The sequence below is a fragment of the Ambystoma mexicanum genome, chromosome 5p (genome assembly GCF_040938575.1).
Source record: "Ambystoma mexicanum isolate Mex_15411 chromosome 5p, UKY_AmexF1_1, whole genome shotgun sequence".
Taxonomy (NCBI): domain Eukaryota; kingdom Metazoa; phylum Chordata; class Amphibia; order Caudata; family Ambystomatidae; genus Ambystoma; species Ambystoma mexicanum.
The window spans coordinates 1,207,962,962-1,208,107,140 of NC_090930.1; positions in this window are offsets into that span (position 1 = coordinate 1,207,962,962).

A 144,179-nucleotide genomic window follows, 5' to 3' on the forward strand; every position below is an offset into this window, starting at 1 on the left:
AGTCGGAGTCATACCAAGAGTTGCATTTGGAGGCAGGCTTCATGCGGATCCTCATGACGGGGCGAGGATGTCCAAGGTGTTAGAGAACCTAGAAAAGAGCCAGAAGGAGGGACACATGAAGGGAGTGGAAGAGGAATGAAGAAAGAGACAAATGCAGCGACTGACACACTCTTCATCGATCAAATGACAGAGAAGGAGACTGGCAGTGCGGGAGGAGGCATCCCCAGGGAACAGGGGAGGTCAAGGTGGGAAGAGATGAGAGAGTAGTGAGACCAGGAGAGAGGGAATGTACAAGGGATGGAGAGAGGGATGTCTGTTGAGATGAGAGTATCAAAGGTTTGTCCGGCAGAGTGGGTAGGGTCAGAGGGAAGGATAGTGAGGGAAAGAGTGTCGCAGAGGTCATGAAAGAGAACAGTAGCCACAACTGGAGAGTGGAGATGGATGTTAAAGTCCCCAAGGAGGATGAGTTTGGGGAGAAGGCAAGAGGAGAGGAGGACAGGTCAGACCATTCCAAGAGGAAAAGGGAGGTCAGTCTGGGGGGCCTGTAGATGGTAGCGAGACTCAGAGAGAAGGTCGGAGAGACAGAAAGCCTGCAGACTAGGCTTTCAAAGGATGAGTAGGTTTGAGTTGCGTTAATAGTGGCAGGAACCCACTCAGGGAAGACCAGAGCCACTCCACCACCAGGCCGGGAGGGCCTGGGTTTGGGCAGGATCTTGTAGCCCTCGGGGAGAAGAGTGTCAAAAGAAGTGACAGAACTGGCCTTGAACCACTTCTCGTGAGTGCAAGGACGTCAAGATCAAGGCCTTAAAGGAGGCAACAGATGTCAGAGGAGTTTTTCATAGCAGAGCAAGAATTGGGGGTAGCTAAGTGAAGCTGCTTTTCCCATTTAAAGGTTTATCAAGGGCGGGCAAAGGGGTGGGCTGTCACCACTGGGGTGGGGGCCTAGGGGGATGAGGGAAGGAGGGGTGGCAGGATAGAGGGGAAGTTGAAGAGAAATGGAAGACGCCTGTCAAGAACTAGGAGGTTGGACTGGGAGGACTAGGCTGTGATAGTGCCATTGTGATAGACATTAATGGTGCATTTGGATGATGCGAAGTGAGCCAAGAGCACTTCCCATCTGGTGCCACCAGTAATGGGTGAGGAGGAGAAAGGGGAGAGGACAGAAACCATATCAAGAGTCCATAAATCAGAAGAGGGAACAGCAAAGAGAATGCCAGCGATAGTGTGTCTGGAGGAAGCATTGATGTAGGTGTTTGTGATGGGAAGACCAGGGTTGGAGCTCAGGGGTGTCTTTTTAAGTTTCTTCCTTCCAGACTTAGTGAGAGAGGGAGGATAGTGAATGGAGAAGCAATTAGAATGGATAGGAGAGACGATAGCACCATGGGGCAGAGACAAAAAGAAGGGGGCAGAGGAATAGCATGGGAGAGGGTCAGAACACTATGCACAATAGAATCTCACCAGGCGGCCAAGCAGACAAAATCAATGGGTACATTGGAATTGCCCAGAATTACAGTTATTAACAAATAGGAATGCGCACCTAAAATCGAATTTTTCCAGAAAGCACTACAAAGCAGTACAAAATAGTGGATTCATAGTTGGAGGCACACCTAAATTAGATTTTTTTTGCCAGAAAGCTCTACAAAGCAGTAAAACATGGTGGGTGCACAGTTGGAAATACACCATAGAATAGAAAAGGAGTTTTAAATTAGTAATTTGGACATATTCATAAAAAAATAAAACAGTTCAAAAAGAAATTCACAAAGCAGGAAACCAGTTACCTTCTGTTATTACACCCTCCAAAAGAGAAACAGAAAATACAGTAACTCGTATTAATTAGACCTCGCCTTACTTATGACCTATCACCTTGTTAACTTCAAAACAATGTTTATACAAAACCGTTCAAAAAGAATTCAACAAATTCGGGTTTTACGTTAGAACAAATCCTACTAATTTCAGGACTCCGGATCCCATCTTCAGGGAAAGTACCCTCTTCAGTCTGCAAATTTAAATAAAGGTAGTACAAGAATTAATCACCCACATTAATATCACACCTATCTATGGTATGTATTGTTGACAGAGAGATATGTAAACAAAGATAGTACAAGAATTGATCACCCACATTAATATCACACCTATTTATGTTATGTATTGTTGACAGAGAGAAATGTAAACAAAGTTAGTACAAGAATTGATCACCCACATTAATATCACACCTATCTATGGTGTGTATTGTTAACAAAGACAAAAAATAATTGTAATTTTCCCAGAACTCGCTCTGCTAACTTCAGCTGAAGCACTGTCTTTAAATATCCAACACAGATTTACCAAAAGTCATTATAGCAGCTCCACTATCTACTGCCATGACGTGAAGCAGACCTATAGAGATAGGGGTAAGAGATATAACAAGAAAAAAGAAAGAAAAGGAAGTAATTAATTAAGATTAGCCTCTATCTAAAAAGATTTAACCAGTAATACCACTCGAGTAATACAAGAAAAGCTCCATTACTTCAATACTGCCAGATATACAATTCTAAAACATAGATCCAGACTGGAGCCCCAGTCCTCTGTCTTTCTCCCACTTTCAATGCTAAGGTGCCTTGTCAGAAATGAGAACCATAAATGTCAACAGATGCAGGCTAACACTTTGGGACCGTCTTCTATGGCTTGTGTCTGTAAAAACAACAGAACACAAACTCAGCCATGCCACTCTGACTCGCTCATCGATCACTGCTAGACTAAAGGATGTCTCTCTAAATAACAAAGAGGGTGACAAAGAAAAGAAAAGAAACATGCTTTACCTGAAAAGGCACGCACCACTGTGCTCAGTACAATTTTTACTGCTCAAATGCAGTTGTCTGACTCTGCTGACCAAAAACCACAAAGAAAAACTCTCTGGTCTAGAAAGTTGTGCATGTCTCACATCTCTAAGGTACGCAGTGCCAAATATAAATAAAGAATATAGGATGTATACCAACCCAAAGGTGTGCCACTGTGCACCCTCCCTTGGTGCACTTGTACCAAAATAAATTGCCATAGGGATCTACCAGTGCGACAAAATCAAAGAAAGCACACTTCAGCCCAAAAGTCCTTTAGTATCCTGGTCACCGCAGGTGGAAGGGCATCCAGGGACCTGTGCAGTGAGTCAACACAGAGCCCATGCTTCCCACGGCCCCTGTAAACTACAAATACACATTGCATGTATACTCACATCATTTAACCCCTCATGGGGTATGTGGACAAGTGGACCCCCCGCACTCTGCAGTCACATGCAAGACTCTCTATACCAGAGAATTTTTCTTTCTGGTTTTTTGGATAGCAGAGTCAGACAACTGCCTTCGAGAAACCTGGTCTAGGTCCTACTTGTCCTGCCAAACTTCACCCTGTCTCTCTTCTACCACAATTCCAAAATCCTAGAGCGGGTACTATTCAATTGACTCACTGAGTTCCTTGATACTCACAACCTCCGGGAACCTCTTCAATCTGGCTTCCCATCTGTGCATTCTACCACAACAGCTCTCTTCAAGGTCAGCAACTACATCTCTTCTGCTTGGCAGGCAAACCTTTCATCTATTATTATTCTTCTCAACCTCTCTGCTGCCTGCGATACTGCTGACCATCTGACCTTTTCTGTACTTTATCTCTCCTTGGCATCAGAGATAAGACCCCTGCTTGGTTTGCTTCAGACCTTGCCCCCAGGCACTTTTAGGTTTCTTGGAACAGCAATACCTAACCACTCACCCCCCTTACTTTTGGAATTCCCAAAGGGTCTGTCTTTGATCCACTTCTCTTCACTCTCTATACTTCAGCTCTTGGTGTCCTAATCTCATTTTACAGCTTCTCCTATCAAATCTTCGCTGATGATACTCAGATCTTCTTCTCCTTTCACTCCTTATCCGATGGGCTGTTGTAAAAAATGTCAAACTGTCTCTCCGCCATCAAATATTGTATGGTGTCTCACTCGCTCATGCTCAACTCGACTAAGACTGAGGTTCGCTACTTCCCAGCTAAACAGGCTACCTCTTCCTCTCCTCCTACCCTTCTCTCCTAACTACCTTCTTTACTATTCTTCTGCTTGTAACCTTGGATTCATCTTCGATTCATCACACAACTTCTTGCTCTTCATCTGCAAATCTGCCACTGCAACCAGACACTACCTTCTCAATATCAGCAAGATATGTCATCTTCTTCCTTTCAATACTGCTAAACAGTTAAGCTCCTCCCTGGTCCTTCCTAGATCTGACCACTGTGCCAATCTCCTCTATGGCCTTCCCAACTATGCCTTTTCACCTTTGGACAAAGTCCTCAACTTTGCAGTCTGCACACTTTTCAACCTTTCTCGCTTTACCTCTACCTCTACCTCCTCTGCCCGTCGCCAGATTGGCTGGCTATCTATGAAACAAAGGGCTAAGTACAAACTTCTTCTCCTCATCTACAAAACTATTCATGGACTTTCCCCACCCTACCTAGCTGCTTATCTCACTCCCTACTCCCCTCCTTGCTCATTAAGATCATTCTCAGCTCACCTCCTTGCCACCACTCGAGCCCCCACTGCTCCCTCTCTTCTAATCACTCTCTTCCCTCACTTCCCTACTCTGCAATGCTCTTCCCCTCCCTCCCTGTACTACTCCAACTCTACCATGATTTAAATCCAACCTCAAAGCTTGCCTTCTTTCTGAAGAAACTGTTTCCTAGCACTTTATACTGAATCAACATGTTTTCCTCTCTCCCTATCCTACATGGACAAAACTACAGCACTTTTCTGTCACCTCTCCATCCTTAATTCAGCACTTTTTCCACCATCTCGTTCCTATGTCATTCTGCCCTGTCGTCATCCCTGGTTTATGTTTCCACCTTCTCAGCAACATCTGGTCTTTAAGTCACAGGGCCTCATTACAAGTGAGGCGGAACGGGTTAACGGGACCTGCTAAAGGATGCGGACCCGTTGAACCCGTTCCGCCACATTACAAGCTCCCCTTGCGGGACCAAGTAAGTAACGCCTGGTCAAACCAGGCGAGCTTACCGGGTCCCGCGAGGGGAACAGGGAGCAAATAACAGGCTGCTCGTAATCGGCCCGTTGTTTGCTCCCTCCCCATTCCCATTCAGCCATATGGGGGCTGAAATGGGAATGGGGAAGGTCCGGGCCCGGGTTCCTGGAGGGAGGAATTACCAGGCCCTCCGAACTCGGAATGGCCCGGTAATTCCCCATTCTGGGAACCCGGACCCGATTTTGGCGGCAGCCATGCCACCAATAGCGGCATGACTGCCGCCAAAAACGCAATGAGGCCCACATTCTCTTACCCCATTGTAAAGGACTCATGTCTTGTGCTTTGTCGTCAATGGTAAATTCTGTACAAATGTTTGTGCCAAAAATTCTTTGTTTTCCCTCTGATTTTTCTACATAAATAAATGTGTACGAACCAGGAAGTACTGTAGCACTTCCTGGTTCTGTTCTTGTGTGCAGAAGACAGAGTGCCCTTGCCACTAGAGGTGGTGTTGTGGGCACAGAAGGAGCGGCATCCAGACAAGGCCTGGAGGTCGGTGTACAATGAATACGTTGTGTATGTTATGTATTTATGCGCGTGTGAATGAGCGAGAGTATGGAGTTTGAGTGCCCATGTGAATGAGTGCTGTTTGAATACTCTGTGAATGAGTGAGTGAATGTGTGTTTGAATGAGCAAGTGAATGTGCATGTGCTTGTGTTGCCGGCCAGGGCGCTGATTTGGGAGTGGCGATGGGAGTAAGGGAGTGAGGCAAGTGGAGGGATGGCTTATTTTATACTCAGTATCATTGATAAAGTAAACATGATAAGTGGTATTATATGGCTGGACTGGCATGTTGGTGCAACCAATCCAGCCCTTTCTTACTGTAGCATGACATTATTTGTGGACATCTATGATAAAGTATGCAAAGTGTTATTACGTGGCTAGACTGGCCCTTTGGTGCAGCCAGTCTAGCCATTTCTGACTGTGGTATAACATTTTTAAGAGTATCTAAGATAAACTAAGCATGATAAGTGTTCTTACGTGGCAAGTCTGGAATTTTGGTGCAGCCAGTCTAGCCATTTCTTACAGTGGCATGACATTGTGTACAGGGCTTCTGTGATAAATCAGACATAATAAGTGTTATTATGTGTCGGACATGTTCGATTATTGTGGTATGGCATTTTTATTGGCTAAGCCAAGAGCAGTATGTTCTTAAGTCGGGATACTGGCATATATTGGCAGAGCCAGCTTGGACATGTTTTTTTATAGTATAATTACTGGCATTAAGCGCAAAACAAACATGAGTGTGTTCCTATATGTGAATACTGACATATATAAGTGCAGTCAGCAAGGAAATGTATAGGCACAGCCAGCGTCAAAATATTTGTCATACTGGCATATGCTCTGGGGAAAGGCATCATGAAAATGCATTGGGAAATGCTCCTGCAGTGTTAGTGACTTGCATCTATTGGTTTTTTCCATGGGTTACCCTACACAATCAATTGCAAACTGTCCGGCTTTTTACATAATTTTTCACAGAAGGTGTCCTGAATAATGCTAGGTTGTACAGCGCTTTGGTTTAAAGTGCTTTATAAATCCCAAATAAAATACAAATACAAAAGAATGCACCGTTTGTACTCATTATGCGAGAAAAGAATTAGCGAGGAGGAGAGCGCTGCCCCGACCCACCCCCCGCAAAGACTTTCTGGTTGGTTCAGGCTCTCTCACTAAACTTGGCCCCTTACACTATTTTTGGCAAAAATGTACACCCCCCTAATTAAACAATTCACCAGCTGCCGCTGTCATTTGATGACAGAAAGAATTGTAGTCTGTCAGATGATGGCTTCCTCACTATGGATAAAGTTTTTACCAAGCAAAACTTTAACAAGATTGGTGAAGTTAGTAACACAATACTGAGTACTAGCCCCCATCGACACAACAGTTTTCTCATGAGCATCCCCAAACGATCACTAAAGAGCACCCCACTCCTTTTTTCTTACAAAGACAAGGGGAGCAAAACAACATATAATTGAAGAAAGGTTAAATATAGTATCACTTACATTGCACTTTACATGTGATGGCATTGCATTTATGAACATGCATTTATGAACATGCAGTACCTATACAGCTTCGTCGTGAAATTATATAATATCTGAACAACAGCATCTATTAATGGCTTTTTATGTGATGGGCTTTATGCACATTAAACCAAATATTGCTCAAATTGATCACTAATGGATATTTGGATTTGAAAATTCATATATTGATAAGCATCAGCCACTGTGGGGCTGATTTACTAAGCTAAATGAGTAGTTTAAGTAGGACTAAATTTACAAAGCACAAAAAAAGGTGTAAGGCACTTAATTAGCTACTAATTTAGCTTAGTAAATCAGTCATACGTGTATATTTGCATTGGGCTGATTTACCAAGCTAAAAAATAATGCAAGTAAAACTAAATGTACTGCGCTCAAAAAAGCTACTTAGGCACTTACTTAAGCTATTTATTTAGCTTAGTAAATCAGCCCCTGTGACTTTGGTGGCCCCTTTTAAACAGATATATTTTATGATGAAATGTGTACCTTTGCCATTCAGTTCCACATAGAAAATATAACTGAATCAATGCACCACATGCATTAGGATATCAAACAAGATAGTCATGGTCATTGTTTGTAATGTGACAAGTCCTTGTATAGAATGGTTTTACAATCGAATATATAATTATTGTATAATGGTGTACTAATCTTCATGATGGAGTTTAGGTGACATGTTGCAACCAAAACTAATTTGGAACTATATCATCAATCAAATCTAAGGAAAAAAAGCCATTCATGCAATAGACATTTTTTGATGATTTTAATGTAACAATCTTTACTGCGACCAAAATATATAAATGAAAAAACATAGCAATTTCTTTGATTTAATAACAACTATATGTTAAATCCAGCTTAATTTGCTTGCATCTCAACGAGTCATTTGTATATACCAGTAGCACTTGGAAACTCCTTTCTTATGGCTCATAAAACACAGGCAAGTATGACACCCAGTCTTCCATGCATCCACCACGTGTAGGCTCTATACGCCAACAGCCTGTACCATCTGTTGTAAACATTTACATTGTTCAATTAACAGTAAAGATATATAACGTATATATTTTTGTACATTAATTGCAAAAATGTATACTGTGCTAGAACACTGCAAAGCAAAAAGTACTAAACTTCAGGGGTCAACAACTAATAGATAAAAGAAGGAATAAACATTTCTAAATGAGACCATATAACTATTTTGTAGAAAGTGTAAAAAATATTATAACGGACAGAAAATTATTTTTGTTGGGGTAATTTGTTTGTGAAAGAGAACACTGATTGGTTGACTGTAACAAAAAACACGAACATATTACGTATCAAAGATAGAAAACACTTGGGATTCTTGGACATGAATATTATAGTACTTTCAAAACAATTGTAAATCGGTTCATCTGTAGAAAGGATAGACACACAACTCCCTCACTACTAGGAATATGTGGACGAACTGTGCCACAAAGTTCATGAGCGAGCATTCGAAGAATCAAACGTGTAAGGCACGCTGACCTGAAGTCAGTTTGCTGAGTTATGCATAGCAGCAGAGTATCATTTTTGTATTTTATTTTGTATTTTATTCGTATTTGTATAGAGCGCAGCAGCCCAAAGGCATTGTGGCACTTGTTACAGAAACATACTTAGTTGCATAGTTATCACGTGACATTTGTTACAAAGCGTGAGCATATTTGTATAACATATTTGTACAATTGTCATGTGCAATGTTTAGAGATAAGATATATGTACATAGGTTACATTATGTTTATATTACATTTATATTACAAGATACATTAGGAAAAAGTGGGAGTGCTTGCAGAGTTAGCTCAGCAAGGTGGTCTTGAGATTTTTACGGACATCTTCCAATATGTAGACCATGCAGGTGGAGGTTTCACCGCAACATGTATTTCTTTCCAAACTGGGCATTGTTTTTTTTATTGATATTTTATTTCTATCGCGCTCGTACACAAGTGTTTCAGAGCGCGACAAGGCAAGGGAGATGAACAGGGGAGAACAAAACAGCGATCTTACTAGGCCCAGTGACATTGAGAACGCGCAAGTGCATGGGAGAGGGGGGAGGGGAAAAGTGCATGGAAGGGGGGAGAGATGGAAAGTGCGAAGCAGAGGAGAAACAGATAAATAACAATAAATAAATAATAAAGGCAACAAACAGTGGTAATGCAGCCAGCAATTTGCAAGTGCTAGGTTTAAGGCAGCAGACAGGGTAGGTCTGATAAGTGCAGGAAGAAAAAGGGGGGGCTGTATGGGTACAGATACAGACCCCAGTGCAAGGGGTGGACCGGAGGCAGTGCGGGAGGGTGGTAGGATGACCAGGTACCTGGGCCCAAAAGACAGAGGGTGGCCAGGTGCACGGTGCCAACAGAGAACAGATCAGCAGGGGAGAGGGGGAGAGAAGGCAGAAGAAAAGAGGAAGGTCTTGAGGTGCTTCCGGAACCGGAGACGGTTCTCCTCAAGTTTTAGAGTGGCAGGGAGGCTGTTCCAGAGGGAGGCCCCAGCCGAAGACAGAGATCTACCCCCAGCTCGTTTCTTAGAAAAACGACTGACCCTGAGTGAGTTGGAGGTAGAGAGGTAGAGGTTAACAATAATGGCAGCTACACCAAGTGGAAAAGTCTTCCATTCTACTTAGTATAGGATGGGGAGAATCTTTGTACTCTGTACCAATACTCTGCCCCATTGCTTCCTGGCTTTGTCTTGAATGATTTCTTCATCTGTGTATTCATACATCAGCCCCTGAATACCAGCCATGGTTGTTGATGAAAAAAACAGAAAGAACAAAACTGTTGATAAAGAAAAAATTGGGAATTACATTTAAAATCACAAAGCAAATCACATGTGCAAGTGCATGATGGGTGCTCGTTTGAATGAGACAGAGAGTGCTTGCTGTGTGTGTGTTCTGTAAATGTTTGTGTGTGTGTTTGTGCTGGTCCAAGCTGATTTTGGCAGTGGGGGAGGAGCTTTGGACAAAAATGGCTTTGTTGCAAAATTTCCCTCCCCACTGGCCAAAATCAGCTTGCCTTCTGAGGTGTTGTTGGGCCCAGGGACAGGGGTGGTGTGTTTTTTACTGGACATCTATGATAGATGTCTATTAAAAAATACCATACCTGAACCCTGAACTCCCCAGCACCTTGCATACACACATAATCACATTGATTGTGTGCGTGTGTTAGGCGGTGTGGAGCCTAGGGGACAGCCATGGTATTTTCTTTACTGGTCATCTATGATAGATGTCTAGTCAAAAATACCACACATGCCCCCTGGTCCCTCAGCGCCTTGCATACACACATAATCACTTTGATTGTGTGCATGTGTTTGGCGCTGTGGTGTCATGGGGACAGGGATGGCATTTTATTTACTGGACATTTATCATAGATGTCTTGTCAAAAATCCCATGCCTGCCCCATGGGAAACCCAGCACCTTGCATACACACATAATCACGTTGATTGTGTGTGTGTGTGTGTGTGCGTGTGTGTGTATGTGTGTGTGTGTGTGAGGAGCTCGGCACACAGGGGACAGGCGTGTAATTCTTTTACTGGGCATCTATGGTAGATGTCCAGTAAAAATACCATGCCTGATCCCTGTGCCTTCCAGCACCTCCCATACACCCAATCACATACATCATGTGCGTGTGAAGCACTGGGGCCCAAGGGGCAGGCATGGCATTTTTTACTGGGTATGTCCAGTAAAGAATGCCAGCCCAGTCTGCTGGAATTCCTAGCGCCTCACATGCAATGTCAAGCCTGACCCCTAGGTCCCCCAGCACCTTGCATGGACACATAATTGATTATCTGTGCATGTGAAGTGCTGGAGGGCAATGAGGGAAGGAATGCCATTTATTAAAGGGCATCTGTTAGATGCCCAGTAAAAAATACCATGGCTGGGCCCCCCATTACCTTGCACGCACACAATTAATGTGTGCCTATGAGGCAATCTGGGGCATCATCGGGCGGGTATGGCAGTTTTTACTGGACATCTATGCCCAGTAAAAAAGGCCATGGCTGTACCCTGTGGCCCCAGCTCCCAACATGCATCTGCCCTCTGGGCCCCCCAGAACCCCGCAATCACACAAAATCACATTCATCAGTACTGTGATTATGTCTGAGTGCAAGGCGCTGGCGCACCATGAAGCAGGCATGGCATTTCTTTACTGAGCATGGTTGATAAAGCACCCATTATAGGTGTTATTTTGTAGCTAGACTGGAATTTGAATGCAGCCAGTCTAGCCATTTCATATTGTGGTATGACATTTTATATTGGGCAGCTTTGATAAAGCAAGCATGATCAGTGGTATTATTTTTTCTGTGGCATGACATTTTGTATTGGCATCTTTGATAAAGCAAGCATGATTAGTGTCAATATGTAGTTAGACTGGTATTTCAATGCAGCCAGTCTAGCCATTTCTTATTGTGATATGACATTTTGTATTATGCATCTTTGATAAAGCAAGCAGAATCAGTGGTATTATTCTTATTGTGGCATGACATTTTTATTTATTTATGTATTTATTACATTTGTAAAGTGCCTAAGCCCAAGGGAATCAGGGTGCTGTTGCAGACCAGTTACATTCAGTGCTTAGGGGGATATATGTGGGAGAGATGGTGGGAATAGGGCATAGATCAGTTGAAGAGCTAGGTTTTCAAGTCTTTATGAAAGGCTGTGTAGGATTCTTGTGCTCAGAGGCCTACGGGGAGGGTGTTCCAGTGTTGTGCGGCGCTTGTTGGGAAACTCACTCCGCCCCTCTTGGCTCCCTTTACTTGTGGAGTGGTGATTTTGAAGTCGTGGTGTGATCTAAAGGTCTTGTTGATTGAGTTCTTTCAATTTTCTGGTGCAGGTACTGTGGAGCAGTGTGACTCAGGCATTGGTGTGTGATGGCAAGTGTCTTAAAGATGATCCTTTCCCTGATTGGGAGCCAGTGAACTTGTTTTCTGGCCACAGAGATCTAATCTCTTTTCGGGATGCTGAGAGTGGCTCTTAAAGAGTTGTTCTGTTTTACTTGCATTTTTTGTAGATTACGTTTAGAGGTTCCCACAAAGAGGGCGCCAGTCTGGTGCCTGTGATAGCCCTTGCAATGATGGAACAGCTGTCAGCAGTGAGGAATTGTTTTGCTGAGTTAATGAGTTTAGTTGTGTAGTCTGCAGAGGAGGAAATGGCATTCCCATGTCTGTCCAGGGTGAATGAGAAGTCAAGGTACACCCCTAGAGCTTTGATTACTTCGGAGACTTGGATTTGTATGCCATCTATCAGGAATGCTGAGTATTGCGGGTTGAGTTTCTTAAGGATGGTTGGGGACTCTACTAGGAGGATCTCTGTCTTGTCGTCTTTGAGGCAAAGATGGTTGTTGCCATCCACACCTGAATGACAGCATTTACTTTGTGCAAAAACTGCGTGTCTTGGTCGTAGTCATCTGTTAGGGGTAGGAGAGCTTGTGTGTCATCCGCGTAGTTGGTGTAATAGATGCCTAGTTCATCCAGGAGGTCGAAAAGTGGTTTTTTAAATAAGGCAGGAGGGATGCAGGAACACTGGGGGCCTCCACAGGGTATAGGGGTGGGGGTGGTGCTTTCTGTGTCGGAGAAAACTCTGATTGTTCTCCCTGCTAGGAAGAAGGCGATCAAACTGGTTGCTTCCTGTGAAAAGTTGGCTCTGGAGGTGAAGTGGTGAGAGAGTGTGCTGTGGTTGACCAGGTCGAAGGCAGCTGGCAAGTCCAAAGGAGCAGGAGGGCTGATTTCTGGTTGTCTTTGAAGGTATCCATTTGTATTTTTAGGTCCAATAATGCAGATTCTTTGCCATGGCCTGGTCTGAATCCTGATTGTCTCATCCCTAGAATTTTGTTAGATTCTAGATGGTGCTGAATCTGGGTATATGCTGCCCTGTCTAGGATCTTTAGTAGGGATGGCACTGTGGTGATGGGTCTGTAGTTGTTGGGGAGTTCTGGGTCTACGGAGGGTTTCTTCAGAAGCGGGACGACCCAAGATTCTTTTAGACTTGTGGGTACTGAGTTGGAGGTGAAGGAGGCATTGATATATTTCATGATGAAAGGGGGGAGAATAGGGGTAGAGCAGTCTTTTATGATTGTGACAGGGCAGATGTCTCCTAGGCATTTGGAGGGTTTGAGTTTGCTAATGATGTTATTGGATTCTTTTCACATATTTCCCTGAATTTAAAGATTGGGGTGCTAAAGGGGCTGGGTGGGACCGGAGTGGTTGCTGGTTGTGGTCATGCTTTGTTTGCAGGCAATTTTTTCTTGTAGCAGGCAAATCTTCTTCATCATTTCTGATTGGATGCTAGCACACCAAGTTTGGTCTTTGCTGACTGAATGGGGTGGGGTGCTGTGGGGGATTCTAACTCTCTCAGGATTTTAAAGAGTTCTTGGGACTTGGATTTGGCTTCTGTTATTCTGGTATTGTAGAACTCTGATTTTGCAGTGATGATTGCTTTTTTGTAATCGTGGGCGATTTCACTAAAGTCTTGTTTAGTGGAGTTGGAGGGGTTTTTTTTTCCAGGCGGCTTCCGCTTGTCTTTTTTTAGACCCTAGGGCTAGAAGTGTGTCCAAGAACCAAGGGTTACGGTGGGCTTTCGGTTTCTGGTTCCTTGTGGCAAGGGGGCTACTAGGTCAAGTGCCTTTGTCAGCGTTCAAGTGTATAGGTCTGACAACTGCTTTGGGTCGAAGGAGACACGTTTTTTCCCTGGCTATCGGTGTGAGTTGTGGGGCGAGCAATTCTTTGGTGATCTTTTTGGTGCTTCTACTGCTGGTCAGTGGGAGGGCCGTGGCGGAGTTGTGGATGGGTCTCTTCATGGGTAGGCTGAAGGTAAGGATATGGTGATCGGACCATGGGGCGGGTTCGTTGGAGGTGATTTGAATGTGGTTGTTTAAGTCGGCAATCCAGTCTATGGTTCTCCCTTTGGAATGGGTAGGGGCTGTCATGCAGTGGAGGAAGCCCAGGTCAGAAAGTGTATTGGAGACCTTGAGGGCAATTTTATCTTTGGTGTTGTTCAGGCCAAGGTTGAGGTCACCTAGGAGAACCACTCTCGAGGAGGGTTTGAAATTGATGCTGATAAGGTGGTTGAGGTCTTCTTCGAAATTACAGGTGGTGATAGGTTGTCTGCATACTATGTGCATGGTAATTGTATCAGAGGGTGATGCTGCTATTTTTACTGTGAAATGTTCACAATTGTGAGTCTAATGTTAATATTGTTTCTGTGGATGAGGGCTACTCCACCTCCTCTGCCTCCTGGTCTGTCTGCTCTGAGAATGGCATATCCTTCAGGTATATGGCCAGGGATAGGGCTGTGCCTGAGGCTTGGTGTAACCAAGTTTCGGATATGGTTAACAGGTCAAGGCTCCTGTTAGTTATCAGGTCGTGTATATCTAGGGCATTAGCCGTTATTGATCTAGCATTCATGAGCGCAGCTAGCAGTGCTTTTGCAGGTGTTGAGGTACTGTTGGCAGGGGGACTGTAGAGGATTTCGTGGGCTGCTTTCTGGGGGGATTCTTCTGAGTAGGTGCGATAGGAGGAGCCTTGGGCAGGATGTTCACGCTGCGGTGCAGAGTTGGGGGTGCTGGTACCGTGGTTTCAGGTGTAGCAAGGTGGTGCCTTGTTGGATTAGGATAGGTCAGTTGGCCTGGTTGGCAGTGGTTGTTGCACGAACTGCGAGCTGTGCGGATGGGCTGGGCGAGCTGGGTTCTTAGGAGGTCATTCCTTCTATCAGTCTGCGCAGGGAGGAATGGTGGTGGGATGGGACTGGTTCTGGTCGTCAGCCTGTGAAATCAATGAAAGGAATAAACTGGATGAAAGCAGTGAGGTGGATGAAATTAAGGAAAGTAGTGAAGTGGATGAAAGGAATAAACTGGATGAAAGCAGTGAGGCAGATGAAATTAGGGGAAGTAGTTAAGTGGATGAAAAGAATAAACTGGATGAAAGCAGTGAGGTGGATGAAATTAAGGAAATGGATGAAATCAATGAAATGGAAGAGAGGAACGAAGTGAACGAGAAAAATAAAATGGATGAGAGGATCGAAAGGATGAGTATACGATATGAATGGAGTGCACGGATAGATAGAGTGCACGGAACAGATAGATGGCATGGAATGACAGAGTGCATGGAATGACCGGAACAAATGGAATAGATGAATCAAGTGCATGACATGAATGGAAAGCATGGGACGGATGGAGTGCATGGGACCAATGGAGCGAATGGGACGGATGGAGCGCTTGGGACGGATTTAGTGCATGGGATGGATGGAGTGCATGGGCCAGATGGAGTGCATGGGTCAGATGGAGTGCATGGGACGGATGGAGCGCATGGGACGGATGGAGCGCATGGGACGGATGGAGTACGTGCGACGGATGGAGTACGTACGAGGGATGACGTTGGTAGAACAAATGAAGTGGGTGGACCGTATGAAGTGGGTGGAAAGTATGAAGTGGGTGGAACGGATGAAGTGGGTGGGACGGATGTAGTGGGTAGAACGGATAAAGTGGGTGGAATAGATAATGAGTGGGGACCGGATGAAGATTGTGGAGCGGATGAAGAGTGTGGAGCGGATTGAAGAGTGTGGAGCGGATGAAGAGTGTGGAGCGGATGAAGAGTGTGGAGCGGATGAAGAGTGTGGAGCGGGTGAAGAGTGTGGAGCGGATGAAGAGTGTGGAGCGGATAAAGAGTGTGGAGCGGATGAAGAGTGTGGAGCGGATGAAGAGTGTGGAGCGGATGAAGGCTGTAGAATGGATGAAGAGTGTCCATGTAGTGTGTGGAGCGGATGATGAGTATGGAACGCATGGGTGGAATAGATAATGAGTGGGGACCGGATGAAGATTGTGGAGCGGATGAAGAGTGTGGAGCGGATTGAAGAGTGTGGAGCGGATGAAGAGTGTGGAGCGGATGAAGAGAGTGGAGCGGATGAAGAGAGTGGAGCGGGTGAAGAGTGTGGAGCGGGTGAAGAGTGTGGAGCGGGTGAAGAGTTTGGAGCGGGTGAAGAGTGTGGAGCGGATGAAGAGTGTGGAGCGGATGAAGAGTGTGGAGCGGATGAAGAGTGTGGAGCGGATGAAGGCTGTAGAACGGATGAAAAGTGTCCATGTAGTGTGTGGAGCGGATGATGAGTATGGAACGCATGACGTGTGTGGAAAAGATGACTTGTGTGGAAAAGGATGACGTGTGTGGAATGGATGACGTGTGTGGAAAGGATGAAGTGTGCGAAAAGGATGAAATGTGTGTAAAGGGTGAAGTATGTGGAAAGGATGAAGTGTGTGTAAAAGATGAAGTGTGTGTAAAGGGTGAAATGCGTGTAAAGGATGAAGTGCGTTGAAAGGATGAACGGTTGGAGTGCACGGAACGGGTTGGAGCGCATGAACGGTTTGGAGTGCATGGAACGGCTGAAGTGCATGGAACGGCTGAATTGCATGGAACGGTTTGGAGTGCATGGAACGGTTTGGAGTGCATGGAACGGCTGAAGTGCAGGGAACAGCTGAAGTGCATGGAACAGCTGAAGAACATGGAGCGGCCGAAGTTCATGGAACGGTTAGAGTGCATGGAATGGTTGGAGTGCATGGAATACATAAAGCATGAAGGCGCTCAATCTCAAGCACCTGCTGAAAACCACCATATCACATCTCCAGGCTTAGTCTGTTCTATACACTACCACTCAACTAGAACACAGCGATACTATGACACATTCGGTATAGCTGTTCTCATACTAACACCTGCCACATACTCCCCATCATTCTAATTAAACACACCTGGCTGCACACCCGCCAGCATAGGCGTTCTCCTCAGGCCTAACGCAGCCACAATCATTCTGGTATCCCCCTGCCAGAACGAACACATACTCCTGATCTCCCAACCACCACACTTACCGTTAAAAAGCAGCTATCATACGATTGCCACAATGGCTGCACACATATCCGGTGCGCACACGCATTTTATGACTCTCTCTCTCCCTCTACTGACTTGAACTACGGTTCCCAAGGGCTTTCAACCTACTAGCGCCTTGAGATCATACCAATGGTACATAAGGCGCTATATAAATGCAAAGTAACATAACATAACATGACATGTGGGCTGCATCGGGTGAGTATTATGGCCGTAGGAGGTGGTTGAGTGTGCATTGGTAGGCGGTGCGTGGGATATGGTCGTGCAACGAGGTTGCGGTGTGGAGAAAACAATTGGATGTAATATGTGCTTTGGTAAGGTACCGCTTGGAAATTGCTGTGTGTTTGCTTGGTTTGTAAGATTGGTCGACCTGGGGGGAGTGGAGTGAGATAGGGTTGGGGATTGGGGCAGGTTCTGGAATCTCTGGGTGCTGCAGAGTTTGACTCGTGTGAGGCACACTTCTTATGGATACAAAGGGGACGTATGAAGGGGCGTGCTCGAGGCTGGTTCCAATTTCTAATAGCGTGGGGAGGAAGGGACTGGGGCGGATGCTATTGCAGAGTACAGGGCAGTGAGTGTACAATATGGGATTTTCTAGTATTAGAGCTCTGGCAATACAACGGTGTGTGTCGCGCTTGCTTTGCCTGAGTTCTCGCTTGATATGGTCCGCGTTGGCTGCATGCAGCTGTGGTAAGCAGCGGAGAGTGGTTGAGAGCATCAGCACCCTTATGTGCTGCCCTTGTAGTGGGTCCGGCTGCGCCATCCGGCGAATCTGGGAGGCTGCATTCAAAGCACGATGCGGCCAATCAGAAGGAGTGTCGTGGGCACTGGGAAGCCCATGCTGTTTGTTGCTGTCCACTGCAGTGTTATTATGTAGCTAGACTGGCATTTCAATGCAGCCAGTCTAGTCATTTCTTATTGTGGTATGACATTTTGTATTGGGCATCTTTGGTAGAGCAAGCATGATAAGTGTTATTATGTAGCTCGACTGGCATTTTAGTGCAGCGAGTTTGGACATGTTTTCATACTTTGGCATGCATTTTTTATGGTAAAGACAACTGGAGTATGTTCGTACGTGGGGATACTGCCACATATTGTCAGAACAAGCATGCACATTTTTTTATAGTATCATTACTGGCATTATACGCAAAGCAAATATGAGTATGTTCCTATATGGGAATACTAGGGTATAATGGTACAGTCAGCATGGAAATGTATGGGCACAGCCAGTGTGAAAATGTTTTACACTGGCACATCTTGTGCAAAAAGGCATCATGAAAATGTGTTGGAGACATGGTCGGACTGGGACAAGGAATAGGTCCGGACACCCAAGAAAAAGTGGCCCACCCGTCGCCTCAAAAAAGTAGCCCACCCCTTGCCTCACAACCCTTGACCTCTGATGACATCACCGAAAGTGATGTCATTTGACCCCACCTGAAAGTGACATCCCGGGAAGCAATGAAACACAACCTTTCACCCCTTGACAAAACAGGAAGGGGCATCAAATAGCATTGTTCCTAAGTACACTACGAAAAATATGGTCATGATTTCACTAATGTGATACACGTTTCATACAAAAATGGATCACCATATATATCATTAATATCTGTGTGTATAGATCCATATTGTCAAATGACTCTGAATGCAAGCAGACGTCCAAGGCCAAATGATAATATGTTATTGTATAGCACTTAACCCTTAAGCTCTTTTTTGTAGAACAAATATGCACATAATATCACCCAACCTGTGTTGGTACTCATTTATCGACCTCAGAGTGATGAAAGGCTGAGATGGCCTTTCAGAGATTCGAACCAGCAACCTGCAGATCACACACACACATCGTAGCAGCGAGCGCTCAACCCACTGAGCTATCATCGGCTGTAGTAAAACGAGCAATTACTCTGTAGTGGATACCATTAAACTGGTAACTGAGATTTAACAGCAGACCAGTTAAGTTCATCTGCAGGTCTGGTGTAAAGTTGGCCGTATGCTGCAGCAGCATGTGCATGATGCATGCATCATAATTCATGATGCACACATCATGCATGCAAATCAATCATGACATATGTTACCTTGCTTTGATGAATTATGCCGCTGCGGGTGCTTTTTGTTTGTTTCAACAACAAAAAAATGTTTTTTTTTAAAACTTTTTTTTCATTCAAACAGGCCCAGGTGTGGGCAGAAACCGGCCCCAAGGGACTACACATGATTTCGACCCGGCCACGGGCCGAGTGGCAGATGGGCCAATCCGACCCTGGCTGGAGAAATGCTCCTGTGCACTGTTGGTGACTTGCATCTATTGGATTTTTTCATGAGTTACCCTACAAAACCATTTGCTAACTGTTTGGCATTTTACACTATTTTTCTAATAAGTGTGCTCTAAAATGCACCATTTTAACCTAGTATTTTAATCATTTTGGGGCGGGGGAGAACCCCGCTACCACCTCCAGAACCCTCCTTCATTGGTGCGGGCGCCCTGGCAACGCTTGCTCGCTGTGGCATATCTGAGACATATTTACGCCCCTCCAGTGAAGTTTAACATATCCTGATAAAAGGTGATAGAATAAATATTACGCAAGATGTCTGATTCTCCGTTTCTGTACTTGTTTGCAGTTCCAGAAGTAAAAATAAATCAGAAAAGGGCTTCTTTCCAGCCTCTGGTAATGTGGCGTTTTTACTGTTTCCCTCTTGCTGATGTATTCCTGTCTAGGCTCTGGAGGTATGTCTGGATCCTAAAATTACATAAACGTGAACTTGACTGCAGCTCCTCAATGTCTCGCTCTATTTGCGGAGCAGTGACTCACACCTTGCGCGGCACCGCGCAGACACCCACGCGAGGTAAACAGATACTTTCTTCAGACAGTTGGCTATCACACTGCAGCGCTCATTATGCACCTCTACGGGGGAGCAGGGTGTTCATAACCTCTACTGTGCGGACGCTGTTTTGTTGATCTTTCAGCGTGAAGGGATACAAGGTTGGCTATGCAGACCTCGGTAGGACTCTGGCCTAATCTTGGTTTTTCAAAAACCTTTATTTTGAAACATTCCAGTCCATATAAGAATAAAACATCTCTGAGTGAGCTATAAAGGAAATATATAAATGCAACTGCAATCTCTAAACAGGTACTATTGGCTAATTGATCAGTCGCTTTGAGAAATCACAGTACAAGATTGTCAATTACATTTTGGAATACTCTGCACAGCGGTTTAAAGGGGAAATGGGGCAACCTTTGCATTTCAGGATGTGGCTTTTCAGAGAGGCACAATCCTTGTAATGGCCTATGTGTTATTGGGGGTGGAGGGGGGCTTCAAATCGTGTCAGCAAGACTGCTCAGGGCATTAAAGTCCACAATTAACCTTCAGCTGCATTTTGGACTTACTACACCCCTGTACCCAATGCCCGGAACAATTTCCCTTACGCGAATTCGGGTTGCAACAAGATGGCTTGGCTCGTCCAAAAGTGAATTCGGGTTGCAACAAGATGGCTTGGCTCGTCCAAAATGGACGGGTCGGCGCCTCGTCGTCCGTTATGGAGGAGCTCCCATGATTACCCCTTGAGTGAAACCGGCGCAAGGGATGAGCAACCTCCCGCTATCGCCATCTGTATGTCAGGGCTAACTTCCCAGAAGAAACGGTCTGGGTACTGGTTTGGATCCACGGGGAGACAGTCTGGGCCGTGTTAGACTTAGGGAGCACCAGCAATGGCATATGCCTGGAACTGCTATCCCCACACAGTTCCTGGCCAGAGAAGAAAGTGGCTCCACGGGCACTAAGTGGCTAACAGCACGGCGAGGATCCCAATCCAGGTGGGGGGCTCAGTCTGGAGCCCCAATGTCCTTGTGATCCTGAATTTCCCATAAGATCAGGGAACAGATGAAGTCTCTCTGCCAACTAGAACAAAGCCGCAGGACACCAGTCAAAACCCCTTTGGTGAACCAAGCCACTAGGTGCTGTGCTTGGGAGGCCATAGGGAATATCTTCTATCATTGTCCCAAAAGACATCCGTATCAAATGTCAATGGTTAGCTGGGAACAGAGGAGAGAAAGTCCAGAAAAGCATAGCAGCAAAGTTAGAGAGCTGCCGGAAAGAGGAGGGGCTTTGGAAAAGGAGTAGAGATTTGTGATAGAGTGAGGTTCACAATCCTATCAAGGGGAACAAGGGCATCACCTAACATGGGGTGGGTGATTACTAGGGGGTATGCCAAAGCCAATCCTATGCCACAGGTGGGCTGAGGGAGTTGGGGAGGCCTTTGCATGCGTTGTGTATGTCTGCTGGTACCGCTGTCCTTTCCACTATGCCTGGCAGCATCTTTTCTGGCCAGTGTTCTCTTTTCTCTTTTTCAGGACCGGAATGCACATTGGCGCAAACAAGGAAGCCCAGACCGGAACTAGAGGAATAGAACCGAGGACAGAAATGGAATGGACTGTAATTGTTCTTGCCAAACAGAGATGGGTCACAACACCCGATTTACCAACCCGACGGACCCCAGGTGAAATTTCGGGCAATAAAAAAAAAAGAACTGAGAGTGAGAAGGGATGGTAGGGGAATAGGGGAGCCACATACATCCTCCCCTCTCCCCCTAAACCAAATAGGAAGCAAAACTCACCAGCACACTAGGAATGCTACAAGAAAAATGTAAAGTCTGAGCACAGGGCAGATCGTAAAGGGGGTGGGGTCAAAAGCCTTTTTGAAACCATCCAGGGATAGCTTAGCAAGAGATTGACTAAGGGCAGCATGTGACTAGGGAGCCAATGGGAGCCCGGAGTAGTGTTTATTTTTTTTTTTTAATAAATATTTTTATTTTATTTTAGAATCAAACACACTACAACTGTTTCAAAGCATAGAAAGCATCATGTTTCAACACATTTCCAACAAAACTCCCCAACTCCACCCTCCCCCCTTAAACTAGAGCCGGTTCTCTCATGTCATTTACGGGAGCATCATTGGGTAGCACAATACTTAGGCAGTCATCATCCGGGTCCTCTGTCTCGTCGTCACCCTGGTGAGGGTTTGCCAACAAGGCCACTAATTGCCGCCAGGCCAGCAGGGGCCCTACTTCCTCCTCACCTCCCCTGGTGACCGCTTCAAACCAGACTACAGATTCAGCCTCTGCCCACCTCAAGAGGTCCGTCCACCATAACTCCACCCTGGGTCTGTGGGCCGCCTTCCAGCCCATGGCAATCCTACGTTTGGCCAAAACATAAGCCAGGTCCTTCATCTTACTTATGTGTTTCAAATGCCGGGGTCTGGGGAAAAGCCCAAGCATGCACGACCAGGCCGATTCCACATCCAGCACCACCCCTCCACCAGCCAGTTTCGTCTTAACCTCGTCCCAGAATCTATGTACCTCCGGGCAAGCCCAAAACATGTGTAGCAGTCCTGCATTCACCTCCCCACACCTGGGGCATTGCTGCGTAGCAGGTCCCCCAAACTTTGCAATCTTCCCGGGGGTTAGATAAGCCCTGTGGGTAACGTACAATTGAAGCTGTTGGAATCTCGCATTTCGGGACACCTTTTTGTGGTACCTCTGGGCCCGTTCCCACTGTCCATCCGTCATGGGTCCTCCCACCTCCTCCTCCCAATCTTGTCTCAATTGGAGCAATTCCTTCCCTGCCCTTACTCGCAGGAGCTCATAAATCCTTGATATTTCATGCCCGCCCTCTGATACATCATACATAGTTTCCAGGGAGGCATCTGGGTCTTCCGCTAGCACCGTCTCAGGCCATCTTTCTCTAGTCTTTTTCACCAGCCTAGTGTAGGTTATATATTGGCCACCATGTACCCCCGTCTCTTCCTGCAACCTCTGAAATTCCACTGCCTCTCCAACCTGCCATATGTCCCCGAGAGTGGCTAAGCCTACCTGTTCCCAGTATCTGCGGACCGATTCAAGTAGTTGATAGTCGCTCCCGCACAGCGCCGCCAAAGGGGCCTGCTGGGAGTACGGCTCCGAGTCCCCCCTATCTTCCATGTCCTGTGCCAGATCTCCCAGCCAAGCCTCAGTAGCCGCCCCTTACCCATCAGTTTGTCTATGCGCAACCACACCACGTCCATCAAAAAGTATGGGGCTGTGTCTCCTCGCAAGAGCCTGGCTTCCGCCGAGTCTTCAGCCGAGAGACACCTGGCCACTTACTGCAGCTGCCCCGCCAGGTAATAGAGTTCAAAATTAGGCAGGCCTATCCCCCCTGTCACATGGGTTCTGGAGCTTCCACAGAGCCACCCTATTCCTAGAGCTGCCCCACACGAAACCCCTACACACGCTATGAAGTTTCGCGAATAGGCTCCTAGGTATCAGAAACGGGACGTTTACGAAGAAGTGCAAAAGTCTAGGCAGGACCACCATCTTGAGCAAGGCCGCCCTCCCCATCATGGTCAGGGGCAATCTGGACCAGAATACCATGCTGTTCTTGATCCCCTCTTTCGCCTTTTCTGTGTTATGCTTGTGTTCTGCCTCGACCTTGTGGTAGATATTTATTCCCAAATATCTAAATGTCTCGGGCTGCCATGGTATTAGCAGGACAGGCAGCCTCTGCACTGGGACATTCCTATATTGTCATGATCTCTGCTTAAAACACCCTCGCCCCGAACTCCCCTACATCGTGGAAACTGATGCTTCAAGCCTTGCCATGGGGGCAGTTCTATCACAAAAGGACCCTGGTAACCAATCAGTTGCATCCCGTGGCATTTTGGTCCCGCAAATTCTCGCCTCCTGAAATCAATTACACGATTACTGACAAGGAACTTCTGGCTATCAAGTCTGCCTTTAAGGCTTGGCGGCATTATCTGCTGGGGGCCCGACACACCGTTACTGTGATTACGGATCACCGAAACCTGCAATATTTGAAGACCGCAAAAGCCCAATCCTCTAGACAACTCCGTTGGGCATTATTCTTTGCCGAGTTTGACTTCATAATTACCTATCGACCTGGTACAAAGAACGGTAAAGCCGATGCCCTTTCTCGGATGGGAGTGGAAGAACACTTGGTCAACCCTAAACCTGTACCAATCATTCCCGAACAAAGAATTCTGGGTGTAATCGCCACAGAATCCATAGAGGAAGTTAAGGATAAAGCCAGGCAACTTGTAACTCCAGCAGACATACAGAATTGGCATCTGCAGGGAAAGGACTTTGCAGTAAAGGACAACTTATTGTATTTCCAAGAACGATTATACCTACCCAGCACAGATTTACAGAAAAAAGTAATCTCTTGTTATCACGACTCTTTAATGGAAGGTCATCCCGGTATAGCCAAGACCTCAGAAAAGATCAAGCGCTACTTCTGGTGGCCGTCTTGGAAAAAAGATATCAGAGACTTTATAATGTCCTGTGGAGTATGCGCCCAAAACAAGAGTCAAAAGGAAAGACCAGCAGGCCTCTTACGCCCTATTGACATCCCACCTCGCCCTTGGCATACTCTTTCTATGGACTTCATCACCGATCTACCTCCATGCTCCGGATACAATACGATTCTAGTAATCGTGGACTTATTCTCCAAGATGGCGCATTTCATTCCGCTCAAAGGCTTGCCAACAGCAGCAACTCTGGCCCGAGAATTTCTCGAAAACATCGTCCGACTGCACGGTTTTCCTTCGGTTCTAATTTCGGATCGAGGTAGTCAATTTATTTCTCATTTTTGGCGAAGTTGCTGTCGGTCGGCTCAAATTGATGTGAGACTATCGACCAGTCACCACCCTCAGACCGACGGACAAACCGAGAGGACCAATCAAACTCTGGAACAGTATTTACGCTGCATGCTGCAACAAACTGAAAAAACTTGGAAAGATATCCTTTGGATAGCCGAGTATGCCTACAATAACTCTGTCCATTCGGGAACTGGGAAAACCCCGTTTTTTCTTTTGTACGGCAGTCACCCTCGAACCTCGGAGTTGGATCCCCTCCAAGATCTTGAAACACCAGCAGTAGACTACCTGCATTCTACAATCACCCAAGCCTTTAAGGAAGCTGTTTCTCACCTTCAAAGGGCTAAAGAACAATACAAGAAAGGAGCAGATCAACATCGGAAGGAAGCCCCTCACTATCAAGTAGGGGATCAAGTCTGGTTATCCACGAAATATCTATCTCTAAAAGGGCCACGCACATTCAACCCAAGATACCTTGGTCCCTATTCCATCACTACCATAGTAAACCCAGTAGCGGTCAAGTTGGACTTGCCCCCGCACATGAAGATACATCCGGTCTTCCACGTCTCTCTATTAAAACCCGTGCAACCTCAAACCCGACTAACCAAATCTCCAAAACCTATCCTAGTGGATGGAGAACTCGAGTTTGAAGTCAAAAGCATTCTGGACTCCAAGATCTCCAAATCTAAACTATTCTACCTAATTGACTGGAAAGGCTACGGCCCCCAAGAGAGATCCTGGGAACCTGCTGAATATGTCCACGCTCCTCGCCTAATCAAAAGATTTCACCGAACATTTCCTGACAAGCCAAAACCCCCGGAGAAGCCCGGTTTGGGAGGGGCCTTGAGGGGGGGTACTGTCATGATCTCTGCTTCCAAAAGGTCAGGGTTTTCCCAACTCCCTTGGAAGCAGATCCATAACCCAGGTTCCGAGTGCCAACCAGTCCCAATTGGGACCTTTTGGACCCAGTCCTGGCGCCAGTGGCACCAGGCTCATAAATATGCCCAGTCCCAGCGCTGGAAGCGCCGGGCTCATAATGCTTGGGTGGACTTACCTTCAGCAGACCATGCTGCTTACTTGCCTGCCAGTTGAGCCTCTGATCCTCTTCTGTTTGGAACTACTTTTCCTGTTGGGTGGGGCTGGAGCCACTCCCTAGATTCAGAACACTGGAACTCTTCTGGAAGGCAGGAACTCTTTTCTTACCAGGAACTCTTTTCTTACTTAGGCGTGGCTGTGGAAGGAGACACCTAAGCACTACAGGAGGCTATTTAAACCACACCCGGTGGATGAATCTTGCTTTGCGTTATTCTGCAACCTCTGCAGCAGAACGCTCATCGTGTCTTCTGCATCCGGTCCTGGGCCTAAGGAAAAAGGCTTACCATCCTGAATCCAGTCTTCAGCAACACCTATAAAGACAAGAAAGAACAGGTTAGCATTCCGGCATCTGAAAGGCAAAGGCTTACCTACTCTTCGTGCGCTCCGGAGGTCTTCACACTGCATTCCGGCATCTGAAAGACAAAAGTTTACCAACTCTTCGCACGCTCCGGAGGCCTTCGGCGCTGCATCCCGCATCTGAAAGACAAAACAAGGTGCGTTTAAAGACATTGGGGAACTTTAATACTCACGTGCCATTACTCCTTTCCACATCTAATCCAGTGGGTATTTAGCACCCTGCAGCCGCTCCGAACTCGTACCTGCAAAATAAAAAGAAAGTTAGAGCGCATAGTGAAGCAGGCAACAAGCGCTTACTTACGTGCTTCCAGGCGCTTCTATTCATCACACGGGCTCCATCTTCAACTCACTTCAGCCCGTCATCCGCCATCGCCGGAACCCTGCAAAACAAGAGACATCATTACTAAAGACTTTAAAGACATTTGAATGACTCGAAACTTACAGTTCGTGCAGTAAACGACGGACAGCAGTCCCCTGAAGTCAAGAGGCCTGCGCTACCTAGCCAGTGAAGAAACTGGTTACAGCACCCTGCCCCGAGGCAGATGGAGAGCTCGGCATTCACTTACCTAAGACATCTCACTCTACACGTCAGGCATACAGTGCACAGAGGTCCAGCCCAAAGAGCCAACCGGGTGCTACACATCACCTTTGAAGATACGGTAGTCGCCCAGTCAAGACCGGCGCCTCTGCGAGAATCAGGTGAGCGTTACAGAACGCAAAGCCTACCGCAAAACTCTCGCCCAGGCGCTATGGAAACCTCGGATACTGACCCCCTAGCCCGGTTACTTGGGGAACTAAGGGCAGAAGTGCATGCAGCTCGTCAGGAAACGAATGCTCTAAGAAGGGAACTAATTATTTCCAAGGAGAGAACAGACAATCTTGCTAGACAAGTGCTACAGTCACAAGCCGGACAGACCCCGTTACCCGCATCAGGGGCAAATCTTCCTTCAACATCCTCTATGAATCCAGTGCAGATCAACCTACCTGGGAATGTACCTCTGGCTCCGCCCGAACGATTTTCTGGTGACCCAAAGAGGTTTGCAGTATTTATCAATCAGTGCCGGTTGCACTTCTTATGCCGGCCAGCAGCCTTTCCAACTGATCAAGCAAAAGTAGCTTTTGTACTTTCGTACCTTAGTGGCAATGCGGCAGACTGGTCGATCCCTCTAGTTAATCAAGATGATCCGGTTCTCCATGATTTTCAAGCCTTTCAGCTTAGTATGGAAAAACTGTTCGCAAGACATTCACAGGGGCAGGCTTTGGACAATGAGCTTCTTTCGTTGCGACAGGGTAATCAAGACCTTTTGGCTTATATTGCATCTTTCAATAGACTAATAGTGGAAACTCAATGGCCTGAGGACAAAAGGATTACGCTGTTTTATAGAGGTCTACGTGGAGAGCTCAAAGACGTTTTAGCCCAAGTAGTGAATCCCCCACAAGACTGTTCGGATTATATAGACTTGGTCGTTCAAATAGATCACAGGCTGCAGAACAGGAAGGCCGATCGTTCCAAGTTTGATGCTCGAGTATTTTCCACACCGCCAACTCCTTCCAAAGGAGTAGACTCCGGGGAACCCATGCAAATAGGGGGTCTGAAAGGTCCTCTAACACAAAGGGAGCGGGAAAGGAGGAAACAGTTGCAATTATGCCTATATTGCGGAAACTCAGGGCACTTTCTTCGAGACTGTCCGGTGAAACCTGCCAAGAAGACAGTAGGAGCTGCAGTTACCAAAGTTACAAACTCTGAGCAGGGAAACGACCTCGCCCGACAAGAATAGAGGTCCTCTTGCCGAGCGTGAAAACCAGTTCCGTGACCTCGCATTTCGTGATACCTATGGTCCTCATTAGCCCTGATAATCCGGATCGATTACATGCAATTGAAGCTTACGTCGACAGCGGTGCCATCGGCAATTATGTGGATCATGAAATGGTTTTGAGGATGAATCTAACTCTTTGTCCCAAGGCTGTAAAGGACGTCATTACTACGGTGGATGGTACGGAGATAGCCTCCGGGCCAGTAACGCATACCACTCAAGAGGTGACGCTAGTAAGTCAAGATGGACACCATGAGAAGATCGTGTTCGATGTGATCAAGGCCCCTCAGTTTCAGATTATTCTAGGAATACCTTGGTTAGAGAAACACAATCCTCTGATCGATTGGCGAGCAAGAACGGTCCAGTTTCCAGAATGTGTCTCTACTTGTCACCCTCCACCTGGTGTTGCACTGGCCGCAATTTCTTCAGAGACTCCCCAGTTACCTCCCGAATACCTAGAATACCAAGATGTTTTCCGGAAGGATCAGGCTAACTCTCTAACTCCTCATAGGTCTTATGACTGCCAGATAGACCTGATACCTGGATCTACTCCTCCTTGTAGTAGAATTTATGCCCTCACCGAGCCTGAGAACCTTCACCTTCGACAATACTTGGATCAATACCTGGCAAATGGGTTTATTCGTCCTTCCAAGTCCCCTGCTTCTTCAGCTTTGTTCTTCGTTCCAAAAAAGGAAGGAGACCTTAGAACTTGTATCGATTATCGCTCCCTGAACCAGATCACCATTAAGAATAGATATCCGTTACCTTTGATCCCTGAACTCCTGGACCAAGTCAGAAAAGCATGCATATATACAAAGCTGGATCTTAGAGGAGCTTACCACTTGGTACGAGTAAAAGAGGGCGATGAATGGAAGACGGCCTTCCGCACCAAGTATGGGCTATTTGAATATCAGGTCATGCCCTTCGGACTTTGCAATGCCCCGGCCGGCTTTCAATATTTTATGAACGATGTCCTCAGAGAGCTCATAGATGTATGTGTTGTTGTTTACATTGACGACATCCTCGTTTATTCTTCATCGGAATCTGAACATCGGAAACACGTGAAAATGGTCCTCGAAAGATTGCGTCAACACAAACTTTTCGCTAAGTTGGAAAAATGTGTTTTCAACGTGAATGAAGTTGAATTCTTGGGATTCATATTATCACCTGGCGGAGTGCGTATGGATTCAAAGAAGGTCGATGCAGTTCTCAAATGGCCATCACCATCCTCCGTAAAAGGTGTGCAAAGCATGTTAGGCTTCGCTAACTTTTACCGCAGGTTTATCCCCGAATTCTCTCAAATAGTCCAGCCCATCACTGCCTTGTTAAAGAAAAACAAACGTTTTGAATGGTCTACCGAGGCGGAACAAGCTTTCCAGGATTTGAAGACTAAATTTATCTCTGCACCAATCTTAAAACACCCTCGCCCCGAACTCCCCTACATCGTGGAAACTGATGCTTCAAGCCTTGCCATGGGGGCAGTTCTATCACAAAAGGACCCGGTAACCAATCAGTTGCATCCCGTGGCATTTTGGTCCCGCAAATTCTCGCCTCCTGAAATCAATTACACGATTACTGACAAGGAACTTCTGGCTATCAAGTCTGCCTTTAAGGCTTGGCGGCATTATCTGCTGGGGGCCCGACACACCGTTACTGTGATTACGGATCACCGAAACCTGCAATATTTGAAGACCGCAAAAGCCCAATCCTCTAGACAACTCCGTTGGGCATTATTCTTTGCCGAGTTTGACTTCATAATTACCTATCGACCTGGTACAAAGAACGGTAAAGCCGATGCCCTTTCTCGGATGGGAGTGGAAGAACACTTGGTCAACCCTAAACCTGTACCAATCATTCCCGAACAAAGAATTCTGGATGTAATCGCCACAGAATCCATAGAGGAAATTAAGGATAAAGCCAGGCAACTTGTAACTCCAGCAGACATACAGAATTGGCATCTGCAGGGAAAGGACTTTGCAGTAAAGGACAACTTATTGTATTTCCAAGAACGATTATACCTACCCAGCACAGATTTACAGAAAAAAGTAATCTCTTGTTATCACGACTCTTTAATGGAAGGTCATCCCGGTATAGCCAAGACCTCAGAAAAGATCAAGCGCTACTTCTGGTGGCCGTCTTGGAAAAAAGATATCAGAGACTTTATAATGTCCTGTGGAGTATGCGCCCAAACCAAGAGTCAAAAGGAAAGACCAGCAGGCCTCTTACGCCCTATTGACATCCCACCTCGCCCTTGGCATACGCTTTCTATGGACTTCATCACCGATCTACCTCCATGCTCCGGATACAATACGATTCTAGTAATCGTGGACTTATTCTCCAAGATGGCGCATTTCATTCCGCTCAAAGGCTTGCCAACAGCAGCAACTCTGGCCCGAGAATTTCTCGAAAACATCGTCCGACTGCACGGTTTTCCTTCGGTTCTAATTTCGGATCGAGGTAGTCAATTTATTTCTCATTTTTGGCGAAGTTGCTGTCGGTCGGCTCAAATTGATGTGAGACTATCGACCAGTCACTACCCTCAGACCGACGGACAAACCGAGAGGACCAATCAAACTCTGGAACAGTATTTACGCTGCATGCTGCAACAAACTGAAAAAACTTGGAAAGATATCCTTTGGATAGCCGAGTATGCCTACAATAACTCTGTCCATTCGGGAACTGGGAAAACCCCGTTTTTTCTTTTGTACGGCAGTCACCCTCGAACCTCGGAGTTGGATCCCCTCCAAGATCTTGAAACACCAGCAGTAGACTACCTGCATTCTACAATCACCCAAGCCTTTAAGGAAGCTGTTTCTCACCTTCAAAGGGCTAAAGAACAATACAAGAAAGGAGCAGATCAACATCGGAAGGAAGCCCCTCACTATCAAGTAGGGGATCAAGTCTGGTTATCCACGAAATATCTATCTCTAAAAGGGCCACGCACATTCAACCCAAGATACCTTGGTCCCTATTCCATCACTACCATAGTAAACCCAGTAGCGGTCAAGTTGGACTTGCCCCCGCACATGAAGATACATCCGGTCTTCCACGTCTCTCTATTAAAACCCGTGCAACCTCAAACCCGACTAACCAAATCTCCAAAACCTATCCTAGTGGATGGAGAACTCGAGTTTGAAGTCAAAAGCATTCTGGACTCCAAGATCTCCAAATCTAAACTATTCTACCTAATTGACTGGAAAGGCTACGTCCCCCAAGAGAGATCCTGGGAACCTGCTGAATATGTCCACGCTCCTCGCCTAATCAAAAGATTTCACCGAACATTTCCTGACAACCCAAAACCCCCGGAGAAGCCCGGTTTGGGAGGGGCCTTGAGGGGGGGGTACTGTCATGATCTCTGCTTCCAAAAGGTCAGGGTTTTCCCAACTCCCTTGGAAGCAGATCCATAACCCAGGTTCCGAGTGCCAACCAGTCCCAATTGGGACCTTTTGGACCCAGTCCTGGCGCCAGTGGCACCAGGCTCATAAATAAGCCCAGTCCCAGCGCTGGAAGCGCCGGGCTCATAATGCTTGGGTGGACTTACCTTCAGCAGACCATGCTGCTTACTTGCCTGCCAGTTGAGCCTCTGATCCTCTTCTGTTTGGAACTACTTTTCCTGTTGGGTGGGGCTGGAGCCACTCCCTAGATTCAGAACACTGGAACTCTTCTGGAAGGCAGGAACTCTTTTCTTACCAGGAACTCTTTTCTTACTTAGGCGTGGCTGTGGAATGAGACACCTAAGCACTACAGGAGGCTATTTAAACCACACCCAGTGGATGAATCTTGCTTTGCGTTATTCTGCAACCTCTGCAGCAGAACGCTCATCGTGTCTTCTGCATCCGGTCCTGGGCCTAAGGAAAAAGGCTTACCATCCTGAATCCAGTCTTCAGCAACACCTATAAAGACAAGAAAGAACAGGTTAGCATTCCGGCATCTGAAAGGCAAAGGCTTACCATCCTGAATCCAGTCTTCAGCAACACCTATAAAGACAAGAAAGAACAGGTTAGCATTCCGGCATCTGAAAGGCAAAGGCTTACCTACTCTTCGTGCGCTCCGGAGGTCTTCACACTGCATTCCGGCATCTGAAAGACAAAAGTTTACCAACTCTTCGCACGCTCCGGAGGCCTTCGGCGCTGCATCCCGCATCTGAAAGACAAAACAAGGTGCGTTTAAAGACATTGGGGAACTTTAATACTCACGTGCCATTACTCCTTTCCACATCTAATCCAGTGGGTATTTAGCACCCTGCAGCCGCTCCGAACTCGTACCTGCAAAATAAAAAGAAAGTTAGAGCGCATAGTGAAGCAGGCAACAAGCGCTTACTTACGTGCTTCCAGGCGCTTCTATTCATCACACGGGCTCCATCTTCAACTCACTTCAGCCCGTCATCCGCCATCGCCGGAACCCTGCAAAACAAGAGACATCATTACTAAAGACTTTAAAGACATTTGAATGACTCGAAACTTACCGTTCGTGCAGTAAACGACGGACAGCAGTCCCCTGAAGTCAAGAGGCCTGCGCTACCTAGCCAGTGAAGAAACTGGTTACAGCACCCTGCCCCGAGGCAGATGGAGAGCTCGGCATTCACTTACCTAAGACATCTCACTCTACACGTCAGGCATACAGTGCACAGAGGTCCAGCCCAAAGAGCCAACCGGGTGCTACATATCACCTTTGAAGATACCGTAGTCGCCCAGTCAAGACCGGCGCCTCTGCGAGAATCAGGTGAGCGTTACATATATCTGCCTAAAGGGAACAGACTGGACTTTCCGGGGTTCACCGATATGCCCGAGAGGATGGCGACCGTTCTATTACCTCCAGCACGTACTGTAGGTTTTCCTCTGGGTAGCGCAAATAAAGGAGCATATCATCCACATATAATGATATCAGATGCTCTCCATTGGCAGTGCCTATACCCACCTCCCCATATTGTTGTCGCAGGCATATTGCCAGCGGCTCTAATGCCAGTATGTACAGCATGGGTGACCAGGGGCATCCCTGTCTGGTCCCCCTGCAAAGTTGCCAGGACTCTGAGACTGTGGACCCTGTCTTGACCCTCGCCATCGGGGTACTATAAAACAACTGGACCCATCTGAGGTATCCAGGTCCCATTCCGTATCCCTTCAGGACCGCTTTCAGCCAGGGCCATCGCACCGAGTCGAAGGCCTTGACCGCGTCTAACCACACTATAGCTAGCTCGCCCGTGTCTTCCTCGGTTTGATCCATGACATGGTTTAGCCTCCTATGGTTATCGGTGATGTTCCTGCCTGGAACATATCCCGTCTGATCTGGGTGTATCAATTTCTTAATCACCCTCTTCAATCTATTAGCCAGCACGGCCGTGAGTATTTTGCTGTCCTGGTTGAATATGGACAACGATCTGTAAGACCCGCACTCCACGGCCGGCTTGCCTGGTTTCAGGAGTGGGATAATTACAGCCTCACGGAGGGACAATGGGAGTTCTCCCTGCTCATAGGCCTCGTTGAAAGTGGCAAGCAGTGGCTGAAGCAACTCTTGCTGGTACGTTTTGTAGAACTCGCTGGGCAGCCCATCTGAACCCGGCGCCTTGCGAGTGGGCAAGTTCCGAATCACTATCTCCAGCTCATCCGAGGTGATGGGCGCGTCTAACTCAGTGCATTCTAGATCTTCTAAGGTGGGCAGTTCAATGTCCCCCAATGTGTCCAGTATGTCTTGGCTCATATCCTCCCCCGTGTCCTCATACAAGTGTCTGTAAAACTTAAGGAATTCCTCATTTACTTCTTTCTGGGTGTTGCATATGTAACCTCTCTCGTCCTGAATCTCACTAATCATCGAGCGGGGGGTCTCACTCTTAAACAGCCAGGCCAGCAGTCTGCCCGGCTTGTCGCCCCCTGCGTGTATCCTCTCCGTATATTTCCTGTAGTTGAGTCTGCACAGTCTGTCCCAGAGTGTGCTGCGGGACAGCTGTAGCTCTTCTACTTTGGTTCTATTGTCATGAGCGGTGCTCTCGCAACGCGTGAGATCCTCTAGCTCCCTTTCCGCCTCCTGGAGTTCCCTCTCGACCCCTCCCTGTAGCCCCTTAGTTTGGGAGATAGCTACCCCACGCACCACCACCTTGAACGCTTCCCACAGTGTGCCCACAGAGCTTATGCTTCCCGTATTTATATCAAAGTACTCTTCGATGGCATCCCTCAGGCCCTCCCGGAACCCCTCGCCCTGCAGAGCCTCAGTCCTAAGTCTCCATGTAGGGATCCGCGGTCGTGGGGGCTGGTGTCTCCAGTCTACCACCAAAGGCGAGTGGTCCGATAGCACTCGGGCCTTGTATTCCGCTCCTTCTATGTCTCTCACTATCTCGGCTGTTACAAACATGTATTCTAACCTTGTGTGCAAATCATGTGGCGCTGCGTAGTGTGAGTACTGTCTATCCGTGGGATGCAGTCTTCTCCACGCATTCTCTAGGCCTAGGTTTTACAGTAAGGTACTCAGTGCTTTAGCCGCCGGTGCCGTCTTTCATGCCCTGTCCTTGGACATGTCCATTCTGGGATCTACGGTACAGTTAAAATCCCCCCCACACCACCGTACCCCCTGCCAGGGGGCCAAGTTTACCGTAGAGGGTCCTAAAGTATGCCGCTGTATCATTATTGGGGGCGTACAAATTTACGATGTGCACTTCTCTGTTTTCTAAGAGACCCGTTACCACCACCATTCTACCCTCCGGGTCCACCGTAGAATCAAGCATCCGAAACGGCACATGGGGCGCCACCCAAGTAATAACCCCTCTAGCATACGCCGAGTACGCTGCTCCCACAACAGTGCCCTTCCATTTCCTCCTGACCACCTCCAGCCTTTCCCTAGTGAGGTGGGTCTCTTGCAGCAGGGCTATGTCTACGCGCATCCTCTTTAAATACAACATCACTTTGTTACGTTTAAGGTAGCTATTGAGGCCCCGTACATTCCAGGTCACAATTCTGAGATTACCCGATGCCATCCGGTCGGTCTACCTCCATCCCATCCCTTCCCATAATGCTCTGCACGTAGGATTGTTCCCTGGCTCTTTCCCTTCTATTCACGAACAGTGCCCCCCTCCCCTCTTCCCCTACTTCACTCCACTGCACACAACTCCCCCCCCTTCCCCGCCAACCCCCAACAGTAGCCCAGCTCCATCCCTGGATCTCAGGCCTACCCACGTCTGGACCCGTCTCGTGTCCGAGAACGAGGACCCCGCGGGGTGTCACCACTCTAACAGTGACCTAACTAAATATACTATTATTGGGTGCAGGGGTTGCTCCCCAGGAGCTCCCAGTCATCTATTTAGAAGAAGTGAATTCAACGGGACCCGCCGGCAGATACCATGACTTCCCCTCCACAAGCACAATATCATACTATTGTCATGATGCCCGCTCCAGGGGAGCCGGTTCAAGCCCGGCGTCCCCGAAAGCGGACATCCAGTCCCCAAGGAAGGACCCAGCAACCCCATATAGGGGCCCTTTGGACAGTGTCCTGGCGCCTATGGCGCCAGGCTCATAAAAGACATCAGTCCTGGCGCCATAGGCGCCAGGCTCATTATGGGAATGCTTGGGTGTACTTACCTGATGCAGACCATGCTGCAGGATCCCGGCCTCCTTGAGGCCTGAAAGGAACTACTTTACCTGTGGGACTAATTTACCATCCGGGCGTGGTCGGGGAAGGATACATACCTGATTGGAGGAAGGATACATACCTGGAACTTCTTCCAAGGCTATTTAAACCCCACCCGAACAGCCACACGTGCTTCGCGTTGTTCTGCATCTAGCAGCTGGATGCTCACCGTGTCTGCTCCTGCATCCTGACTTCTGCCACGCCTGCCAGCATCCTGGATCACCTGCAAAGGAAGAGAAGAAGAGAACAGAAGAAGGAAAAGTCCTTACCTGCTAAATCCGCATCCCGGAGACATCTCGCCGACAATCCTGAAAAGGAAGACTTTAATTTAAAAGCTCATCGCGTCGATCACTGCAGCGCCGCATTCCACTCACCTTCACAGGGCGCCTCCATGTTCAGCAGCAATCATCCGGATTCGCAGTCACGCCCCAGCGCCTAGGGAGAAAAACACCAGAACAAAAGGTGAGAGAGAGAAGGGAATAAGGAAAGCTAAATCTCCATGTTAAGACTTACCTGTTGATTCATTCCCTCTTCACTTCGGGTCCGCGCCGCATCCTAGCATTTCCGGACCTCGGCCCCTAAGGGGAAAAAGAGACATCAGCGTTAATGAGCGAATGAAAAGACATTACCAAAAAACGCTCATTAAAGACTTACCTGATTTCTACAAGGATTTCACCTCTCATCTCGGGTCGGTGCCTGTTCCCCGTCATTCCGTACCCCGGCCCCTATGGGGAAAAAGACACTAGCATTAGCACATTAATGCATGGACACAAGGGGAACCTCTTATCAAAAAACTTACCTGGAAGCCAAGCAAGTTTGGTTCTCACCAATCCAAAAATCCAGTGAAGTAACTGGATACCAACGCGCCCCTGCATCAGAAGCAGGATGGAGAGCTCGTCCTTCCAGACCCTAAGGTGAGACGCTACGAGAAATCACAGAAGGGTTTCAAGGAGGGTGAGAGGGGAAAGTGGGAGGCCGATTGCATTACCCCGCAGACAGTTAATCCCCTATTTTCGCCTACAGAAGGATACTTCTGCGAGCCAGACAAGCCAGATATGGGGGCCCGGTCCAGTCCGTCTTCCGAACCCTGTGCATCACCTTAGAAGAGGTCACAGCAGCGCGAACCAGGCCAGCGCCTCCGTGGGAGTCAGGTGAGCGTAAGAACTATATTCCAGTCCCAATGTCATAATTATGGCCTCACGGGTGCCTCTGCAACGTGCTACTTATCTCCAGCCGCTTCTGTCTGGGCATCCGATTCCTGAGGTCGACCTTGCATATCCAACCATTCCATCGCTTCGGGCGGCGTCTCAAAGAAGAGGGATCTGTTCTTGTGAAACACCTTTAACCTGGCGGGGTAGAGCAACATGTAGCGGTGGCCTGCTTCTCTAAGCCTCCTCTTCACCGTTCCAAAGTTCATCCGACTCCGTTGTACGAGCAACGTATAATCTGGATACGCCGTTACATTCGCTGACCCTCTTTCTATCGTGCCTCCTTTCCGGAAAAATTAGAGAATCTTCTCGCGGTCACGATAGTTCAGGATCTTCGCGATCAATGGCCGTGGGGGGGCTCCTGGGGCCGGTCTCCTGGTCAGGGCCCTATGCGCCCTTTCGACTGCAAACCCCTGGGTCAGCTCCCCACCTGTAATCTCCTGCAAGAGCATGGTTTCGACGAAATCCGTGGGGTTCGATCCTTCCATTCTCTCCAGAACCCCCACTATGCAAATGTTGTTGCGCCTGGCGCGCCCCTCTGCCTGCTCTGCTCTGTCTTCCAAATTGCCCACTCGTTGCACGAGGGCATGAAGCTCCTTGGCGTGTGTATTGCACGCCTCCGTGGTCGGGGCCAACTCCTTCTCTAGTTCCCCAGTGCGCTCCGCGATCTTTCGCACGTCCTGGCGCAACAGGTTCACCTCTTCTCGGACCGCTCCGATCTTAAGGTTTAGGCCCTCTTGCAGCTCTTTCATGGCTAGGCCCAGCTTCGTCTCCCAGGCCACCTTCAAGTCTGCAATTGCTGCCAGCACCTCCTGGATAGTGCCCGGCGGGTCCATCGTCGCAGCGGGGGTTTCTTTGCTCTTGCCCCCTTCCACGCCCGAGGGCGACCTGGCGTAGGCCTCCATCGTGGGCTGTTTGATCTGGGGTCTCACCACCTTGGAGGACATCCTGCTGCGTCGGTTGGGCCCACTCGCCCTGCTGTACCCTCGGCGCTGCTGAGTACCTCGCGGGGTTCCCTCACCGGCTCTCTTACAGCGAGGTTCCGCTGAACCCGGATTCACTCCGCTAGCCCGCCACGATCCAGGGCCTCCTCAGTGGGGGCTCGCCCTTATGTTCATGCCTTCAGCCAGGGGCGCATGCGACACGTCTGTCTGGTTGGGCTCGCCCACGTTCCGACCAACTTTGTCTTCCTCAGCTCCGTGGACCATTTATGGCCCTTTGTCCACAGGCGGCCATCTTAGGTGCTGCCCATCCATTGCGTGACCACCACCTTCTTCGAAGTCTAGTTCCGTGGATATGCAGTCTCGCTAGTGGGGAGGCCACTCACCTTGTGCCCCCCACTTTCATACGCCCTTGGATGCACCGTGGGCTCCAAAGTCCGCCAAAAACCGTCACTTCTTCCCAGGATCAGGATCGGATCTTTGGGAGCTCCTCCAAGGAACGTCCCCTCACGTAGCCATCAAGCCACGCCCCCCCCGGAGTAATGTTAGAAGGGAGAAGGCTGGGTGCTAGAAAACTCAGACAGTCACAGGACTAGCCAAAGCAAAGCTATCCTCCCTGTACAAGTTTTTGGATTGTTATGATCCACAGGAACGTTTGCCTTACATGTTGAAATGGAAACAAGACCTAGGACAAAACATCGAGGAGGAATACTATGGTCTCATTTAGGCTAGGAAGCATAGTGCCTCAAGATGCACTATACTTCTGGAAAGAAGAACTCTCACATATAAAAAAAAATCACTGGTATCCAATGACCCCTGCACCCACTGGTTATACTCCTGGGAGACAAAGGCAGAGGCATGTAACCTTTATCAGGCAATCTAGCAACCCGTATTATTCACCTACAAGTAGTGGCCAAAATAACAACAGCACGCAATTGGAAGAGTCCTGGGGTCCCGAACATGCAGTTGCGGTGGGGAAAGGTTTTGGAGTCCCACTACTCCCCCTGTCCAGTGACCAGAGCGATAAACACACGCTCTCAGTACCTCAAACCTCAGTTTCTAAAATTAAAGTGTCTTCCATTAAAGAAATGGTCGAACTCCTTGACATAATTCTTCAGGCGGACTTCTCTGACCTGGAAGAAGAATGCAGGCCACACTAAGTACACTAGGAGCACAGTCCCCTGTGGCAGTTAACCTTGGAAGACACTTCTGATCCTTTTCAACCCTCATTGATGCAGTCCCTCAGGGATATCATGAACGAATTCCAAAGGAGGCAAAGGGGAGTTTGGCTACCACCACCACAGGTGATAACAGCAGATCACCCGTCGCCACTCCAGAGGTACCAGCCAAAAGGCAGAGGAGCATCTCCCCAATTAGAAGACAAACAAGCGCTTCCCCGTCATGGAGAAAAATAAGCGTCTCCCCACCACTGTCTATTAGGGCGCCATCACTTCTATCTCTTACTGACTGGCAGGATCCGGTTGATGATCCCTACAGGGATTTTTCAGAGACACAGGCCGACAAGCTTGAAGAGGGTGAGATTCCCCAGGTCTCACCCCAACAGGATACTGAAGAATGGGAGGATTACGTCATTGAGAAGCAAAAGAGGCGTGGCTCACCTGGAAACTCTTCACCACCAGACAACATTGCGCTGTTCCATTCAATCATTGCTTAATCTTCAAGTATAGTGTGCAGAGAAGAAGTCTGTGCTGTTGGAAATAGAGACAAGAGAAGCAGGACAGTGACGGCCATACCCATTCTAGACACCATATGGGAAGCCAGAGAGAGGATACTAGCCAATCCACTGTCTACTCCTGCAGTAGTGACTAGGCTGAAGAAGAACTATTAGGCCCCGGAAGACGCACCACTGTGCTTGCGAGGGCACCCAAAACCTGATTCCGTCATCACTGTGAACACCAGGAAAAAAGCTCACGAACCCTGATTCACCACGAACGGCCCGCCTGACAAGGAAGGTATCTGCTTCTGTGTCGTTCATCATAACAGCGAATGCCCACGCTATGACAGCGACATATGACAGGGAATTGTGGCACAAGCTGTCCAAGTGCATGGATCACCTGCCGGCCGAATTTCAGGATGAAGCACAGGCCATCATTAGGGACAGGGAATCAACGTCTGACCACATGATAGACTCGCCAGTAGATGCAGGAGAGTCAGTGCTCAGGCAGATTCGTCATGGAGTGGTCCTCAGACACCAAACATGGATGAAGGCTGCCAACTTTAGGCCTCAGGTGTAAGCGCAAATTCTTGACATGCCTTTCGATGGCCAAGAATTCTTTGGCAAAAAGGTTGATGATCACCTGAAGGAAATCAGGATGGACACTGATATGGCCAAGCCCATCAGTTCACTGAGGAACAAGGACAAGGAATGGCGTTCATTTAATTCATTTCATGCCAGATCAGCAAGGTTTCGATCTTACAACATGCCCTGTTCCACACAGAGGTCCACCTTAGTGACTCAGTCGTCCAATAAATACCAACAGTCTTCCTCCAGATACACAACACAGAGGGGCAGGCGTTGGGCATGCCAGACACGTGCCCAGTCATCCAAGCAAAATTGACAGGAAGTACCATCCCCTTCCACATTGCACCCCGGTGGGAGGGAGGATCAGCCACCCCCTACATCAGTGGCAAAAGATCACTTCAGACAAGTGGGTGCTACAAATAGTAAACAAAGGACACACCATTGAGTTCCTCACACGCCTGCCAGCCTTACCGCTGCATGCACGCAACACACATTACATGGCGCAGCTCAAGCAGGAAGTGGACAACCTGCTACAAAAAGCCGTCATAGAGGCTGTACCTTTCAGTCAGAGAGGGAAAGGATTCTACTCACACTTTTACGAATGGACAGTGGCATCCAATTCTAGACCTACACGCTTTAAACAAGTACATGAAGCGCATAAAGTTAAAAATGGTCACACTCCAGCAGGTCCTACCATGGCTTCAGAAGGGCAAATTTCTTGCGACGATCGCCCTAGGTGATGCGTATTTTCACATACAGCTGGCGCACAGGCGCTAACTGAGGTTTACAGTGGGAGTCAAGCATTACCAATTCTGGGTGCTTCCCTTCGGTCTAAGGTCAGCCCAAGTGTTTTCTTCAAATGTCTTGCCCTGTTGGCAGTGCACCTAGGAAGAGCCGGAGGGGAAGTCTTCCCATATTTCGATGACTGGCTCATAAAGGTGAGATCCAGGCAATAGACAATCACAGCGGTCAACCAAAGGAAACCATCACAAATCTAGGGTTTTCCATCAACGACAAATCACTGGTCATGCCGTCACAAAACGCCCTCTTTCAAGGAGCATATCTGGATACCTGTATCCCATGGGTGAGACCGTCCGCTGAACGAATAGCAACCATCTCCCAAATAGCCAACTGGTTCCTGAATGCATGCACTACCACGGTGCGTCACTACAAATCTTTATGTCATCATGTATATTACTGGTTCCAAATTGCAGGCTGCAAATGAGGCCGATCCAAGAGGAATTAGCACGACAATGGTTACAAGCATCAGGTTCGTGGGAGGACATTGTGCACCTGTCGCATCCTGGTGGCGGGCGGAACAAAACCTAGGGCTGGGTATGCCTTTCCAAGCCCCCACCACCACACTTCTTCTCCGGAGAGATGCGCCCCTGTTAGGGGGAGAGCCCATCTCTGAGACTTGCAGACAAAGGACACATGGTCTAAACAAGAATCAGACGTGCACATCAAGGAACTCAAATTTAGAGACATTTCATGGTCGCTGAAGTCCTTTCAGCCGGTCTTTGCAGGCCAGGTGGTCACCATACAAATGGTCAACACAACCTCAATGAATTGCACAAAGAAGCAAGGGAGCACAAATACACTGGGGAGGTGGGCAGGCACATGTGAATCTATGAAAGACACGAATGCTGGAGAAATACAGTTACAGGTAACTAAGACTTCCTTGTTATGAGAATAGTAACTGACATAGGACACTCAGGAAAACTGGTTGTATGTTTAAAGAGGTTGTCATGCAGAGCAGACTAAGTATTAGCAGTATTATATAACACTGAGGTGCGAGTACCCATTTAAGTCGTATCATTGTCCAGGCTCATTGTTGCATGTCAAGCTATTCACTGTATGTATCTGTCTTGCAGCCTTTAATAAACAAATAAATACATATAGTTGAACGAAAAAAAGAAAACACAGACAGCAGAGAGGAGATTGAAAGTTGTTAGGGTGAGATCAGTTGGAGCAGTTGAGGATCAAGAAACCAGGTGGAGGGGGGTCATTGGTGTGTATTGTTGAGGAGACTGTGGTGGTATTCTGAGAGAGTGCAAGGATAGTATTTTATGTATCAGTGAGTGGTACTAGTTGTTGAGTTTAGTGTGATGAGAGGAGGTAGAAAAGCTAAGTGAAAGAAAGGTGAGAGGGAATACGTATAGGGGGATCTAAAGAGGGTGTGAGAGTAAGTGATGGAGGGTATGTGACAGGAGAGTGAAACGTGGTAGGAGTAGTAGTGGGGAGAGCAGAGAGAAGTAGGAGATTAGTTGGGAAAGAGAGGAGAGGGTGTGTAAGATCAAGTGACATTGGGGCAGACAGGAGTTATTGAGGCAGAGAGGTGAGACGAGAGGGGTGCAGGTACAAAGAGAGTGAGGGGGAAAAGAGGGGAGTGGAGAGAGGTGCAGATACTGTGAGGGTGGTGGAAGTATGGGGAGAGTAGCACAGAAGGACAGTGTGAAGAAAGAAAACTGAGAGTAGAAGGACAGAGGCACAGGTAGAGGGAGGGAGACAAGGAAGGTCATGGGGGAGTAGAGTGGAGGTAGAGATAGATGGAGAGATAGAGAGTGAAAGAGTGAGGAGGTGAGAGACTGGAAGAGAAAGTCCTGGTGACCTCTGAGCAGTCCCACAGACCAGAGGTATCACTTAGAAAGCTCCAGAGGGAGATGGATAGAAAAGGCCACATACTTTAGACTTCCCTGTCAAGATTAAGAAGACTTATATAGTAGGGGTTACCTTGCTTTAGAGCTGGTCAGGGAGATTCTGGGAGTTAGGGATGCTTGGGCTAGGGTGTAGGGAGCAAACAGAGAGGTTGAGAAAGCCATAGGGACCTCCTTAGTTTCATCTTGTCCAGTCTTCCCAGATCAGTTCTTTAGAACTTTAATGATGCACCTTAAATCTATCTTTGTCTGCGGGTTTCTGTGGCCATCTGACACAATAGGCCACACAGGTGGCTGCCAAAGACAAGTAGAACCAGAGATGAAATGAAAGCTTGTTGCCATGCTGCACAGGATGGGTGTCTGAGGTAAATTGAGACCAAGACAGTGGGGAGATGTTATAGTGGTATGATCGTTTGAGCTGATAATGAATGATGTGTTATTTTCATTTCTTGAATTTGATTGGTTTTTACTATCTTCTCTTTATATATATAAAAGGCAAACGTTGTGTGTGTTTGTGGCACGAAGCATTGTTCCTTATACAATTCTACACTGTTTCACTAATCTGCACCAAATGTTGCATAGTTGCCTGTTAGGACCCTCCGGACATTACTAGCTACATGATATTTGGACACCCTACCCCCTGGTTTTCAGCAAAAGTAAAAATGTGTTTGTGGGTTTGTGTCAAAGCGTTGTTCCTTATACAATTCCACACTGTTTCACCGATCTGCACCACATTTTGCATGGTTACCTGTTAGGACCCTCCGGCCATTACTGGCTACATGACATTTGGACACCCCACTCTGTTACCCGGATTTCAGCACAAGCCAATATTTGTTTGTGAGTTTGTGGCTTGCCAAAGAGTTGTTGCTTATACAAATCGACACTGTTTCGCCAATCTGCATCACATTGTGCATAGTTGCCTGTTAGTACCCTCAGGACATTACTGGCTACATGACATTTGGACAACCCACCTCATTCCCCGGATTTCAGCACAAGGCAAAATGTGTTTGTGGGTTTGTGGGTTGGCGAAGCCTTGTTCCTTATGCAATTGCAAACTGTTTCACTAATATGCGCCACATTTTGCATAGTTGCCTTTTAGGACCCTCCGAACATTACTGGCTACATGGCATTTGGACACCCCATCCCGTTCCCCGGATATCAGCACAAGTCAAAATTTGTTTGCGGGTTTGTGGCTTGGTTCCTTATACAATTCCACACTGTTTCACCAAACTGCACCACATTTTGCATAGTTACCTGTTAGGACCCTCCGGATATTACTAGCTACATGACATTTGGACACCCCATGCCTTTCCCCAGATTTCACCACCTTCACACATGAGACAGATGACTGAAATCTTTGAAACATCAATGTAGTCGTAGGAAGACCGGTCCCAGCACAAGGAACAAAGCTCAAGGTCCAGAGCCCTAAGGTGCACGGTTTCCAAGATATTTGTACCACAATGCACCGCAACGTACTGCACCACACCAGGGTGGGATGACAGGTGGGGAGAGAGCACAGAAGGTCCAAGTATGCAGCAGTACGCCAACTCTCGCCTCCCCATTTCGTCTGCTCCGGGGTATGTCAGCCAGCCAGACGCACCCATTCTCAGTGCGGTTTACTTCATTACTTCAGGGTGCAAAGCACATCAAGCGATAAGCGACTCGGATCAGCGACCTACAAGGTCAGTGTTATCATGTCTGTCTACAGAACCCGTTTGGAGAACGGGTACTTCTGCTAGTACGGATATATTTGTTTTCTAGTGAATGTAAATTACTCCAAAAATGTAGCTTCAAGTGGTGCCATTCCTAGTTTTGGTATTTGTCACCACTTATAGTACTGAAAATAAAGCAGAACATAGTCCTGTCCTGTTATGTAAATGTGGTGATTTTCCTGCATTACTTGGTTATGTTGGAATATTCGCCTGTGTGCATGTGTCTGTGGGTCCCGCCGTTACATATGAGCTAAGCCTGCAACCTCCAATGTCTGATCCTTAGTATGGAGAACTGAGTCACACCTTGTATGGTCACCTTTTGAGACCGCTGCAATTTGGACAAAATCTGTGAAATGAAACAAACCCCTTTTCCAGACAGTTAGCTGTTGCATGTCATAATACAGGACTCATTATACATCCCGGTTTTGGAAAGATTTACGGCGCCCAGTCTGTTTATGTGTTCACGTCAGCCATCCAGTGGTAGAAGGAACCGAATGTTCTGATTTGCGGATGGGGGCGGGTTTTTGGTTGGCAAGCAAATGTCTCACCTCTGCCTGGAGCCTCCAGACCTGCGCAGGCGCAGTTGTTGATATTATGATAGCTTCAGTGCATGCTAAAGACTAGCCTCTGCATGAGAAGGTGTTTATTGATTTTAAATCACATCAATCTATAGCCAGCAGGCAGGCTCGTGCTGTCTTATAGGGCAATAGGGCAATGCCCGAACCAAAAGCGGGAGGATAGCTCAGCGGCAATGTGTTGAAGCAGCACAGGTTCGATCCCCGGGTCCGCGCTTAGAAACCTCTGGGTATTATGCGCGTTATAAATACGCAACTAAGACATATTTCTGTAACAGCGCCTCGATGCCCCCGGGCTGTGTGAGCGCTTTAAAAATGCAAATAAATAAAATAAAATAAAAACGCAAAATGCAAGTGTGGGCCAGTTTTTGGCATCAAAATGGGCCACTTTTTAAGTTACTTCACCATGCGGCTAGTAGTTTTGACCAGTGTTACTATTTGAATGTTCTTTAAAATGCACAATTTGCATCACATTTGATGGAAAAACCTCCACCCTGGGTACTACTCAAACAGTCTGTCACAAAAGGAATGAATTGCCATTTGCAACGGTGGGCCACTTTTTCATTGGTGCCCGAGGCAATTTTATGCCCCTGTCCGACCCTGCCAGCAGGCGTCAGAGTATTATAGACAGAAGGGGCATTGTAGGTTGTACAATGAAAAGTAGCTATGGGCAGCACATGTATACTAGTGCAAAAATGTATAGAAAAATGTCACACAGCGCAGAAGCATTTCTCGCTGTCCTGCAGCTTAGTCATCCATTTTCAGGTAGTCCACTGTTACCATTTACTTCTGCCATTCTCCTGGCTATGTGAAAATGCTGGTTTGGAATGCTGGAGGTAAAACCTTTGCCTCCCGCATGCTCCCATTTTCTTTTCCTTTTTCTTTTCCAGGGGTACCTCTTATAGCCTCCTTATCCCTTCCTTTCCCACCAAGTAGCCCCTGCCCCTTAAACTCCTCTGTAGGGGAGGTATTCATATTGATAGTTAATTTGTATCACGCTCATACACAAGTGTTTCAGAGCGTGACATGGCAAGGGAGGGGAACAACGGAGAACAAAAACAACGATCTTACTAGGCACAGTGACGTTGAGAATGAGCAAGTGCATGGGAGAGGGAAAGGGGGAAAAGTGCATGGAAGGAGGTGAGAAGTGGAAAGTGCGGAGCAAAGGAAAAACAGATAAATAATTTAAATAAATAAATAAATAAATAATAAAGGCAACAAACAGTGGTAGTGCAGCCAGCAAGTGACAAGTGCTGGGTTTAAGGCAGCAGACAGGGTATGTCTGATAAGTGCAGAAAGAAAAAGAGGGTGGCCTGTATGGGTACAGATACAGACCCCAGTGCAGGGGGTGGCCCGTAGACAGTGCGGGTGGGTTGCAGGGTGAGCAGGTTCCTGGGCCCGGAAGACTGAGGGTAGGCCAGGTGCACAGTGCCGAGAGAGAACAGATCAGCAGGGGAGAGGAGGGGCAAAGGCAGAAGCAAAGAGGGGGGTCTTGAGGTGCTTTCGGAACCATAGATGGTTCTCCTCAAGTTTTAGAAAGGCAGGGAGGCTGTTCCAGAGGAAGGCCCCAGCTGAGGACAGAGATCTACCCCCAACTCGTTTTTATGAAAAACGACTGACCATGAGGGAGTTAGAGCTAGAGGAGCGAAGAGCTCGAGAGGGGAGGTATTTGCGGAGGGATAGCTGAAGGTATTTTGGACCCAGGAGGAGGGCCAAGGGAGGCTGGCCACAGAGTGAGGGGAAAGGAGGGTGAAGGTGTGCCAATGAGGAGGATCTCCATCTTGCCCGCATTCAGGCAAAGATTGTTGGCGGCACACCAATCTTGAATGGCAGGCAATCAGAGATGAGAGAAGGAGAGGAGGTGGCCGAGGGAAGCCTGAAAATGAGTTGAGTGTCGTCAGCATAGCACTGGAAATCGGAGCAGAAAAAGGCAATGCAGAGGGCGAGAGTTGCCAAGTATTGGTTGAAAAGCCAGGGCGAGAGGTCAGACCCCTGGGGCACACCAAAGGTAGAAAGGGAGATAGATGATAGGAAGGACCCAATTTGGACCTGGGAGGGTCGATCAGAGAGGAAAGAGGTCAGCCAGGCCAGAGCCTGATCGGTGATACCCAGGTTGTCACAGAGACGGTTAAGCAGGATGGAAAGGTTAACGGTGTCAAAGGCAGAAGAGAGATCAAGTACGACGAGGACAGAGGGAATGTTAGAGTCAAGGTTGGAGAGCAGATCTTCCTGGATGTTCAGGAGAGAAGTTTCCATGCTTCTGGCAGCTCTAAAGCCAGACTGATGGTCGTGGAGACAACCAACAGAATTAGAGTGAAGGTTAAGCAGAGAGATGGCAAGCTTTTCCAGGCGTTTGCCCAGAAAAGGAGTAATGGAAATTGGGCGATAGTTAGCCAGACAAGAAGGATCAGCTGTGGGTTTCTTGAGAAGAGGATGCACAAGGGAGTGCTTCAGAGGAGAAGGGAAGCCTCCTGAGGAGAAGGAGAGGTTGCCAAAATCTGCAAAGGCCAGAGCGAGGGTATCAATGTGGTCCTTGATGGTTTTAGAGGAACAGGGATGAACCTGTTTTGACGAGACTTTTGTAAATCGGACTTGTCTAGTGACCTTGTCAAGGGAGAATAGAGGAAAGGACAAGAAAGAGGGTGGGGGTGACTGAAGGAGTGTCAGCATGCACAGAAGGAAAGGGGGGAAGAGGGGGCAGGGAGGAGAGTGTGGACAGGATGTCCTGGTCCTGTTTTTTTTTAGATGAAGTGAGAGGCAAGGGCGTTGCAAAGAGCCTGGGAGGCAACAGGAGGGGTAAAGACTGTGTAGTAGTTGCTCGTGCTTCCGCGAGCCTTTGTCAAAGGTTCTAAACATAGAACGTTGATGTGTTCCACGCTCGGGGTGGCGGTTGGGTTTTGAAAGGAAGGCGCGGGGAGGAGATGGTGTTTACGGTGTTCGGGCTTGAATAATAAACGTATCTTTAACTCACCAACGGTTCCACGTTATTACACTGGCGACGAGGATCTTCAAGCCTGACCCATGCGCCTTGCCGTGCCGTATCATCATCTGGTGTCTCAGCTGTTTTCCGAGCTGCGCTCCCGGACGTGGTCGAGCGCGGCCCCGGCGTGATTGGCGTCAGCTGGGCCAGCGTTACCTTGCTTTCAACTGCCGGACGAGCCGCGCTCCCGGAGGAGGTCGAGCGCGGCATACGGCAGGAAGTGCAGCCGTGTATGCGGCTGAGCGGCTGTTGTCCCTACGCAGAGGATCCTGCCGAGCCGCGCTCCCGGAGGAGGTCGAGCGCGGCGCACGGCAGGAAATGCAGCCGTGCATGCGGCTGAGCGGCCGCTGTCCCTACGGAGAGGATTCTGCCGAGCCGCGCTCCCGGAGGAGGTCGAGCGCGGCTTGAGGGAGGGTGCGGCTAAGCCGTGCAGCTAAAAGGGAGTGAGGACTAGTGCAGGTGAGAGGTGGACCCTGGGAGGGGGCACAGCCTGCGATCCTTGTAGCCAGTAAGGCGCGGACAGTCCACTGAAGTAGCGCCGTTCGGCTCCGCCCACGACTAAAGGAAGGGGGGCCGGAGGCTTCCTATTCATTGGTGGGTGTGTCTGCACTGATTGACTTGCGAGGAGAGGAAGTTAACTCCTTGTGTGCAGCCGTTAGGGGAACTGCACATTTCTGTGACCACAATTGTCAAAGAGGAGGGAGTGACTAGTGCTTGCCTGTTGACCATATGATATGGTGCAACTCATTTTACGTATTTTCTGCAAAAAGGGGTTTGGTATGGAGTGATCATCTTACTGGTCTGCCGTGTAGGACAAGGTACTTTATCGTACATTATCATTCAGGGAAGTACGCAGAGATTTTCGCCTGTTTCGTTCCTTTGGCCTCCATCAGTGGCTATGTCGGTTCCAGTGACCATGCAGCACAGCAATGCTCGCCCTCCCCCAGCCTTCCTTCCCAATCCGGGGGAGCCCCCCATTGCATGGGAGCTTTGGGTGGACACTTTCAAGGTATACCTGAGAGCGTCAAGTGGTTCCAGAATGTCTGATGATGACAAGGAAGCGACTCTACTCAATTGCCTTGGTACGGAGGGTTTGAGGGTGTTCAGGCACCTTCCTGGCCAGGATGTTTTGGCTGTGTCTTCAGGCGAAGGAGATGGAGAAGGGGGGGAGGCAGTGATTTTGGCATTTGAGACGGCTCTTAAGAAGCTTGAGACACGCTTCGGAAAAAGAGCTAACATTGTGCTTGAGAGGTATCATTTCTTTTCAAGGGCACAAGGTCCTGGCGAGAACATTGATTTGTATGTGACGGCACTGCGCACTCTCATTTCTACGTGTAAGTTCACGGGCATGGCAGAGGAATACATTCGTGACCAGATCATGATGAAGACTAGTGACTCAAAAGTTAGGGAGAGATTATGGACAGAGAAAGATCCCCCGTTGGAGAAAGTGATAGAAATAGCTCGCGCCCTGGAGGAGTCAAGGAAGAGCGTCAAGGAAGTGACGGAAAAGACGGAAATTGTACACATGATTCAGCCTCGCAAGAATGAAGAAAATCGGCCCAGGGACAAGGATCAAAGAGTGACACAGAATAGCAGAGATTTTTGCAAGAAATGTGGTTGGAGGGGTCATGTTGCTGGAGCTAGGGAATGTCCTGCTTCTGCCGTAGTGTGCAGAAAATGCAAGGGAAGAGGACATTTTGCCCGGATGTGTAAGGCTATTCCACAAAAGGAGGTGGTGCGGATGGTGGACCCTGCAGAAGATGACAGTAATGTAACGGTTGTAGGATATGTTAGACCCTCCGTTATGGCAGATGTGCTTCCAAAAGAAGGTGCGCTGTTGAGTGTGGGACCGTCGAGAAAAAGTGCGTGGGCCACCCTTAATGTGAATGGAGTTCCCCTCAGTGTGTTAGTTGACACAGGTTCTCCTTACACCATGATTTCGCCTGAGATGTACGAATCCAAGTTCCGTAGGGAGGTGTCAAGTTTGAATCCGTCTGATATTAATCCTTGTGCGTATGGCCGTGTTCCGATTAAAGTATTGGGATATGAGTGGGTTGATATTGAGTTTCATGGCCGGAAAACCAGAGGAAAGCTGTATATAGCTTGTAAGGGTGATCCAGTTATTGGGTGGGATGAGCAGGCTGCCCTGGAGATGGAGGTTCGCCCTGGCAAAGCTGTCCCTGTTTTGTGTGTGAGCAAGGGAAGAGGAGGTGGTTCCAGTGAGGGGAGCGCGTTGACGGCCGATACTCTCCAAGAGAGGTTTCCATCAGTTTTCTCCTCTGTCCTGGGCAAGTTGCGGGGTTTCTCACACAAGATCGTGCTCAAGAGGAGTGCTGTTCCTGTTGTGCACAGAGTTAGGCGTGTACCCATCTTGGCGCGTGAAAGTCTCCAGATAGAACTTAAAAAACTGATGGAAGCTGGTGTAATAGAGGAGGTAGAATCTTCAGAGTGGTTAGCCCCGGTTGTATTGGCACGTAAATCCGATGGTGGTATGAGGATGTGCGTAGATCTAAGAGATTTAAATTCAAGCATCTGGATAGACAGGCATCCCTTACCGAATATACACGAAATGCTTTCACTTGTAGGAGGGGCGTCTTGTTTCTCCACCTTAGATTTGTCCTCTGCTTATCACCAGGTGGATTTACACACCGAATCAAGACCTCTTACTTCGTTCATTACGCCGTTTGGAGCTTTTCGTTTCCGGCGTATGCCATTTGGGTTGGCGTCTGCATCCGCTGTTTTCCAGCGAGTGATGCAAAAGTTGTTTTGTGGAGTGGAAGGTGTGGAGTATTTCCAGGACGATATCTTGGTGTGGGGCAGGTCACGTGAGGAACATAATGAGAGGATTCTAGGAGTTTTGGGCATTTTGGAGAAGAGTGGTCTGACAGTGAAACTGAGTAAGTGTAAGATAGGGGTTGAGAGTGTGACTTATTTAGGTCACACACTGGATGCTGAGGGGATACATCCCAAGGCTGAATTGGTGAAGGCGTTATGTGAGGTATCTCCACCCACCAGTAAAGATCAATTACGGTCCTTTTTGGGATTGGCTGAATATTATAGTAGGTTTATTCCCACATACTCCGACAAGACAGTGGCCATGAGAGCGTTGCTCAAAAAAGGCGTACGTTTTGAGTGGTCAGAGTCGTGCCAACTTGAATTTGAAGGCTTGAAGGTTCAGGTGGACCAGGCTCCATCGTTAGCTTCCTTTTCTCCATCTAGGAAGAGGGTTTTGACAGTGGATGCTAGCGAGTATGGGGTGGGGGCGGTTCTTGAACAGAGTTTTGATGGAGCGTACCGCCCCATTGCTTTTGCGTCTAGGGTTCTGAGTGAGGCAGAACGTAGATATGCAGTCATAGAGAGAGAGGCCTTGGCTGCTATCTGGGCATCCAAACATTTTAGAACATTCTTGTGGGGAGTAGAATACACTATACGCACCGATCATAAACCCCTAGTGCATGTATTGACATCTAAGGGTTTGTTCCAGGCATCTTCTAGAGTGATGCGCTGGATGGCAAACATGAGTGAGTATAATTTCAAGGTGGAGTATTTACCTGGCACTAAAAATATGGTTGCAGGTGGTCTCTCTCGTTTTCCCCGCCAAGATGCAAGTGCGGAAAACGAAACGCAGGCTATGACGAGTGATGAATATGTGTTGGTGGCCAAGGTGTTTCCGGCTGTCAATGAGCAGGAATGGGGTAGAGAGTGTGCAATGGACCCCATGTTGAACAGCATCAAGGCTGCTCTGACTACCGGTGATGGTATGGATGAATTGGACAAATCATTCGGACAAGTATGGACTGAGCTGTCTGTGGGTCCGTGGGGCGTTGCCAGGGGTACCAGGTTAATACCACCTGAATCTCTTAAAGCCAAGTTGGTGGAGTTAGCACATGAAGGGCACATCGGTAGATCTATGACGAAAAGAAGGCTAAGAGAGGGGTATTGGTGGCCCAAGATGGATGAGGAGGTTGAGAAGGTAGTTAAGGATTGTGTGGCTTGTTCTGTCAGTGATAAGAGTAGAACAACGTCGCCCCAACCCATACAGCCTGTGGAAGTGCCGCAAGACGTGTGGTCAAAGGTGGCCGTAGACATTATGGGTCCCATGGACACCTTGGGTGGAGGTTTCAGATATTTTGTAGTGTTAGTTGATTATACATCTAGGTGGGTGGAGGCCACGGCTTTGTCCTCTGTCACCACTGAGAAGGTGATTGACTTTTTGTCGGCAGTGTTTGACAGGGAAGGGGTTCCTGCTGGAGTAGTCACCGATAATGGTCCCCAATTTGTGTCAGTCGCCATGCAAGAGTTTTTCTCCAAACTAGGGATTCGTCATCATAGGGTGGCTTTGTACAATCCAGAGGCCAATGGATTAGTTGAGCGGATGAACCGGTTTGTGAAAGGGGCGGTTCAGTTGGCCCTGGCAAATGGTTTGCCGTGGTGCAGTGTAGTGACTGAGGCCCTAAAGGCTTATAGGGTTACCCCTTCATCATTTACTGGTGTGTCTCCGTTTGAATTAATGAGGGGTAGAAAACCAGGATCTAAACTCCGGGTGGCCGCTCTTGGGGGTGGTGTACAAAGTTGCATCAACATGCAGGAAGTTCTTGACAAGGTGCGCATTAAACAATCCCGTTTTTGGGAATCTCAGCTTGCCAAAAAGAAACCCTTGCGTGTGCAAGTAGGTGATCTTGTAGCGGTGAAAAATCCAAGATTTGTAGCAAAGGGTTTATCCAAATTTATGAAACCATCTGTTGTGACCAAAGTAGGTCATGGATATGTTAAACTGCAAGATGGTAGCAGATGGAGTTTGAGGAGGGTGGTCCTTGTTAAGGGAAAGCTGGCGGGTACTAAGGACCAGTGTTGTGAGGGAGGCGGTGCTACGGTTGGAATTGGTGCATCTGAGCGTGTGGTTCCCCCACAGAGTGATAGGGCTGTGACTGTGCACGGGCAGGATACTTGGGTGGGGGATGCAAGTTTGGAGGTGCCTGCCTTGAGAAGTTATGAAATTGCGCCATTAGATGGAGCACCTTGTGCAAAAGGGGTGGATGAATCTTCTGAATGTGATTCTGATAAAAGTGCTCTTGGCCCGACTGGTGTGGAAACAAGGGTTGCAGAGGAAGCGGAAGCTTCCAACAGGGTGAATGATCGCCCTACCAGAATAAAGAAGATTCCTACAAAGTATAAGGATTTTGTTTTAGAATTTGCAGATGATTAATTTTGGACTGTAGACATTAGCAATCGTATATATATGTCTCTTACTGTATATTATTGTTTCTTCCTTACTTCCCATATTCCTTATTTTATGTTCTATTAATGAATCGTCAATTGTGAAGTTTACAGGGGGAGATGTGTAGTAGTTGCTCGTGCTTCCGTGAGCCTTTGTCAAAGGTTCTAAACATAGAACGTTGATGTGTTCCACGCTCGGGGTGGCGGTTGGGTTTTGAAAGGAAGGAGCGGGGAGGAGATGGTGTTTACGGTGTTCGGGCTTGAATAATAAACGTATCTTTAACTCACCAACGGTTCCACGTTATTACAGACTGCAGCAGAGTTGGCCAGCTCCTTGCAGATTTTAAAGAGTTCGGCCAAATTGTTAGATGTCACAGAGACACAGGCTTGAATGTGTGCTCTCTTCTTGGTGAGGACAGAGAGTCGGTATTGCCTTTGTAACAGGTGGCAGGCCTGTTTGTCAGAGGAGGGTTTCCTCTCAGCCACCCTACAGTTACGTTTAAGTGTAGCTAGGTCAGAGTCATACCAGGAATTGCTCTTGGCTTTGGACTTCAAACTGATCCTCATGACAGGGGCAAGAGCATCAAGAGTAGAGCAGAGACAGGGCTTTATCAGGATGTGAGTCAGCCTGAGGTGGAGGGGGGAGAGAAGGTGGTGGCGAAAGCCTCAACTGACACGCGCTTCATGGGCCGGATGTCCGAGAAGGTAGGTGGCAGTGTTGGGGTAGGCTTGGCCTGGGGGGAAGAGATGGAGAGAGGAGAGGAGGGAATGATCGCTGCAGGAGAGAGGAGTGGTCAGAGGGATGGAGAGGGGAGATCAGAGGAGATCAGGACATCAAGTGTGTGCCCTGCAGAGTGAGTTGGGCCAGAGGGGAGGATAGAAAGGGAGTCGCAGAAGTCCCAGAAGAGTACAGAGGAGGAACAAGGAGAGTCAAGATGGATATTGAGGTCACCCAGTAGGAGGAGTTGAGTGGTTGAGGCCAGGAGGGAGGATGAGAGTTCCGCCCACTCAGAGAGAAATGAGGTGATTTGACCAGGAGGCCGGTAGATAGTGGCCACAGTAAGAGAATGGTCGGAAGAGAGAGAGAGCCTGCAGACAAGGCATTCAAAGGAGGAGTAGGTCTGAGTGGGAATGGTAGAGGCAGGAATCCACTCAGGAAAGATTAGGACTACACCCCCACCGGACCGGGAGGATCTGGGTGCAGAGAGGATCTTGTAGCCATCACGGAGGAGAGTGTCCGAACTCGTGACGAAGCTGGCCGTGACCCATGTCTCAGTAAGTCCAGGGACATCAAGGTCCAGTTCTTCAAGGAGGTGGCAGATGTCAGAGGAGTGTTTTACATCAAAGCGAGAGTTGAGAGTGGCAAGATGAAGAAGGTTGCCAGCCTTAAAGACCTTCCGGGGAGGGGTACAGATTAGAGGTGCGCCCTGCGGAGGAGAGGGAGCCCTAGGTGGGGTAGAGGAGGAGGAGAGAGAGAACCAGGTAGTCAAGGGGGAAAAGGGGAGCAGAGCAGGAGATGAAAGGAAATTGATGAGGCAAGGGAAGCGCCCATTAAAGAGTAGGAGATTGGCCTGATGGCCTTGGACCATGACGGTGCCATGAAGATAGACATTAATGATGACTCTCGAGGAGTCGAAGGAAGCCATGAGAACTTCCCAGCGAGTGGCACCATTAATGGGAGAGGAGGAGACAGGACAAAGCACAGAGCTCATATGAAGAGTCCATAGATCTGGCAAAGGAACGACAAAGAGGATGTCGTGAGGGTCTGTCTGGAGGAAACGTTGGAGTAGGTGTCGGCGCTAGGCAGACCAGGGTTGGAGGCCAAGATATCCTTTTTGAACTTCTTCCTACCAGACTTAGTGAGAAGGGAAGGATAGTCAATGGAGAAACAGTTGGAAAAGATAGGAGAAACAGAAAGTGCCATGGGAGTGGTAGCAAGGAAAGGAGGGAGAAAAAGGGGGCAGGGGGTAAGGCAGATAGGTTTGGAACAAAAGAGAGCGGTGAAGTCACTGGGCCTGCAAGTTACAGAGAGGCAACAGTTCACAAGCAAAGTACAGATAAGTTTCTAATGGAAAGCAACGAACTGCGAAATATGACTTTCAAATCTAAAGCATAAACAGCAAAATTGGACTTTCAAACCAAAAGCAAAAACAGCTAAATTGGACTTTCAAACCAAAGTCAAAAACAGCAAAATTGGACTTTCAAACCACAAGCAAAGGGTTTTAAGGGGCAATGCAAATCATCATGAAAACATGGGTGAAACAAACAGTAAGAACAGTGAAAGTCAAAGGTGGTGGGAGTGAGTCCAGAAGGAGGGTACTAACCCATAGTTAAGGAGGTGTCAATCTCAAGTCAGTCCGTATTTCTTAGAGGAGTGAGGTGGCAGCATCGTTATAGTTAAGGTGCTCAGGAGTGGGGAGAGCACCCCAAGTAGCGCTCTGGCAGTGGACAGGGAGCAGACAGGGGCCATAGGAGTGGGCCTTTGCTTAGGGGGCCAGCTAAAGCCTGCCTGTCTCCTATTGGACAAAAAAGGCACTCAGCTGCCAATGGCAAAGCAGGAAAAGAAAGGTAGCTCCGCCACAGTGAATCAACAAAGGAACAGAAAAGAAGGCGGCCATCTTAGAGGTGCTGCATGGTTGTCAGGATTCGCCCCTGGAAGGTATGGAGTTCCTGGCATTTCTAAGTCAGTTTACCTAACAGCCGGTATAGTCCTCACCCAAGATGGAGGCTCACCCTTTAAATCCAGGCCACGCCCACAGCCCAGCGCACTGTATCTGTTTTCTCTTCAGTGCCTGCAACGCTGCTGTGCTTCGGATCAGTGTCTTTCCTCTATGGATACTTTTGCCTTCTTGCCCGCCTTACCTCTATGTTTTTTCGTGTCAGTACATTGTGTAGTGACTGTGTTCCAGACCATGGGCCTCATTACGACCCTGGCGTTAAGGGTTTAACGGCGCCGTAAAAGGTGTCGGCGCCGTTAAACCCTTAACGCCTGATTACGAGGTCCCTTTGCGGGACCCGACCTTAACGCCTGCTTTTAGCAGGCGTTAGAGTAGGGTGCCGCAAAGGGACCTTGGTGCTAAGTACTTAGCGCCTTCCCCATTCCCATTGAGCCCTATGGGGCAAAAATGGGAATGGGGAAGGGCCCATGGTGAATGGGGAATTACCGCCCCGCCAACCTTGGAATAGGGCGGTAATTCCGCCATTCACCATGGCGGACCCCGGCATGGACCATAGTGCTAATAGCACCATGGTTTAGCGCCGGGGTCGTAATGAGGCCCCATATCTTTCCTTTCTGACTTTCGTACCTAGTCTCCTCCTTCTTTTTTCGATCTATACTTTTTTCCAGGGTTCATTCTATTCCCTATATTTCTGTCTCTCCTTTCTTCCTCCTTCCTCTATCTGTTTCTTCTGTACTACACTCTGGTGGGTTAAACTGACTACGCAGCTTCCTTTTCTTTGTTGTTTATTCTGCTCGCGGTCGTGGTGTGCCTTTCGTTTTCACCGTGTCCGCGGTTCTACTCTCTGCGCATCCGGTGTTATCGATTTCTCAGGTATGTGGGTTTCTTAATACTACCTCTCAAACTACTACTTTCTTTCCGTCTCAGTATTCTCTACTTACCTTCTGTGTGCCTCGTACTCCCTTCCAACCTGACAGAGGTGCTTCCTTTTATTAGGCACTCGCCTTTCAGAGTATTACCCAATTCACACTCAATTGGGCTCATTGCCAAATCTTCTAGCCCATGAACTGCCATTCTACCAGAGCTGGAATTCAGAAGTTATCACCCTCTTCTGCAAATTCAATTCAAGAACAAATTCCTGTTGGACAACCAGGGTTTTTTCTGCCAAAGAGGCTTTTTCCCTGGGATTTGCGGTTTGGCTCCTCGGGGTCCCCCTTAGGCAGATTCCCTTTCCTGTCAAGGTGGCCTCTGAGGAAGCCAGACCCTGCTTACACGATAAGAAGAAGAAGCCAGTCAAAGAAAGACCGACAAACGACAACAAGAAGGCTAGGAAGAAGCCTGCAGTGGTTTCCAAGGGCAGTCCATCTGAAGGCTCAGGTGAGGAGGAGGTTGGGGAGGAAGGAACCCTATCTGACAGAATACAACGCCAAAAGATCCCGATGGCATCCTTGGAGCAGTATCAGGAGCTGGTTGCAGCCATGCAGAACCTCACTGTAGAAGTGCAATCCTTGAGAACCGAGAATGTGGCTCTACGACAGCAAGTGGTCTTGCATAGAGATGACCGAGGTGACCTACCACCCATGGCCTTATCGTTTGGAAAGTATGATGGCCACCCAGGGGGCCTAAAGGATTTCCTAGATGCTTGCCAGGTCTACTTCACCTTCCGTCCCCACACCTATGAGACCGTCCGATCCAGAGTGGGATTCATCATAGCCAACCTGATTGGCAATGCATTGGCATGGGCCACCCCTTTTGTGACCAGCAATGACCCAGCTTTGAATGATTTCGACCGTTTTGTAGGCTTTTTCAAGGAGAGATTTTATCGGCCCGAGGTCCTGTACACATCGTTTGAAGCCATTTTGGACGTGAGACAAAGCACTACAGACGTGCAGTCCTACATCTCACGGTTCCTGAGACTCGCCACAAAGGCCGATTGGCCAGACTCGGCCAAACAAACCATCTTCCGGAGAGGTCTGCACGATGATATTAAGGACGAGCTGGTTCGTATAGCCCGACTTACTTTGTTTCAGGAGCTCATGACGATAGCATTGCAGATTGAGTTTCGCCTAAATGAACGTCGGCAGGAAAGGAGAAGACCTCGCCCTTTCTCCTCCTCTGTACCTCCTTCTCAACCTTCAAGAGAGAGTCCTGGAAGTGACGAACCCATGCAGATAGGAACCTCCCTGGGTCCTTTGACTCTTGAGGAACGCAAGAGACACAGAGATGCGGGACTTTGTATGTATTGTGGATCATCTACACACCTTCTTCGGAATTGCCCTGAGGTGCCACCCTGGCGGAAGGAAAACGCCCGCCCCCTAACCTATGCAAGGGAAGTATCGGGGGAACAACCTACAGCCCTTGCCACAACACAAGACCAGTAAAGGAAGGCGAAGACAATCGTCTAATGGTCTTCAAGGTATAAATATGGTTGTCGGGTCCTGAACCTGTAGAGGTCTTGGCTATGTTGGACTGCAGAGCTGCAGGCTATTTTCTGGACGTCGACTGGGCCCGAGAAAATAGAGTGCCCGAACGACTTAAACAACGACCGATCCCAGTTGAAGGGGTAGATGGTTCTCCTCTATCTTCAGGTCCAATCATCAAGGAATCTGTTCCCTTACAGATGAAGTTGGGCCAGCATACGGAGTTCATGATATTCGACATCATCAGGGCCGCACATTTTCCGTTGGTCATTGGCATACCTTGGCTTAGGAAGCATAATCCTTCGATAGACTGGGCCTCGAACAAAGTAAGCTTCAATTCTTCATACTGTCAATCTCCTTGTATGGAGGTGCCCTGTTACAAAACCAAGATGGAAAAGACGGATGTGCCCAAGACGAGGACTGTTTCTTCCATACCTCTCCAGTACTGGGAATTTATAGAAGTATTTAAGGACATGTTGCCTAGGAGCCTACCCCCTCACAGACCCGAAGACTGTGCCATCGACTTGATATCGTCGGCACAAGTACCTTTTGGGCACATGTATCATCTATCGTTGCCTGAAAAGGAAGCATTGAGAGAATACCTAGATGCACATCTACAAAATGGCTTAATCCAAGAATCCAGATCTTCTTGTGGAGCTTCTTTGTTCTTCATACCTAAGAAGGAATCGTCAGACCTCAGGCCCTGCATAGACTATCGAGGTCTCAACCAGATCACCGTCCAAGACCGTTATCCTATGGCTTTGATTAGGGACATCTTGGAAGCAGTACAAGGGGCATGTTATTTCACCAAACTGGACCTCAGTGGAGCGTACTATCTCCTGAGGATCCGCAAGGGCGATGAGTGGAAGACATCCTTTTGGATCCCTTTGGGTCTTTTTGAATATAAAGTCATGCCTTTTGGGCTGGTCAATGCCCCTGCAATTTTTCAACAGTTTATTGACAAGATTTTCTCAGACTTATTGTTTATCTCTGTACTGGTCTATCTGGACGACATTCTGGTGTACTCTCGTACCCTTCCGGAACATAGGAATCAGGTAAAGGAAGTATTGTCCCGTCTTCAGGCTAACCAACTACTGGTTAAACAGAGAAATGCACCTTTGAAGCCAGTTCTGTAGCTTACTTGGGAGAAGGTATACAGATGGACCCCAGAAAGATCCAGGCAATCATGGACTGGAAAGAACCCCAAAACGTCAAGGAGATTCAGAGACTCCTAGGATTGGCAAATTTCTATAGACAGTTCATCCCTAATTTTTCCAATCTAGTACAACCAATAACGAATCTCCTCAAGAAGGGTGTTAAGTTTGTATTCGATCATGAGCAAAGAGAGGCATTCCACAGTTTGAAGGAATATTTTACTTCAGCCCCCATTCTAGTGTAGCCAGATCAAGACACACCATTCATTCTTGAAACGGATGCCTCTGCTGGGGCGGTGGGAGAAGTCCTGTTGCAAAAGACTGAAGACGGCTTAGAACATCCAGTCGCTTATCACTCAAAGACCTTGACTAGTAGCGAGCGAAATTATTCCGTCCTGGAAAAGGAACTTTTAGCAATGAAACTGGCCTGCCAAGAGTAGCGTCATCTCTTACAGGGAGCTAAGCATAAGTTCCTTATTCGCACTGACCACCGAAACCTAAGAGTCCTGCAACAGATGCTCGTTGGGCTTATTTTTTCCTGCAATTTGATTTTCACATAACATACATTCCTGGTACAGAAAACCAGGTGGCAGATGCACTATCCCGAAGCCAAGGAGAAGAGGTTACTAGCTTTCAAGGCCACGACCTGGTACTTCCAAGTGTACAAAGAGTGGCAGTTGTGGTTCCTTTCTTACAAGATCTCTTGGTACAGTACCAACACAAAAAGGATCGTCTACAGTCGGTAACTGAAGGTCAGGACGGTCTATATTATCAGGAGAAAGCCCTGTACATACCATCCAAGACACTTCAAGATCAGGGCATCGAATGGTGTCATAATACTCCATTATCTGGTCACCCAGGCATACGCAAGACTCAAGAACTTATCCGTCGTCAGTTTTGGTGGCCAACTATTCTACAAGATGCTAATAGATATGTCTCCTCTTGTCCAGTCTGTGTCCAGAATAAGAATCCTATGGGTAAGCCAATTGGCTTGCTACAACAACCCAGAGTACCAGAACGATCGTGGGAACACATTTCTACGGATTTCATCGTGGAATTACCCATCTCTCATGGTATGAACACGATAATGGTGACCATCGATTCATTCAGCAAGTTGGCACATTTTTCTGCTATCTCTCACCTACCTTCTGCTCCAGAAACAGCTGCAATCTTCCTACGTGACATCGTCCATTTACACGGAATACCAAGAACAATAATAACGGACAAAGGATCTCAATTTACCTCTAAGTTTTGGTCTACCTTATGCCAACAACTAGGCATTGACAGAGCTTTGTCATCAGGCTACCATCCGCAAGGTAATGGTCAGACGGAGAGACTCAACTCCAATCTTGAACAATACCTTTGGTGTTTCTGTAGTACCAAACAGGAAGATTGGTTCTCTTTCCTTCCGCAAGCAGAATTTGCCTACAACAACGCTCTTCATACTTCCATTCAGATGAATCCATTGTATTGTTCTGCATTTATGGCTACCATCCCCAGTATCTGCCTTGGACAAATACATCTTCCACCAGCACACCCGCCATTGACAGCCTTTTGGCTGAACTCCTGGAGGTTCATAAGACCGCCAAGAAAGCAGTAGAGGTCAGCAAACAGTCACATAAACGGTGGGCTGATCGGAAAAGAGGAACCAGCCCCGAATGGAAGCCAAGGCAACTGGTTTGGTTATCAACAAAGTTTCTGCCAAGATGGGTTCATACAGGCAAGTTTGCCCCTCGCTTTATAGGATCCTTCCCTATCGAATGCCAGATCAATCCAGTAGCCTACAGACTTAGGTTACCTCAATATCTTCAAAGAGTGCACCCAGTCTTTCATACCTCTCTGCTCAAAGAGCACAAGACAGGCCCATACTTCCGGAAGACCAAGAAGCAGAGTCCTTCAACCCCTCCTAGTCAAGAGGAGTATGAGGTGGCATATTTAGTGGACTCCCGTTACCGAAAGGGCAGAGTTCAATATCTGGTGCATTGGAAGGGTTATTCCAAAGAAGAAAGGACATGGGAACCCAAAAATCACCTACATGCCCCCAGACTTGTAAGGCGCTTTCATCTCCTTCACCCGGGGAGACCCGGAGGGCCCCAGAGAGGAAAGGGGTATACTGTCAGGATTCGCCCCTGGAAGGTATGGAATTCCTGGTGTTTCTAAGTCAGCTTACCTAACAGCCGGTCTCGTCCTCACCCAAGATGGAGGTTCACCCTTTAAATCCAGGCCACGCCCACAGCCCAATGCGTTGCATCTGTTTTCTCTTCAGTGCCTGCAATGCTGCTGTGCTTCGGATCAGTGTATTTCCTCTAAGGATACTTTTGCCTTCTTGCCCACCTTACCTCTATGTTTTTTCGTGTCAGTACATTGTGTAGGGACTGTGTTCCAGACCATATCTTTCCTTTCTGACTTTCATACCTAGTCTCCTCCTTCTTTTTTTGATCTATACTTTTTTCCGTTTCCACCCGACTCCGGGGTTCATTCTATTCCCTACATTTCTGTCTCTCCTTTCTTCCTCCTTACTCTATCTGTTTCTTCTGTACTACACTCTGGTGGGTTAAACGGACTACGCAGCTTCCTTTTCTTTGTTGTTTATTCTGCTTGAGGTCGCAGTGTGACTTTCGTTTTCACCGTGTCCGCGGTTCTACTCTCTGTGCATCCGGTGTTATCGATTTCTCAGGTATGTGGGTTTCTTAATACTACCTCTCAAACTACTACTTTCTTTCCATCTCTGTATTCTCTACTTACCTTCTGTGTGCCTCGTACTCCCTTCCAACCTGACGGAGGTGCTTCCTTATATTAGGCACTCGCCTTTCGGAGTATTACACAATTCACACTCTATTGGGCTCATTGCCAAATCTTCTAGCCCATGAACTGCCACTCTACCAGGGCTGGAATTCAGAAGTTATCACCCTCTTCTGCAAATTCAATTCAAGAACAAATTCCTGTTGGACAACCACGGTTTTTTCTGCCAAAGAGGCTTTTTCCCTGGGATTTGGGGTTTGGCTCCTCGGGGTCCCCCTTAGGCAGGTTCTCTTTCCTGTCAAGGTGGCCTCTGAGGAAGCCAGACCCTACTTACACGATAAGAAGAGGAAGCCAGCCAAAGAAAGACCGACAACCGACAACAAGAAGTCTAGGAAGAAGCCTGCTGTGGTTTCCAAGTACAGTCCATCTGAAGGCTCAGGTGAGGAGGAGGTTGGGGAGGAAGGACCCCTATCTGACAATGGTCTCCAGGTCTGCAGGCAGTATCAGGAAGGATCCCCAATAATACATGCAAGAGGCAGCAGATGAATGAGAAAGAATTCCAGCCAGCTCGATGGCAAAGCTCTGCAATTACTGTTAAATTTAAAGCGAAAGTGAATATTTTCGATTTTTCATTTATTTTTCACCAAATTGCAACAATTGTCCCCTGATGGTGCCGTGATTAATCCCACAAAACCCTGCATCATGGAAGAGGCTGCAGCAGCCTGGCACGATCGTGGTATGCTGAAGATAAGGTGGGGAGATGCAGGACCAAGCTCTCCGGTGTAGTGAGGAGGTATGATTCACTTCCAAGGCAGTGGACCTTGCTGAGGGGCCCACATCAAGAGGGCAAATCAGTGAATTCTAAGATGTCACCCTGGAGGGCCATTTCCAATTTTGAGTGCCCCCCTTGGGGTTAACATTGGCTCTGAGGGTCTTCCCCAAGTTTCTGGCACTCTGTGTGGGGATCCTGCATGAACAGGGGATTTAAGTTAGTCCATATCTGGAAGACTGGCTGGCCGATGCCCCCTACAGGGAGGAGGCCTTGCCATGCATGACTATTGTTTGCCAGACCTTGATCGGGTTTGGTTGTATATTGAACTTGGACAAGAGCCACCTCAGGCCTTGCTCCTGTCTGGAGTTCATTGGTGCGGATTGTGATATGGTTTAGGGATGGGTGTCACTGCATCTGCATACAGTCATAAAGCTGAATGACTGAATCAAGAGCACCCTTTCAAAATCGTCAGCTCCAGCACAGACATGGCTCCAGAGCAAGGGGGAAATGACTGCTGCAGTCTTTGTTGTTCCGTGGGCCAGGGAAACTCAGCCTCTGGTTACTCACATCCTGATGTCATGGAATCCAGCCTAACCAGCCTTAGCAGATTCTTCTGAACAAATCTATCATCCCGGATCTCCAGTAGCAGCTGTCCCTCTCCAACTTGCTGAGAGGTATTCCCCTGCTGCAGCCCTCAACTCAGGTTCTGGCAACAGATGCAAGTGCAAAGGATGGGGGTCGACGCTGAACTCCATGTCAGTCCACGGTCTTTGTTCCTGGGTGGAAGCCAGAGCCACCTTGAACTTGAGAGAACTGTCAGTAGTCCACAGGGCCTAACTTCATTTTCAACCTCAGCTGTAAGGACAGGCAGATCTAGTAAGAACAGACAATTTGGTGTCCAAGTGGTATCTCACCCGCCGGGGGATCCAGGTGTGCCTCTCTTGCCCTTCTCACTTCTGGGTACATGTCCTGGGCAGATGAAAATCTGCTGTCTCTGGAAGCTTCGTACTTGCCTGGAGAGGAGAACTCTGAGGCAGACGCCCTCAGCAAGGTCTTCCTCTCCCTGGTGGACATGACTCTGTCACAAGAAGCATTCCAGTCCCTGTGTTTGGAGTTCCTGTACTGGATCTGTTTGCCTGAGTGCAGGATCCTCTGGCTCAGGGTCAGGATGTGCTTTCCGTTCAATGGTCCCCAGGTCTCTTGTAAGCCCCCTCCATTTCCCTTCTTTCAAGGTTCCTTCACATGGTGAGACGGTGGGGGCACCTGTGGTCCTACTACCTCCAGCCTAGCACAGGTGAGGGTGGTTTCTGCTGATTCAGGAGTTGGTGTCAGATCTGCCCTGGTCCTTTCAGCAGGTCCCCTTACCCTGAGGGCCCCTCTGCCTCCATGGTATTCCCTGCATTTCCTCAAACTTAGCGTATGGAAGTTGAATAAGAATGGCTCATAAGGAAGGGCATGTTTCATGCTGTGGCAGTTGATATTCAGGGGTGCTGGAAGGGCTACGATGAGCACTGTCAATCCTCTTCCTGGTGTGCTCCTCGGGGGCTGCTACCTCTATCTTGCCACCATTGCTGATTTTGAAGTTTCTTAAGGAAGGGTTCGACTTGGATCTGGCTATCCCCTCTCTTAGGACACAATTGGTGTCCATAAAGGCTTTCCGAGAACGATGGGGTGGTATCAGAAGGCTGAGGTTTTTGCTACCCATCTGTTTAAAAATGTCTCCAGGGCTAGGCCTCAGATAACATCTACATGCCCTTCTTGGGATATTCCTCTGGTGCTCTCCCGCCTGTCTTTGCACGTATTTGGACCCTTTGTCAAGACTCGAGATCCACATAGACTATAAATACCTCCATCCCCAAGCACCAGTCAGAGAGGTAGCAAATACTCGCTGACCAGTTATTAAGGCCACAGGTGCCTGGAAGAGGGGGCACCGGGGCTTCACCTGGCTGCAAGGAAGCAAACAGGCAATGAAGTGGTTAGACAGTGGCAAGTCTAGTGATATGCACAATAGAAGAAATAGGAAACACAGCACCTACCCGTTGGTTGCCTTGAATATGTATACCTGAGGAATTGTATCTACTTGATCCCTCTTTCTTCGTTCTGACCTGTTCCCCCTTAGTATGGTGTTTGCAGTGTGGGGAAGGACACAAGTTGGAGCAGATGTCTGGAGGCACTGCAAAGGGGTCTCCCGTGAGCTTGATCCAGAGAGTGGTGTGCTCTGATTTTGAACAAATACCAGGATAAATCCAAAGTTCCAAAGTTCCATTGGGAAACACAAAAATGCTTAGACTGTGAGACAGAAAAAATTAAGCAATGGTTTCAGTAGTTCCAAAGATGTCGTAACAGAGGGTGAGACACAAGGAATTCCGTGGAGAAATGCTGAGGTCGGAATCCGTGTAAGTAAACCGAGACGTTGTATCCAAAATGGCAAGTCAAGGGAAAATCCAAAGTCCGTTAGGCAAGGTCAAGAATATCCATGAGTTCAACAAGAAAACGCCACTTGCTGCAAACACTACAGCTGAGAAGCGTTGAATGTGAGACAAGGGCGTTTATTTATACCGTTACCATGGAGACACGTTGATGCGGGTGTGTCAGCACAGGCACCCTTCGCGAGCGGAGCCGTGTCACGTGGGAAAGCTCCCGAACTCGCCAAGGTAGAAGCGAGCGCGGCCCTAGCTGCCATTACAACCGCTTTGTGGAAGGGCCTTAGTGCACACAAGCCCCGGCGTGACTGTCTGCCAACTTGATTGTCCTTGTCGGTGTGCCTGACCCTAATGTGTTGGCCTGGTGAGTTTATTTGTCCCTGATCTGGGAATGACATGTGAGTGGGTGTGGGACCCCTAATCAGGGAATGCGTGACACCCTTGAGTTCTGTTGCTCTGAATTTCTTGACCTTTAGGATGGTTTTTCTATGGGCCATCACCTCTGCTAGGTGCTTATGGGAGTTATTTGCCCTCCCATACCTTTGTTTCCATCCTGAGGGTTTGGTGTTGCGCCTCTCCAAGGATTTTCAACTAAAGGTGGTTTCCTCATGTCACCTGAATGAGGATCTCGTTCTTCCTTCCCTTAGGCAGGAGGGTTCCTTGGAGCAAGATCCAGCCATAAGCCATCTCAACATGGGTCAGGCTGTGCAAACATATTTGGACATGAAAACCTCCTTCAGGTCACGTGACTCTCTGCTAGTAACCTTTGGGCAGGCCACACAGCCAATAAGCCATCTGTGGCAACTATTAGCCGATGGAGTAAACTGACCATTATGTTGTGCTACAAACTAGCCAGTTCTCAAGAGATCAACCAGGGATGTAGCTGCTTCCTAGCCTGAGAGTGGAGTGTGTCACCACGCCGGCACAGCTGACGGCTGACGGCCATTAAAATATGTAGAGAATGGTGTCACTGCTGTCAGTCGGTCGCTCTCCGTTTTAAAGGACCCTGTTAGCACTGAGCATTCCAGGACGAAGTGGCTGGTGACGCAACCTGGAAACTTGAGCAAGGAACCACTCCCGGCTTTTCACCCTTCCCTGCCTAGTTCCGTAGGAAACCTTCGATAACGAACCGAGGAATTCACACACCATCGAAATCAATTTGGCATCCAAAGGGGTTGACTCCAGACAATGTTTCTGCAAACCAAAGGTTCTTTTGCTGCAGCCCAGTGCAGGACTTGCCACAAGATCTTCTAGTCCAGCCGATTCAACACATAGAGGACGTGGGCGAAGTATCAGATCACGCTCTTTTGGAAAGTTTCGATAACATCGACCCTGGAGAAACCGTTAACGACAAAGTGCGTACAAGGACTGTGAAGCTGATGGGCGACGACCGGAAAACTAACCTACAACCAGAGGTCCCCCTAAGATTTAGTTGGTCCAACCGCAAAAAGTGCTATCTCGATGTGCCAGCTAAGATTACATCTATTTGCCCACAGCAAGGTTAACCTTGTGAAACAGGACGCTTTAACATTTTGGGCCAGAGATATTGAATCACAGGAAAACAAAGGGCAGAGCCCGCTTAGGAAGAACCCGGACCAACTAAGAAATACCTAGGCGTCAGAGGTACCTACAGTGGACATACTCTATATTAACAAGCATCCACACAGAGAAAGTAAAAAGAGATGACGCCTATGCCCAAAATCTATGGGTACAGATATGGACTCGTCTGAAGAAAGTGACAGAGACAATTCCAATTCAAACACTCCGCAAACTCCTTTCTGCATGAAGCAGCATGACACGTGCAACTCAAAATCAGGCATCAGCGCTAATATGATAGCGACTTCATCGACTACCAAGACACTGTTCATGAAATTGTGCAAGAACCTGAACGATCAACTGAAAGACCAAACAACGGTCATTTCGATGATGCATTCTAAGCTTCTGTTTGTGGAAGGCTTCATATCAGCCATACAGAACAACCTGGACAAAAACACAGCCCAGGTTACAAACATTCTGCATAGTATTCTGGACCCAATTATTAAGGAAAGAAACAAAAGGAAAATTCATAATACCTCAACAACAGTGGGACATCAAAAAGAGGACATTCAGTAGAACACCTATAATCAAACAACTATGCATGATCAAAATACGCTTAGGAGGGCGCAATTTCACCCGCAGTAGAAGGTGGATCACAGGACAACTACCATACCATCGGCCTGGGCAGATCGAAAAAAGCCTACAGAGAATTTGACAGAAAGCCCATCAATGAACATCTCTATGGAGGATCCTGAAACATGGACAGCAAAGGGTACACCGACAATTCCAATTCTAACTCTCCGCAAACTCCTGTGGGCATGAAGCAACATGACACGTGCAACTCAAAATCAGGCATTGACGCTAATATGATAGCGACTTTATCGACTACCATGACACCGTTCCTGAAATTGTACGAGAACCTGAACGATCACCTGAAAGACCAAACAACTGTCATTTTCGATGATGCATTCTAAGCTCCTGTTTGTGGAAGGCTTTATAACAGCCATACAGAACAACCTGGACAAAAACACAGCCAGGTTACGAACATTCTGCATAGTGTTCTGGACCCAATTATTAAGGAAAGAAACAAAAGAAAAGTTCATAATACCTCAACAACAGTGGGACATCAAAAATAGGACAGTCAGGAGAACACCTATAATCAAACAACTATGCATGATCAAAATACAAGTAGGAGGGTCGCAATTTCACCCGCAGAGGAAGGTGGATCAGAATACAAATACCGTATCCTCAGCCTGTGCAGATCTATAAAACCCTATGGAGAATTTGCCAGAAAGCCCATCAATGCACGTCTATATGAAGGATCCTGAAACATGGACAGCGAAGTGTACCCCTAATGATGAAAAGGATGAACCTATGGAGCTCTTGGAGACTGGTGAGACTAGTGAGATGATCTACAAGCGTAAAGCCCCCCCAACAGATGGTGCGCTAACCAAACGATTAGCGAACAAAGCGATCTTGGAAGTCCTGCACACAACAGAGCATGTCAAAGACTTCGCTATATTTACCAAAAAATCTGAAACATCAAAGGAGAGACTAGAAAGGATTAAAGGAAGTCTGGGAAAATACAAAAGCTACAAAGAAGCTTACAACAAAGTCTCAAACAAAAGATGTGACCCAAAAAAAACTTAAGAACATGAAGACATCATACAAGCTGAGGTCTAATGAAAAGCGATCTTTCGTTAAATATTTGACATTACCAACAAGAGCTAAACCTACAACATCGGACTAGGAGTTCAACGAGGAATCGACCAAAAATGCTCACAGGAAATTCAAGAAACCCCTGACCAGGACAACGGTTCTGGGAAACAAATCCTGCGTATCAATGTTGAAGATGATTTGATGAACATCTCCACCTACACAATGACAGACTATGAGGACAGTAATTGTTCAGAAGATACAGACGACGAGCATGAGCAATCAGCAATCTATATTGCTATTAGGAAGATGTGGGGAAAAACAACGAGCGAAATCCAGCAACAGAACAAGCAACGTCTAAAAGACTCAGGACTTCTGATAATGCTAATACCAATAAACAAAATGAAATATCCATCTACGCCCCCCTTGCAGATCGAACTCCCTAACACTGAGATCTTGGCTAAGGGGGGCAGGATTTCACGTGTACCCCCGGTATTTTAATCGTTGGAGGTGAAAAGAAAAATGCAGCAGTATAGGAATGAGAAGACAGGCAGGAATTGCCCTAATCAAAGATGGAATGAACCCGCTGAACAGCAGGGCTTTGAAGTCAATCGTGCAGTACATGAAAGCACAGTGAAATCAGTAAACGAACCAATGCCGCCCACGGAAAATATAGTTATTAGCAATAAAAAAACAGAGTCCGACGGGGCACGAACCATCATCAATTATAAACCCGACACCACAGACTCCATGAGGAATTGCCAGCAAGAGCTAGCCAAATTCGGTCTCAACAGTAACAAAATCATAGATAATGAAAGGCAACAGTCACATCGGACAGAAATGTCCAAGGTGGTCCACGGATTGGCTTATAAGACGTGTCAAGCCTCGACTTTTTTTAGAACAGAGGCGGAAAGAACTCCCGAATAGAGGAAGCCCACATCGCAATGTAAATCATCAGAAATACAAGGAGCGCAAAAGATCCATGGCCTCACCAAACGAAGAACAAAGAGAATCCTCTGAAGAAAGGCCGTACCTGCTCCTGGAGTGAATTTTACATATCAACAATGGCCTAATACTGAACAGAGCAAATGTTCTACGATTACTACATCACATTCTGAAACTATGACTAATTATGACCATGGATTTGAAAATAATCGAATTTCCGGAAGAAGCAAGGTTTGATAAGGTGTTCATTTACTTGTCTTCCAATGCAGCTAAACAACTATTGCTGGATGAAGACCCGTTATTGCTACCAATGGGTTTCGATTTAATGGAGGACAATTCGGTCGCAACAAGAGGCAACCAGGACTACGACACCAAATACAAAATATCCTCCTTAAAACAGGTCGACACTGGGGATAGAACTAGGAAATCGACCATAGCCTTCATGAAACTACCACAGGAGGAGAACCTACTGGTAGAAAAAAGTAACACAAAAGCATTTCCACCAACTAGTGTAATGGATGATCATCAGAGGGATCAAGGGTGACTGAGCACTAAGGAGAGCAGGAGCTTCCTTGAAAATGAGGTGAATTGGACTTGGCTGGCAGAGGACCTAGTACTGAAAAGTAAGAGATCATAACTGAGCACCCAGATTGAACCTATGGATTTCGTCATGGGCCGCTGGAACACCAGAGGATTTAAGTACTTGTTTGGGAAGAGTGACAATCTTTGATGCCTATGACTTTATCTGCCTACAAGAAACTTGGTTAAGAGAAGTCCCGATACTATAAGGATATGCCACCTACATCAATTCAGCAGTCAAAGGTTTGAAAGGCAGGCCCTCATCAGGTCTGCTGATAGCACTTAAACATGAGTCTAGATTAAAGGTTTTGACAATGGAAAACATTAGCCGATATATCCAAGCTTCGATGCTGGAGGTGGACAGGACAGAACCCATTAGATCAAGAGCACTGATAGTGCTCAACTTGTACTGGAACACGACAGCACAGGAGGCAGGCCAATGTTCAGCCACAATAATGGACTTCATAGACAAAGCTGTTGAAACATGGCCAGACCCAATGATAATAATATGTGGAGATCTAAACATCCATTGTTCTGACCAAAGGCAGCTTTTCATAAAGAACTCTGAGACTATAGTGACTCTGGCGGAAAAAAGAGGCCTATCATGGAGGGAGGATTTACTCTCACGTAACATCGACATCCTGAACAGTAATATCAAGGGTGACATCCCTGCAATAAATACATGGAAAAGAGGCAGGAAAGAAAGATTCTTCGCTACATTTTCACAGCAAGGAATACATTCACCCCAGTAAAAACCCTAGAAATGTTACAAACTATGTTGAGCGACCACAACATCTTGACGCTAACTATTTCTGCTTTACACTTGGGCCTTAGCAGGACTTACTCTGTGAACCTGGGTGTGACGGCAGGAAGAAATACCCAGAGAATATAGAACAACTGACGAACAGGCTGACGGCCTATATCAAACACAAAATGGGTGGCCCAGAAGAACGGGTAATAGATTATTCCAAGATGCTGATGGACTTTGTCGAATTTAGAAAATACGGCCCGAGAAGATCCTTTTCACACAAGCACACCTTTGATGAAGAAATAGCTAGAAAAAAAAGTTGCTAAACAGGGAAGTATGGAACCTCAACAACAGTAGGTTGTTGGACAAGCAGCTCAGGATAAAGAGTTTAAAACAACAGCACCACAATTGGCTACAATCACAGAAGCACTGGATGTTGCAGCAATATTCTGAAACAATGCTTAAAAATATAGCTTCTAAAAACACCATTGAAATTTGGCAGATATGTAATGCCAAAAATGTGCCTCAGTAGGCACTATCAACAAACGCTTTCCCTGTAGTGATTGGGTGGATCACTTTACGACGCTATTCACAAACAACACTGATGATGCTGAGCCAGAAACTGCAAATCCGAGTGGAGACGCATGGTCATTCCCAACAGAGAAAGAAGATATCCTCCTGATGATCCAGAAAGCAAGTAACTTGCGGGCTCTGGGCCCAGATGATATGACCAACGCCATGTTGAAAAAAGATCCAGGACTATGGAGTACCTTCCAGTGGGAAATGTTCAACCACTTAAAAAAGACCAGAAGAGTTCTGCTGTCGTGGAAATCCTCAGTAGTTGTACCGATATTCATGAAGGGGGATAGGATAGATCCGTAAAACTACCGACCTATCGCCCTCCTGGATGTTGCAGGGAAGATCTTTGCAGCACTGATCTTAAAGGCGCTCCAAAACTGGAGCTTGGACACCAATAACTGCGATAGGTGGCAGTCTGGGTTTGCCAAAGGAGTGGGCACAGCCCTAAATGTCTTTATTATTAACACCTTAAAAGCAAGAACGATGGAGAAAAAAGACGTTGAAATCTATTTGGCTTTCATACATTTGGCGCAAGCCTTCGACATAATAAATCGTGCAAAACCTTGGGCAAAATTGAAAAGCTGGGGTTGCCCTCAGGACATCATGGAAGCAGTTAAAGACTTATACTCAGGAACTTCATTAAAAGTTAGAGTTGACACACAGGGTAACCTTTCGAAATCAATCATCGCAGAAAAGGGACTGGAACAAAGATGCTCTCTCGCGCCAGACCTGTTCAACTTGTTAATTTCTTATGTACATGACGCCTTAAAGAACATCAGAAGCTTGGGGAGAGTGCTTTACGTGGACGACTTGGTCCTAATAGACCAAACTCCAATTGGTCTCCAAAGACAGCTACACGCACTGAAAGTTTATGTTGGCCAAAACAGCCTCAAAATCAATGCAAAGAAGTCAAGAGTTATGATACTGGACTCCACGCGCAATCGAATAAGCAGCAAACAAACTTGGTTCGAGAAAAGTGAAAAGCTAATTGAGATCAACTCATTGGGCCTCATTATAGGTTTGCTGGTCCGGGAACTACGGTACCGGTAAGCATGCCAGTACTGTGATTCCCAGACCGGCAAACTACGAGTTCTGCTCGCGGGTGAAATTGCGGTCGCCAGGGCTGGCCTGGCGGCCGTACCGGCACCCATGAGCAGAGCATTTCGGATGCACAGGCACCGTTCATAGCGGTGCCTGTGCATGCGGCTTCCCCATTCCCATTGAGCCCTATGGGGCTCAAATGGGAACAGGGGAGATTCTTTTCCGCCGCCCAGGAATGGGCAAAAACTGGGTCCGGCAAGGCCGTAATGACCCGGTAATTGCCCATTTCTGGGCTCCGGAAATAAATGAATACCAGCGCCAGCCGTGCTGGTATTACGGGCACAGCTACCGCCAGCCTCGTAATGAGGCCCATTGACTTACTTGGGAATGTGCCTGAATGTAAGCATAAATGACGCTCCTAGAGAGACTACGCTGTGAAATAAAGAACTTAGTCGCACAAGCACGGACCATACTGAAAAACTATTGTGGTTTTACAATTCAACCAGTGATACCATTCTACCATATGAAGGTGGTACCCATTCTCGCCTATGGAGCAGAGGCCTTTTTCGCATTACCGGAGGAAGTCTGGCCAGTCTTGGCGGGGCTATTCTGGAAACAGGTGTTAGATCTACCGAGAAGCACACCAATCCAGGCTATAAGGATGGAATTGGGTCTAACTTCTTTGTATGCAATGGTAGCCTGGAAGTATTTAGCTTTATACCACAAATGTATACTTCCAAACCCACCGCACAGCTTTAAAATCTTGCAGGAAGCTATCAACGAAAAAACTGAAACAACACTGCAAGAATGGAAAATGCTTTGCTTGTCAATTCTATCTAACCTCGGAACAATAGAGGTAACCTTGCTTAATAATCCTGTATTCGTAAAATGGAAGCTGTGGACAGAAGACTGGATCACGATGCAGGAGGAAAGACTGAAATACAAACTGTATGGAAAAGTGTTCCCTGAAGCCTGCAGCCTTAATGTGACACCAAAATACTCAGCAAAATTTCCAAACAAGAACTACCCTGCCCAGTTTATGCGATTTCGGTTGAACTTATATCTCACAAGGGAAATTCTGGACGTAAGATCAAGAAAAACTGGGTCCGACGTGACATGTCGCCTGTGCAAGCACAAGAATTCCAAGGAATCCCTGAATCATCTAGTAATGTACCACCATCAACATCGGCAGACCAGTGCTGTTTCAGGGTGACTGATTGATCAATGGATTAAAGGCGATTTTTACTAAAATAGACAGTACAAAGGAACAGACCAAAGACTAACTACGCCCGGAAATGCTGTCTTTTTCTCTTTTCTATTGGGAGATTTTAAAACACGGGAAAAAATTGTATTTGTGCACATTGGCAAAAGGCTTCTTTTTTTAGCTGAACGCTGAATAAATAAATAAGATGTGGCTGCTTCCTGGGCAACCTTCCATGGGTCTTCAGCTCTGACATGTGTTGGTCAGCCACTTGTGTTTCCCCTTCCACCTTCATGCAACACTACCTGGCAGTCCTGGGAGAGGCTCTGCAGTTGTGAATGCACACCAGTCTCTATGATTGTTCTGTTGGGAATAAGGTCACTGGTGTGCACTATCTTGTCTTGTGTGTCTGTTTTTTACTTTTTCGACCAGGCCCAGCATGCTATGCCCTCAACTGTATGAACTGGAACTAGGAAGAGGGGCAAGAGGGTTATGGGCGAGTTATTTACTGGTGATTTTGATATGCCTGAGTCCTACTCATCCTCATTCCTGTCTAGCTTCCCATCCACCCTCCCGGGATTAGTAGACCTGGTCAATGGCTTGGTATGTTACAGGGTGTACTGGCGCAGAAGCTCCTCTCATCTGGGAAGCTGTCAAGGGGGAGGAGCTGCCTCCCATTAGACAGGGTGTGTATTCGCACCTCTTTTTGTCTTGAATAGACCTGCTGTCTGGGAGGTGGGATCACATTAACTGTTATGGATGGGGGCGAGGAAGAGTAAAACTTGCGGTAATGAAGATTACTGGTAAGTCAGCTGGATATTATAGCACTGACCTTGTCACCTAACACATTCAATCTTTAGCCTCATCTGTGTCCAACCTGCCTAACCATATCAACTCAATGACTTAGCACAACATTTGGGGACCCCCTCCAAGCCATGCTGAGGCCCTCCTCAGCACCTCAACAAAGCAGGGGCTGCGCCACACTCCGCGTTGACCTGGACCACCACACATGTGCAATGCCCATGATGATCATGCTGCTGCAGGGGTACGCCGCATACTGCACTGGGTAAAAAATGTAAGGATGCTTTTCGATCTAAGGTAAATCTTTCACATAGTGTAAAAACAAGGGGGCAGTGCCTGTCCCCTGGTACCCAAATGTGCCATCCACCGGTGGTGGCTGGTGATTTTTTTAATTGGAGTGATGTAACTATTTGCCAAATATATGTCAGCACCCTTTAAGTGAAAAATTGTATAAAAGGTCCGACTGTTTGCAATCGGTTTTAATGGTTAACTAATGAAAAAATCCAATAGATGCAAGTCACCAACAGTGCACAGGAGCATTTCCCAAAGCACTTTCATGATGCCTTGCACTGCAAAATATATGGGAATATAAAAATAAAATTCGCACTTTTTTTGGTGTACTGGGTTGAGCTTCCAGCTGCAGTGCATGAGGTTGCAAGTTCTAGGGAGGGGTCTGGAATTTGATTTTCTTATGCGCCCAGATACCTCAGGGTGAGGAGCGCTATTTAAATAAATAAGCAAACAAACAAAAAAATACTGGCTGTGCCCATGTTGTCCCATGCTGGCTGCACCAGTATATGCCAGAATTCCCACATAAAAACATACTCATGTTTGCTTTTAGCATCAATCTAGTAGTGATACTATAAGAAAACATGTCCAAGCTGGCTCTTCCAATATACACCAGAACCCAAACATAAGCACATACTCTTGTTGGCTTTGCCATTAAAAATGCCATGCCACAATAAGAAAACATGTCCAAACTGGCTGAACCAACATAGGCCAGTCTTGACACATAATAACATGTATCATGCTTGCTTTATCATAGATTTCCAGTAAAAAAATGTCTTGACGCAGTAAGATATTATAGCTAGACTAGCACCACCAAAATGCTGGTCTAGTCACGTAATATCATTTATCATTCTTGTTTTACCATAGATACCTAGCACAGCATGTTATGCCACAGAAAGAAATGGCTAGGCTGGCTGAAACAAAAATCCAGTCTAGCCATAAAATAACAGTTATAATGCTTGCTTTATCATAAATGCCCAGTAAAATATGTCATGCCACAGTAGGACATGGCTAGAATGTGTGCACCAAAATGCCAGTCTAGCCAGGTGATAACACTTATCAAGATTCCTTTCTCATAGATGCCCAGTCAAACATGCCATGCCTGCTGTGATGCTGGAAATGCATCGGAGGGACAGGGCCTCTGTGTCCTTGTCCTCTACTACCTTTTTATTGTGTGTTCTGTCATGTTTTCCGTGCAGGAGTTCATGTGGGACTCCTGGCGGTGCAGCTCTCTCTCTTTTGGTTTGGTGAACAGACCAATGGGATACCCCTACGGCACCCATGGGTGGGGGTACAACCCTGTGCCCCTAGTGTATGTTTTTGGGCACCTGTGGGTGGCCCGCAGAGCAGGGTATGGGCTAGTGGCAGCTCCATGCTGAATTTGACAGGTGCTCTGAGTATCCTCCATTTTGGGATACCCAGGCCCTGCCACTGGAATCAGTTGATTCCTGATAGAAAACAAGATGGCCCCTGTGGCCTCTTGCTTTCTATTGCCGGTTACCTTGTTTTCCCAAAGTCCTGGGAAGCCCTGACTCTGTCCCTTCCCCAGGACTGGCTGTTGGGTGGAAGTTCCATATATGGTGTTGTTGTGAAGTCCAGTCCATACTGGGTGGAGCCTTCCCAGTGACTGTATGTTGTGGGTACACCCTGTGGGTGGGACCTGGGTGAATGGAGTGTGTGACCAATATGCACTTCTTGTTGTGGCTGTCTGGTTTCTGGTATGAGAGACAAAGACTGAGACAGCCCTGCCCGAAACAGAATGCAGTGTGTAGTGTTGAATGGCTGGGTACTTGTCCCAATCCACATTCCTTGTTGTGAGTGTCTGAGAGGGAGGAGGATGGCCTGAATGCACTGTGTGCCTGATTGGCTGACTGACTGCATGAATGCCTTTCTGTATGATTGGCTGCTGCGTGTGACCCAGCAGTGTGGATGAGAGACAGGATAGTATATCTGGGGACCTCTCACCACTGGAAATTGTTCAGAAGCTTTGTCTACACTTGAAGAGTAACTGGAACTGCTGATCCTTGACACCCAGCTGGAAGAAGAAGACTTGCTGCTGCATTGGCTTCGACCTGATCTGAAAGCTGCCGAATTTGTCGAAGACTGATCCGATTGATGACCTGTTAAGGTGCCCTCTTCCCGTGCTCCGAGGGACCATCGAGCACCGCTAACTTTCGCCGAAGCTCCCTGGAAGTCAGACCCTCGTAAGGCTGCCGACCCGAGACGGGACTGCCGAGGAGAACGAAGCAAAGCACCCGGACTTCGCCGCTGTCGAAGTCTATTGCCGTCGACCAGGGTGTGCAGGTTTGTGTAACCGCTGGAGGCCCGTCGAAGTTGTGTTGCCCAGCTATGGGGACCACTTGATGCTGTGCCGCCGCTGACCAGAGGCGCCCGCTCCTTTGCCTAAGAATACTTGAATCGAAGGACTCCCTTGTCCGCAACGTCGACCGCTTTGTCCCGCCGGAGAAAGTCGAGGACGACCAACGCGCTGAGGAGAATCTGCCGCTGGGTTTCCCGCCACCTGAAGGCCACAAAGACTTTGACGACTCAACGCCCTTGTTGGGCCACAGTTCTTCTGAAACTATTTGCGGTCCTGAACAATCCATCGCCGAGGTGCCCCGCACACCTCATCCCCGCAGGACGTCGCTGACGAGCACCGCCTGGATCGACGTCGTGGTCTCGGCACCCTTGAACTGCTCATCGATGCCGTTGATGCCAAGTTCACCATTTTCGACGCCTCTCGTCGATCCGTGGCTCCTGCTTTAAAGGGAGTCACTCAAGAAGGATCCTCCGACACGTCTTCGAAGAACTCTACTCCACCAGGTACATTGGGGGGTAAAAACATTATAGGAGGAAATAGGACTATTGAACAATATATGGACTGGGCTTGTGCTATATATCTTTATTTTACAGGTTGCCCAGGTGGGGGGATCTCCACACAGAACTGTGTCTATTGGTAGGGGCCAGGATTCTACCCATTGTTTCAACCCTCTTGCGTTCCTTCCTATCTCTATTGCTGGTTTACTTGTTATTGATCTGTGTGACATTTTAACCGTACAGTTGATGCACTTTAATGAGATTTGATAACATTGGTGGTACCACTTTAGAATTGTATATATTTATCATTGTTGATTTCCAAGTACAAAGTGCGTTATTGTGATCGTGTACATACCTTTGAATATTAATTATATAAAGTGTGTGTTTTCAGTAATACAGTGCATGGACATTCCTTTGTGGGGGTTCGGGGAATACACTGTACTTAAGAACCAGCCTGCATCACCTCAGGAGAAGCTAGGCCTTGATTGCTCAACTAAGTTACCAATAATAGAGAATCTTGGTTGTGCCTCTCCTCTACCATATAGAGAGCAGAAGTACAGACACCCCCCTCCAGTCCTTTACACCTACCTCCTGAGCCCCCAGTGCCTTGCATGAACACCTACTCACATTCTGATTATATGTGCGTGCGAGACCCTGGGGGGCATAGGGTGTGGGTAGGTATGGCATGCTTTACTGGGCTATGACAAATGCCCGTTATAAAAAGCCCCCTGGCCCACCAGCACCTTGCATGCATGCATACGTAATCACATTCATTATGAGTGGGCTTGCAAGATGCTGGAGGGCCCAGGGGTCGAGCAGGCACAGCGTGTTGTACTGCACATCTATCACAGCCAGTATAAAATTCTATGCCTGCCTGGATGGTAATATTTTACTGGACATCTATTGTAGATGCCCAGAAAAAATACCATATCTCCTTGTACCCTAGGCCCCCAGCTCTTTGCATGCACACTCAAAATGAATGTGATTATGTATGCAAGGCTCTGGAGGGATCCAGCGGTCAGTCAGGCATGAATTCCATGATAGACACTCAGTAAAATATGCCATGCAAAGACTATAATTTGAGGGTCCAGGAAGAAAACTAGTCATCATTTGGATACAAATAAGAAGGAAACAAGTGTTGGCTGTTTGACTCAACAAGTGTGCTTCAGTAAGCTCGCAGGTGATGCTCATTTGGAAGAACTGACCTCATAAAGCATTCTGCGCTGGCTTTTAGTAAAACAAATAATGCATTTATTTATTTAGGTATAACAAGACTTAGGTCTCACTACGAGGTAGGAGGTAGCCATGGTGCTTATTCCGGGTCCCGGTTCTCGAAACAGGGACTTACCTGGTCATTCCAACCTTGGAGGACCTGGTAAATCCCCATTCTGAGAACCATTCCCCATTCCCATTCGAGCCCCCATATGGGGATGGAGCTAATAACAGGCCCGCTAATAGCAGGCCCGTTATTACCTCCCTGGTCCCTTAGCGGCTCCCGGTAAGGGTGCCTGGTAAAACCAGGTAAAACCAGGCGCCCATAGCAGGACCCGCTAAGGGACCTCAGAATACAGAGGTAAGGGGTTACCGGCACCGGCATCCTTACCGTTGCCGGTAACCCCTTACCTCCAACCTCGTAATGAGGCCCTTAATATACAAAGAAACAGATGATTCACTGTATAAAATACATGCAATCATTAGTCCAAGATAAAAACATTACTTCATAAGTCAATGAAAAAGAAAAAGCAGAAAAGAGGACTATCCAGGGGAAGACGAAACAAGTTACTGAGTGCCTGTGTCTAGACAATCTAGTTACCAAGTTCGTCTGATAGCCCCATAATGTATTCCCATAATTTATTAAAGTCATATAATAAATTCAAGTCGTCACCGGTTATAAAGTGATCCAAAATAGCAGTAAGTGGGAGCTTAGTATCATCCTAATTACTGTGGGCCATAAGGAAGATCATTTGGGTAAGCTTGAGGCTATCACATTCAATTAATAGATGTTTAGAGAATTCAGTAAAACTTTCGCAAACACACACCCTGCTAAGTCATTCCATTCTTGGAATTTTTTGTCTAACCGCAGTGTTTTCCAAGGATTCTACTATGTTAAATTTGTTTAGCGTCAATGAGAGAGGACACACAGCCGGGGAGACGCAGACATCCGCAGAGCTGCTGCAGACCGTGACAGAGCCCTGAACGCTGCCGGAGCCTCATGAGACGCAGCAGCTGCTTAGGAAACACTTGTACCTGCTAGGAAGTAGCAAACAGGTACGTGGTTTACCTGAGAGGTGCTGGAGGTCCGGGGGAGCAACGGGGTGAAGGTGGAAGCTGGAACAACAGGGTCTGGGAATCTGGGAATGAAGTGTGAGTCTGGGACCCACGCCCAAATCAGAAACAGAAACAAAAGCCAATCAGAATGTTGCGAGTCCTGGGCTCGCACCCAAAGAGGGACAATCCATGAGAGGATGAAGGCTTGGCAGGAGAATACACCAAGCCGGTTTGAATATTTTGTGTCTGGGACTCGCACCCAAATGAGAAGTTCATGAAAAGATAACTGCTTGGCAGGAGAGTAAACCAAGCAATTATACATATTCAGAGTCTGGGCCTGCGCCCAAAAGAGGGATAGTCCATGAGAGGATAATTGCTTGGAAGGGGAGTAAACCCAAGCCATTCTGAATACTGCAAGTCTGGGACCTGCACCCAAAATTAGTAAAGGATATACAGTGAAACGAATTGTACACTTGGTAAAAGGAGTGTGCCAAGTTTGTTGAATAAACAGTAGATATACAAGGACCATATACTTATGGATTGCCTACTCATGGCCGGTCTTTGCATCAGGCAGTGCAGGCGGCTGCCTGAGGTGCTAGCCTCTTGGGGTTGCCATACTGCAGTGCTGGACCATTTAATTTTATTGTAATGAACTAGTACTATATACATTTCTACAAAAAAAAGCTTCAGGCTCCAAGAGCACTGCGTGATGCTGCAGTGCCTGCGGTCAGCACAGCAGTGCGACATGCGGGCAAAGCCAAGCTAGCAGTGCCCCTGGGTTCTGATTACTTGATTTTATGATCCTAAAAGCAACATTTGTTACTTAAATTCCGCGGGCCTGGCCAGGCATGGCCTGACCGCACATGCCTGCCTCCTCCTCAGCTCATGCTCTGTATTCTTGTAATTGGGGAACGTTATTGGGCTGGGCTGCTCAGTCAGCTGAGTTCCTTCATTTGGACGGAGAACAAGGAGCCCGGGACCGGACTAACTTGGTTAGTCGAAGAGATTAATCATAGCAGTGCAGCCTCGCTGAGTCACCATTGAGCTCAGGATCCAGGCCCAGGTAGGAGCAGCAGGTTCAGCAAGGCAGGAGGCCAAGGCAGCCACTGTGCTAAGACAAGACGCCCACCCACCACCACCACATGCAACTGAACCGGGTTGCAGCCTGCCTGTGGCCTGCTGCAGAGTGTAGAAGATTGATCGCTGGGTGACTGTCACCCGACCTGCTGCTAGCTGTCTGACTGAAAACACTTGCACAGCCTCACACTGACCACCAAGCACCAACCCAAACTGATTGAAGGTACGTGGGCAATAGTTTTCCCATATTTACTTAATTGCCCTTAGATGTGTGTGTATTTCAGTTTCTGTACCATAAGCAATTTGACTAGTCATAACAAACAAAATCTATGCTAACAGAAAACGTATACTTGCTTAAAAATTTAGCAACCTACAGTATGTATCTCACAAAGTACACATAACACTGACCAGGGTCAAGTGTACCCATTCTGTTTGCGATGTAAAGTCATAAAGCCAATCACCCTGGGTTCAAAACTGATCTGGTAAATAGATGTCTACAGAATGAGAATGCCTTCAATGTGTGACATCTCGTTTAACTCTAGCAACCCCCACCATTGCCATGACTCTCTAGCCCCACTGTCCCCATACAAAACCACGATTTTACAGTCTTTCCCATCCAGGGGCTTTGATGTTGTCTACAGGAACCAGTGGGTGAAATTAAAAGCCAGGTTGCAGCAACGCCTTGGATCGCATGGCCACGTCAAGGTTGACATAGCACTGCAGGGCTACCACTGTGCACAGAGCTTACGGAAAATCTGTGTTAGCTCTGTCATATTCACCCAGGGAGGGCATCATGGCCTTTCAACCCTTCAAATGAAAGGGGCCTCGAGCCTCATGGGGGCCCACAGCAACTGCCCATCTAATGCCAGTCAGCAGTCTAAAAACACAGCAATATATATCTTGATATATTTCTTACGTTTTGGGGCTACAGTGTGCGCTTTGCAGTGCTTGCCTCCCAAGCTGTGTTTGCTGGAGCCCGTCACCCGTCACTTCCATTGGGGAAATATCAACTCGTTGCATTTCAACACTAGTTCTTCCACGTCAGCCACTTGCTCACAAAGAAGGAATCATTGCTATACAGCAGACAGTCAGTGGCAGACATTCAGTGTTTCAGCCTCCCTGCTGGCTCGCTGTCTCGTGATAATTGGAAGCTAGTAACCTTATCTTTGTCTCCATTATAATGTATACCCCCTATGGATGCCTCAGACTGCTTTCTTCTCCTGGCAAGGGAGGACGCCCAACTATCATGTTGAAATGGACCTGCGCACATCTTTAGCCGGGTCTGTATTCACCCTGCCATAATGTCATAGCCAAGCAGCAAAACCGTGAGCAATTGTCTAATGGACTGTGTATCCCCACCGCCCCTCCTGAATCCTGGAACCAAGGCATCACCGTCTGTGGGCCCCTTTTGATGGGCTTTGTTTGATCTGTATTGTAGAGCGCTTCATGGTCATGGCACTCCCCATATCAAACATCGTTTAGCAAACCTTTTTCCTTTGTAACAATAATTGATAACTCCTCTTGTTCTGCACAACTATACTAGGCACTCAAGACACACTTTAATATATGTGTAGTATAAAATCATGGTAGTGCATGTACCTGTTCTAGAGCTTATGTCTGAACGAGTTCTCACTGGATTAACTCTGGTCTCCATATTCCAGTGAACCTAATGAGCCAAGCATGGCCTTGCTGGTCAGCCTCCTTCCGTAAGCCACTCCAATTACCCTTTATGGTAGGCTCCAGCAGGAGTACAGGGCATGCCAATGAGCATTCAGAGTGATGCTCCCTATTAAAAATGGAGTGTTATTGAGTATGAGGGTATGCAAGCCCAGTCGGATGGAATGAAGGTTGAGGGGCAAGAGCTTCAGAAGCTAGGTCTATACATGGAAGCTGCATAAGCAGTGAATGATGCACAAAGGCTGTCAACAAGTAGGGCTGTTACATGCATCATTGGCAATGCATTCGTTGCTACAGTAGTGTGGGACCAAGGCACTACACACAGTACTGTAAATATAGTTCTTTATTGCATGCCCTATTCACACATTTCTAACATACAATATTTGTTGTCATTTGTAGGGGGCGCCAACAATGCTTCCCGCCTGGGATGCAATCTGGTCTAAGACCGGCCCTTTGCCTACTGACGATTGTGTAAGAAAATACAGGCCTGAGAGGGCCCAGAAGGAGAAAAACACTACAAGGAGGAATCTAGGGGAGTCCTACAGTGTTGAACATTTCTTTGTTTATACCACTTTTGATTACCGGAGAGACTGGTAACTTTTCTGTTGGTTGGATCTGCAAACACATTACTTTGGGACAAAAGCATCCTTGCACAGTTGGTTTAAGTTATTAGTGTTAGGAACAGAGGTAGTTTATTTTAATCGTTTTGGACATTCTGGCATTTTCCTTAGAGGCAGGAAAACCCCTCTTAGTTTTAGCGACAGAGAGGCATTTTTCCAACCCTTTTTCATATAATAAATGTTTCTGTCCAAAACATGGCACCATTTTGTCTGAGCCTTACTTCTGCACCCTCACAAAGTTCATAGTCGTGTGATTCAGTTACTTTTTGGTAATTTTGTTATAGAAGTCGTGACTGCTATGCAGCTGAAGTTGGTAAGCGCAAGCTCCACTGTCACTCTGTAGAGTAGATGTTATCTATACAGCTGCCTTTTAGGAAAGTACTTTGTGTGCTGTAACCCTGTGGCGGTAGCAATAGCAAACAGCCAGACACAGTGTTAGTACATTTCCAGTGTAAAATGAGATGTTGTACAATCAAAACTGTACTCGCTCTACAGAGGCTGAGTTCAAGGTAATCAATAGGAGTGGTAACCGGTGATCTAAGCAATGTTTGTAGGTATTTATTTTCAAGAGAAGCAAAATCATTATGAAGGTCATAAGCTCAAATTTCCTCCCCATAAATAATAACGGGCAAGATGTTAGTCCGACAGCCCTTTATTATTAAATTTACTGAGAACCTGCCAAGTTTGTAGTTGGGGACACCAGTTTAATTATTTATCTATGATAATACCAAGATATTTCTAGGTAGATACAATCTCCACCTCCATGTTGTTTAGTGTCCACCTGAAAGATTGGTGCTTACAGTTGCTGGAAAGAACAGCCATGATCTTCATTTTTTCAATATTTCTTTTTAGACCATTATTATGAGCATATGTGTTTTAAAAGATTCAATTGCTCTTGGAGCACATTAGGGGTACAGACCATAATCACTAAGTCATCCGCGTACCCCAGGGCATGGCTTCAAGTTTGGGGGATGATTTCTTGGGGACTATGGGACATCGGTAGGTCAGCCAAGCGTAGATTGAATAATGTGGGTGCCAAAATGCAACCCTGCTTTGATCCGGTGTAAGTTTGAACACAGTCAGTTACAGCATCTGACTGATTTATTCGCATTTAGACCCTTTTGTTGATATGTTGTTTTCCCCACTTAGCAAGCCCCGCCCACCTGGTGCCTTCCTGGTTGCCGCTCTTTTTCCCTACTTAAGGAGCCCTCTAGCCTATTTTCCTTTGCAGATGGTGAACAGGTGGAAGTGGATCTTGGTCACCTGGCCTAAGCCCTGCCCACCTGGTGCCTTCCTGGTTGCCGCTCTTTTTTCCTACTTAGCAAGCCCCGTCCACCTGGTACCTTCCTGGTTGCCACTCTTTTTCCCTATTTAAGGAGCCCTCCAGCCCCTTTTCCTTTTCAGATGGGGAGCAGGTGTAAGTGGATCTTAGTCACCTGGCCTAAGCCCCGCCTACCTGGTGCCTTCCTGGTTGCCGCTCTTTTTCCCCCACTTAGGAAGCCCCGCTCACCTGGTGCCTTCCTGGTTGCCGCTCTTTTTCCCTACTTAAGGAACCCTCTAGCCTCTTTTCCTTTGCAAATGGGGAGCAGGTGAAAGTGGATCTAGGTCACCCTGCCTAAGCACCACCCACCTTCTTAGCCCTACCTCTTCCTTCCTGCTCTTAACTCTTTGATCAAGGGCGTCTCTAGCCCTGGCATCCGAAGCGAAGGGCAGACAAAGAAAAGGGCAATTCCTGTTTGGACCTGTTTGGACCAGGAGGATCCAGGGCCAGAACCCCTGCTCAGACATCAGGTAAGCATGCACCAAAATGTGTTTACTCTCTCTGTCCCCTCAGGCCATCCCCACCCCTCTGGTCCCCCTGTGATGTTCCCTTGTGCCCCCACCCCCTTCTCGCACACAGGTGTTGCCTGTTTTGCTTGATTCTTCCACCCTGCTCCCCCTGTCCCCCTCCAGCCTACTTCTGCATGAGTCTGTTCTGATATATTCTGGTTTCACCATCACCGTCTAATGGCCAATGCTGAATTTGACTTTTATGGACTTCATTGATTCACGGTGCTTCACCCTTTCTCATGGTGGCCTGAATCATGCTGTTCCATCTTCATCTTGTATCTAGGCTTGCAACACTATGGGCCTCATTACACGGTAGGCGGTAAGGGTTTACCGGTACCGGTATTTTACCGGTACCGGTAAACCCTTGCCGCCTTACTACGAGGTCCCTTTGCGGGTTGGGGAATTTAAATAAGGGTGCCGGCGTTAAAAACCAACCCGCAAAGGGACCAGGGAGCTAATTACGGTACCGCAATTTGCGGTACCGTAATTAGCGCCTTCCCCATTCCCATTATGCCCTATGGGGCAAAAATGGGAATGGGGAAGGGCAATGGGGGAAGGGGGAATTACCGCCCCACCAACCTTGGAATAGGGCGGTAATTCCCCTTTCCACCAAGGCGGTGCCCGTATTTTACCGCCATCCGTGTAATGAGGCCCTATGTGTTACTACTGACTTCTGCAATTGTATTCGCTCTCCCCTCTTGCTTCTCCACTCTTTTTGACTGCTTACTCTCTGTTCTCTCCTCTTCTCCCTTTCTCCCTTTTCCTATCTCCTCCCCTTGCTTTCTTCTATGCACTTACTCTATCAGAATTGTCCCTGTATCTAGTACGATAACACCCTTGTCTGTCTCTGCTGTTATATAGGATGTTCGAATGTTTCCCGGAATCCAATTTGATTATAAGGCATGATGTTGTTTTTGCCAATCCATGCATTTAGGTCCTGCATCATTATGCGGGCAAATATCTTGTACACAGGAACTATAATGCTATTGGTCCTAGACCGAGGCAGAGAGCCAGTAATGCTGATCGTAATGAACAACATATGCAATGCGTCCGTGCATATAGTGGGGTAAATTTTCAAAAGAGCATTACACACCGTCAGGACATAGGGCACGTGAGGGTTTACTACTTTTAATTATGGTTTTAATTTGTGCTGCCGAAAGTAAGTAATCCCAGCTTTTGGTACCTATTTAATCATTATTATCTTTGGGCGATTTCAAGCCAATGGTGTCCCTGGTGTCCTTGACCACGTCTTCCTGCTTTGTTTAAAAGTGGGTGATCTGGTTTAGTACTATTTATGATGTTCTGAGAGGTACGGCTGTCCCTAGAATTGGAACATATAGCTATAGATTGCCAACGTTCGTGATCGAGATGTCTTAAGTGTGTTCTCGGGAAACACAGGGGGGTGTCCTGACGTCTGAAGTCAAGGGCTTATCTTATAGTTACTGTAAACACAATATTATTCTGCCATGTTCTACACAATTCAACGCATTCTGTGTGCAATGGAGTTCAAGTGACTCAATAGACAGACACTAATATTCAGCAGAGACAGTATTTTAATGTTTAACTGTTTATTTGCTTTTATGCCTATACATACTTCTGTAGCATTTTCTTATTTTCTTATTTCTTCAATTTTTAACACGTTGTTTTTCAAAAGAAATCCTCATAAACAACATAACATTTTTTTATTTCCACAATGGTGCAATGGAAATTGTGCGTTATCACCACCTATAGTGACTTGTGATATAACATATACAACTAGGTTGCAATGCCGGGCAAGAGGGTGACCTAACACGTGTGTTCTCATCCATTTTTGATATAGAGCTTTCCTTGCCCATATTTGATCAACAATATCCAGATCATTCAATTCAGTGTGTTCAATAATACTAAGATCTCGCCTCATCAGCCTTTTTGCAGCTTGGATCTCTTTGTCGAACCTACGCCTAGGGTAATATTAGAACTGGCAACCATGAACAAACCTTTCTTTCCATTGTTAGTTATGTTAAATATTGCCAGCTCACATTTCTTTTATACGGTACACGGCAGCCAGTTCCCCTAAACTATGAGTTGCATGAATAGTTCTTTTCTCCAAATTAACTGTATTCCAATGGACCTGGCTTAATCCGGGATTGACAGTAATTTTACCTATAGGATCTAGATTGTTGGCGGGAACTTCCATATACAGAATGGCACATGGTGGAAAGTGGTCACTTTCATCTCTTATCATACCCAACACGTAAGGTAAAATGTAGTGATTGACAAAGACATAGGGCCTCGTTAAAAGGTTGGCGGAACGGGTTTACCGGCACCGGTAATGGTGCCGATGCCGGTAAACCCATTCTGCCCTATTACGAGGTTCCCTTGCGGGACCCGCTCAGAACGTCTGGTCATACCCAGACATCCTTTGCAAGTCCTGCAATAAGACCAGGGAGCTAATAACGGGCATGTTATTAACGGGCCCGTTATTGGCTCCATCCCCATTCCCCTTGAGCCCTATGGGGGCTCAAATGGGAATGGGGATTGGTTTTTTTGAATGAGGAATTACCGGGTCCTCCAAGGTTGGAATGACCCGGTAATTCCTCATTCAAGGAACCCGGACACGATTTTGGAGCCATGGCGCTAATAGCACCACAAAGTTGTGTCAGGGTCTGGGTTCTTTGAATGGGGATTTACCGAGTCATTCCAACCTTGGAGGACCCGGTAATTCCTCATTCAAAAAACAATCCCCATTCCCATTTGAGCCCCCATAGGGCTCAATGGGAATGGGGAGGGAGCTAATAACGGGCCCGTAAATAACAGGCCCATTATTAGCTCCCTGGTTTTACTAGCCGGTCTTAGTGGGACCCGCTAAGGGACCTCGGAATGCAGCGGTAAGTGGTTAACGGCACCGGCATCCTTACCGGCGCCGTTAACCCCTTAGCGCCGCACTCGGAATGAGGTCCATAGTTGTAGTCTGGCGGTCTGGAAAGAGTGCTGGTGCGTTGCTACCGGCACCCTTATTTTCAGACCGCCAGACAAGGGCCTCATCACGAGTTGGGCTGTATTCCCGGCTGTAATACAGCCGACTGTAATAGCCCTCACACCGACCAGTCCGGTGGTATTACCACCGGATCACGAGTTGGGCCTTAATGGTAAATCCCCATTCCTGATTGGGTCATTTGGATCCAATGCGGAATTTTCGGCGCTAATTATGCGGGCTAATACAGCTGGCTGTAATACAGCCGAAAACAGGGATTTTCACCTCCAGAAAAAAGCTGGAGGTAAAACAGTCGATTTAGCACCCAAATTGTGATAGGGCCAGCCCTTAAATGCGGCTGTAATACCGTTACCACCGCATTTAAGGGCTACAGCCAAACTCGTGATGAGGCCCATAGAATGAGGCCCAATGAGCCAACTTCCCGTCAGGGAAGAGATTGACAGAGGCCCAGCATTGATGGGCAGCCTAAAGGAGCTGAACGTGCAACTCGCGCCAGATCCATCATTGGGTCACTAAAGAGTATACTGTGTAATGCTGACTACCCGAGACTAGAGACTTGTCCGATAGCCATTTGGGGTGCATTCGTGGTCAGGTGCTATGTTAAATTTATGCATAAAATATGTACTGATATTAAAGGGGGAAGTCGGAAATATAAATGAGATGCCATGTTAATAAGGTCACCAGATGACTCCCTGTCATCGGGGACACCATACCCCAATCCTGAGCTTTAATTTCTCCATTCATTGCATCCTGGGAGTTGTAGTGTAAGGATAGCTCAAATAAGCAAAATTGAGTAAAGTCAAACTATTGATAAAGCAAAGCCAAGGGTGTTACTAGTGTGTGCAGTTATCTTATAGCCTTACATGTTAACATGTGGACAGAGACCAAGGGCCTCATTACGAGTATGGAGGGAGCCATGGTGCTATTAGCGCCATGGCTGCCTCCATACCGGGCTCCAATACCGGGTTCCTGCAATGAGGACTTACCAGGTCATTCTGACATAGGAGGACCCGGTAATTCCTCCTTGCAGGAACCCATCCCCATTCCCATTTGAGCCCGCATAGGGCTCAAATGGGAATGGGGAGGGAGGTAATAACTGGCACATTACAACTGGCCCGTTATTACCTCCCCCTTCCCCTCGCAGGACCCGGAAAGGACGCCTGGTTTTACCAGGCGTCCTTACAGGGTCCCGCAAAGGGAACCTCGTAATTGCACATCCCGTAATGAAGGGTGCCGGTCCCGTACCGGCACCCTTCATTACTGGAGCGCAAGCCTCGTAATGAGGCCCCAAGTGTTGTACAGGGTTCTGTATACATTCTTGTTGCTGGACAATCATAATTTCTGAAATGTCATTTCTACAATGTATACATAGTTATCTATGTTGAGCTGAAAGTATTTATTACTGTGGGCATTACTTCCCCCTTGCAAGGGATTCGATGTTGACCTGAGGAGCAGTCATTTTCATAGAATTATTGAGGCCTATGGGAAGGATTCAGCATGCTGTTAACACAATGGGGGTCATTCTGAGTTGGGCAGTAGCCATGGTGCTATTAGCACCATGGCTGCCTCCGATACCGGGTCCGGTCTGGTTGAATGGGGACTTACCGGGTCATTCCGACCCTGGTGGACCCGTAAGTCTCCATTCAACCAACCATTCCCATTTGAGCCCCCATAGGGCTCAATGAGAATGGGGAAGGCGCTAATAACAGGCCCGTGAATATCAGGACCGTTATTAGAGCCCTGGTCCCTTAGCGGGACCCCTAAATGACGTGTGGTCAGACCACACGTCCTTTACGGTTCCCGCTAAGGGACCTCAGAATTGGGCAGTATGGGATTACTGGCAATGGTCTCCTTACCGGTGCCCGGTATCCCTTACCGCCCAACTCAGAATGACTCCCAATGAATTTACTAACTTGTGAAGGACCTGAGTGTAGTGATGCACACGCCATGCATGCGTCCCGTCAAGGAGAGCACAGGAGGGAGGGAAAGGAAGAGGAGGAGCGGGGTGAGAAAGCCTGCAAACAGCAGACAGAGAACACTGCCTAACTTCTGTGCGGTGGCGACCACATAGCTTGATCTGCAATAAATAAATATCACATGCGTCACTCCTTGTTTGAATACAATTCTGGACTGTATTTCCACTATGGCGATGAGAGAATGGGGTATGGGCAGCTACCAGGAAGGAATAAGAGCAGCAGAAACAGAGAAAAGAACAAGCAAAAGGGAGATCAAGACAACAGAAGAGTGGCGCAGATGATAGCACCACCACCAAGCTTCCAACAGACGCCATATAGGCCAAATATACCATGGCAGCAATGGTTGCAACGCTTCCAACTGTACATGGAAGTATCAGGCTTCAAAGGAACTAGCGAGAAGAGAAATGCAGCAGTACTAATAAATACCCTGGGGATAGAAGGGCAATACATATTTCAGATGCTCCCAATGGCGCTAACACAGAAAGTGCATATGAAGAAGCATTGAAGAGACTAACAAAAAGATTGGAAAACAGACGGAATGTATTGCGCCATGGACTATTACGAAAGGAAACAAGAAGTGAACGAACAAATGGCAGCGGGATGCAAAAACATAAAAATGTAAGGCAAAATGTTGCGGACCAAAGACCTCACACTAGAAGAAGTGCTGAAGATAGCGCACCGCGTAGAAGAAAGCACGCCGCATTGACAGAAGGAACGGAGACAAAGGGCCTCATTACGAGTTTGGAGGCAGCCATGGCGCTATTAGCGCCATGGCTGCTTCCAAACCCGCGTCCGGGTCCGTTCTGGCTGAATGGGGACTTACCGGGTCATTCCAACCTTGGAGGACCCGGTAAATCCCCATTCAGTAAACCATTCCCCATTCCCATTTGAGCCCCTATTTGCGGGCCCGTTATTAGCTCCAAGGTCACTTAACGGGACCCGCAGGGAACGGCTGGTCAGAACAGTGGTTCCTGCTGGGACCCGCTAAGGGACCTCGGAATAGGGCGGTAAGGGTTTACCGGCACCGGCATCATTACCGGTGACCGTTAACCCTTACCGCCCAACTCGTAATGACCCCCAAAGTCAAGAGAGGGAATCAGTGCATATACATGAATTGAAATAGAAAACGACAGGAGCAAAAGTAAACCACAGGCTCACAGGTGGCCAAGAAAGAAGACAGAACAATCAAGAGAGTACCCAAACACCAAGTATTTTAGGTGTGGAATTGGCAGCCACCCAGCGAATGGCAAGGAATGCCCAGCAAGAGGAAGGAAATGAGCCAAATGCGACCATGCAGAAGCACAACAGTGAAGCAAATAGAAAATGAAAACTGCGATAGCGATGAATCAGAGAGTGAACAAAAGAATAAACTGATAAGAATACTAAGTGTAAGGAACCAGCAAGAGAACCAAAAAAGGAAGAAACCCCACTGTAGAAATTGATGGAAACAAGATAAAGATGATTGCTGATACAGTTCAGACCTTACACTATTATTGGAAGAACAGTACTTAATGATGAAAAGTAGAGAAGAAACAAACGCTAAAAAACCGGGAGCCTTCAGAGGGAAACAAAGTAAACTGAACGGGTACTTCAGAGCTGACATACAATTCAAAGATAGGAAAACAAAAGGAAAGGTATATGTGAAGGAAGAAGGATGCGCTCTACTAGGATGGCAACAGCAGACAGACTTAGAAATAAAACTGGATCCCAACCCAGAGGAACAAGTAATGACAGTAAAAATAAAAAAGGGCACGCACGCAATAAATTAATATGCGGAAGTCTTCGGAGATTGAGTAGGAATGCTTAAAAACTACATGCACGTGTGCACTGTTGGCGGTCTCGTGCGGGCCGCCTCCGTGAGCCCCCCACCCCCTGTAGAACAGAGACACGGAGACGTGGATGTTGTCGGTGTGGGCTCCCCGGTGAACTGACGTCACCAGGAGCCGCCCCGTTTATTTAAACAGGCACGCGACGGAGTTGACGTCACTCCGTCGCGTGCGGACCCTTAAAGGGGCAACGCCACACTCCTCCTTTTCCATAACAACAAATTGGAAATAGGAGTACATAACTAGCACACATCTAGAACACACAACACTCTGTAAGTTTCAACAAAACCCCCATTTATTGACAGCCACCCCGGATCCCCCGTGTGTACCTGTCATGGCCTGACCATTCATCCCCGGTCAGCCTCCCCGCTCAGTCCGTAACATAGTCACTGAGACGGGCAGGTTTCCCACGCCCTGATCTCAGGGGGTACCTCCTGCCGCCGTCTCGGGCTGGTGTTCCGGGGGTGGGTCCGCCTCGAGCCGGCGATTCCACTACGGCGCTTTCTCCCCCACCTTCATCCAAAACGCCTTCGCTCTCTCGGCTGTCCGGGTCGTCCACTCGGGATTCACCAATCTTCCTGAAGAAGGACGCATTCCTGGTCACTGATGACGTTCCATCTGATGCAGTCACCATTGACCCCTTGACTGCCACCACGTCCAGTGGAGCAGGCTCGTATGTGAGTGACAATTTTCCATGGGGATGGCGATTTCTCACCAGCACCTCATCCCCAAGAGCAATGTGTGGGGGTCTGAGCCCCCTCCGGATGTTCTCCATCTGCGTCCTGATCTGTCTGTCCTCTTCCACCTGCTCATTGTTGATGACGGCGGGGTCCCGGTCCCCCAGTTCCGGTATGACATCTCTCGGGCACCGCTGGAATAGTGCTTCGGCCGGGGCCACCCCCGTAGACGAGTGAGGGGTGGTGCGATAGCCTCGTAGAAATACGTACAGAGCCCTCTTCAGACACTCCCCTTTTCCATGGGCAATGCGGAACACCTTGTTGAGGGTGCGCATCATTCGCTCGGCCTCCCCGTTGGCACGGGGCCACAGTGGGGTGACCCGTCGGTGTTGAATGCCATACTCTTTCATGAGCTCTGCGAAGCTCTCCCCCTGGAACGGGGCTCCGTTGTCCGAGCACAGCACAGAGGGGAGGCCATGAGTGGCAAAGATCTTTTCCAGCGCCACCACCACGTTCTCAAATGCCACAGAGTCTATGAACTCAACTTCCGGGTACCTCGACCACTCGTCTACCACCACAAGAAAATGCGTGCCCCTGGAGGTAGACCCCGAGTCGGCGTGCACCACCTCCCACGGCCGAGTCCCGCGGGGCATTGTTTCAATGGACGGTTCTTTCAGTGCCGGGGCCGCCGCCTGACACCACACACAAGAGGCCACGAACGCCTCCACCTTCCGCTCCAGCTCAGGAAACCACACCTTCTGCCGGAGGCGAGCTTTGGTCTTGGGAGCCCCTTGATGACCCTGGTGTGCTAGCGCGATGACCTGCGCCACTTTGGCCTGGGGCACCACAATCCTTTCCCCTCTTAGTAGCAGCCCGGAATCAGAGAATGTTAGCTCCTCTCTCACTCTCCACAACTGCTCGAGAGTGACCCGGGCCTCACACGTTCTTCGCTCCACCGCCTCCAGCACTGTCTTCCAGGCACCCTTCTGCATGGCCTCCCTCAAGATGGAGAAACACTCGTCATTTTTCGACGCCGCCTCTAGTTCTTCCACCTGCATGGAGTTGGGTGTCGCAGTCTCTACAACTAGGCAGACGTGTTCGTCAGCTTCCTCCGCCGACGCCGACTCCTGCGAGTCGTTCCTGGGGTGATGAGATAGGTAGTCCGCCGCATTGTTGGCGCCGGGACGATAAGTCAATGACACCCCGTACTCCAGCAGGGCGAGCATCCACCGCTCAATCCTTACTGGCGGGCGAGATGACGAGCCCGCCATGATCGGCAGCAGCGGCTTGTGGTCCGTGACCACGGTCATGGGACGCCCCAGAATGTACAGGCGGAAGTGTCGACAGCCCCACAGCACCGCCAGGGCCTCCCTCTCTATTTGAGAGTATCGTTGTTCAGTGTCAGACAGGGCCTTACTGGCGTAAGCTATCGGCCGGACCTCTTGGTCTTTTCCTACTTGTGTAAGCACCGCCCCTAGCCCATATGGGCTGGCGTCTACCACGATCTCCGTCTGCAGGCCTGGGTCAAAGAATGCCATAGTGTCATGCGCCGCCAGTGCCCCCCGAATGTCGTCAAACGCCGCCTGTTCCAGAGGGCCCCACTGCCAGGGGGTGTCCTTCTTGGTGAGCGCCCTCAGGGGCTCAGAGCGGGATGCGAGATTTCTGATGAACCGGCCGCAGTAAGTGACCATCCCCAGAAAACTCCTCACCTCCGCAACATTTTCAGGCGGGCGCGCCTCCTTGATGTCTCTCACTTTGCGGGGATCTGGTGACACCCCATCAGCCTTGAACACGAACCCAAAGAATTCGATCTCCGTCTTCAGAAATTCGCATTTGTCCTTATGCAAGGTGAGACCCAGCAGACGTAGCCGTTCAAAAGTCCTGGACAGGCGTGCCAGGTGCTCTGTTTCGGACTTGGCATACACCAGGATATCATCGCTGATATTGATGACGCCCTCCAGATCCGCCAGTGCACCTCTTATTATGTTTTGAAAGACCTCCGCTGCCGAGGACACCCCAAAGCTTAGTCTTTTATATCGGTAGAGCCCCCGATGTGTGGTAAAGGTAGTGATGTATCTGGATTCGGGGTGCAAGACCACCTGATGATAGCCCGATCTCAGGTCGAGTTTTGAGAAGAATCTTGCACCCTGCAGCTCTGCAATAATGTCATCGATGGTGGGGGTGAGGTGTCTCTCCCTCTTTATGGCCTTATTGGGCAGTCGCATGTCCACACAGATTCTCACAGCATCGGGTTGTTTAGGCTTGCGGGCAATGACGATGGGGGACACCCAGGGGGTGGGTCCATCCACCTTTTCGATTATGTCCAACCCCACGAGATTGTCAAGCTCACGATCCACCAGGTCCCTAAGATGGAACGGAACCCGTCGGTGCTTCAGCGCCACTGGTTGTATGGATTCGTCGATATGGAGCCGGACCGGCTCACCCACCAGCTGTCCAATGCCCTCAAACAGGGATCCATGTTTGGCCAGGAGGACCTGGATGTCCTCCAAGTATACTGCATAGGCGAATGTGACGATACCCAGTGCCTCCGCCGCGGCACAACAGAGCAGGGTGTTATCGCTCACCGGTGTCACGTAGAATCGAGCCCGTATGTGTGAGTCCCCATACTGCACACCGGCCACGAAAACACCATCCAGAGGCAAAGGTCGGTCCCCGCCGAAAGTGAATATGCGTGCCTTTGGCGCCGCCAGCGCAGGCGGGGCCAGCATGGTCTTGTAATGCTGGCGGGCCATTACGTTTACCGATGCGCCAGTGTCCACTAGCATCGGCACAGAGTCTCCATTCACCAGCACATTGCACCTGGGTTGTCTCTTGGAGCGGGACTTAAGCATGCTCACGCTGGACACGAAAAACACGTTCTCCTCATCATCGTCCTCCTCCTCGTCCTCCTGGGGGGCTCCTTCGTCCCCTTGGTCCACTTGGGCAACGTTGGAGGCCCTCTGGGGGCGGAAGAACCCGGCTCGAACTGGTCCTCTTGGCACTACCTTGGGCGCGGCTGATTTGCACATCCTTGCGAAATGGTCCGGGCCCGCACATCTGCCACATTTGACACCCATGGCCGGACACTCTGCGGGGTGTGGGAGATCATAGCCACACTTCAAGCACGGGACATTCGACCCCTGTGCGCGCTGACTCTGATTGTTCAAAGGGCGCCTTGACCCGCGGCCTCTTCCGACCGCGCAGATCTCTTCCAACTTGGCTGGGCGAACCCCCGCTTCCATCCTGGTTGCACGCAGTTCGGAGACTTCGTGGCACCTCCCCAGTTCTAGGATGCGAGGGAGGGTGATGCCCGGCTCGCGCAGGATCTGGCGTCTCAGCTTCCCCGAGCTGCATCCCTGAATGAGTTGGTTCCTGATCATGACATCGGGGTCATTCCAGGCACACGGTGCTGCCAGGCGCCGCAGCCGCCCAAAGAATACATCCAGAGTCTCGTCATCTTTTTGGCGGGCCGTACCCATAAGGAAGCGTTCATAGTCCGCATTGGCCATTGGCAGAAAATGATTATGGAGCGCCTCTTTGGCCGCCGCAAACGATCCATCCACCGGCTGTAGGGACATAAATACCTCATGCACCGCCGGGCCAGCAGAGTACAGTAGGGTGGCCAGCTTGCCGTCATCCGTTGTTTCCATTGTGGCCCTGAAATACATTTCCAGTCTATCCATCCACATCTTCCACCTCTGTCCAAGGCCAGATGGAGCACCTGAGATATCAAACTCAGGCATTGGTTGCAGGGACCCCGGTGGTTTCGGCGGAGGGACAGGTGGAAGTACAGGCGGTGCCTGACCCACAACAGCAGGAGGAGCAGCAGCAGCAGCAGCAGCAGCAGGATCCATAGTGGAGAGCGCACAGGCACCCCAAAAGAATGACAAGAAAAGGGGCCGCAACTCACCACCAGCCGTGACTCTTGCGGAGGTATCACCTCAGTCAGCCTGCCGACAATGATGTGTCCAAAAATTGAGTAGAGGAAGAGACCCCTATCTAACCAGCAGGCCTCCCACGGAGTCTCTCAGCCTCTGCTCGACGAAATTAGCATAAATTGTCAAAATTCTTCCCTGAAATTGACATGTGCTGTGTCCAGCGATCATCCGCCGCTGAAATGTCCAAAAATTAAACCCGGATGGCTCACCGACGCTTCGTTACGAAGCCGTGAGTCCCCAGGGCCTATTCACCAAAATGGCCGCCGGCCGCGTGCGTCGCTTCCTTCTCTGCGGTGTTCGGAGTTCGTCGCGCGCTCACAATCGATCATCTGCGTCGCGTCGGAACTCCCCCGCATTTCATGGAAGCGATCCCGGTCTCGTCGCCACTGTTGGCGGTCTCGTGCGGGCCGCCTCCGTGAGCCCCCCACCCCCTGTAGAACAGAGACACGGAGACGTGGATGTTGTCGGTGTGGGCTCCCCGGTGAACTGACGTCACCAGGAGCCGCCCCGTTTATTTAAACAGGCACGCGACGGAGTTGACGTCACTCCGTCGCGTGCGGACCCTTAAAGGGGCAACGCCACATGCACTGTTGAGCAACAACCAAGATGGCAGCTCCTCATTAGAGCTCCTGCATCCGAGGCCGATTCAGGCAAAACTAGCCATCATAAGCTTGATGTTCTATTGCGTCTGAGCATGAGATGACCCTCCTACAACCCCTTGACCTTTCTCCGGTCTCGATCAGAGGGTGCAGTGCGGAGGACAGGAGACCTGCACTCTCACGGCGGTGAGGGGCGGCGAACACACGGAAGCCGGCGCCGCCCACTGCACTGCATTGCGGCAGCATTGATCTGTTGGGACCCAGGAACTCTCTCCCGACATACGGGGTGCAACAGGTCCTTGCCTCCCTCGGGGCCCGCTGAAAGCTGTGTATGCTCTCTGCGGCCGCCCGCAGTAATTGGCATACACCCGCTGTGAGGAGGATCCCTCTGTACTATGGCCGCATCCCACCCGACCCGCAATTAGAGGCCTCATTGGGCCAACTTTGTTTGCTTCACGCCAGAGGACCCTGGGAACTGCACTTGAGGCTGGTGGAGCTTGTTCATCATGCTCCATTTGATTGATGCACCTAACAGCCCATACTATGTCCCTCAATACGCTCCATTTGATTGGAACGCTTAGCTGCCTATACTGTGACTTGAAAGTAATGCACCACTGCGCCTGGTGGCACAGACGGCGAGCCGCACCTCCCGAGGCCACTTTGAGTCAACAGGGAACTTTCCAGATTGCTGGGACGCACTGAGGTAGGTGAACCCTGACACTGGGAGCATCACAACTCCCCCCAACTGGACAAGGGCGAGTGTCGCCATTTCACTAACTGTTTGACTTACCCTCGCTGGCTGCCCAGCACCATCTTACATCTGGCCTAGGATACCTGGCAACTCGAGTCCTGAAGCGGCCGCACCTACCGCAACCATCAACCTAACTTTATTACAAAGCTGTGAGAGCCGGACTGGGGATTAATCAAGCTGCTGCCCCGGGATCATGTACCATATAAACCATTAACCCTAGTGCGGATTTGACAACGGCTCTGTTGTCCAGATCCCCTATGGAGAGATCATCTGCCATATTGGCTATGCCTACAAAGCTGATAAGATAGCTCAGCGGGTTGAGCGCTCGCTGCTGCGATCTGAGCTGATCTGCAGGTCGCAGGTTCAAATCCCGGCAAGGCCAACTCAGCCTTTCATCCTTCCGAGGTCGATAAATGAGTACCAATTTCGGTTGGGTGATATTGTATGTAAATATGTGCTCTGTAAAGTGAGGCGCAATATAAATAACACATAATTATTATTATGAACAGACGCAGACCAGGTCCTAGCCTATGCTATGCCCCTGGAGATGCTACCAATCCACAATCTGTGTCTCTCGGCTCACTGTAATATGACTAAAGGGAACGCCAAGCCTACTCCCAAGTGGTCGATTACCGGGGGAGCATCTCAAGATATGGAAACAGCGGCACTACCAATGGAGCTTACAGAAATCCAACGCATGATGGCATGTATGCAGAAGGGATTTGCCAAGATCCATAGCAAACTTGACGATATGACCAATACCATAGACTCCATAAAGACATGCATCGACAAGACTGATCAACTGCTAACAGAGACAACCTGTTTGCTATGAGGAATGAAGTCACTACACTATCTATGCGAGTGTTGCAAGTGGAGAAGAAGAACGACAACTTGGAATCATGCTCTTGGTGCAACAATATTCGCATTATCGGGGTCCCTTAGAGCAACACCGAAACATCACTACAGCAATGGATGGAGACCACTGTACTTCCACTTCTCGGGAACCCAACATTATCGCTGCAATTAGCAATCGAGCGAGCCCAGAGATCCATGGCAGTAAAAAACGAACCCTACAGCACCCCCGAGGGCCAACATCCTCAACAACCGTGACACGCTCCCCCGGGCGGCCCGTGAGCATGGAGACCTGATGCTGGGGTCGAACAGAATACATAGTTACCCTGACTTCTCGATGGCTGTCCAACAGGAGAGGAAGACCTTCTTGGTGGTCAAGAAACGGCTCAGAGACAGCAACTTGAAATACGCGATGTTGTATCCGGCGAAGATGCACATAGAGTGGAACGGGAAAACGTTCTCCTTCACCTTGCCTGGCGAGGCCATGAAGTTCTTGGACGAGGCCCTCCCGTTTGCCTTGAACACTGAGCATATGGACCCGAGAGAGATCCTTGTGGAGGCGTTTTAACCTTCTCTGTACACGTGACAAACAGATATATATCTCTACAGCTAAGTTGATACCCTTGGGGATGTTGGGAGTACTTTACCTTCTACCTGCTTGATTTCAGCTGACAATGGGTATGTTACCCCAACAGGAGGCAGTTTCATAAGAAGAATGTGAACACTTATCCTTCTAGTCCTGTGTCGGCCTGGGTGAGTCTGAGTGCCGGCTTCCTCCATGCAATGTTGCGTTAATAGGTTGGGGTGGTGTTTGGGGGGCTGCATCTCACAGGTTTTCAGGGGGATGAGGGAGGGGGTGGCGGGCAACTGTTCGGGTTGTTAAAATTGCACTTGACACGCATGACGCTTCTGAATAATGATTAGGAGGGTGGGGGGAGGGTTGGAAGTGGGAGAGTGGTCCAGCCTATACACCACAGGGGTACAAATGCTAATCGTCTTGCTTCCATATGGGTGACATAACTTGCCTTAGTTGGAATGTACAGGGTCTGGGTAACCCAATTAAGCAACAGAAAATACACTTGTATGTCAAAAGGCATTAAGTCCAAATCCTGTATTTACAAGAAACACATGCCCTCACAGCAACCTGCAAGGGATTTGCCAAGAACTGGGGTAGAAACCGCATTTACACATCCTACTCATTGCAGTCTAGTGGGCTATGACACTGGTGCATAGATCTCTCCCTTTCCAGTGCAGCCATACAAAAGCAGACCCACTGGGGTCTTGTCGTTATGTCTTGGTGTACAGGACTCTTGCGGCAAGGAAATGCTGTTGATGATCCTCAATTTTATACAGATGTGTTACAGAAGCTCGCTCAGTATCCACTGGTCCCTATTTTATGGGTGGGGGAGATTTCAACACCATCTTGGATCTGAAATTGGACAGATCCATCCACACTTTTAGATCCCCCACTCAAGCTGCCTCTGGTATCAAGGAAGGTATGAGTTTCCTGGAACTCATGGACGCTTGGCGAGCACTGCACACAGACGACCGCTCTTACCCTTTTTATTCTACTGTCCATACTCTCTCTCCTGTATTGATGTTGATCATTTCTAACACATTACTTGGAGGGGTTAAAGACGTCACCATGCTCTGTCGCACCTATTCTGAGCATTGCCCTATTAGCATGTCCGTGACACTGCTGATGCTTTCAAGCCACGCAGCAACTGGCGTTTTAAATCCCTGGCCTTGCAGGATGTTGGATTTGCAGCCACCATGGATAACCATGTACATTTGTTTATTGCAAAGAACATTGGCTCTGTGCCCTCATATAATACACTTTGGGAAGCCTTTAAGGTTTACATCTGTGGGATCGCAATGTCAGCTGAGTTTGGTGTCCTCAAGGCAATTTAGCATAGTATAACACAATGTGAAGATAGATTACGTGAACTAGAGCAAGAACTAACAAGCAACCACCCCACCACCACACTAGCACAGATTAAAGAGACCTTTATACTTTTAGAATCCTAGCAGAACATAAAGTAAAATTCTTTAACGCTCCTATGGCAGCCAGGAAAAACAGGTAAGGGGATAGACCGGGCAGACTGCTGGCTCGCATGGCACAGCGGGAGAGTGGCAGTGGATGTATCCCACTCATTCGAGATGCCCCGGGTGACCTGGTCCACACGCCGGCGCCCATCAATGGGGCATTCGCTGGGTTTTACTGAGACCTCTACACTAATAACAACAAATGTGCACAAGAAGTGATTGATGAGTTCCTTGATACTCTTCCTCTCAGCAAGATATCACAAGATACTAAGGACCTGTTAGATCTCCCAATCTCTATAGCTGTTACGCTCACCTGGCTCCCACGGAGGCGTCGATCGGACCGGAAAGCTGCTGTCTCCACCAATGTGACGCGTAGGGCCGAGATGACGGACTGGACTGGCCAAACTAGCTTCGTTTGCTTGGCCCGTAGGAATATTCTTCTGTAAATGGAGAAAGGGAATTAACCACCCGTGGGGTTGAGCGTAAATCCCCTCACCCCCGCTGTTCTCCCCACAGATCACCTTTGATGTCCCGTCTTATAGTCTCACCTGATGGTTTGAAAAGATGAGCTCTCCATCCTGCATTGAGCGCAGGGGCGCGTTGATAACCAGTTGCTTCACTGGTTCAAAGTAATTGGTGAGTTCCAGAACAATATTGACTCCGAAAAGTATGTAGTTCGTAAGAGTTCACATGTCTGACTTTCCCTCTTGTCCGATTCCTTGCAGTTTGCAGCTTGACCCCAGTGAAGAGTTTCTCGTGGTAGCTGATGAAGTTCAGGTAAGGATTTGGCTTATCCTACACAGTTCAATAAAATAAGGCCAGGATGTAACCTGTGGCTTGTTCCCTTATTCAGGTGCAGAGAGAAAATATGAAGTTCGGGGAATAATGCCTCCGGCGGTAAAATTAGGTAAGTCTATTGTGGTTAGAAGAGTTCCCCTTGTTTGTCCCTTCGTCTCACCTTGTTCTTTTGTTCCCCTCTGGGACCGGGGTACGGCGAGGATGCAATGGAGACTGCACCGACCCGTGAAGAGGAATAGTACCCCCGGCGGTAATCAGGTAAGTCTATGGGGGTAGTTACTATTGCCTCTGTTTATTCCCTTGGCTCACCTTTGCTGTTCTTGTGTTCCCCTTAGGTGCCAGAGTGCGGCGAGAACGTGCAGAAGGATGCAGTGGATCGTGAGGATGCTGCGAAGGCCGGTGAGTTCAGCGCGGCGCTGCAGCAGGCGAGGCAGCGCGCGTAAAATTCTTCTTTCTTCCAGCTCGAAGGCGCGGTGGATCCGGAATTCAGGTAAGGATCTAAGGTTTTGCTCTTATTCTAACCTCTTCTCCTTCTGTTCCTCCCTTTTTCTAGGAGCTGCAGACTCGAGGCGGGCGTGGCAGAAGACTGGATGCAGGCTTGCAGACATGGTGAACGTTACGCTGCTGGATGCAGAATAACGCGAAGCGTGTGCTGCTCTTTGGGGGCGTGGTTTAAATAGCCTCCAAAGTAGTCCCAGGTAAGTATTACATAGCAGGTGCTTTTGGGCTTGCTCAAAATAGTTTGATGCCTGTTTCTGGGGTTGCTGGACCTGGTCTGGTTCCCCGGGGGTAGGCATCATGACAATAGCTGACATTACCCAGGCAATTGACTACCTGCCACCCGGGAAGGCCCCTGGAATAGATGGCCTAACCGCAGAATTTTACAAGCACTTTAGTGAAACCCTCGCTTCACACCTTCTCCAGGTCTGGCGTGAATCCCTCGTGTCCCAGTCACTTCCAGGCACTATGCATGAGGCAGTCCTCATGGTTTTGTTGAAACAGGGTAAGCCTACGGATCAGTGTGGATCATACCGCCCCCTGTCCTTAACGCTGATGGGAAAATATTCGCGAAGATATTGGCTACACGTCTGATGCTGGTCATGCCATATATTATCCACCCTGATCAGTTGGGATTCATCCCGGGCAGATCCACAGCACTTACCCTCTGCCGCCTCTTTAATATACTGACGTAGATAGACCCCAAAGCCCACGCAGTAGCAGCCACATTGGATATCCAGAAGGCATTTGATGCCGTCTCTTGGCGGTTCATGTATGCCGTACTGTTAAAATGTGGGTTTGGATCGCGATTCCTTGAGACCCTACGCCTCCTTTATGCAAATCCAGTGGCAAGGATCAACACGAACAGGCTACTGTCCTCGCAATTTGAGATAGGCCGGGTCACCCGTCAGGGCTGACCCCTGTGAAGGATTCCAATCGGGCGTCACACACCAGACCAGGACCTTCGCCCTTAGCCTTAGATATAGCACGCGATAAGAATGCTTTTTCTTTAGTTTCTGTGAATTCGAATTGAGCCGATACCCGACCCGTCTCACACCCCCTTTTACAAATACCCCGGGTCACAATGGACCATGAACCAGGCCGGTGGGTGGTAACACAATATTTGAAATTCAAAGAGAATCACACCATTTTTATATTGGGCAGCAATCACCAATGGGTTGATAATTAAAATGAAAACCACTGAAATACGCTTGGGTAACCTTCTACAAGAACATATCCAAAGCACAAATGAATAGGAGCACTTTTTCAATTAGGATAGATAGCACCCGAGTTAAGGTTTCCCCCTGCAATGTTCCCTCCACCCACAATTAGAGAAGAAGCAGCAAGGAGTCATGGGCATAATGTAGCAAACAGAATCAAAATCCGACCTTCCCTCACGAAATAAGAGGCAAAAACAGATTTCAAAACCCTTTGCAATTGCTTAAAATGACACTCGGATTTTGACAAATAATTAATTAAATGTGTGGTTAAATAATGAGGTAGATATGTTTTATCACAGTATCAGGGATGTAATATCACTGGCAATTATAAAGCAATGTATCACAAAAGGCATACAGTTCAAAAGCAATTTGAAAGTGAGAACCCCAGTGCAGTCAGAATTACACGTGTAAAAGTTGCATTTTCACTTTTTTTTTTAAAACAGGTGAAATACACAGAAACGTAATGCAGTTTTTTGGCTAGGGAACAGATGCACATCACAGGGACAATAAAGGAGTGAACGAGTGCCTCTAGCTAAAGAATTGGAAGAGGTTTTCAAGGTGAAAGAAATTCAGTTTTTGGTCAAATAAAACAGTAAAAAGAGAAAATCGGTTTAGGAAAGAAAAAGACACATTTCACTTACACTAGATTTAATGGCTAGAAAAGGGGAATGCCATCCGTGAATATAAAAGTTACGCTGCACTTGTAACCCTTCACGCAGTGTACCCCTTTTGTTTAGGGAAAATGTATTTATTTAATCAAAATATTGCTAAGGAGTTACAAGATGGGGTGAAAGAATGGCGCTAACACTAGGAAATCAAGGACAAGATGCAAAGAGAATTAGAACAGTTTTAGAAAAGTTATCAGGGTATGGATAGGATTACTTAGAAAATAGGACAAAGACAAAGGGTCAAGATGGGATAGGCTATGTGTTGCTATGGGGTGGGGAAATACTCACAATCTGCTCTTGAGTTAGGGATTTGGGACAGTCAACTGGGTTCTGGACTCAAAAACTCTGGTCTTCTTGCAAAGGTGGATCTGGAATGTCTGGATACGCAGGTGCTGGAAATTCAGGAGAGAGTGTCCGGTCCCTGTGAGCTCCCACCCTTTATATAAAAGCGGGTGACATCACTGGGTTTATTGATGGGCATAACTGAGCTAGACCTACCCCCAAGAACCAGATAGGTCAGCCAATATTGGTTGCCTCCTCTAGGAGGGGACTCAGTTTATGGGGTTGTGTTTTATGAGGTGCAAAGCCATCCCACAGTCCCTTTTGCCACAAATTAATCTTAACATAAATTACACATTTGTACAGTTGTGGCACTTTAACAAATTACATAGGCAGATTACATATTTCACGCAGGGCATGGCAGTTCAATTCTCACGTTTCTAGGACTTTGTTTCATCCATCTAATAATTTTTCATCCTTTTCAGTGAGAAATGTAATTACTAAAATTCTATAACTTTATACATGTGTACATATTATCATAAGGCATGTTAATCTCGAATTTCAAAGTGGCACCATATAGACTTTCCTCAGAATATACAATTCTCTGCCATTTCTGTCCTGTATATGCCACTGAAGGCTACCATGTCTTGAATTAAAGCCATCAAAATGGCATCTAGATTGTGAAACTTTTGCATTTCTGCATTGTCCAACTGCGGAGATAAAAGTCTCAAGGTTTTATTAATAAACTAGTCTTTAGAGCCAACATGGGCAGCCTTTGTCCTCCACAGGGATCATTTTTTTTCTTCAGGCTACCACCAAATGTCAGTTCAGCCCAGGGCTGCCCTGGAGTTTCCCCAGCTTGAGTGACTGGTGGTTGTCACTTCCAGAAGTCGCACTTCGGTGTCCCAGATCTATTGTCTCAAGCTGAAGCTCAGACAGAAGTCTGACAAGCGTGTGATATTTCTTTGTCTTGGTCAATTCAAAGTTTTATCAAGGGCGCCAGATAACATGTATGTGTCCCAGATCTCCCTTGTGGCTTCTCTTGGGGGTAGGGCACTGCTGTTGTCAGCACCCAAATGTGCATTGGGTCATGGCAGAAACCTGTTTGGGCTGATTTCCCAGTACAGCCAAAAACATTTTTTTCTTTATTTTATTTTATTTTGTTTTGAATCAGAAGCTAGCCAGTTGAAATAAAACCTCCCATATATATTTCCCAGCAGAACCCCATTTACATTGCTAGGTCAAGTCAGGGCCTTCTTTCAACATTACACTTTTAAAACAGGCATATTTCCTTATTTGCAAAAGTGCATTTTAACACATGGTGAAGTCTGCTAGCTTGACCATTTCAAAAGGTTTTCTCTTCCTTCTGACTTCCCAACATTGTTTTGCAGCCCTAGTCAGTTTCACTTATACAGCAATATGTTTAAGACACAAGTCCACTGAAATTGACATATGCCCTTAGAGCTAGGGTTTCTTTTGAACCAGTGATTTTTGACATGTTGTAGCCCAAAAGTCAAGCGTTTTCCCGGGCGGTTGAAAGTAAAGCTTCTGTTGATTCCTCAGACTGGGTCTGACACAGCCTGCCATTCAGGAATAAGGCACTCTTCTGCTCGAGCACAATCTGAATATGGATGGGCATGGCAGGGCATCTCTGATAAAAGCAGAGTAATGAAGAACAGACGAAAAGAGCATAAAAGCAGCATCATTTTGAATGTAAAATATTTCCCTTTTTCAAGGGGAAATGTTGAGCTAGCAGCAAAGCAGTGCGGCTTTTCCATTTTCTTCTTGGGTGCATGTAAGAAACACATTGCCAGGCTTTCTCAGTATGCCCCTTTGTTCCATCCTGCCCAAGTGGTGCTTGGCAAACAGTGCAGCCATCCTTTTGTAGCTGCAAAACGCAGTTTTGATGCAAGGCAGTGGTACTCAAAGGAGCCAGCGCAGCCATTTTGCTGTTAACTGCTGAAGTGCAGCTTGGTTATGGATGCAAATTCTGCTGATTGGGTCAATGTATCCCACACCCCTGTCACCCCTAATTTTTACCATTGGGATAGAACCTCTGGCGGATTTGATAAGATTCAACCACAGACATCGCGGGGTCCGGATGGTGGGTGAACCACAAATCTCATTATACACAGGTGATGCGTTAGTATACATTCTGAAACCCCAAGAGCACTTAAGGTCGATCAAGGAATATATCCTAAAGTTCTGAGAGATTTCGGTCCTCCAGGGAATTGTAGCAAATCCGAACTCTTTCCACTTGCGGGCACCACTACCCCCCTGTATCTACAGGGGTTCAAGTGTGTTCCGACAACCATACACACGACTGTAATTATAATACGTATGTGGCTCAACTGTGAGCTAAACTCATGAGCTACCCCCCCATCATGATAGCTGGCAGGATTGCGCTGCTTAAAATGACAGTCATCCCCAAACCTTTTACATTGTTTATTCAATATACCGCTGTGGCCCGGGCGATCCTTCTTTCAAGAGCTAGAGGGTGAAATCTGCAAATTCATATGGCATACAGGAGCGGTGCAGCTGAATTGGGACACATTAACATATCCATTTGACAGGGGAGGGTACGCTGCCCCCAACTTTGAGCTTTACTGGGCGGCTGCACAGGCACACTTTGCGGCCCCTTTGGTTTGGCGATGACCTGCCCTCCCACACACATTGCTAGAAAGGCACTTGGTGGGAGGCAGAAACCTACATTCACTGGTCTTCCCTGATGTATTCACTGGCGACTGCTGCTTCGACCCTGCAAGCGTCACAGCGCTTGCCTAGCGCAAAATATGGAAAGCAACAGGGGTACACACCCCATTCCACAAAGACTTCCACCTGGGGAATTGTGTCCCATCCCCACCGTGGGCCGACCCCAGCTTGCGTATGACGTGGACACGACAGGGATTTCACACATTAGGTTCCTTATACCCAGAAGACAACTTCATCCAGACCCCTGATATCCCGGATCTTACACGGAGTACGTCCTCCAAGTGGCTGTAATATGCTGGCTTGTGGAGAGCATGCATGAAACTATGGAGCTGCTTCCCAGTCAAACCCGAGAACAATGCATTACTGGGGTTCGTGTCATCCCTATATCAACTAAACCAAACTTACTCAGGGGGTGGTACACCACAAAGCTCAAACTAAATGGGCGACAAATCTTCAGTTAGACATAACCGACGACCTCTGGTCTGACATGTGCGTGCAGACCCGCAAAGTATCATTTAACTCTCGCTTTCAGCTGATACAACTCAAAGTGTTGCACCGGTACCTCTACGTTCCGGACAGATTGCGCATGTTCTCCAAAGAGGGTACGGGGGCATGCCACGCTTAATTTTCATGTGGTTGATTAATACTAACTCTTCCAGCCATCACCTCATTTGTTGTGAGAAAGGCAGTGAAAAACCATGAAATAACACAAGGGGATTGGGTGAAAGTAAGGAGGCTCCACAAAGACTGCTAGACAATGGGCATCATTACAATTGTGCCGGTCGGGAAACAACGGTGCTGGGAAGCCTACCGGCACTGTTGTTTCCGTACCGGCACACTACAACTCTGCGGGTGGGTGCTGTCCGGCCCGCCAGGGTTAGACCTGCCAGGAGGGACGGCACCTGCTTGCAGAGTTCTCACAGGAGCACAGGCACCATTGTTAATGGTGCCGGTGCTCCCGTGTCCCCATTCCCATGGAGTCCTTTCGGACTTCATGAGAATGGGGACTAACAAAATTACTGGCATCTGAATTCCCGGCCACCGGACTCGGAATAGCCTGGTGACACAGGGAAGTCAGGTGCAGGTAGTCCTTTATGGGTCTGGTGGCAACCCGCCGGTAGCACCGGCAGGGTTACCGCCGGACCTGTATTGAGGCCCAATGTCTCGATTTGGCAAACCTATGCAAGTGCAAAGAGCACAAGAACACTATATACAAACTACAGACGGATGAAAATGAACGCTGAGGGAGCATCTCTCTCTCTCTAGAGCAAGAAACAACGCAGGCAGGATACAGAAAGAGACGGGGAGAAAGAGAAGAGCAGTCAGGGAGCACGAAATAGATGAAGAAACACCATAAGGGATGATCAGAGTGGGGACCAATGGGTAAGGGAACAAACGCTTTAAGAAGGGGGAAACTCCACACAAGAATCTAGAGAAGAAAGCATATGTGGAGACAAAGAAGACTTTCAGCCACAAGAAGAAGAGATTGACAGAGTTCTGAGGCCTAGCAGGAGCAAGAAACTACCTGAAAAGTACTGTGACAAATCCCAGGGTATCATCGCTGCTTCCATAAGAGGAGCCCCATCCCATGAGGCCAGAGAGGTGAGACTGCTACCGGATAATTCACCTGTTAGTGGTACTCAGTGAGTGGATCTCATAGGATGGGAAACCCCCTGTGGGACCAGTGATGACCATATCGGGAGAATGTGGCATCCCACGCGAATCACCTGACCCTAGACCCTCTTTCCACAACCTTAACAACTCGTTCCCTAATAGAGTCATGAGTTATTGCCACCCTACCATTTCCCTAGAAAGTACTGGGACTATGAAGAGCAAAACTGACCCACAGCAGATCAAGGGTAGAAATACTGAGATGATGAAGAATAGGGAGGAGTTAAAAGGTATACTGCTGACTACCACTGAGACGAGGAGGTGCAGAAGCATAGAGAGCACTAAGGTGAACCAAATTGAACTGGCTAGTGGTTGTCAACTCTCTGTTGGCCAAGGTGGAATAGAAATAGAAGATGGAAACCAGGAAGTATGGTGAAGCCCTCCCTCTAGGAGCCAGGAGCAGAGAAGCTGTGAGCTGCTGAGAAGGGGCTCTGGGCCGGTCCGCCCACCAGACAGATGGGGAAACTTGGCCAACCGGTATGGGATGGGGACCTGGAAAAGGATGCCAAATTCTTCAATGGCAGAAGGAAGGTCAGATCCTCCCTGGAGTAAATGGGAGCAGGCTGCACACCACAAAAGGTACTTGGGTTACCCTAGTGGGTGGTGGAGATAGAAGAGGATGAAGGAGGTGGTTGGGGGAAGGCTGAAGAACTCCATCACCCTTGTACCAGTATTTGGGATAAACTAAGAGACTGTGATACGAAAATCAGTGCCCCGCAGGTTAGTGAACCAGGCCCGTGTACAACATGTGATAAACGTGAGAGCGGGGTCTGGGACCCATACGAAGTCGGGCGAGCCCGGCAAGATAAGCACACGGGGGTCAAGGGACCATACAAATCTGGGGAAACACACAATCAAGGGCTGGGGCCCAGAGCAAGTCGGGGAGGTCTCAAGATAACATAAAGGGGTCTGGGACCCACACAAAAGAGAGACAAGCTAAGCAACAAGTCTGGGAGATCGCGAGACAACTCAGAGGGTTTTAGGACCCACATACGAGAGAGAGGTGCGAGAAGTAAAGCTATGGGGTCGAGGACCCATTGCCAAAAGAATAGACATTTTCTGGAATACTCAAATTTGCAGTCAAGCCTGGCAGGGTAGTGAACCCGACTTGATGCTACATTTGTGAACTGGAGAAAGAATAGGGGAAGAGACTCCCCCTGATACTTGGAAATGGTGCTTTTGTGCAGAAGACCTACAGTCAAGTCTGGCAGGATAGTGAACCAGACTTGATGTTACATTTGTGAAAGAACAGGGGAAGAGACTTTGCCCCCTGATATTTGGGAACTGTGTTTTTTATAATTAAAAGAGAATGGGAAAGAAAAGAAGAGGGGGGGGGGCAATTCCCTGTTAATCCTGTTCTGTTTTTGTATACATGTGAGGAGCAGGCAACATCAAGAACTTTTAAGTTAAAGAACCACTTGTTCTGTTTTCCCATCAAGAACTGAACATTTGAGTTGACATCCAGAACGAGGGAAGCCTCCTTCTGGATCAAGAAGACACCTGAATTTTTCCATAGTTAGTCTACAGTGTGAGGGACGGAAATTGGTTTGGACACAGGACGATGGACATTTTCCTTTATTGGACATCCAGTCCTTAGTCTTTTTGTTGCTGTAGGGTAACCCCTCGTAGAAATATGGCAAGATAGATCTATACCAACAAACATGCCACCACTGTGTCAGACTTGTACTTCTGCACCCACATTTCAAAGGGCCTCATTACCACTCTGGCGGTATGGGGTTAATGGCGACGGTAAAGCTGCCGGCGCCGTTAACCCCCTACCGCCTCATTACAAGGTCTACTCGAGGGACCCACTAAGGACGTCTGGTAAAACCAGATGTCCTTAGCAGGTCCCGCGAGCAGACCAGGATGCTAACAACGGGCTCGTCATTAACGGGCCTGTTGCTAGCATCCTCCCCATTCCCATTGAGCCCTATGGGGGATCAAATGGGAATGGGGATGTACCGGGTCCAGGTTCCTTTAATGGGGAAATACCGGGCCCTCCAAGGTCGGAATGGCCTGGTATTTCTCCATTCAGGGAACCTGGACCCTGTACCCAGTATGGGGGTAGCCATGCCGCTAAAAGTGGCATGGCTAACTCCATAGTCGTAATGAGGCCCAAAGACTTTATTATGGACTGATCATCCATTTATTTATGCAAACGGGGGTAATGTAGTGATGCACATGCTGTTTGTGAGTCATGTCCAGGACACCACACGAGGGAGGGACAGGAAGAGGAGGAGCGGGATGGGAAACCCAGGCAGTGGGGTGAAGGACCACCAGAGACACGGATCACCCAGCCTAACTAACGTGTGGTTGCGACCGACCACACGACATTATACATACTAAATAAATATCAGTGCGTTCCTCACATAAAAGTCACTCCTTATTTGATTACAGTTCGGCATTGCGTTTCCACAGTGAGCTTCTGGAACAAGAGTCAGGTGCTGCATGTATCGGTTTTCAAGCCAGTTTCAACCAGTTCTGGCAGCAGCCTAAAAACGAGTCGCACTGTACTGGGCTGTACCTTTTTCACCTTCTGTGGCACCAATTCACAGAGTAGTAGAGCCTACCAGAGGTGCCTGCATTGGAGTCGCAGCAGCAGACTATCCCGCCTGCCCAACACACCCTGAAGCAGAAGGAGGACATCCTGGGCCCGAGCCAGACCACTGATCTAGAAAGCGAATGCTGCATCAAGACGTTTCCCCAAACTCCTGGTTTTGCTGTGGAATACTTTTTGCAACATATCCAGGGCGCCCTTGCCGTCTCACACTGTAGCCTACTGGCTGAGGAACCGAGAGCCAGAAACGGCCCTTCTTTACAGCCCATGTTGGCTTTACCCTGTTTACAGTGTAGAGTCATTCCCAATTACTTCAGGCTGCATATATTGCTTTTTTCTCGTACATGGTTGGTTCACTCTCTCTCTGAATCCTTTCTCTCATGGCGCGTGCCCATGCACTGACTTGGCAGCTCCATCCAGGAGCTGTAGCCAGGGGCTGCCACACATGTGTTGTCATCTGCACATCATGTCGCTCAGAGCCGGCTCAAGGGCTGATCAAGTGGTGCGGTGCAGAGCAGCGCTGCAGATGAAAGGGCGCTGCCAGCTGACACAGTGTAAAGTGTCAGTAAATGACTTTCTATTAGTGAGTCACTCACCATAGTGCCAGTGCTTATTCTAGAAGTATGCCATGCCTTTGCATTCTGGTATTTGTTTTTTAGTCTAGGGGAGGGGTGAGGTCCCAAAAATCGCACTGGTAGACCTGGGGCCGCCACTGATCTAGGTCCCTGTATATATACTATATATTTGCCGGGTATGGGGTGTGCTCTCTTTGGAGCCGAGCAAGGAGGAACTATGGGACTAGAAGTTTAGAACTTGAGTCAGGAGCTGTGGGGTTGAGACACATTAAAACAAAAAAATATTTATTATTTTCCGAAAACATAAACCATAAGTCATAAACTACCCTCTCCCTCCCAAACGCAAAATAAATTCAGCCTGCCCAGTATGATTTCAACCCTGCATGCAGGGAGGGGTGTTGCTAGGTCTGGAAAAGATCCGGGGCTATGCTAATGTCAGAACTGCCAGGACTCAGGGCTAGTAACCCCTGAGTTTCTATCCGGGGCTATAACCAAAAGACCTGGGGCTATAGACCCCCCTAGCAACGCCCCTGCCTGCAAGTAGGGTTACAATATTACAGTATGTGCATACTATGATCAATATACAACACTCGTTTGACCCCTCTCGGTCCCCATGGGCGTAGTACATGGGAGGGATGGGGGGACATAATACCTTTTATCCCCCCGAGATTATTTGTGTATCTGCAGCTAAATACGACTATCTTGCAAAAGTTGAAGTAGCGTCTACTTTTACTTTTGCAATCTTACAGTAGATGGACTGTCTGCAACTTCTGCTGCGTCTCCGCGCACTGGCATAACGGGTCCCCGAATCCCCCGCGGTGTGGGGGGCCTCACCAGCACATGTCCTGGGAGGAGACCCCACTAGGAGAAAAAAAAGGATTTTTTCTTTTTTTAACAAAAAAAAATAGTTTTTCTTTTTGATTTCACTTTGCATTGATAAAGAAATTATTTCTGTGCCAGAAATAATTTCTTTATGAAGGCAGAGTGACTACAAAAAGAAACTTTATTTTTGAAGTCCGAGGGATCCCCCCACCCCATGCAATGGAAGACCCTAGACCGGAGGCCTCCATGTCATGGGGTGGGGAAGCCCTATGACTTCAAAAAGAAGGCCTCATTACGAGTTTGGAGGTGGCCATGCCTGTAATACAGGCAGGCTACCTCCAAACTTGCGAAAAAAATCTGGCATGCGCGAATGGGCAATTACCGGGTCATGCCGAGTTTGGCGGACCCGGTAATTGCCCATTTGCGGGTGTCGGTAATAAGGGACTCCCCATCCCCATTCGGCCTCATAGGGCTGAATGGGAATGGGGAGGATGTTTAGCTTATTAACGGTACCGATGTTACCATCATTTTCTGCTCGCGGTTGCCGGTACAGCCACCAGGTCAGACCTGGTGGCTGTAAGGGCACGCACAAGCAGAACTCGTAGTATGGCGGTACGGAAGCAACAGTGCCGGTAGCGATACCGGCGCCGTTGTTGCCTTACCGCCATACTTGTAATGAGGTATCTTTTTGAAATCACTCCACATTCATAAAGAAATTATTTCCGTTATGGTTTGGTCCTTAATGGAAATCACTTCTTTATGGAAGTCAAAGTGACTTAAAAAGAAACAACTTATTTTTAAGTAATAGGGCTCCCTAGAGTGTAAGGTGAAAGGATGCACACTTAAATTTACGTGTACTGCCTCTGTGTGCCTGCATGGTGAAAGGATGCACACTTAAATGTATAGGTGGCTGCCTGCGTGAGTGTATGGTGAAAGGGTGCACACTTAAATCTATGGGTGGGTGCCTGGGTCTGTGTGCCTGTTTGGTGAAAGGGTGCATACTTAAATGTACGGGTGGCTGCCTGGGTGTGCCTGTATGGTGAAAGGGTACACACTTAAATGTATGGATGGCTGCCTGGGTGTGCCTGTATGGTGAGCGTGCACACTTAAATGTATGGATGGCTGGGTGTGCATGTCTGTATATGGTGAATGATGTGTGTGCTTGCTTTCAGGGGTGCAACAAAACCTGCATTTCGGGGGGGCTAACCCTTCAAATGTTGGGAGAGGCACTAACTTCACAGGCGGTTGAGGAAGGGCAAACTTATTTGTGTGGCGCATCTCATTTCTGTACGCATTTTATTAAGACTATTCTAGTGTAGCTTCAATGCTACACGCAGTTAACTCTCTCCTTGAAGGTTGAAAGCTCCCACTTATGGACTGCTGCGAGAAATGAGTGGTCTCCTCTACCCTTCCAATCACTCCCCTTGCATGCAAGTACTAAACCCACATCACAATTTCAATTGCCTAAAAAATGTGGCATTTGAATGCAGGTACCAACAGTGAAATGCTTTGTGTTAGTAATTGCTGGGCTCATGTCAACAGCGAAACCCAGGTGCCATTTAACATCTTTATCCTGTTCTGTCCGGCAACTGCTCTGAAGGTCAGCCAGGTCGAGTCAACATAGCCCAACATTTCGGGGGTCGGGGGAGGGGTGCTGAGTTACAGTCAACTCAATGGTGTTGCACCACTACTTGTCTTTAATGCCGTGATTACTTATTGATAATCTTCATTACTCCTAGCCCTATTCTTCCATGTCCCAGTACTTGCATATGAGGCACTGTGCCTCATACGCAAGTACTCGGATGAGGTAGAGGCTCATGGAGGTAATGCCTGACTTAGCTACCTGTAATCTTCATTACTCCTAGTCCCACTCTTCCTCATCCCAGTACTTACCTATGAGTCAAGGAGCCTGATACGTAAGCTCTGGGGTAAGGAAGAGGGACGTGAAGGTAATTCTGGGCCAATGAGCTGATTTTGGAGGTTGAGGTAGGGATGGGAGGGAGAGGGGATGCTTGTGGGGGGCAGGATTGTCCGAAAACTCATAATGGTTGTCCATGTCCAGGCTAAGCAAGCATGATATGTGGTATTAGTGGCTAGAGAGGCATTTTGGTGCAGCCAGTCTAGTCATTCCTCAGTTTGGTATTACTTTTTTTTTAATAACTGGGCATTTCTGATAAAGCTGTCCTGCTAAGTGTTATTACCTGGCCAGACTGGCATTTGGGTGCTGCCAGACTAGTTGTGTTTTACTGGGGCATTGTATATTTTTCTGGGCATCTGTGATAAAATGATATGTCATTTCTAATGCACCTGCACAAAAGTGACTTAAATTAACTAGTGATTGCACTGAAGCTGACACCGTCTGAAACCTCTTTAAAATGAATAGAAATGATCCGGCTACTCCTTGAAACAGACAGATGTGCTGCGGGTCAAATGGAGAAAGAAAGCAGAGCACCCATCCATGCCCTAGACCTGCTGTAGCCCTGTTGCTTTTAGAAGTCACTGTAGGGATGCCGCTAAGAGGACACAGTTTATTTTGCAGTTTTGCAATGTACTTTTGTTGTCTTGTTACTAGTATTCTTAGTGCTACCAGTAAATGTAAAAGGAGAAATTACCTTACCATAATGTTCTTTCTATGGATTCTTCTCCCACAGATTCCGCATCTGATAGATGTTCCCTCCCGCTTTACTGCTTCCAAATTTTCTTTGACTGGGGGCATAATGGACCTCGACCCAGCTGTCCAGCATCGATCTGTCTTGATCGGCATGTGATCGTCGGCTCTGGACGTGATGTCAGGCATCGCATAAGTACCACATCACTACGCCCCGACCTCAGTTTCCCCTTTTATCCAGACCACCACTCACTGCATAGGAAAACAGAGAGAACAAACTGGCTAATGAGCCCTTTAAAAAGAAAGTAATGATAGACCTCTGAAGGAGGAACAATTGAAAAAGAACACTACAAGTAGCGTTAGAAAAATCTTTGTTTTAAAACTGTGGCAAGAAGACAGAACATGGACACAGAGGACCATAACGAAGTCAACGTGAAATAGAAAGATGTGCACCAACCACCAACTTTCTGAGCGGGGATGGATGGGAGGGGTGATGAGGAATCTGTGGGAGAAGAATACATAGAAAGAACATTAAGGTAAGGACATTTCTCCTTCAATGGATTGCTTTTCTCCCACAGATTCCTCATCTGATAGACTCCCAAAGCAGTAATGAAGGAGCCAAAACGTGCGTCAGAAGGACAAGCCACATCCAGGCTACAGTGCTTTGCAAAGGTATGCAAAGATGACCATGTTGCAGCGCAACAAATCTCCCAGACAGAGACCTCCCTCTGCAATGCGGTGGATGCAGAGACCTTCCTTGTGGAATGGGCCCTAATGCCTGCTTGTAATTCCTTCTCAGAGGCCTAGTAGCATTCATCTATGCAGAGAATTATCCAACGGGATAAAATCTGCTTGGTTATGTGCAGGCCCTAGGCTAGGGAAAAAGTCACGAAGAGCTGGTCAGCTCTCCTGAAATCAGCTGTCCAGGCGATATAGTAACTCAACGGCCTTTTAGGGTCTAGACAATGTAACCGTTCCTCCTGCTTAGAAAGATGAGGAGGAGGATAGAAGACCAGAAGATTGATGGACAGTGACAGGTGAAATTCTGAGACAACCTTGGGGAGGAAGCTAAGCCTTACCCTGAGTGAAACTTTCTCCTGGAAAAAGCACAGGAAGAGTGGCTTACAGCATAAGGCCTGTAGTTCACTCACCCGCATAGCAGATGTAATAATTCCACCAAGAAGGCTGTTTTCAACGAGAGAAGCCGTAAAGGACAAGAACCAGAACCAAAAACATAAGAACCAGATTAAGGTTCCAGTCTGGAACAACAAATGGAGTTGGCAGAAACTTATTTACAAGACTATTCAGGAATTGTGCCATTACCAAGATCGTAAAAATGAACCTTGATCTGGGAATCTCTTGAACACAGACATGGCTGCCAAATATCCTTTGACTGTGGTGACCTGAAGGCCTGCAGAGGCTAGCGACAGAAGGAACTCCATCACAGTAGTGGCGGGGCAAGAGATGGGGTCAATCTTGCGTTCCCTGTACCACGCCTCAAATCTTCTGCCTCTGCACGCGTACAAAGATCTTGTCTTGGTCTGCTTGCAGCCAGCAAATTCTCAAGTACTTCCTCAGAGAGTTACCAGTCATCATATCTCATCCTCTCAAGAGCCATGCATGTAGGTTGAGGGATTCCGGGGTCCGATGGAGTATCCGACCTTCCAACTGGGTTAGGAGATCCGGATGTTGAGGCAACTGGTGAGGTGGACAGATCCAAGAGGTCGGGGTACCACATTTTCCTGGCCCAGTCCGGGGCGATCAAGATCATGGTCGGTTGGAACCTCATCAACCTCCGGATAACCCACGGAATGACAGGAATCGAAGAGAACGCATAAAGGAGAGGGTAGGTCCAATCCACCAGAAACACTTCCCCCAATGCATCGCTGGGAATTCCCTCAAGCAGAATTGTTTGCATTTCCTGTTGGACTCCGTTGTGAACAGATCCACTGCTGGGGTACCCCAGAGAGCAAAGACCTCCTCTAGGACCTCCTTTATACTCGTGTGAGACCTTGCTCTGCCTGTTCAGAGCAGCTGCCAAGTTGTTCTCTGTGCCTGCCAAGACTGAGATCGTGTTCCCCAGCAACTAGAACCGAAGCATCATTGCCTCCGTGCAGAGGGGGTGAGAGGGCACACCACCTTGCTTGTTGAGATAGTGTGTTGTCTGTGAGAATATGCTTTCCCTGCAGAGATGGGCCGAATGTTTTCAGGGCTGGCCTGATAGCTCACAACTCCACTCTGTTGATGTGCCACTTGGCTTCTGTCGTTGACCAGAGGCTGCTCACCTGCAAATCCTCGCAGTGAGCACCCCAACCCTTCAAAGACGCACCCGTGACCACTTGGGTCTGAGGCCAAAGAGGCCAGAAGGGTGCCTCTGCCAAAAGACTGTTGCGGTCTGCCCACCAACACAGGTAGTTGACCACTGATGTGGACACCCTGAGGAGATCTGAGCGAGTGCAGAGGTACTCAGACCACTGACCCCTCAGTAACGATTGCAGGGATCTCCTGCGCAACCTGGCCTTTGGCACTAGAAACATGCAGGGAGCCAGGAGGCCTAGAAGGCAGAGGAAGGAAGCCGCTGGTATGATATGATATGGCATTTATAACGCGCCTATACACAAGTGTTTCAGTGCGCGAAGGTAGAGTGGTGTGGTTCTGGAACAATTTAACAATGGTTGGAGTTAAGGTGTCGGGACTCCCTCTCTCCTGCGCACCTGCTTGTTGCTTTTTACTAGATCTACCTGCAGCCTTAATCCTGGTTTGTCTAGGGACCAACTCCAAGGTTCCTATTTGGTTAGATGCTTTGTGGGGATGACAAATCCATGGATCGGTTTGGCGTTGGTTGGATATGTTAGTCCATAGTGTCACAGTTTGTGCGAGTTGGTAAAATCAATGATCACGTCTTATTGTTTTGTCATTACAAGCGTTATTTATTTCTTGGTTGGTTGGCACCAAAAAGAACATCATTGTATTAATGAATGACAATTTTTTGACATGGTGAAAAAACAACAACACAGCCGACTTCTCGAGAACCCCTTCTTAGAAGCTCAGGCCGAACTCGGCACCGTCTGGCTATCCAACCACCCTGACGCCCTTACCTGGGAGGATCAGCCCTCAACTTTTCGGAATTCACCTTCAAACTTAATAGGACTTGAAAAAGTCTAAGGTTGAAACGCGTGTCGGCTATGTTGTTGTTTTTTCACCATGTCAAAAAATTGTCATTCATTAATACAATGATGTTCTTTTTGGTGCCAACCAACCAAGAAATAAACAACGCTTGTAATGACAAAACAATAAGACGTGATCATTGATTTTACCAACTCGCACAAACTGTGACACTATGGACTAACATATCCAACCAGCGCCAAACCGATCCATGGATTTATCATCCCCACAATGGTTCTGGAACAAGTCCACCATCTGTGTCAAGCTGACTACTCTCTCCTCGGTAGGGAAGGCCTTCCCCACCCGGGTATCTAGGATTGCTCCGATGAACTGGAGCCGTTGGGCTGGTGTCATGTGGGACTTCTTTAAGTTTAGGGAGAAGCCCAGCATATGCAGCAGCGAGCAGGTGTCCTGCAGATGGGACAAGACCTGCACTACAGACTCCCCTCGGATTAGCCAGTCATCCAGATATGCAAATATGTGGACTCCAGTTCTCCTGCGGTGAGCCGCAACTACTGCCATGAGCTTGGTGAAGACCCTTCGGTCAGAGGTAAGACCAAAGGGAATCCCCTTGAACTGATAGTGCATATCTCCTATGGTGAACCTTAGGAACTTCCTGTGTTTTCGATGGAGTGGCACATGAAAATAGGGGTCCTGTAGGTCTAAGGACACCAGCCAGTCCTGAAGTTCGAGAGTGTGGAGACTCTCTCTCAATGTCACCATCCTGAATTTGTCTTCCTCAAGAACTTGTTCAAGGTCCTGAGGCCCAGAATGGGACGAAGACTTCCTCCTTTCTTGGGCATCAGGAAATACTGTGAATAACAACCCAATCCTCTCTGTTTGAGAGGTACCTCTTCCACGGCACCATTAAGCAACAGAGCTCTCAGTTCTTCCTGGAGCTCCAGTCCCGTTTCGACTGGAGGTGGGGGCGATCTGTCCGGTGGTTTTCTTAGAAATGACAGACAATAGCCCCATTGAATCAGTTGTATAGCCCAGGCATTTGAAGTAATACCCTGCCACTGGAGCAAGTGCTCTGTCAATCATCCTCCAACCAGTGTGCTGTGGGAGGGGAAATCAAAGCGGCTCCGGAGGCTGGATCGCCCTCAGCGCTGACACTGCCTGTTGGCCTCTAGAAGCCCCTCTGCCCCTTCCGGAGCGCAAGAAACACTTCTACCCTTGCCTGGCTGGTGGGAGCTACACTTTCCTGCTACAAGGAGCCTATCTCCTCTAGCCCTGTGCCCTAGAGGCGAAGCTAAAAGCAGGTTTGGCCGCTACGCAACTAGGCCTAAGGATTTGGCAGCAAGTTTTGATTCCTTGAATTTTTGTAAGGAATCATCGGCTTTGTGGCCGAAAAGAAGATCGCCCTCGAAGGGCATGTCCAGAAATTTTACTTGGACATTAGGTGAAAAACGAGAGGGTTTCAAGTAGGCCTGCCTTCTTAGTATTATGGCCGAAGCCATAAATCAGCCCACACAGTCGGCGATGGCCAGGTCTGTTCGCAGCGACTGCTTGGCCTCCTCCTTCCCATCCTCCACCTGCTGCAGAAAGCCCTCGCGCATTTCTCCTTCCGGGACATACTGAGCAGCATTTTCCACTGCTGTCCATAGACAAAAGGAGTATTTGGCAGAACTGCTTGCCACATGTGAAGCTTTGAGGGCCATGCTGCCTGAAGTTAATTCCTTCTTTGCCAAGGCATCTACTTTTTTTGCTTCTCTGTCTGGCGGCAGAGTGGATGTAGAAGATACGGGTCTAGAAGAGACCATAGCAGCCTGCATAGCAAGCCTCTCTGGGGAAGGGTCAGAGGAGAGATAAGAGGGGTCTCCTCTAGCCGGCCTGTACTTCCCGGAAATGGTGGAGCTGATGGGAGGAATCGAACATGGGTTTTGCCATAGAGCTGCCAAAGGATGGGCAAAGGCCGGGTTCAGAGGCATATTATGTTCAGTGGCAAGACCTTCATCTAGGATGTCGGTAAGGTCATAACCTTGAACAGGCGCCACTGACGAGTGCAATCCCAGGCTGTCAATAACCCTTTCTACCAGAGTCCTGTATTTAAATCTATTGTGAAGATAGGGCTGGCACTGCTGAAACTTGAGGTCAGGCGAAGTGTCCAGACCACTGGCATCTTGGAGGCTTTGAGCTAGCTGTAGAAGCTGATTCTGGTTATCAAAATAGTCGACCCCTCCTGAACCCAAATACATCAGGTCAACATCTCCCTGGTCATCGGTGTCATGATTGCCAAAGATACTGGCCATGGTATTGAAAAATCCAGACCAGGGTTGTGGAGTAAATGCTTTCTCGACAACCATCGACGTCGACGTTGAGGGTTTGTCTTTCGGCACTGGCATGGTGGATTTCAGTGTAGATCGAGATTCAGACACAGTAGCATCGATATCCTTGGATGCACAGGATAATCTGGATTCCATTGTATTTCTTTCAATGTTGAAAGATTTATTGGCACCAACATTGTCGGTACCAGGCACTAGATGAGTCGGGTACACTGAGCGCCGCTCTTGGCTCTGAAGCATGGTGCATGGGGGAGCTGCGCTGATTGCAGCATTCTGCTTGAACATTGCAAGCATCAAGGATTTTAAATCCTCCCACTCCTGGCGGGTGGTAGGCCCAGCCAACGGCTTACCCTTTTCCACCGACGACTCAGAATCCTTTCTTTTTTCGGGACGAGGAAGAGTGGCTCCTCCATTTGGACCATTTCTTCTTCCACCAGTGTTCTTTCTGGAGGGTATGCCCTCAGTTTTGGCCTCTGAAGATCGATTTGTCAACTGCACCAGAGATTTTGTGGGCGGTCGACCCAGAGCGAGTTTTGCAGCTTGATCGCAAAGGGATTTAGGTTGTATTTTGGTGCACAATGGACACCTGTCAGTCCTGTGACCTGTGCCAAGGCATCAGAGACACAACTCGTGTGGGTCGGTGAGGGACATCTTGATGCCACAATCGGAACACCATTTGAAACCTGATACCCGAGCAACCGACATCTTGCATCGAGGATTTTAGTGAAAAATACAACATTTTCTAATGAAAACGCCAAAAGAGTTGAAGCTCTGTGTCCCCAAGCAGTGTGTTAGAACGCACAAAAAAGGAATTGAGGTTGGGGCTTAGTGACATGTTACTTATATGATGCCTGACGTCACATCTGAAGCCGACGACCAGACTCTGAGCAAGACGGATCGATGGTCGATGGCAGGGTCGAGGTCCACTATACCCCCTGTCAAAAATGTGCTGAAGCAGCGAAGCTGGGGGGAATATATATCAGATGAGGAATCTGCGGGAGAAAAGCAATCCATTGAAATATATTTATTTGTTCAAAATGCGCCTTTATTAAGTTAACTGAATAAATAAGAAATTAAATCCCAGCACCTGATAGCAGAGTGTATATGACTGAAATGACATACCCAGCGGGCAAATTGCCCAATGTACACATACTTCAATGGAACATGCCATTATGAAAAGAGCCTTTTTAACTGAATGGAATGTCCCAGTGGCAATCTATATATCTTAAAAAAAATATGCACCCTAAGACTCCATTTCCTTATCTTTTAGAACATTTCTAACAGTGAATACGCTAAAGTGTATACATGGCAGCGTTCAATTATTTGTTTGATCTAATACATCTAGTACACTGGCTGTTCCATTCTGTATAGTTCAAGAAATCATGCTTCGAGTCTAGTTTCTTTTTCAAAACAATTAAGTTCCATTGTGCGGCTGTAACTCTCTTTCTGCACGCACGATTTTTCAGTACATGGAAGCATGTGTAAATGGACAACACGCGTCCACAAATCGGGGCATTTTATGTTCATTTAAATCGTCCAAGACCAGGTCTCTGACTGCAGAGATGTTTTGGAGGGACTCGCCCACCCTGTGCTGGGATCATTTAGAGACACACACACACACACAAACACACACACACACACCCACACACACACTGCATATGCACACAAACATTTTTTTTTAATTTCTAAACTTCCCTTTTACATTAGGTGATCTTCTTTATGGTCGGTGCAGGTCAGCAAAACAGCACGCTCCACAAAAAATATTTGCTTTATGTCACTAATCAAATGTTTTCAACATCACCTTCATGGAAAACAACACGTAGATGAGGCATTTCAGCAATTATTAATCTGCGGATGCATCAGGTCCGGTTCTCTGGGGAGAGTACCTTGTGGTTTGCCAGGGGTACGTAGGCAGATTGGAGAATGGTGATTCAATGTGATTGCTTCTGATGAAAAGATAAGTTGAATTAGTGCATGGAAATGCAGGGACAAAGATTAGATCTGTGCAGTTTTAGCTCTTTTGAAATGTAGCCTTTTCAGTCAGCGCCGAGCACACTCCACACAATTCTGGCCTAGCACAGCCACTGCGATGCACCCTTCTTCCACCACTACTGCTGCAAGTGCCAGCTGTGTGCTGGATGATTTCAGAGTTGATGGCAATGTGAACTTTGCAGGCATAGAGTCCCTGTCTATCGCCGTTCAGCAAGGGAGTGCGCTTTACACGGAAATGTCCCAGAAACTGCAGGTACATGCTGTTCACTACAGATTTTGCTCAACCCTGTGAACAAGACTGCAAATATGGAGCTAGAAAGTGCATTTATTTATTATCCTAATTATGTGAATTTTTTAAGTGGAATCCTTTAACAGAGTAAAGCTCAGAAGCATCATTGAGTTTACATATTTAATCTGCTGCTTTTATGATACAGTTATCTGTGTGCGAGCAACAGAGCTTCACCAACCAAAAGCACCTGTTTTAAAAAGCTCTTCAAGGTTCATGCATTCCCACCTGAATTATTTTATGCGCTACAAGAGACATGACCGATGGATGGATGAATGGATGGATAAAAGGCATAGGTTGGTGTATATATTAATGGATCCATGGATGGGTGGGCAGACGGGAGTTGGGCGAGCTGGAGGTTTGTGACAAAGAATCTCCATATTGGAGTTTATCACACAACTTATTTTATTGCATGTCTTAAATCACTGAAGTACAGCGTGTTTACATAGATTTTTCAGGTTGGCATATCTTGCATCATGGGACTTATAGTTTACTACTCGATTATGCCATTTCTGTATTTTGTAAGTAAATTGTATAAAACATTATTAATGAAGGCCTTGAAATCCAAACTATTTGCACCCATTCAAGTTTGGAATGTATGTCATCAAATTTGAAGAGTGGCGCTTTGCTGTTCAGCTAAAGTTTGTGATCCTCCTAGTCCTCTCCTCCCACCACCTCCACCAGCTGTTCGGCCATCCCACTCACTCCTTTTTGGATGCAGCCACAGTACCACTAGTTTCTTTTTTCCCTTCCATCACTGCACACATCACAGTTCCCAGAATTGTACAACAGATACATTAACCCATTCCTTTTCATGCATAGCCCATTCTTCGGGGGTGAGTTGTCAGATTGCCCTGGGGTACCCGGTGGCACCAATGGAGAGGGGTAGATGCAGACAGCGTGGGCCAGCCCAGGTACTCACATTCAGAACATGAGATGCATCTGTGATTCTTCTGTAACGGAGGGTGACGCCTGTGCGACATACATCCTAATTCGGCAGCAGGTGTGTTCACCCACTGGATTATCATACTGGTGCATGCTAACAAGCGTACCATGTTCTTGCAGGAGCTATGCCCTGCAGGTTCAGAGAGTTGTGGAATGCCAGCGGTACCAGGTGGCACCAACGAAGTGGGGTAGATGTTGGCAGTGTGTGCCAAGTACTCAAGTCCAGTTTACAGGATGTGAGATGCCTCTGTACAGCAGGTCACACCTGATACCACAACATGCCTCCACAGATTTCTGCAGCAGATGCAGTTGTCCATTTGGTCATCTTACATGTGCATGAAAAGTCGTGAATTGATGTGATTCACGGATGATGGTTTGAGGGCCACTCTTTTTGAGGCGAGGGATGGGCCACTTTCTTTTTTAGGTGCCCAGCCCTAGTTCTTGTCCTATTCCGGCCCTGTTCTCTAGTCCAAACTGTCTATACACCCCAAGTGGGATTGCTCATTGTTTTTCGAGTGCATGGTTCCCTTCTTGTTCACCAATGAGGTCTGCCCTTTCTTCCTGTTCTGTTGTTCTGAATTACCTTGTCTATTCTTCATTCTTGTTTAGCCTCCTGCTGTATGCTCTTGCCTGCCCCTTAAATCAGCAGAGCCACCCCAAACTAACTGGGTGCCCTGTGCAACCCCTGACAGAAATTCAGAAATCAGTTCTGGAGGGTTTGTTTGAATTTGTATCCAACGTTAGAGGTTTCTACGAGCTTGCTTATCATTGGACAAGACGGAATATACATGCAATTTTTGTAATATCTCCTCAGAATATGAAATGCTAAAGCACCTATTATTATTCTGTACTGGACTGACAGCACTGAGGACTTTGCATTTTGGATGTATATTAGCAAAATACAAAACACTGTCTGCAGAAGATTGGTGGAGGATGCTATGTACGGGTGATAGCATAGGGACGATCTTAGCCACAATTAGGTTTTTAAGTGCCAAGGACGAGGTATCTCGTCCTTGGGATTACCTCCCCAGTGCCAAGGACGAGATAGCTCGTCCTTGGCACTTAAGGGGTTAATGAAGGAGAAAATGTTAGAAGGCTTTGCATGGTGAAATACTGAAATCACCAAAAAGGCCTTGGCACTGGGGGGAAAACCCATGGCAGTTAAAAGGTTAAATGTAGTGTTTGTGTAGTTTTAGTATGTAACTCATTATGCGATCCAATAATTAGATTGTCAAGATTGAGTTGTGCTGTAAAATGAAACATTTTTTGTAGAGTTATCCAAATTATTTCTCAGAATGAAAAAACAAATTTACAGTAAAAAATAGTGTTTAAAATCAGCCCTACATTCTTTACAAGACCAGCATAAGGTTGTCAAGTTGGAAGTGAATCTATAAATACGTTTAGGAGTAAGGTAGGCTCTACTCAAAATGGAAAAGGCAGTCTGAGTTAGATTTGTGGCTTTAGATATGTTAAAGATTTGTAGTCGTACCTTTTCCCAAATGCAAGCAGTATATTGGCTAGAAAGATCGCTGATCCATCCATTTTCAACGTGTTGATTGGTAGTTGACATGTTGAAATCAGAAATAAAGAATTTATAAATCGCTGCAGCTTTAGTGGCGACACATGCAGGAAGATTCTAAAATTGCATGGAAGGGGCCCTTTGTGAAATAATTGGTAATGCCAAGGTACTTACTCTAGAAACTTCTGTATACGCAGCAAAGTCTGAATCATCCAGGTTGAAGATATAGGCTACAGTATGAAAGGGGGATTGGAGTATCGTAATAAAATATATGATGAATACAAGTGACGCCTTTACTATACCATCTGCAAATACGTTTAAGATCCACTTTGAAAGGTAGGCTCTTGTTAAACCATAGACCAACTTTTCTACAGTCCAAAATGTCAGAGGAAATGGAAAGTAGGCTTAACCAAGCAATCTTAAGAAAGCGCAAGATAGGGAAAGTCTTAAAGCCGGGCCATACAGACATGTTCAGAATTTCTAGAGGTTTGAAAGGAGATAACAAGTTCAATTCAATTTTACACCAAGTTGGGGAGATATTAGATAATTCCACATTGTGCAAACATGAAATAAATCTGTTCAAGACAAATGCTTTGTGGTACGATTCAAAGTCTGGGAATCTAACACCTCCTAAATACTTCTGGAGCTTAAGTTTTTTTAGAGCAATTTTCGGTGTTTTATTGTTCTATAGGAATTTGAGGAGAATAGAGTAAATGTGTTTTTTATAAGGCTTTGGGGAAGGAAATGGGAATCATAGACAACACATATAAAATGAATGGGGCAATCATCATTTTGATAGTGTCAAGCCTACCCCACCAGGTTCGGAACAAGGGAGACCATTTAGTAACCATACTTTCAATAGTTGATATCGCAGAATCTGCATTAAGTTTCAACAAGTGTAAGGTATTTAATACTTGTGGTGCATAACAACATCCCAAAGGTATTCATGTTGTCTGAGATCAAGAAGATCAAGAAGCTATCAAGTGGGAGGATTTCAGATTTATCAAGCTTCAATTTATACCCTGAGATTTCTGAAAATGTATGAATAGATGTGAGCAAATTTGGTATAGATGATTGAGGATTAGAAACATAAAGCAGGATGTCGTCAACATAACCAGTCAGCTTAACAGTAGTAGAATTAATAGAAATACCTAAAATGTTATCATTTATTCTCATACTTTCAAGGAAGGGTTCTGGGGATAAAACAAATAAAAGTGGAGCGAGTGGGCAACCCTGTCTAGTACCCCTTTGAATTGGGAAGAAGGAGGTTAAAGTACCATTAATGAGAATATTAGAAGATGGAGAGGAATACAGGATCTTAATTAATTTAATAAAATTAGCAGGATTCCATGCCAAACGCGTGACTTGAACATGTATTGCCAATCCACATGATCGAAAGCGCCCTCTTCCCGTGCTTCGAGGGACCATCGAGCACTGCTGACCTTCGCTGAAGCTCCCTGGGAGTCAGACCCTCGAAAGGCTGCCGACCAGAGACGGGACCGCCGAGGAGATCGAAGTGAAGCACCCGGACTTCGCCGCCGTCGAAGTCAATTGACGTCGACCAGGGTTCGCAGTTTGTGTAACCGCTGGAGGCCCGTCGAAGTTGTGTTGCCCCAGAAGAGGGGACAACCTGACGCTGTGCCGCTGATGACCGGAGCCACCCGCTCCTTTCCCTAAGAACATTTGAATCGAAGGACTCCCTGGTCTGCACCGACGACCGCTTTATCCTGCCGGAGAAAGTCAAGGCTGCTGACGCCCCGAGGAGAATCCGCCGGTGGGTTTCCCGCCACCTGAAGGCCACAAAGACTTCGACGACTGGACGCCCTTGCTGGGCCACAGTTCTTCTGAAACTGTTTGCGGTCCAGAACTATCAAACGCTGAGGTGCCCCGCACACCTCATCCTTGCAGGATGTCGCCGACGAGCACCGCCTGGATCGACGCCGTGGTCTCGGCACCCTCAAACCTCTCATTGACGCCGTCAACGCCAAGTTCACTTCCTTCGACGCCTCTCGACGATCCGTGACTCCTGCTTGAAAGGGGGTCACTCAAGAAGGATCTGTCGACGCTTCTTCGAAGAACTCTACTCCACCAGGTACATTGGGAGGGTAAAAACATTATAGGAGAGAACAAGACTATTGAGCAATATATGGACTGGGCTTGTGCTATATATCTTTATTTTACAGGTTGCCCAGGTGGGGGGATCTCGAAACAGAACTGTGTCTAGTGGTAGGGGCCAGTATTCTGCCAATTGTGTCAACCATCTTGCTTTCCTTCCTATCTCTATTGCTGGTTTCCTCGTTATTGATCTGTGTGACATTCTAACAGTATAGTTGATGCACTTTAATGAGATCTGATAATATTGGTGGTACCACTTTAGAATTGTATATATTTACCATTGTTGATTTCTGAGTACAAAGTGCATTATTGTGATAGTGTACATACCTTTGAATATTAATGATATAAAGACTGTGTTTTCAGTAATACAGCGTGTGGACATTCCTTTGTGTGGGCTTGGGGACTACACTGCACTTAAGAAACAGCCTGCATCACCTCCTGAGAAGCTAGGCCTTGATTTCTCGTCCATTGCTACCTTATAGAGAATCTTGGCTGGGGTCCTCTGTGCCTCTCCTCTACCATTTAGAGAGCAGAAGTACAGACACCCGCCTCCAGTCTTTACAGTACGGAAAGCAGCATTAACAGCAAGCGGACCTGTGGCATACTGAGTGCGGCAGCAGAAGCAGGGATGAGAGCTGCAATGCGTGGGGACGGCCGGGGAGAGGCCGGGTGCCTGAGTGAGGCACTCACTGATCCAGCAACGGTCAGACTCTGCCCCCCTGCGGGGTTGTGACCTGCCTGCGGAAACAGCAACTGTGGCCGCATGAGAAGGGCGGCAGAAGAGAGGCAAGGTCCCGTAGTGGTGAGACTCGCCTCAACGAGCACAGCCGGCTCCATGAGGTGAAGGCAACAGGACGTACCCAGCCCGAATTGAAGGTGAGCGTGCGACGGGGCTCCAGAGCTGCCATCGGGCGGTGAGGACCAGCACGGCCACTAGTGGCCCCCACCAACTTTGAGGCTATTATCACGGCCCGATACAGTGGGGCCCAAACCCACCACCCCCCCCTCCACTCCACACTGCGAGGGCACAGCTTGAGAGGCAGGATGTCTGGCTGGTCGGCGGCAAGGACAGAACAAATACCATACTGGGACATTAGCATGGGGTAGCCTGAGCAGGTGCACGCCCATGCAAGTGCCCAGGACAAGTACCACCTACCCGATGTTGACCTGCTCACCTCCAGATACACAACACGGTACATATTGAGCCATAACAGCTCCATTCTCAACTCCTGTGCGCTCCGGGTTAAAAGGACCGGCTGGCAGACACTGTGAGGACTAGCCAAACCTCCCCCCTCCGCCCTTCCTCTGTCTAAAGAAGACAACACCTGGGAGTCATCCATCCAAAGACCAGTATACTGGGCACCAGGGCGGCTTCTGTCTCCGGTTGGTGGGAGTGATACCCGAACACCGGTGGGGGCCACACTGATTAAGTGTTTCCTGTCCGCCAAACCTGTTCCGCTGCTCACCAGGGGAACGATTTTCCCTCTACTCTGGGACTGTCTCATATCCATGCTCACACAAGAGGGCACTACAATAGCAAGAAAAGAGCGTACCTACTTAATCATGAACGAAGCGATGGTGGTACCCCCACACCTTGAAACGGGAATCAAGAGACTTTAGTGAACATCAAGCTATCAGGAGTGGGGTCCCCACCCAACCCGGGCCCACTACTCTGGCATGTGATACGCATACAACTAATCTACACTGCACTGGGGCAACTACACGTGCTACCACATTGCACTTTCAACATCTTGAGAGGAAGGGCATCGCAGGAAGGAGTGCCTGAAACTGTCTGCATGTCGACACAGTGTCGTGACCTTGTGAACAGGGACAGACACTCCACATCATAATTAAAACCAGGTGGGAGTGGCAGACATAGACAACAACAAGGGAAATAAAACTTGGGGTGAAGAAGAACTGGAGCCCGAAAAGATGCACCGCACCCCGTCTATACCCAGCGAACTGACATGGCCATATAATCCTGCTTATACATAGCCAGCCACAAAGATTCAGGAGACCGGAACCAATGACCGGCGAAACTTGAGGCGTGTCACATGAGCGGTCGCCACCCCGAGCACCCCGGCCTGCATAACGCCGGCGAACCCTGACACTGAGGTGACACGAATCGCGTAACATCTTCGCGAAAGAGAGGCTAACCAGTGGCAATCTCACAATCTGTATAACCACCCCAGCCCCAAACCGTAAATAACCACCTCCACAATAACCATCAGTCTTACTTTGGGCAATAAGTGCCAGTCGGCAACCTTCCGAGGCCGTGCTTCACCATAGTTAAAGACAAACTCAAGAAAATGTCCACCAAGAGTAAAATGGATCAATACACTACGCCCGCAACAACCACCCCGGCTGCCCAAGAGCAACCAGAAAATACAACAGAAACAGAAAACACCATATCCCTGAAAGATGTCATGAATGCGATTTCCAATTCTCGTGCTTCCATGGAACAAAAAATGGACGGCATTAGTATAGAGGTCTCACTCACTCAGGGGCAGAGGATGGGATACGAAACATGGAACAACAGATGTCCAGAGTCATGGCACACCTGAAAACATTGGAGGAAAGGGTGGATGAGGGGAGATCGCAGCGCAACAACACCCTCATCCTGGGCCTGTCGGAAATGGCACAAAGACCAAACATGGAACTGTTTCTGGAACAATGGCTGGTAGACATGTTTGAGCCCAAAACATTCACCAAATTCTTTTCGATAGAACTCGCCCACTGCATGCCGACAGGACGACCAACACCTGGTGCACCACTATGCACAGTTATCGCTAAATTGATGAACTACAGGGACCGTGATGCACTGCTTCAGATGGCACGCGCCAAAGGGACGATAACATACAACGGGTCCCGAATAGCCTTCTTCATAGATTACATGAGGGAAGTCCAGCGAGCTAGACAATCCTTTGACCAGTTTAAGAAACAGCTGGAATCACAGAATGTTAAATATAGTCTTTTGTTTTCAGCACAATTTAAGATATACCACTAGGGTACGACTGTGCATTTCACGGACCCCAAAGATGCGTGGAGATGGGAGGAACAGCACATTGAAGGAGATTGGAGACTGGAAAAAACAAGCAAAAACAAGAAACCCAGGCTCAAACCGGCCAGGACCCTCCACTTCAGCCACCACGGGAACCGGAGCCTGACCCACCACCACCCATGGTAGACGATTAGAGTGTTGACCTTCAGGGCGAAAGGTTGAACTCACGAATCAGAGAAACGCTCACAGAATGCAAGGTGTCCGCACTTCGTACTAAAATGTGCCCAAGCTGGCCACATGGGGAATTTATGCTTTGTGGCCCGACAGACCCCCGCCTAGATCCATCACACCTGTGCTACTGAACTCAGTCGTAATTTCTGAGAGCAGCGACGTGGTTTGTTTGTATGGTTCTCGTTTGAGTGTTTGATAGCTGACTGTTTCATCTATCATTAAGTTCGGGCGACAGATGCTTCAGGTTGGGATGGAGTATAGGGAGTGGGGGAAGGGAAGTTTGTGAAGTTTGCTTTTGCTCTTAAATCCGCTGGTTGGAGTGTATATGTCTCCTATGTCCACAGCCCACCAATCCAACCTCCATACAAGAAACACTTTCCCAATACCGCACCATATACCGACGCATAATGATCAATCAAAACGGCAATGGCTGGAGATAGTCTTAAAACCCTGAAATTCCTGACATGGAACATCAATGGTTTAGGCAGTGGGATTAAACGACTGCAGGTTACACAACTTCTTAACCGACATAGCCCCAGTATTGTTATCCTCACAGAAACGCACTTAGCGGGTACAACATGTAACCAATTCAGGTGCACAAATTATCGCATAGCACTACACGCCGGCTTCGCCATGGGTTCAACGGGGGTTCTGATACTACTACACAAGAGGCTTCCCTTTAAACTGTCTAAGGTGGTACAAGATACCGGAGGCAGATTCATGTTATTACGGGGCACGCTGGGGAACGAAACCCTTGCCATCCTTGCAGTGTATGTCCCACCATCGTTGATCATGGAACTGATCCGAGACATCACACCCATAATCACAGCTCACGCATCTGACACATGGGTGATGGGGGAGACTTTAATGACGTCATGCATATATCAATGGACCACACTCATACACGGGGTAGAAACCTGAAAGCAAACACTAAACTTGCCAGATTCACCTCCGCACTTGGGCTAACAGATATGGCAAGACCTGCACCTGGCAGAAAGGGGATACACGTATCACTCTGGGGTCCACGCCTCTTTATCAAGGCCCGACTATTTTTTCCTTCTGACAATAGACGCACACAGGGTAATTGCCGCAACCCTGCTCCCACGTGGCATATCTGACCACTCACCCCTGATGATGGAACTGAAGACAAATAGGCCACCCCCACCCCCGCCATGGCACCTAAATAGCTATTACTTGGACTTCCTAGAATTCATTGAGAGCATTCAAGGGACTACGGCCACATATTTTGATTTGAACACAGTGACAGTGAGTAACCCAGCCGTACTATGGGAAGCTTATAAGCCGGTCCTGAAAGGGGAAATTCTCTCCTGGACATCGGCTCACAGGAAAGCAGACCAACAAACGATAGTGGAGGCAGAACAGATAGTTATACAAAAAGAAGCAGAACGCATAGCCAATGGGTCACCGGATTCACATCAATCCCTCTGGGTAGCCAGGGAAAGCCTCCACAATGTTGCCCTAGACCACGCTAAATAAGCACATTCGGAAAAGCGCACCGGACTGTATGAAACTGGGGACAAGGCGGTTAAGAGTCTTACTTGGCTTGAACAAAGAGATACCGGCCACCGGCACATTGGGGAAATTAGAACGGCACAACAGGAATTATTACATTCTGACTTCGAGATTGCCGAAGGCTTTGCGGACAATTATGCTGACCTACACAAACCCCCGAGCGAACCTATCATCACTGCCGTGCTTGATGGGAACACACTTCCCTGCCTGGACCCCACACAAAGAACACTGCTAGAAACCGACATTGCAGAGGATGAACTGGTGACCGCCATGTCACAACTGCAATCAGGAAAGTCACTGAAACCGAATGGGTTCCCGATTGACATATGGAAGAAACTGGGAGGGAACGAGATGGCCCTGCACCTACTTAAGATGTTCCTACACTGTAAGGAGCAAGGGATTCTATCCCTAGATCTCTGCAAAGCCAGCATAATTGTCATCCCAAAACCAAACAAACCCCCAGAACAGTGTAGCTCATACAGGCCGATCTTGTTGATTAACAGCGAAACTGAAACCTTGTCAAAAGTGCCTGCAAATATGTTACAGAAGGTAATAACATCACTGGTCCACCCAGACCAATGTGGATTGATGCCACAGAGATCCACACGCATGAATATCCGCAGACTTTATCTCGCGCTGGAGAATGCTGCTGCTCTTCAAGACCCCATGGCATTACTGGCTATTGACTCTGAAAAAGCCTTTGATTCTGTTTTCTGGGAGGCCCTTTGGGAAATCATGCCCCAAATGGGATTTGGGGAATCCTTTATGGGGTGGATCCGTCTTCTGTACAAATCTCCAATGGCAGAGGTTAGAGTGAATGGGTGGCCTTCACGAGTCTTTCAACTGGGGAAAGGCACGCGACAGGGTTGTCCCCTATCCACATTGCTTTTCGCATTGATTATCAAACCCCTAGCCATACTATTACGCTGCACGACCTCATGGAGGGGTTTCCACTGGGTGGGGGGCAGGGAGGAAAGGGTCTCCTTATACGCAGACAACCTTCTGATATACTTGGGGAACCCGGTCCGCTCTTGCCCAGAGGTCACGAAAACACTTGAACAATATGGGTCCTTCAGCAGGCTAAAAGTGAATTGGAATAAATCTACCCTCTTCCCAGTCCAAGGGGCAACACAAGAAATTCCTCCACAGTGCCCATACCGTATAGAACTAGAACATTTCTGCTACATGGGAATCCAAGTCACAGCAAGTCTGTCAGAATATGTGGCCAGGAACCTACGCCCGGTTACGGAGATTTATTGTGGATGCACGACACTGGGTACTGCTCCCATTGATGTTACTGGGGAGAGCAACGCTCTTCAAAATGCTGGCATTACCCTGCTTTCTATAAATCCTCCAAAATGGCCCACTCCATATTCCAGATCTGGAATTCCACAAAATTTATAGCACTCGCAGGACACTATTATGGGGAGGAGGACACGCACAAATTGCGTTGCAAACACTACAACGTTCCGTCTAGGAGGGCGGCATCACACCTACAAACATACTACTGGGCTAGCCAAATGGCGGTGTTAACAACATCCTGCATGGAGACAGGGAATTGCCCCACATCCGAGCAGAGATCACTGCATGTACCCACTTATGTGCCTTTATCAGAAGCTACCAAGACCCCCTCCCTGCACGATGACAACACACATCGCCCTATTGTGGAGAAACACTCATAAACACATTGGCTGGGATAGGAAGATCACTCTGGTGCAAACATTATGGGGAAACAGCAATCTACCAGAAATATGCAAACTGGTGGACGTCAATGGGCATAATAAAAATCAGGGATGTAATCATAAATGGCAAACTGGCAGCCTTTGAGGACCTATCCGAATGATTTGGTCTCCCTGCTCCAGAACGATATCGCTATCTCCGGCTAGCGCATGCATTGCACACACAACCCCCCTTATTGTCGAACATCACAGAGTGCACACTGCTATAAAGGAATATAGTAATGGAAAGTATAACTAGTAGACCTACCTCGGTCCTGTATAATGGCATATCCTCCTTTGCCACACCTGAACTGTATAATCTGAAACTCAAATGAGAAAGGGATATTGGCCAATGCAGCCTGAGGACTGGTTGACTGCACTAATGTACACACGGGAAACCGCAATTTCTGCAAGACTCTGGCTGATACAGCTGAAAATCCTGCACAGAGTGTACTATCCGCGATTAGCACTGCATCGATGGAACCGGGCCATCGATCTCAAATGCTTGCGCTGTCTGCAGGAAGAGGGCACCTTCTTTCATATCCTGTGGGAATTCCCCCGGATTCAAGAATACTGGCAGCACTGCTGCAATAAACTGACCGCGGTCTTGGGCCGCACCATTCCTAGGGATCGGGGGATGATGCTCCTGTGGATTGAGGAGGAGGAGGACAATACATGCTTTGAAAAATGATTCCTTTCCATGGCAACAGGATTGATTAAACGCGATATATAGCAAAACTGTGGGGTTCCAATGTGGTTCCACTCTTTGCACAATGGGAAACTGATGTGACTACTTGTATGTTAATGGGAAAATGCATATATATAGCCAGAGAGTGCCCTGGAAAAGCAAACAAAGATTTGGCAGAAATGGGAGATTGCAGGTTGAAACGAGATTTGTATAGGGCACTGCGCAATGGTTGGGAATATGTCATGGATGTGGTGTACTGTATCAACAAATTGACTTGGAGTTGTTTTTTGTTTTTGTTTTGTTTCTTATGTAACGTTTAAGGTGTAAACCCCAGCATACATGCTCAAAACTAATCAAATGTTTAATTAAAAATTGGGCTGAGGCTGGATATGATGGAAAAGAAAATGGAGGCAATGGATAACAGGCTACAGGGGCTACAGGGCCTCATAGCTAATCAATCCTCAGTTTACATTTTGCAGACGCAGATTGACATGAGGCTTTCAGAATTGGAACGTCAAGATGAAGCCATTCAACTGAAATTGGGTGACTTTGAAAACAGAGAGGGACAAAACAATCTACGTTTCTTCGGGTTTCCGGAGGAAAGAAGGTGACACCCCGAGAGACATTGCAAAGGGGATTCAGGAGCTACTACATAAACTGCTTGGTGAAGAAGGCTAGTCTCCTGTTACAATTGATAGGGCACATAGTGGGCGAGGTCCGCGCTCGATACTGGTAAAATTACATTATTATGCTCAGAAATCAAGGTTGTTTCAGAGAGCAAGAAGGGAAGACTCATCCCCTTTGGGAACAGCAAGATCTCTATTTTTCAAGACCTATCAGGCTTCACCCAGGCGAGGGGACGCCTTTGCTAACCCCTGACGGGTTGGTTGAGAGACAAGGGGGTACGATACAGTTGGGGGTTTCCTGTTTTTGATTAACTTTGAATACGAAAGAATGAAATACACCTTAGTTACAGAGGACAACATTAACAGAGTCTCTGAAGAACTTATGGGGGAGGAGCGGTCGCATTCATCAGCGGTGGGGGACTCTTAGGACTTTGTGTCAGCTAGGAGAGGGCAAAGCAGAGATAGAAGGTGAATTTTGGGCTCCAGAAAGTTTTATAAAATGAACACACAGACGACAAGCACGAAATGGTCATGATGTGGTTGGGAGGCTGTGGTTCAAATTTGCCTGTGTGGATAAGTAGCTGTTTATTTGGAAAAGCAGCAGATAATAGTCTGCAAGTTCCAAGCGGGAGAGGAGGATTGAGTTGAGGGTGGGTTAATAATGGTCGTAATGGGGATGAGTGCTGTAGACAAGGTTAGGTAAGGAGAGGGGGTTGATTGGGAACTCTAGGAGGGGCTGTGATGTTGTGGGAAGAGTTGGGGGATTATTTAATGATTGCGTTGTGTTGAGAGGATGATGCCTTAGGGTGCAGAGATCGGGGGACTCAGGGGACTGAGGACGTTTTTTTTTTATATTGGGTTGGATAGGGAAGAGACAGGTGGTTCAGCTCAGGTATGGGTTGGGATCGTGCATTGAGCTGGACTCCTAGTGGTAGGGGGTGGAGGGGTGGAGGGGGAATCATGGATGATAATGGAAGAAAAAGGAGGGGAACACATTTACCAAGAAACTGATCTTCCACCCTGATGGGGCAGGCAAGAGACTGGCTGAGATAAGCTATGGCTGATCCAAACCCAGCGCTGATGCTGGCATCCCTCAATAACATGGGATTAAACACTCTGTCTAAAAGATCCATAACAATACGAGAATTTAGGAGGTTAAAGGTAGATGTGCTATTCCTACAGGAAACTCACTGCAGCAAGTGGAGAGAACCTCCCCTAAGGGGAAAGAGCATTGAAAAGGTATACCTCAGATCAAGGGAAGACAAAAGGGGTGGCCATAATGGTGGGAGAAAAATGTATATTTGTGGTGTAGGGGGCACTGAGAGGCCCGGGGGGAGGTTTATATTTATTCGGGGATCTGCGAAGGTAAGCGAATTACAGTGCGATTGGTTTACTACCCGAGCACGGGACAAATTGCTTTCTGGGAGAAAGTGGCAGGTAAACTTAAGATGTTTGCGGAGGGAGTGCTTATGGTGGGAGTAGTATGGTCCTGAATGCAGTGATGTCTAGGAAACAAATGAAAAAGGGGGGAACCTCCTTTTGGCGAGTCAAGGAGGTTTTGTTAAATATATAGGGAGCTGGGAGTGGAGGAGGCACGATCCCATTAGAGGAAGGAGACCCTCCCTCAATGACATGATATGCTATATCATTTATAATGCACCTGTACACAAATGATTCTAGGCGCGATAAGACAAGGGAGTGAAGACAGAGGGAAGACAAGACAAATGATTTTACTAGGCTTTGTGTCATTCAGATTGTGCAAGTGTGAAGACGTAAAGTGCAGGGGGGAAGGGAGGAGGGGGAAGTGCAAAGAATAAGGAAGGGGGAAGTAAAATCAGGGAAGCATTGCTCTGAGTAAGTGCTGCCAGGACAGCACAGCTCTAGGTGCAAGGAAGAAGGAGACTGGGTAACAGTAACATCCCCAACACAGTAGGCCCAGAGGCAGTGCAGGTGAGACTAATCATGGAGGACCCTGATACCCAGTGGACTCTGAGGGTAGCTGTGATGCTGGAATTGCATCGGCGGAACAGGGCCTCCATGTCCGTGTCCTGTAATAGCTTATCGTGTGTGTTCTGTGTTATTTTCTGCACAGGAGTCCAGTGGAACACCTGGCAGTGCAACTCTTTCTCATTTTGGTTCTGGTTAACAGGGACCCTTGGGATACCCTTATGGCACCCAGGTTCGGGGGTGCAACCCTGTACCCCTATTCTATGTTTTTGGGCAGCTGTGTGTTGCCCACAGAGCAGGGTATGGGCTGGTGGCAGCTCCATGCTGAATTTGACATGCACTCTGAGTATCCTTCAATTTGTATTGCCCAGGCCCTGCCATAAGAATCAGTGGATTCCTGATAGGAGACAAGATGGCCCCTGAGGCCTCTTGCTTATTATTGCCTGTTACCTTGTTTTCCCAAAGTCCTGGGAAGCCTGACTCTGTCCCTTCCCCTGACTGGCTGTCTGTTGGGTGGAAGAACCATATATGGTATTGTGGGAAAGTCCGGCCCAGACTGGCTGGAACATTCCCAGTGACTGTATGTTGTGGTTACACCCTTGGGGAGGGACCTTTCTGAATAGAGTGTGTGACCAATAAGCATTCTATGTTATGGGTGTCTGGTTTCTGTGTGTGTGACACAATTAATGAGACAGCCCTGCCTGAAACTCGCAGGAAAGCAGTGTAGTGTGCTGAAAGGCTGGGTGCTTGGCCCAATCCACATTCCTTGTTATGGGTGTCTTGGTGGAAGTGAATAGCCTGAACGCATGTGAGCCTGATTGGCTGCCTGCCTGCATGAATGCCCTTATGTGTGATTGGCTGACTGAGTCTGGCTCAGGCAGAGTGAATGGGGGACAGATGTGTATATCTGGGGACCTCTCACTTAACAATTTGTTCAGAAGCTGAAGTTGAAACTTGAAGCTAATTATCTTTGAAGCCCAGCAGGAAGAAGACGAATTGATGCTGCTTTCCTTCAACAAAATCTAAAAGCATTCGAGTCCGTCGAGAACTGATCTGATAGAGGACCTGGCTTGGAGACCTCCCCCAGAGCTACGAGGTACCATCATGCAAAAGCTGATCTTCATCGAGGTATCCTGGAAGCCAGTCCAGAAAGGCTGTTGACCGGAGAAGGGGTCCACAGAGAATCTTGAAGTAAAGTGCCAGGATACCGACGCCATCGAAGTCTATTGCCATCAACCAGGGTTCGGAGGATTTCTGTAACTGCTGGAAGCCAGTTGTGTCATGTTGCCCAGAAGCAGGGACAGTTTGACGCTGTGCTGCTCGATGACCAAAGATGCAAAGCTCCACCATGCCTAAAAACATTTGACAGAGGACTCCCTTGCCATCACTGTTGATCACTTTGTCCCACCGGAGAAAGTCGAGGTTGCTGGCTGCCGAGGAAAGTCCACTGGTGGGTTTCCCTCCACCTGAAGCCGACAAAGACCGGAGGACACTGATGAAGTGAAAATCCAAATTCCAGCCCGCGGTGAAGTCTTGATCACTGAAGCTATCCCGAGGTACTTGCTGCAGCTGCAACACCGAAAGGCCAAAGGACCGCCGAATCATCTCCCTACACTGGACGCCTGCTGCTGGGCATTCATCCATCACCAAGTCTTTTTTGCAGCACTGAACACTTTGCAGTTAGGTGGACCGCACGCCTCATCTTCCCAGGACTTCCACAAACGATTGTCGAAGAGCACCGCAAAGGTCAAAGCTGCTCTCTCGACACCAGTGTTTACCTTTCATCGAGGAATCTCGATGCCCTGTGGCTCATGCTTTAAAGGTAGTCCACTCTTGAGGGATCCGTCAACGAACCGTCGAAGAAACTCTTCTATCCCAGGTACATTGGGGTGGTGGAACTTTCTGACCAGGAGACAAGACTGGGCTTGTTAATTCTTTTATTACAGGTTGCCCAGGTGGGGGCATCCTCACTCAGAATTGTGTCTTAGTAGCTAAAGAAGTATTATGCCATTGTTTAACCTAACCTGCTTTCCTTCCCATGATTTATGTTGATAGACCTTACTGCATGATTTGTACGCTACTTTATAACTGTCAGCAGTTGATGCATTTTAAATGAATCTGAAGGTAAGTGTGCTACCACATAGACATTGTATTTATTTGCCATATTAGAATTACCAGAGTACAAAAACTGTTATCAATTGTGTATATACCTTGAACCTTACCTTATTTTTATATAAAGAACTGTGTTAGAACATAACATAGTGTGTGGGCATTCCTTTGAGGGGGCTTGGGAACTACACTGTACTTAAGAACCAGCCTGCATGACCTCCTGAGAGCTTAAGCCTGGGTTGCTCATCCAAGCTACCAAATAGAGAACCTTGGCTGGGGTGCTCTGTGCTTCTTCTCTGCCATACAGAGGGCAGGAGTACAGATACCACCCTTTAATTCTTACACAGGTGGCAGCGGTGGGATGCTAATGGTTTTAAGAATCAGTGTATAATCTTGACACCTACAAAATATCCACACTCATTTGATTTGAGGTTTTTGTGGTGTATACTAGGATAACTACATTACAAGCAATTAAATATTTTTTCTGGATGAGCTTAGAGGCTCTACAAAGTGCTTGTGAAGCCAGGGAATTAGACTTTGAAGATAAGTCTAGGGCTGAGCTTATAGCTGCCGTGGTGGACTACCAGACTGATTGTGATACTCTTGATGAAGAGGGGGATGAAACCACTGAGGATCCTACCCTTGGGTTATTACTGAATCTGTTTCTGGGATTGCCACCTCTCCTGTTCCATCTATTCCGAAACCCAGCATTGTTTCTTCAGGGAATACCTTGGAACTTGAATTGTTAAGGATGAAATTGGCATTTGAATATAAAAAGTTCGAAACTGAAGCTGAATTGAAGAAGGAGTTGGCACAGCAGGTGATACTCAAGTATAGTGATCTTGAACTCAAAAACAAGGACACTGAATGCCAGAGAATCCAGGTAGAGAAAGCTAGAGTGAAGACTTCAGCCAAACCAGTTGAGAGTGTCAGGTCACCTGCCACCAAGTTTATGAAAGATGGATGGTGTGTATAGGAGGGTTCTAATATCTCCAATGGATAGAATCACTTGGGATGACTGGTGGAATCCATGATGTTTATCAAAGAGATTGGGCTATGTGTTTATTAAGTAGAGTGCCTCCGATTGGTTATGACTGTATTCTGAAACTGAGTGTGGAAGAAAGGGGTCAGTATGAGTGCATGAAAGCTGCTTTGATTGCCAGGTTTGGCAAGAAACCTACCCAATACCTTAAAATATTCAGGGAATATAAAAAGAGAGAAGAATGTGTTGTGGGTTGACTTGGTGAGGGCTGCACATATGAACATGATGGAGTGGATTGATGGATGCAAGGTGAAAACCTTTGTTGATTTATCCCACCTTTTGTTTTTTGAGCATTTTTCTGAAGCCTGTTCCCCAGAGCTGCATCAGTACATTGCTGACGAGAACATTTTGGATCCCTTTAAACTGGCCAGGCTGGCTGACACATGGGTCTCCCACTGGGTGTCCCCTAAGGAACCCAGTGGGAAGGACAAGGACAATGTGAAAGGGACCTCTCAGAATTCTGAGGAGTCCCATAAGCAATCACAGTCGAGTAAACCTAAACCCCCCCCTTCCTACTAAGAACCAAAGATCTAGTGGGGCTAAGTCTCATTGGGGTGGGAGCAAGAGTAGTGGTTCTCCTGATGTAAAGGAGGCTCCCAGTGGATCGAATACAGTACCTCACATTCCTGGCACTTGTTGAGACTGTGGGGCTCTGGATCACAAGAAGGGTTACCTCAAGTGTAAAGGTAAGGCACTTGCAGCCCAGGCTATCAGCCTGACCTACCATTGCTTCATGCCTGAGGTAGATGTCACTGTCCTCCCCTCCTCCACAGGAATCACCTTTGGTGCTCCTGCAGAGATTTCCCTAGTGTCCCTTGGGGCCTGGGACTAGTACACAGAAGTACGTGCTATTACCCCACAAAATACCTGCAGATTTGTGCGTAGTGTCCTCTTGAATGGCCAGCCTTTCACTGGTTTGAGAGACACTGAGGCAAGCATGACTGTGGTGGACCGGACCATGCTCATGCCAGAGGACTATGTTGGGGCTCCTCTGAGAACTACCAGGTTAGTTGGTGGGCCTCCCAAATTATCTCCTGTAGTCCTAGTCACCATCTGTCATGCGCCGCCAACGTTGGGGTATTTGGTCGCGGTGGAGACTGGCTGCCATTAACCGCCCATCACGTCCCACCGCGCACCTTGAGCAGCAGACTAGTTGTTTCCGCGGCGTCCGCCGCAGTACGCCTTTTTCTTTCTGTCTCACCCGGAAGTCTGCGCGTTGCAACCCTTTCGCGTCAGGCTCCGGGTGAGACGCTTGCAGTTTTCTCCGTCCCGTGTTTTCTTCGTTTTCCTCCGCCTGCCTTCCTTTCCTGTTTGTCCCTGTTTCTTTTTTTGTTTTTCTGAAGTTTTTTCCCTCGTTCGCACTTCCGACTTCCTCTTCTTTCCTGCCCCTTCCTCTGTGTAGTTTTCCAGTACCTGTTGTTTCCTTTTCCCTTCTTGGTATTTTTTCCACGTATCTGTACTCCTCCGTGCCTTCTTTATTACTTGGCACATACCAGCGCACTGGACCTTCAAACTTGGCTCATCCCTACGCACCGGACCTTCATACTTGCCACATTCCTACTATTTGGACCTACTTACACCAGCTTGGATAGGGGTTTTTTTTATGCCATCAGGCTTTTTCCCCCAATTGGCTTGCTCCGGCAGAGAGGTCCCCACTAGACCTCTTTGTACCAGGTCAGGGTGGCTTCCTCCCGGGGTAGGCCCTATCCTCCGACAAAAAAAACAGCTTGGTGGAAGAAGAGACTTGAACAGCACGAGGAATCCAACGCCACAGGTGAGGAGGAGGTCGGAGGGTTGGAGTTAGAAGAGGAAGAGGTTAACTTGGAGGTTGGCTGTGATAGTTTGCAACGCCAGAAAGTAACCATGGCTACCCCAGAACAGCTTCAAGAGCTGATTCAAGCAGTTCAGGGAATGAATGTCGAACTGCAGAATGTCAAAACTGAAAATGCCACACTAAGACAGATGATTACGGCCCGAGAATCAAGGGTGACCGATCTCCCCCCCATGTCTTTGTCTTCTGGTAAATATGACGGATCGCCGAAACGCCTCAAGGAATTTCTCGAATCCTGTGCTATTTATTATGCCTTTCGCCCACATACTTTTGCCAGCGCTCACACCAAGGTGGGGTTTATGATCTCGAATTTAACAGGAAATGCCCTGCCCTGGGCCTCCCCACTGGTGACCAGCAACAATCCGGTACTCCAGGACTATGGCGCCTTTGTCACCTTGTTGAAACAGACTTTTGAACAGGCTGAGATAACTCATGTTGCCGCAGAAGAGCTGCTAGACGTTCAGCAGGGCAGTAGTGATCTCAGGACCTATATCTCGTCCTTTAAACGCCTAGCGACTGAGGCCGGGTGGCCGGAACACGCACAATTTACAATCTTCCGCCGCGGCCTAAAAGAAGAATTGAAGGACGAACTGGCTCGCATAGCGCTACCTAACTCTCTATCAGATTTGATGTCTATAGCACTTCAGATAGAATTTTGCCTCAGCGAGCGGCGGGCTGAAAGACGAAAGCTTCGCACCCCAGTCAACTCACCCTCCTCTGGAACCTCTCCTCATCAACAGCCATCAGTGTCATGCAAGGAAGAACCCATGCAGATAGGAGCCGCAAGAGCCCCGTTAACTCCTGAAGAACGAAGAAGACGGCGAGACACGGGACTCTGTATGTATTGCGGGTCAAATGCTCATCTTCTGCGGAATTGTCCAGAGGTCCCTCCTCGTAGGTCGGGAAACGACAGACCTCAGAACTGAAGGGGGCAGGTTTCCGAGGTATATCTCTTTGTCCCTATGTAACCTTAGCAGTCACTCCTCAATTAGATACTATGGACTCTCGTTTGATGGTAGTATCTCTACAGCTACAAACTTCTACCAGAAAGTTAACAACCCTAGCCCTTATTGATTGTGGCGCTGCTGGAGTTTTTATGGACACCGTATGGGCCGATCGACAAGGACTCCCTTTAGTTCAACGCGAGGATGCCCAGAAGGTAGAAGGTGTTGATGGGACCCCACTTTCCTCTGGTCCTATAACTCACACTACAGAACCACTCACTGTGGTTATCCAACATCATACTGAACATTTGAAATTCGATCTCATTCGAGCAGCCCACTTCCCGGTCATACTGGGTATGCCATGGCTGAGAAGGCACAACCCCTCCATAGATTGGTACAGGAATACCATTACCTTTGAGTCTGGATTCTGTAAGGAGTATTGTATGCCTCACCGGTCGCAGGAAGTAGTGAAGGTCCTCTCGCCCGAGTCTACCGCCACTTGTGACATCTGTTGCATTCCATCTGAATTAGAGGAGTTCCACGAAGTCTTCGTTAATAGAACCATATTGGAGTTGCCCCCGCATCGTCCAGAGGACTGTGCCATAGAACTCGCCCAAGATGTATTAGTCCCTTTCGGGCGGATGTTTCCGCTGTCTCTCACAGAGAAGGAAGCTCCATGAAAGTACTTGGACGCCCACATGGCCAACGGATTGATCCGACCTTCAAGATCTCCCGCAGGGGCCCCGTTGTTTTTCATCCCCAAGCGCGATTCCGCTGAATTGAGACCTTGCAGCGATTATCAGGGCCTCAACAAGGTCACAATAAGCGACAGATATCCTATGCCTCTCATCGCCGACATCCTGGAGGCAGTTCAAGGAGCCACCATCTTTTCCAAACTAGACCTGCGTAGTGCTTACCATCTTCTCCGAATACGCGAGGGAGATGAATGGAAGACGGCATTCCGAACACCTTTTGGGCTCTTCGAGTATCGGGTCATGCCCTTTGGCTTAGTGAATGCCCCAGCTGTATTTCAGCGCTTCATGGATCGACAGTTCTCTGATGTCCTTTTCATCTTTGCGGTTGTTTACTTAGATGACATCCTGATTTTTTCTCGATCCTTACAAGAACACGACCAGCATCTTCGAAACATATTAGATCGCCTTCGGACCAACCGCCTTATTGTGAACCCCGAGAAGTGTGTTTTCAAGACCAACTCAATTTCCTATCTGGGATTTATACTATCTAAGGAAGGAATTTCTATGGATCCTAGGAAGGTATCTGCCATACTGCAATGGC